Source organism: Lytechinus variegatus, chromosome 15 (assembly GCF_018143015.1).
Source record: "Lytechinus variegatus isolate NC3 chromosome 15, Lvar_3.0, whole genome shotgun sequence".
Taxonomy (NCBI): domain Eukaryota; kingdom Metazoa; phylum Echinodermata; class Echinoidea; order Temnopleuroida; family Toxopneustidae; genus Lytechinus; species Lytechinus variegatus.
In genome coordinates, this window is record NC_054754.1 from 10443542 (window position 1) to 10587720 (window position 144179).

At 37.0% G+C, this 144179-nt stretch overlaps 3 protein-coding genes across 9 annotated transcripts; 1 reads left to right on the forward strand and 2 right to left on the reverse strand.

The window, feature by feature from the left end:
- The first annotated feature begins 12813 nt into the window (after positions 1 to 12813).
- Positions 12814 to 49664, forward strand: LOC121428518 (far upstream element-binding protein 1-like). Of its 6 annotated transcripts, XM_041625200.1 has the most exons (21): positions 12814 to 12988; positions 18601 to 18811; positions 19126 to 19180; positions 21497 to 21552; positions 22142 to 22213; positions 23136 to 23193; positions 24185 to 24329; positions 26301 to 26399; positions 29006 to 29065; positions 29527 to 29553; positions 31231 to 31342; positions 31635 to 31738; positions 33228 to 33474; positions 33927 to 34081; positions 34326 to 34444; positions 34947 to 35028; positions 36547 to 36754; positions 38554 to 38616; positions 39459 to 39574; positions 41918 to 41953; positions 47450 to 49664. In XM_041625200.1, exons 1-20 carry the CDS (start codon positions 12899 to 12901, stop codon positions 41924 to 41926), a joined length of 2088 nt encoding a protein of 695 aa, XP_041481134.1. In that variant the 5' UTR covers positions 12814 to 12898; the 3' UTR covers positions 41927 to 41953; positions 47450 to 49664. The 6 variants fall into 6 exon arrangements, with proteins under 6 accessions (XP_041481134.1, XP_041481133.1, XP_041481132.1 ...); XM_041625199.1 differs by lacking the exons at positions 21497 to 21552; positions 41918 to 41953 and adding an exon at positions 21383 to 21438; XM_041625198.1 differs by lacking the exon at positions 41918 to 41953.
- Positions 49665 to 54893: 5229 nt separating this feature from the next.
- Positions 54894 to 115065, reverse strand: LOC121428488 (sushi, von Willebrand factor type A, EGF and pentraxin domain-containing protein 1-like). 2 transcript variants are annotated; one of them, XM_041625116.1, is made up of 30 exons: positions 114928 to 115065; positions 110682 to 110879; positions 101478 to 101630; positions 97262 to 97462; positions 95564 to 95743; positions 93015 to 93194; positions 91706 to 91879; positions 90826 to 91005; positions 88872 to 89060; positions 87306 to 87518; positions 86306 to 86509; positions 84897 to 85091; positions 83581 to 83706; positions 83216 to 83311; positions 81500 to 81763; positions 79747 to 79989; positions 78275 to 78445; positions 76574 to 76753; positions 75292 to 75480; positions 72744 to 72947; positions 71355 to 71576; positions 69513 to 69670; positions 68474 to 68612; positions 66128 to 66316; positions 64812 to 64982; positions 63355 to 63603; positions 62349 to 62567; positions 61491 to 61589; positions 56633 to 56833; positions 54894 to 55279 (listed from the first exon to the last, which is right to left on the reverse strand). In XM_041625116.1, the coding sequence occupies exons 1-30, from the start codon at positions 114995 to 114997 to the stop codon at positions 55056 to 55058; spliced, it is 5481 nt and encodes a 1826-aa protein (XP_041481050.1). In that variant the 5' UTR covers positions 114998 to 115065; the 3' UTR covers positions 54894 to 55055. The 2 variants fall into 2 exon arrangements, with proteins under 2 accessions (XP_041481050.1, XP_041481052.1); XM_041625118.1 differs by lacking the exons at positions 101478 to 101630; positions 110682 to 110879; positions 114928 to 115065 and adding an exon at positions 98606 to 98780.
- A 5555-nt stretch (positions 115066 to 120620) lies between these two features.
- On the reverse strand, positions 120621 to 137006 carry LOC121428879 (sushi, von Willebrand factor type A, EGF and pentraxin domain-containing protein 1-like). The gene is made up of 13 exons (XM_041625754.1): positions 136820 to 137006; positions 135744 to 135932; positions 134216 to 134485; positions 132833 to 133000; positions 131258 to 131440; positions 129791 to 130033; positions 128599 to 128711; positions 127580 to 127745; positions 126967 to 127119; positions 126422 to 126672; positions 124021 to 124210; positions 122433 to 122610; positions 120621 to 121643 (listed from the first exon to the last, which is right to left on the reverse strand). Exons 1-13 carry the CDS (start codon positions 136884 to 136886, stop codon positions 121421 to 121423), a joined length of 2394 nt encoding a protein of 797 aa, XP_041481688.1. The 5' UTR covers positions 136887 to 137006; the 3' UTR covers positions 120621 to 121420.
- Positions 137007 to 144179: the final 7173 nt, after the last annotated feature.

A 144179-nucleotide genomic window follows, 5' to 3' on the forward strand; every position in this document is an offset into this window, starting at 1 on the left:
TTCTGTGCATTTTTTTTTCATGAAAATTAAAAGAAAGTACACTGAAATTGAATGACATATAGATGATGAAAATGATCTCAATAAACACTTGTTTGGTTATTTGGTTTCTAAATATTAGGAGTAGCAACTGTAACAAATATCTAACCTTTACAAATGCATTAAAATCTCATGAGACTCCTCCAACACCCTTATATTAATTCACAATATATTTATGTTTCAATCGAAATGAAAATCTTTGAAGTCTTGACAGGAAAAAATCTCGAGCGAGAGATGATGCGACCGAGTTTCGAAATAAGTGGCATTTCATGCACCCTAAACTCCTAAAACTTTGTTTCTGGGTTTTCTGTACATTTTGTATACTGTAAATAGATTAAAATCTTCCTTTAATGTACACAGTTCTTTCTTTGTGTTCTCGTTTGTGTTTTATGCACCCTACAAACTGACATCTAACTTGTACAAATGCTGCAATATACCTCCACCATGCCTATAATATTAAAGGGGCACGAAACATGCATTTTTCTGAGGATTCATGCGAGGAAGCAAAGGCGAGCGATCTTTTATGGAAAATATAATTCAAAGTCTTTAAAGGTCATGTCCACCCCAGAAAATGTTGATTTGAATACATAGAAAAAAATCAAACTAGCATAACGCTGAAAATTTCATCAAAATTGGATTTAAAATAAGAAAGTTATGACATTTTAAAAGTTTCGCTTGTTTTTCACAAAACAGTGATATGCACAACTCAGTGACATGCAAATGAAACAGTCGATGATGTCCCTCACTCACTATTTCTTTTTTTTAATTGTTTGAATTATATATAATTTCAGTTTTCACAGGTTTGAAAGTAAGGACCAAGTTGACTGAACCATATGGTATTAAACAATGACAGTGCCGCAGGTTCAGGGAGGAATCAATCGTTGTTTCACTTGACAATGAAGAGAAACTGATGAGAATACATTTCGTATAATAGAATACAAAAGAAATAGTGAGTGGATGACGTCATCAGTCTCCTCCTTTGCATATCGACCGGGATGTGCATAATTATAACTGCTTTGTGTAACTGAATTAAGCGAAACATCAAAATGTCAAATCTCTATCAATTTACATCCCATTTTGATGAAATTTTCAGTGTTATTCTTGTTGGATTTTTCTCTTCTTATTCAATTCAACTTTTTGTTGGGGTGGACTTGTCGAGTCCAGCCCAACGAGTTTTGATGCAATTTTCTTAAATGGCGAGGAATGGCGTTCTCCTTTCAATGCATAACTTTCTTCATTTTTCTCATGTTATCATTCTCAGTGCATGGCCCTGAAGCACCCCCCCCAAAAAAAAAAAAATTCTTGGGGGTGCTGCGTGTACATGCATTAATTATTCTCCATAGGCAGCACCCCCAGAAATTCTGCATGTGGGAGATAGGTAAAAATTGAAAAAAATGTAACCCAAATGATGTTCATTTTGTAGTAACCTCCCCCTTTTTTTCTTTTCACATTCCTCGGGACCAATTTGACCTCCATTTTGTAGTGGAACTTTTGTTTATGTTTTGCTTTTCAAATCCCTCGGGACCAAAATGGCCTCCATTTTGTAGTGGACCCCCTTTTTTATTTTGCTTTTCAGATTTTCATCAGCAACCCACTACAAAAATCGTTCACATGACCCTGCACTGTAAAAAGTGTGGTGTTAAAACTGACACCAATTAGTGTTAATAGAGGACCACACCCTGAGGTGTTAAAATAACACCCTATATAGAGATTGAACATAATACTAAAGAGAGTAAATGTAACAATCATATGTGTTGTAACACCTATAGGTGTAAAACTATCACCACCAATTTAACACCGGTGTAAAATAACTGGTGTGGTCCTCTATGTACACCGGTTAACACCACAGTTTTTGCTTTGTGCTGCAGTGCCTTTTCCGATGCTTTCTTGCAAAAAGCAGCGGCCAATTGGCTCGAAATATATCTAATATTAATTCCATTCACATTTGAATCTTTGTTTAAACTTGGAAATAAACGATTTACTCTAAAAGGAATTATAAAAAAATAAGGTAAGAAGCAGTTTACTGGAAACTCAACTATTGTGAAGATTGGCATGTGCTTCCTGGATATTTTCTTGAGCCTGAATATCGAGACTATCCAGTCATCATCATCGAACCAATCCGCTACGCTCTTAACAAACTTTCATTTCCGGGTGACAACGAACCATGACGCGTCAGCTGACATTCATTAAAATATGAAAATTAACAAATACAAGGAGCTCTTTTAATAAAAACCGAACCATGTCGAATCAATTGTGTGTTACACTGGTGTACAGATGGGGTGGGGTGCTTGAGAGCCAGCCCCCCCCCCCCCCGAAAGGCTTCACAACCAAGAAAAAGGGAGAATATAAAGAAAAAGAAAATGGAAAAGGGTGAAATGTAATATAATTTTCTGAATAGTAATGTCAAAATTTATTACCAATTCATAGTTTTGTATTATAAGGGTCAACATTTTTGTTCGCTCACTCGCAGCTTTATTTTTGCCCCATGTTGTCTGGGCCCCTCATTTTATTTTTCTTTGGCTCATTGTACGCCACTGCGTTAACGGCATGTTGCGCGCTCCGCACTTTGAGATTGAAGAAGGTCTGAGATACTTGGCTTGATTTTCAGCTATCTCGGTTGGTCCTGTGGGTCTATATAGGCCACGTAAGTCTCCTCAAGTAGCCGCAAATGGATTTAGATGGAAATAGCACAAGAAAAAACCCTGAAATTTCATATGGACAAAAATAACGACTTTAGGAATTTAAATTTATGTATTAAAATGTGCATAAAGCAGAGGATAATAATGATTTTGCAATTTACTCGGGCGTAAATTCATATGTCGTATTATTCAAGTGAGGGGGGGGGGGTTACACAGCAATTTAGCCCCCATCCCGATTAATAGGTTCACTGCTTGAATTCTCGCCAGTGATACTTTGCAATTTAGCAGTTACAAACTACTTTTTGTTTTTATCTTTTTTTTCTCGCCTGAGAATATAGGCTCCACTTTCCCGGTTACGGTGGTATCATCAACATTGAAAGCTTAACCAAGTTTTTGATGTCATTATGGGCCTATTTCCGGAAATTTTGATATAATAAAGGGATGCCCCAGGCTGTAAATAATTTGTATTGAACTATGACAGAGAAAAATCTGACAAACAAATCACTAAAAATTGATCAAATTCGGACAAGGAATAACAAAGTTATGGCATCTTAAATATTTGCATTTTTCGATGAAACATTTCTTTACACGTCTTCATGAATATTCAATGAGCAAACTGATGATGTCATATCCCCAGTCTTGTTCTTTTGTATTTTATTAAAATGAAATTAGTTTTATTCAATTTGTTTCCCCAATAACTACACGTATTGGATTGACAACTGATTAAGTGCATTCAGCTGTAACTTACTTCATTACAAGAGAGACATCGTTCACACAGTCATGTATGAAAATATGAAACAATTGCGAGTTCATATAATAACATTAGAAAAAGAAAAGTGGGGATGTTACATCACCAGCCCACCTGATGAATAATCATGACGACATGCATGTAACTTTTTATATTGCTTAACTTTAAAATATGATAACTGCTATTTTTTTAATCAGATTTTGATGAAATTTTCAGCATTTTGCTTTGTGAGTTTTACCCTATTTTTTTAGATAGAAATATTTTCAGCTTGCATGGAGTATTCCTTTAAGGGATAATCGAGTATCCCCTTTGAGTCTCAATATTTTATTTCCCATATTTTTTTCTAAAATACATGTTGAATAATTACAGCCATGCCTTACTTTGAATCGAATTTCACACCAAGAATACATTTTGATAACCCAATAGTAATCTTATACCATAAAAATAACATCAAATTATTTGGGAGTGTACGTTTATGACAAAGTTTCGTTGACTTGGATATTGCGAGATGTATTTCTTCTCTGGCTTGATTACTATAGCCTACATTATTTTGTAGCATATCCTAGAAAAATGGTTTGGTTAAAGATATGAAAGGGACCGTGCTAGCAATAAAAATCATAAAAACATTCATTTTTTCCAAAATTTAAAAGGGTGGTTGATTAAGTCTCCTAGCTTAAGCCACCACATTGAAAATTTATAACTGAATATACACCATGGATCCACGGAGGATTAGTTAGCACCCAATAATCCTCCGTAGATAGGTTTATGATATACATGGGAAATGTATATAGGGATTAAGCAATTCGCATGTGACGTCATTAGATATTCTGGGGAGAAAACATTGTTCTCTGTTATTACTGATTGAATTTTATTAAATCTTCTCTTTTCTTTCTCGTCATTTTTCTTCAATTTATCATAATCAAGTAGATGCCTGGATGGATTCCTTTCTACAGAGGTAAAACTGACCATGAGGAATGCAAGCAAACACGACGGGCTTTCAGAGCGATATTGCGGGATATGAAATAATGATAATAAAAAAGTGGTATTTTGTTCCAGAGGAGGATCCAGGATTTTCCAAAAGGGGAGAGGGCACATTTTCCTGATAAAAAAAATTGACAAGCAAAAAAAGAAGGTCTTCACTTAAAAAGGGGGGGGCATATTTGTGTTATCACGGCAATTTTACATTACAAAATTTAATTGGGCCTCTCAAGGGGGGGGGGCGCACGGGCCGTCTGTGCCCCCACCCCTGGGTCCGCCTGTGATTGTTCCATTCAACGCAAAAAGACGTACCATTCGATATGGAAAGATTTGCCAATGGATTTAGCCTTCTCGGCACACTTTTATATGCCGTTTTCTTAAGTTACGAAGCCCGGTCTCACTATAGAAGACGCGACGAGAGGCATTGAGATGACGACGTATATATTTCAACCTGGGTTTATTATGGTGGCCCTGAAGGGACATCGCATATAGACCAAATCGTTAATAATAATAATTGTAAATTTATTGTAGCGGCATGAATATAATTTGGTGTTATCTGCCAATATTATGTACTGTTTACATGCATGTATATTGTATACAGAGTCAGTTGAAAGAGAAAGTAAATAATGTCAATGCAAGATTGTACACAGCGCAGTGCTCATTGTGCTCCTTGATTCCAAGAAGTCCAGGAGAAGATGAGTCATATGGGTGCAGCATCACCCAAAGAATAGAACAAAGAAAGTAAGATTCAGAAGTTGCAAAGATTCAGAAGAAGATAGTCAAGAAATTATATTTATTCCTGTAAATTGTGAAATTCTCCAGGATTGCAAACAGTTGGTAAGTTTAAATTGCATTATTATCAAAGTTTATATATGTGCTGTTAATTATACCATAATACTGGGTTTCATAAGTCATTCACATTTATGTAATTTCGGCTCAAATCTGAGTGATGGAATTTGGCATTTTGCTCTCTATCGAGCATTACTTCATAACGTATACTTTACACACAGACCAATAGGAAGTGATTGGTGTTCAGTCAGATTTAATTACTGGTAATATGTTATAAAGATAATTATGTTTCATATTATTGTGTGCTATTATGTGTACATGAACTTATTCTGTGATTATACAAGAATATTATATTGCAGTTATTTTCTGAGAGTGATATATAATGATCGCTTCATTTAGTTGTAGTAGTCAACTTGTGTTATATATTGTGTAGGGTGGTAGGGTCTCCTAGCTTCGGCATGAGATCATTGGGTTATTACTCTATTTACTGTATTATGTTATTATAAACATATTTTAGTACTGTGTGGTTAGTTTAGGAATCACATATATGATTCATCATGGTTTATTATTATTTAACCAGTTCTTATTATTGTCTGTTACATATTTTCTGTTTGCTTATCAATTTCGGTATTATTTGCCTTAAGATAACTAAGGGCATTAAAGGGACAATGATGTTTATTCACTATGAATTACAATTATTAGTCCAACAAGATAATGAGTTTATATTGCACATGTTCAGACTCAATCTGATATTAATTACTGTTATTGATTACCAATTAATCATTGTTCACCAAACAACAATTATTCAACTCAAATATTATGATCAATTATTCAGGTTTCCTTTAATCATGTTAATACCCTTGACCAATGTATATTGCATTAGTATAATTGAGACTTATTCCCTGTGGGAATATTTGAAGTTATTTACAAGTTATTCAGTCATGTTTGAATGATGTTGTTTTGACAAATGAATATTAACACTGTGTTTATATGTTTATTTGTTTATTCAGCGAAACACTCAATTGTTGCTCAATCGCTCAGTCGTCGCTCAATCGCACAATCATCGCTCAATTGTTCATACAATTGTTGATTTACTGGTTGTTGCTGGGTAAAGGTTTCTTCGCTGGTCGTTGGTTATGTCGACCTAGAAACTTCATTACAAGGCCGTATTTGATGTCAAGTTGTTGATTCATGTGTCGTCATAGTTACGGAAGAAGTTGAAGAAGGAATAAACAGACAAGTAACTGTAAAGCTGTTGTTTGAGTCTTCAATTAGCGTGTTCGAACTAAGCAATTAAGAATTTCCACGTGTAGTTTAAGAAAGACAGCTACATTTATATTGCGCAATTTCTATTTGGATATACTCAACTGCGCATTACAATACATATCCAGCAAAACAGTTATTAACAGGATACGCAAAAAATGCATAAATTTCATGATGCATCGCGAATTCTGATGTAAAAATCTTCAATATGAAGAAGGCATATCACAAAGGTAATTCGGAAGCATCGGAAAAGCAATTATATCATGCTAAAAGGTTCCAAAATGATATGACAAGAGGTTCGTAACCATTTTGAGCAGTTTCTCATTCACCTAAAAAAAATTAGAATTATTCAAAATAAGATTGTTAGATTTATTACTTGCTTACACCCAAGAACACATGTTGGGAAGAATGAAATCGAAAAAGCTGGCCTTCTTCGCATAGACTTGAGGTCGCAACAACTTATACTTCACCATGTTCATGAAATTTTCTATTCAAACGAATATCATTACATCTCAAAAAACTTTACACGGTCATCTAATATTCATGGGCATGAAACAAGAAATAGTCTGTTTAACTTTGTTGTACCTATGAGAAAAGGTCAAATTGGCAACACATTTTATTATAATGGTATACATTTTTGGAATTCCCTCCCTAATCATGTTAAATCGGTTAAGACTTTTACACAATTTAAAAGAGTATTGAAACAACACTTAAAAAATGTCCCCACTCTGTAATGTTAAATATTCTTTCTAATTTCATGTGTATCATGTAGTCTTATATATAACTATTTAGTTATGATTTATTTTAATAATCAACTTGTTTTACATTTTATCATCATCTTTTGTTGTTTGCGTGAAAGTTTGATGTCAAACTTATTTGTACTTTTTCATATCTTAGGTTTTACGATTCATGAATCTTGTATTAGTTACGATGCATTTAGCGCTATTTAAAAACTTATTATAGTATAATTTTCATATGTAACCTAGAAGTAATGATCGTTTACTCAACCTGTTTTACAATTATTTTAATCATATTTTGCGTAAATGGTTTTCATGGCAAACTTATTTGTTTTTGTCTTTTTATATATTAAGTTTTACAATTCTTCGTGTAATTTTAGTGGTCTAGACTTAATTGATGTAGTTTGTAGATTTCTATAGGTGTTTTTCATATATGTACATTGTTGTCAATTACTGATGTAAGGACCCCATTGGAAATAAGCCATCTCGGCTTTCATGGGCAATCCTGTCAAGGTATACACTACTGTTCATATTTTCATGTACTTGTTCACAGTTACCTGACAAATAAAATCAATCAATCAATCAACATTTCAGCCTGTCCAGGATTACCCCCCCCCCTCAATTTTTTTTTATTTATTTATTACATCAAGGCATTGTCCTCCCCGGTCGTGTAAAAACTTTGAAATGATCAGTTTTTAATTGCCATCGCTGCTTTTTATTCATTTTTTTACTGCCCAATGACCATCATGACCATGGTAACCACCCAAACATTTACCTAAATTCGTTACAGAAGTTCATCTCTCATACTGTTACCTGTTGTTTGAGTTTAAACCTTCTCTATCACGCAGGGTGACCAGATTTCACAAAATGAAATACGGGACAATTGACAAACAAAGATCAACAAAGAAGCCCCACACAAAGTGTTAGACTTGTGAAAAAAATATAAATAATTGGAAGAGAAGGTGAACGAAACAATGAAGGAGACAAAGAAAAGAGATGATTGAGAAGGAAAGAAAATAAAGGAAAACAGAAAAAATAACAGAAAGTTAGAATAAAAGGATGAAAGAAATAATAAAAGAGATAAAAAAAGGTAATTCCGTCATTCTTTGAAATGAATATATAGAGAGAAAGAAAAAAAAGACAGAAAGAAAGAAAGAGAAAGGAAGGGAAGATGAATAAATGTCTGAAAGACAAAATAAAGGAGAGAATTAAAGGGGGAAAAGTAAGAAAAAGAAGGAGGAAAGAAATAATAAAGGCAAAAAACATGTTTCCTTCATTCTTTGAAAGAAAGAAGAAAACTGGAAGGAAGGAAGGGAAAGAAAGAAACAAAAGAAAGAAAGAAACAAAGAATAAGGGAAAAGAATGAGAAGGGGAAAAATAAAGAAAAGAAGAAAGAGTGGAAGGGAAAAGGAAGCCAAGGTAATTATAAGGAAAGAAAGAATGAAGGAAATAAAAAAAGGATATTTAATAAAGAAGGAAAGTAAGAGAAAGAAGGAAAGAAATAAAAATGAAGAGAGAGAGAAAAAAAATGTCTAGGAAAGGAAGATAGGAAATAGATAAATGGTTTATTAATAAAAATCAAGACATCATCGCGGCTAAGGCCGAATTGCGATGTATTCACAAGGTAATAAAGTCACAAAAAATATTTAAACAATAACACAGATAATTACAAAATAAATAATACGGATAAAGTATTGGAAATAAAGATAGATGGAACAAAAAAGGGCAAGCAGAAAGGATAGGGTATATATAAATGAAAGAAAAAGGGAAAAGTTCAAACTTCAAGTAAACACAAAAATCCAATCATATAATAAAAATCATAATTTTCTTTGGTGTTTTTTTTTTAATGTATTTTTAAAATTTAAAAAATAAAATATTTTAGAAATGAATAAAATTTCAAAGTGAAACATATTGTCAAACTTAAAAATTAGATGAAACATCGCGGCATCGTGCACACCAAGACTCAAAACGAAAGCTGAAACAACTAGATCTATAAAAAGTCAATAACTTGTTCCTCCGATTACACCTCCAAATCATTAATCTGAGAATCCATAGTATAATTATAAGAATTTCCCGCCGATTTTGTGATTATTTTGGTGGAAAAACTGTTGATCATGTGAGATTGTTTTCACCATTGAGAATTTGCTTCGATCCTACATGCCTAGCTAGTAGCCTGCCACACACAGGCAGGAGGCCAGTTCGTTTGAAATGTATTGGGTGAGCAAGAAATCACCGACGAACTTGCAAAAGTTTACAGTTATCGATTTAATTGTTGTCCCTGCTTCGTCAGCTGTTGGTTATTTAATAAAAATTCGTCACTTTTAAATGTATTAACTACATTTTGTTCAATATTCTGAAATACGGGACAAATAGGCGTCCCGGGAAGGGTTTGTCGGGACGCCGGGACACAGGAGCAAAATACGGGACAATCCCGGCAAATACGGGACGTCTGGTCACCCTGCTATCACGTACTGGCATACAGATTGGTGGCCATGGACCCCAAAAATCTTCAAGACCAAGAAAAAAAAGAGAAAAGGGTGAAATATTATATGTTGTATGAATCTGTCAAAGTATATCGCAAAATAAGATATTTGTATCAAAATTTGGCTCGCTCACAGCTTTTCACTTTTGCCCCTAGTATATCAGAAAAATGAAAACACACACCCGTTCATTAAAAAGGACAAGTCCACCCCAACGAACAATATATCTGAATAAAAAAAATCCAAGAAGCATAACACTGAAAATTTCATCAAAATCGGATGTAAAATTAGAAAATTATGACATTTTAAAGTTTGGCTTAATTTCACAAAACAGTAATTTTATGCACATCCTGGTCGGTATGCAAATGAGGAGACTGATGACGTAATCCACTCACTATTCCTTTTTGTATTTTATTATATGACGTATGAAATATTCAAATTTTCTCCTTGTTGTCAAGTGAAACAACGATTAATTCTTTCCTGATCATGTGGAATTAGCATCGTTTAAATATGGCTCAGTCAAGTTGGTCCGTATTCATGCTATTGTCAAATCTGTAAAAAATGAAATATTGTATAATTCAAACAATAAAAATCAAAGAAATAGTGAGTGAGGGACATCATCGACTGTCTCATTTTGCTTGTCACTGAGTTGTGCATGTCACTGTTTTGTGAAAAAATAAGCGAAACTTTAAAATGTCATAACTTTCTTATTTTACATCCGAGTTTCGATAGATTTTCAGCGTTATGCTAGTTTGATTTTTCTTTATTTTTTCAAATCAACATTTTTCTGGGTGGACTTGACCTTTAAAAGAAAAACAAAGTCATCACGAACCATTAAAAGTTTGAAATTTATGCATATTACATTATACATAATATGTTATGTGGAGCGTTGTGGCCAAGTGGATTAGTCTCCGGAATTTGAAACAGAGGGTCGTGGGTTCGAATCCAGGAATCCCATGCCACTAAAGTGGCGTAAATTCCTTCTGCACTCGGGTACACGCGGTAGGATTAGCACCTAACGGCTCGGCTATACAGCCGGGGTAATGAAACTGGTACCAAAGCGCAGTTGAGTACATAATTATATGCAAATAGGAACTGCGCTGGATGATGATGGACACATTATTGGGCAGCTGCTCGTTTATGACGTCACAAATCCAAAATTTAAAATCCTAATAGTTTTCTTAACTTATGGATTTTCCTCAAACCTCCCATAATAGATTTTATTATTTGTTCTGTTTTTTTTTACATCAAGGCTTTTCTTGGGGGTGAACTTCTTTAAAGAAAAGATACAAAAAATCCACTGGAGCCATTTCTTCCAATTTTGAAAGACCAAGAAAGAAAAAAAAGAAAGGAAGGAGGACGAAAATCATATAAAACACGCATTTTGAAGAATTATATTTTCATTCATTTCGCTTGCTTTCTTCAGTTTTATCGCATATGCCCCCTTGAACTTATTTATCAGTCGACCACTGATGAATACATTGAAGGCCTTATATCGAAAAGTTCTGGGCGAAACCATCAGACCCAAAATCAATGAATTGTTCGCATCATCCCCTTCTTATTTGTTTTATTGTTTAAATCGGAAAGTGTGTTTGTTTCATTATTTTGTTTGCTCATATGTATATAGGCCTATACGCATAACGAAAAATTTTGAGAGGACAGAATACAGAATATAATTGCATATATAGTTTGTTGTCGCTCATGTCATATGCAATCATAATGTTAAATTAATTATTATATGTTACAAGTATATAAGTAACGTTGGTCTGCAGAATGTGCCATAGAATGTGAAGGAGTGTGTGTGTGTGTGTGGGTTTCACAAGTGCTTCCATGTGTTTCTGTGTTTCTATAATGAATCTGATGACGACACAGAGGCTTGGGATTTTTAAAGATTTATTTCTTGTCTATTTTGCTTAATGTACTGTATATATTTACCATTATAATTTCTAGGTATTTTAATCAACAGGGCCCATGCATGCAGTTGCAAACCAGCTTTTTATCTTTGTTAGTGCTTTTATCGTGTATAGCGGGGGGCTGACCATGCAAAAAATCACAATCGTATGGTCATTTTTATGTTCATTTATACATGGTTTTGGAAAAAGGTGAGGGGGGGGGGCTGAAGCCCCCTAGCCCTCCGCTTTCGTGGCCCCTGAGTAAATAAAAATAAAACGCATGGCATTTTCTTTTTACACAGAAATTACGCTTTTCATAAATCAAGACATGAGCAATTTTTATCTGCTCTTTTTTTTTAGTACGAACAACTTTTCTAAAAAAGGAAAACAAAATAAATTAATATGCATTTCTCCCTGAAATAGTTATAACTGCATCACTTTTTTTCGAGCTTTCGTGAGGTTTCACTCACGAATGAAGTGCTTTTCATAAAATTTCGACCCCCCCTCCAAAAAAAATTATTAATTCATCTTTATTGTAAAAACCATTCAACATCCATAGATAAAGAAGAACATAATAACCCAGGACCGAGGTTTACAAATAAAAGTATAAGATCCTCAGGCAGGGTGACACAGGCTATAGGGTACAAATTAACAGAACAGTAACAAATACATGAGTGGATTTGGTATACGTTCAGTACAATTCGAACATTTCAAATGACCCAGAGTTCTATACCATTGAAAGAAAGAAAAAAAATGAGAAAAAAGTCTTACTCGAGAATGGAGGTGATCTTGTCACAAACCACTTCCAAAAAAAGTGAAATATGCCAACTCTTATTTTTGTATTTATCTGGTAAAAGATACCTAAGTACTGATACTCTGATAGTTGGTTTTCCATCAACCTTCTTCACCGGAGTCATGTACTTGGCGCGGATTTCAGAAGATTTCAGAAGATTCTCTCGATCTCTCACAGATCGATCGCAATGTGATTCAGCTTGCGCAAATCTGATTGCTGAACGAAATGCACTCGTGTTCTTTCGGCGCGGCGTTCGGCTGTGTGACGTCATCTGGCCAATTTGCATAATTGTGAACAGTCTTTCCAAAATTTGTTAGCAAATCGTACTATATTTTAAATAATAACACAAATTAAAATAATTTAAAGCAATAAAATATTATTCTAAATTCTGAATTTTATTTTAAATATTGAAAAGGTCAAATAAAAGGACAATATCTATTTTCCATACGGTACTTTAGGTAGCGTTACTTGACCACTACGCCAGTGGAGATGAATTTTGAGGGGCCATCTTGGACCAGACTATCCAGTTTTCTGGGCTGAAAGATGACCGATTATACATCCGCAACGCCTCAACAATCCACAACTCTGGACGGGAACGCAGCTTTTGCTGACGCCGTACAAAGGGCGAGAGCGGTAAGTGAAAATTACGATAGTTTTTTATCAAAAACTTTCTCTAAAGACGCAACTGCAACTCGACTCAGTCGCATACGGTACGCGTGTTGCACGCTTTGGCATGTGCATGCCTGGCGTGTATGTGTATCGCCGTGGCCGTCTCGTGGAGAAACAAAGGAATGGGGTCGGGCGCGGCGTCTACAATGCATGCAATGGTCTAGGCTTTTAGCCGAATCGTTAGTTATGGCTGCCTGCTGGGACTGGTATGCGAGGGCATAGGATGTGTATCTGTAGAGTAGCACGCCCAAGATTCAACTTGTTAAGCCTTCTCTGCAATATTTTTTGTTCTCAAATTTTTTTTCACAAAATATTATTTGTCCCAATATTTGTTAAATATATTTGTCTATTTTTATTGCAATGTTAATTTTTAGATTCAATCTCAATAATTCATAAAATCTTGAAATGTATTACCATGTTTTACGGCCAAGATTCAACATCCCTCTGCCTTTGTTCAACATGGCGCATTCCACGTTCAAAACTCAATGCGTGCAATAACTCATGTAGCGCCGGCCCGCATAGCGGGCCGGCGCTCAGGAGCTTACCGTGTATTTACCCATACTCATGGGACAACGGTAGATTATGGTCAAAATATCTAGAAAGATAAATTGTGAAAAGAGATTAAGAGAAATTATGCACTTACCACTATTATATGGATGAAGGTCTAACGAGTGGTAGACTAGAATCCTGATGTCGAATCACAGACTGGAACCTCAAAAAATCGGAAAGTTCTCTCCTCCCAAGTCCCGATCGGCCGTTTTTGTTATGAATCGTAACAAAATGGCCGATCGAAAGAGATTCGACATGGCAAATCTATTTTACAAACCTGCACACTCAAACACCAAAACTCACCCCAAACACATTTTTATATACATAGACACCATCACTTACCTTCAGAAAGTCCTCATTTTAACTAAAAATTCATCTTTAAAAAGTCGAAATTTTCCCTTTAAAATGCCGGAATATGCGCCGTATATCTAGCCAGGAGTAGCCAGGAGGCTTCTAGAGAGTAAAAATCATTTACTAACGTAAGCTTACGTAGTCTCATACGAAGCCAGGTCTTCCTGGTCATTGACCCACATGACGGAAGCCAAAACCTGAAACTTTCACCCCCGAGATTTCTACTTTCCTTCAAAAAGATCTAGCCCTAAATCATGTACATGGGATAAAACTTCATGTCCGACATTTCTACACTCTCGTTATTTTTTGAACAAGAATTCTTTAAAAAAAAATGTGAAAAAATATTGTGAAAAGACGGAAGAAACTTGCCCGATGTTTACGCCGCCATCTTGCTTCCTATTGTTCTTTGCCAACGTTACCCGACGCACGCATTTTGAAGCAAATGTAAACAAACTGGAGACTGTCTCTGAAATTGGATACCCAAATTCTTGACAAAAGTCTCTGATATTGGTGATAATCTCCCTCATGGGAGACAGTCTCCAATATTGGCCATGCGCCTCTACTGGTAGAGGAAACTGGTCCTGGAATCATAAGCAATGATAAAATGATAATCAATAAAACAAACTGCTGTAGATTTGATTACTTTATTCTAGTTATATATTTTTGTCATATCAATCCAGAGTCAAGAATACATATTTCTTAATATCTCAATCATGATTTTATTCAGAGTAGGCCTATAAAGTATAAATCAAGCTGTGTTTCTTTTCCTCTCCATAGATACTGGCTACATAATTATTGCATATAATTCAGGATCATGGTCGGACATTCTGAAGTTTTATTAGTGGCATGCTTAGACAAAATAATGAATTTAATGGAACAAAAATGAGAATAAATGAAAGTATGTTGAGAGAAAAAATAAGTTGAAAAAAGAAATGAGGAAGGTGATCTGTGAGAGAAGTGACTGAATGCGATGAAATTAATTGAAGATGTAAATGTTGAAATAAGATTTTTTGATAAAAAGAATGGAATATGTATCATTTATATAAAGTAAAGGAGAACCCTTGAAACCAGCTGAATCCGTATCAAAGAGAAAAATCAAAGAAACATATTGTTGAAAGTTTGAGGAAGATAAAATGAATAATAAGAAAGTTAAGAGCATTTGAATGTCGAGTTCACTAATGCCATGTAGATCCTCCCATTGGCAATGCGATAAAGATCTGTGATGTCACACACATACAACTCCCTCATTTACTACTTATTTCACTTATATTCTCACTTTTATAAATTCTATCACAAGGTGAGATGTTCTCTTTATGAGAGGACAAGTACAGAGGTTTCACAACATTATAACATTGATGAATCGTTTGTCATATGCAGGGCTCCACACTAACCCATTTTTTCTACTGGTCCAACCTATTCATGTCGGACAAGTAGATACCCATTTTTTCAAATTTTTACTGGTCCAAACCTAAAATCTACTGGTCCCCCAAAATAAAGAAAACATTAAGAAAAGGCGGAAGTTTATTTTTCTAGCCTTTCGTTACCCCCCCCCAAAAAAAATGAAGGAAATGAAGGACAAAAAGAAAGCAAGACCGAAACAAAGAAAGACAGAAACAAAGAAATAAAGGAAGGAAGGAAGGAAAAGAAAGAAAAAAAGAAAGGTAGGAAGAAAAAAAGGTAAAGAAAGGATAGATGTGAAGGAAGAAAAAAAGAAGGAATAAAGAAGAAACAAATATAAGAAAGAAAGAAAGAAAGAAAAGAAAGAAATGAAGGAAGTAAATGAAGCAAGCAATACAGAAAGAAAGAACAAATCCAGAAAGTAGTAAAGGAAAGAAAGAAGAAGCAATAAAAAAGAAAGGGTAAAAGGAGAGATGGAAAGACAGACAAAAGAAAGAAAGGAAGAATTGAAAGAAGGAAGGAATTAAGGAAGAAATGAAGGAAAGGCAAAATGATAGATACAAGGAAAGAAATAAATAAAGGAAGGAAGGGAAGGAAAGAAGCAAGCAATTATAAAAAAAAAGAAAAAGGTAAAAGAATAGATGAAAGGAAGAAAAAAAAGAAAGACCGAGAGACAAAGAAAGGAAGGAATGAAAGAATAAAGGAAGCAAGCAGTCAAAAAAGAAAGGAAGGTAAAAGGATATAATTAACAAAGGGAAAAAGGAAAGAACAAGACAGATAGAAGGAAGGAGTGAATGTAATAAAGAAAGGGCGGAGAAAAGAAATAAAAAAAGAAAGGGTAAATAAATGATGGATGGAAGAAAGAAACAAAGAATGAAGAAAGGGGTAAAAAGAAGGAAGGAAAGAAAGGAAGAAGAGAAGAGATGTATATAGGATGGATGGACTCAAAAACTAAAGAAAGAAAATATCAGAAAGAAAGAAAGAGAAAGAAAAAGGAAATAAAGAAAATATTTTATAAAAGGATAGAAAGAAAAAATGAATTAAAGAAAAAAGGGAAATAAAAAAAAAACAGTCACAAAAAAAAATTGAGGGAAGAAACAAAGAAAGATTAAGGAGGAAAGAAAGATAGGAAGAAAGCTAAAACTATTATCATAAATAATTTATCAGTTTCTTTTTGGCTCAATTAAAATAGCTACTAAAGAAAGTCGGATACCAAGTGTATCAACACACATAAATGCATATGTGGGGCTATTATGTATGCAGACGATATCACCCGAAACCCGATCTGTTTGAACCAAAACAGAAGTGAAAATTTCTCCTTTTACTGCTTACAAATGACAGAGTTGCTCCAATTTTTAGGAAATATGGACATTATAAGAGCCTTTCATGAGTTTGAACCTTGAATTTTGACAGTTCTGTGAGAGATTTCTGCCAGAGTTTAGCCAGGCTTCGTTCGTGCGGCCAGTGGAGAATTTACCATGTGAGCAGTGTGGCTGACTACATGTACACTGTATGCATGCTGTATAGTACTCTAGTAACACGTGCGATTCATTCTGTGTGTATTCTGTGTATGAATGGCAGAATTTAGCGGGGGGGAATGGTTTGCTGTGAATTTGACCATTTCTGGAAAAGTTATTGGCCCAACAATGGTTTTTATTACTGGTCATGTCGGACCCTTAAATCTTGCTATTTTTGGAAAAATTACTGGCCCGACAATATTTTTTACTGGTCATGTCGGACCAGTAAATCTTCCAATTTCCGAAAATCTACTGGCCCGACAGCGATTTTTACCGGTCTGGGACCGTCGGACCGCCGCTAGTGTCGAGCCCTGTCATATGATTGGAATGAGCAAAAAGAGGTTTTTTGGGGTATATCTCGGTGTCTAAAAGGGAGAGTTGTTCATCTGTGACATAGATCTTGGTCGCATTGCCAATGGGAGGATCTCCATAGCACTAGTGATCTTGACATTCAAATGCTCATAACTCTTCTATTGCTACTCCTAGTTTACTCAAACTTTTGTTGATCTTATTCTTTGATTTTTCTGCTTTCACAAAAGCTAACTTGCTCCTAGTCTTGAGGACTCCATGAGCATATTTTTTATGATTTTGATATTGTCATAACTCACGGAGTCTTGACAAGGCATGCTATCTCAGTGTGGAGAAGATACTAGTCCATAAGGGAATTCCCTTCATATTTAACATTAGAACTAGTGGTCCATTTATATACCAAAATTTTATTAAACTGCATACCCAAATACCCTTTTTACACAGGATTTTCTTAGCCCCGGACTATCGCTAACCCCGTACTATTTTTTTCCTTTTCACACATGCCAAATTGTTATTGCTAACCCCAGATAGGCAATGCTTGCTTTTCACACACGAAACTCACTAACCCCGGACTAGTGGTTTTTGTCGATCATTCGTAGTACAAGTACTTCACTCGTACCTTTTTACACACGCTAAAATTTCCTTAACCCCGTACTATAGGTGGGGCTAAATTGCCATTTAGCCCCACCTTTAGTACAGGGTTAAGCTTAGCCCATAAGTCCCTTTTCAACCAAACTTGGAGGGTTGATGGACTTTAGGGACCTGCATGTTATGCTGCAGTCTGAGGTCATATGGTAAGGTCAAAGGTCATTTTCAGGCAACATTGAAGGTTACATGCAAGACTCTCTTATGACATCTAACTCCACAACCGTATGTCGCTTTTCAACCAAACTTGGATGGTACATGTAGATGGACTTTGGGGATGTGCATGTCATGCTGCAGTCAGAGGTCACAGGATAAGGTCAAAGATCATTTTCAGGTCAACGTTAAAGTTTACATGCAAGACTCTCTTATGACACCTAACTCCACAACTGTAAGTCGCTTTTCAAGCAAACTTGGATGGTAGATGGACTTGGGGGATGTGCATGTTATGCTGCAGTCGGAGGTCACATGATAAGGTCAAAGGTCATTTTCAGGTCAACGTTAAAGTTTATATGCAAGACTTTAACTCCGCAACCTTAAGTCGCTTTCCAACCAAACTTGGATGGTAGATGTACTTAGGCGACCTGCATGTTATGCCGCAGTCGGAGGTCACATGGTAAGGTCAAAGGTCATTTTCAGGTCAACATTAAAGTTTACGTGCAAGGCTCTTATGACAAGTGTTATTCCATCCCAGTCATTTCACAATGAAGTTTAGATATAATCCTCTTGCGTGCCCTCACAAATGATATTTCTGGTTATTTTCATAAGTGGGCGAGACACAAAATTGCATTTTTCTTGTTCATTCTCCAGATTGCTGCTAAGATTGGCGGTTCTAGCACGTTAGGCCTAAATTCAGGTTCAAGTTCAGCTGAGGTAAGCGGACTGCCCCCTTCTGGTGGACTAGGAGCAATTAGTGGAGGAGACGCAGCCAGCGGAATCAAGCGGCCTCTCGAAGACTCAAATTCAGAAGCAGAGCCAGCTACAAAGAATTTAGCCATGCAGAATGAAAATGAATTCAACAGTAAGTGGGGAAATTAATTTGATACAAATACAAGAATAAGAAATTGTTTACAAATGATATGCAAGAATCAAGAATTCTCTCCTCTGAAAATGTCAATTCCATGTTCTCTCTTCCCTTCCTGAAGTGCTTTTCTCCTTATGCCATCTTGTAACAATGATTTTTATCTAACATGTACATGTATAAATGGTCCAAATTTGAGATAGACTGCCCTATTTGCTCACCATACGGCGTCTTGGAAATCCTAATAAGTTTTAGAAAAAGTTGTCCTGGATATCTTTCTGTTTTATTTTTATTTTTTAATGTTTACTCTTCAGCTTTTGGTGCTTCTCTACCAGGGATGCCAAGGGCAGCACCAGCGAACAGCATGGGGTAAGAAAAAATAAACTTATGTATGTCAAGAAATGAACTATTTATATCAAAATGCATGGTTCTGTTTAGTCATCTTCCTGCTCCTTTCTAATGAGCTGGTTAAGGGTTATGTTTCATAAAGATGGCTGTCAAGTTGTTCATAACTGGAACATGTTCTTAGGTGATAAGTCGGCTTCATAAGGTATTTGGGATACGTCATTTAGCACAGGGGTCACCAGTCCTGCATAACTTCCAACCAGTTTTTTGGAATGGTCCCATGGCATATGCTTTGTTTCTGTGACGATCGCAGCATCTGCCCGCAAACTTGTTGCTGGGTACTTTAGGTGTTGGTCAGCAGGGTCAAATGCTTGTGTTCAGAACTGTTCAAATTGCCCTCCAGTACAAACAAATTTCCTACCAAGCTAACGGGTACCCCCTGTTATGAAGACTGCATTCTTCAGTTTCTTAGTACACTGAACTCGCGTACCACGTGGAGCAGTCCAGCAGACTCTTATTGTGAGGTAGTCGTCTAACTAAAGAATTGCTTCCTGGATTTCTAAATTGTTTACAGTACTGCTAGATTTGTCTTCATTTGATCGGTCCAGGATAGTGACTGTTTATACTGAACGTTTCTGGTTGTAGTAGGTCTACATGTACCTATAAACAAACCATTTTGACCGGTTATTTCAGGCATTCTTTTTTGGTAAAAACCTAGGAGTGAGATCTACCCCACTCTTGTTATATTAATTAGTTTAATTTCATCCAACTCTGCTTATGGAAAATGGTTAATCAGACAAAATAGCCAGCTTTTGGATGAGACAATATGAGGATTAGACTTGATAGCACTTAACCAAATTGTTACTAATAGAAAGATCTAATGAGTTCATTGAATTCAGATGATATGGAAATTAGACCTATTGGCCCATATTCTGAAGTCAGGTTTAACCCTAAATCTCCCGGGGTATTTTGATTCTTGTCATTCCCGGGGGGGGGGGCATTATGGCCCCCCCTTAAGATCTCGGCCGCCGATCGCGCGAGCGACGCAAAAATTTGCACGCTGGTAGTGTGCGATGTAATCTACAAGGCTGTATGGTAAAATTTTCCAAAATAATGAGATTTTATTTTATATGAATTAATTATGCTAATTTATGCATAAATCATAGTTTTTGCTCTAATTCACTAAATAAAGCTCCTAGAATGCTAATTTTTGGTAAAAATTTTCTTTGTAGCATTCTTAACAATTGTAATTCAAAAAAACTTTGGTTTGGAAATAAATTTCTTATGTATTTTATTGTTTTATGAATTTCTTATGTATTTTCTTGTTTTTTTACTTTTTGTTTTTTCAATGGAAATTGTTCCAGACATAATTCTGATCATAAACAAGGCAAAATCAATTAAGTTTAATCAGTAAAAGTAGAAATAATGATACATTTGTGAATTTTGGCTAAATACGCAATTTGCATTGGATTTGTACATGAAATCACGTTTATGAGCAATTTTGGGTCTGACATGCACTTGCATAATGTTGCGTAATGTCGTAACCGCGTACCCGGGCGTCACAAATTTGGTCTCAAAATTTGCGCGAGACTTGAATGTAAAAAGTCAGTGAGCTGCGAGGTGAAAAAATTTCGCGCAGCAGATATATCGCGAAAATTGTTGAGGGGGGGGGCCATTATGGCCCCCCGGGAGAATTAGGGTTAAAGTTGTGATTTAAGTATGGGAAGCCAAAAGTATCAAAAAGTTTTATTAAGTTGAACGTTTCTTATGTTCACTGCTCTTTCCTGATTCGATGATGAAGACAATATATTTATACTTCCTAGACAATTATGAATGATTTGAGAGCTAAATGAGCTGAAATATGATATCTCTACCGTTAGTGATTTATGTAACAATTGGCTATCCATATTTAAACCACAACTTTAAACCTGAGTTTAAGTTAAACCTGCTATCAGAATACGGGACATTGTTCTTAGATTAGGATAAGCGTCTTCAGATCATCCAGTAAATCTTGTCTCTTGTGCATGCAAACACTCCCTCTCTCTAAAACAAGACATCCATTCTATCATTCTCACTTTCATACACAGTGTGTTTTTCTCAAGCACTCCTCCCTTTCAGCCTTGCTTTGGCATTCATCTTCTTCCTGAATTACTTTGTTCATTGAAATTTCTTAACCCTTTCTTTCCTTTTCATCATCTATTTTCTTCATAATTTTTTCCATTTCAGGGGTCATGGTTCAATAAATGATGAAATCTTAGTGCCAAACAAGCTGGTTGGTCTAAGTAAGTATAGTTGATCCATTCACTTACAAGAAAAATTGTTCTGTTTTGTTGTTTTCAGTCACCCCGGTGAAAAAACAGATGAATTCTTTGTGCCAAATAAGATGGTTGGTCTCAGTGAGTATACATCAAAAATTCTATATAAAGTTTATCATGCTCATGCTATTACTATTCAAGTCAAGTATCAAGTGGATAATTGGTTTATTACTATCTTGTTCATAATTTTGAACAGCTGAATAATCAAAAGATGAAAATTGCCTATTGATAAAATTTGTACATAAATGCTAATTCATGTATGTGAGCGATGTACTTGTAACATGTTCAAAATTTTCCCATTCAATAAAAATGTACAATTTTCACTTTCACTCCATCCTCGTGTCTGTCATTAATATTGTTACAATTGATTGAAAATGTACCATTTAGAAAAATATTGTATTCGTTACTGGGGGTAAAAATCATTGAATCTAAGGTCATAGTACAAAAAATACAACCAATCATGAAAAGTGATCCTTCATACCATATTTTCTAGATGTTGAGTTTAAACACTGAAAGTTTACACAAATTTTGACAAGAAAGTGTTTACCTGTAAATTTATGTTCGCAAATCCCTTTTTCAATCTCATTCAGTGGTTTATCATATGCAATGTGTTAGACATGTCCAAGGAGGACCATTTTCTATGTATTTATATTCCATACTCTCTCCTTAGTAATTGGTCGTCAGGGACAACAAATCTCTGCCTTACAGACGGAATCTTCATGTAATATTCAAATCGCCCCAGGTGAGAAAAAGATATCATTCAATTCTATCTGGAAATGAAGGTCAAAGATAATTACTTTACTGTGCATTCTTAAAGTTATTGTTAGAGGTACAGACTGTACAAATAATTAGAGTAAATCTGAGTAGCATACTTGAGTAAAATACATGTTGGGTGTATGGCCAGGTTTAAAAATGCAATATGAATTTAGGCAAGGCCTACCAATCTGGTAATCATGGGTCTAATTCCCTACTACAAATCTTAGGTCCTTGTGGCTCCTTCGTGCTAGCTGTACAGGTTTTCATGATATATTATAAAAATATGAATATAAGTTACCTCAAGCTGGTTTGATAATTTATTGAGTATGTTAATGTGATACGAGTGGTGGGTACCCTCTGAATATCATCCGTTAGCTACACAATTTTGCCAAAAATGGTATACATGTTGATTTTGGGTATTGGATTTTTTCATGCATGTTCACAATGTACAATGTTAAAGAATACACAGATATATAGATATATATAAAACATAAGTAAATAATGAACATACATTGAGAGTTGTTATGCGAAAGTGTTATATTGAAATATATATTTTGCAATGAATGTTACTGCAACACTTATAGGTTTTGACTTTGACATCTGGATTCATTGCTTGCAGTCATGAACTACTTTGAGACAAATCGGATCTGTCATCAGCACAAAGAATACCCCTTGATCATCCATGTGTAAACATCACCACAAAATGGTGTTAAATTATTTTGTAGAATATACTCTTTCAGGACACGAATGAAACTTTTGCATTCTTGACCCTTTTTTCCAAGCGATTTGTGAGGTGTAAAGTTTTTCTGGTATCAACGAGTATATTGCCCTCGTTAAATTTACATTTCTACTAATGCTTTTTTTTCTATTGAGTTACCATAATTTTACTATTTCTGATCCTTGTTCAGAAAATGGGATGTCAAGCGAAAGACAAGTCACTCTGACCGGAACACCCGAGTCTGTTAAGTATGTTTCTTTGTATTCATTTTTTTTTACTAGTATGCTGCCTTGCACAAGATCTATTTTATAATGTATAAATTTAAAGAGTGGTATTCTTGGTAAGCACTGGCAGTGTAATCGTTAACTTAGCCCAGTCTACCCAAACATGATTTTTGTGAATAATATTTTATCATCTACTCTCTAGAATGAATTATAAGACTAATTCTTGAGCTCGTTTCTGATAAGGGCAACTTATCTTTGTTCAGCATCATTCATTTCAAACATGATTAACTACCTACAGTTAACCACAGATTAAAAGTATGATTTAAAGGACAAGTCCACCCCAACAAAAACTTGATTTGAATAAAAAGAGAAAAATTCAACAAGCATAACACTGAAAATTTCATCAAAATCGGATGTAAAATAAGAAAGTTATAGCATTTTAAAGTTTCGCTTATTTTCAACAAAATAGTTATATGAACGAGCCAGTTACATCCAAATGAGAGAGTTGGTGACATCACTCACTATTTCTTTTGTATTTTATTATATGAAATATTTTATTTTCTCGTCATTGTCATGTGAAATAAAGTTTCATTCCTCCCTGAACATGTGGAATTCCATTATTTTAACATTTTGTGCTTCAGGCTAGGATGTCCTAATCGTCAAATTCGTAAAAATTGAAATATTGTATAATTCAAACAATAAAAAACAAAAGAAATAGTAAGTGAGTGACATCATCGACTCTCTCATTTGGATATAACTCGCTCGTATAACTATTTTGTTGAAAAAAAGCGAAACTTTGAAATGTCATAACTTTCTTATTTTACATCCGATTTTGATGAAATGTTCATCATTGTGCTTGTCTGATTTTTCTCTATTGATTCAAATGAAAATTTTTCTGACGTGGACTTGACCTTTAACCTTGTACACAAGTGAATATTTTATTTTAAGAAATATTTTCTGTTACTGTTTGTTTGTTCAATTCATTTATGGGTTGATCCATTATTGTACATCATAGATATGCCAAGTCACTCATCGTTAATATAGTAGAGAAAACCAGTCAGAATGAAGCAGAAGGAAATGTGACTGTTGAAATGCTCATTCCTCCAACGAAGGTTGGCCTGGTCATAGGAAAAGGAGGAGAAATGATAAAGCAACTTCAGGCAAGTTACCCCTCTCTGGTTATTAGGAAGACTTTCACAGTGCAGTAGTTTTCAGTGCCTCATGAATTCCACTTACAGTGATTGGTCAACATTGGTTTGACTTATAAAAAATCTGAGCTAGAAGGTCACACTTGTCACCTGTGTCTGTGATATGTTACAAAAATGAAGCCCAGAAAAAATTGTGTTCGACAATAATTATTTAGTGCTTCAAAAATTGAAATATAAAGTGACCGGAAACACCATCTTAATTTCATCCCATACACTTATGTGTAGTATTTAGGCGTATATAAGACACCTATTTACAAAATCAGTGTTTGCCTTGTAGTTTTAGCTTTTCATTCTCAATAATGGTTGTTTTCAGGGTTTATTAGTTCTAATACATGCACTTGTACACATGTTTCATCTTGGTTTGAGAATTTTTTAATCGGCTGCTCACAAAGTTAAACAATCCCTTTAACCCTAAAAAGACTGGGGGGGGGCTGATTCAGCCCCCCCCTCGACATTTTTCGTGATAAATCCGCTGTGAGAAATTTTTTGACCGCGTTGCTCCCTGACTTTTTACTTTCAAGTCTCGCGCAACTTTTGAGACCAAAATTGTGACCCCCAGGTACGCGGTTCCAAAATTACGCAACATTTCGTAAGTGCATGCAGACCCAAAATTACTCAAAAACGTGAATTTGTGTACAAATCCAATGCAAATAGTGTTCTTAGCCAAAATTCATAAATGTTTCATTATTTTTCCTTTTACTGCTTAAAATCGGTTAATTTTATCTTGTTTATGGTCAAAATAAAGTCCCCGACAATTTCCATTAAAAAAACAATAAAAAACAAAAAGTTGAAAAACAAAGAAATACATAAGAAATTTAGAAAACAATAGAATACATAAGAAAATAAATTTGATTTTGAAATTTTTTTAAAATCAATTTGATCAGATGCCTATCTAGAGTATGTGAAACAAAAATTAGCATTTCAGGGGCATTATTTTATTAATTAGAGCAAACTTATGATTTTATGCATAAATTAGCATAATTAATGAGACATGAGATTTTTTGCCAAATTTGATGTTATAGTTTTGTAGATAATGCCATGGGTAATGCGTGTGCCAATTTTCGTCGCGATCGGGCGATCAACGGCCGAGATCATAAGGGGGGGCTGAATCAGCCCCCCCCCCCCAGTCTTTTTAGGCGTCGAAATAGCCCAGTCTATTTAGGGTTAAAATAGCAATCTCCATGATTGTTTTTTTTTTCTTCACATGAACTAAGTTCTTGTCTCACCCTTATGAAGTTGGCAGAGAACTAGTGATCACTTTTTCTATTGGTCTGTAAAAAAACCAAAAGATCCTAGGATAATACCACATGTGTGTTCATGACGATGATTAAGGTCAAAGGTCATCAAGGGGTCAAAAGATCATATTGCATATTTTATTAATGCAAAATCAGGCGAGACTTCATGATCCACCTTGTGTAAGTATAAAGACATGGGACTTGGGTGAGAATCCCCTCCCCCCCAAAAAAAAAATTATGTTGACTGTTCATTCCCAACTAAAATCAGCATGTGTGTTACCCCTTATGAAATCTAAAAAATTATAATTTTAGCAAGTTTGAAATGCCATTTTGAATTAATGATGCTAAGTTATTTACCACATCAAAGATATGCACCATCGTTAAATAAAGCTCCACATTTTTTTTTTATTCATGAATATAGATAACTTTCCCCAAGTCTCTTTGGACCACAAAAATCTGTTGGCTTAAAAAAAAAAAAACTTAGAAGAGGTTTATGTGTTTTGAACAATATAGTAAAAAGTGTGCTTTGTGAATATGTAACTTAAGGCATTTGAAATTGATGCAAGTCTACCTTTGTATATATAAAATATATATGAAGTGCATGTGAATGTCACATGAAATGTGTATTCAGATTGTTTTCCTGTGAAATATATCTAATCCTTGTATTGGGTACATGTTAATGTTATAGGAGCGAGCTGGAGTAAGGATGGTTATGATTCAAGATGGTCCAGTGAACACAGGCATGGCCAAACCCCTCAGGATGACAGGTGATCCTCAAAAGATAGAGGTAGGTTCAGCTGTAAGACAGACGGTACTCTTAACAACTTAACCCTATCTAGGCTGGGGGGGGCCTCGGAGGACCCCCCCTCAACGAATCGCGCCACTCGCAGACTTTTTACTCTCAAGTCTTGCGCAACTTTTGAGACCAATTTTGCGTCACCCGGGTACCTGGTTCTGAAATTACGCAACATTATGTAAGTGCATGTCGGACCAAAAATTGCTCAAAAACATGGTTTTGTGTACAAAGTCAATGCAAATTGTGTTTTCAACCAAAATTCATATATGTATGCTTATTTTTAGTTTTGCTGGTCTAAATGTATTTGTTTTATGCTTTTTATGATCTCAGAAGAGTCCCCAACAAATTTCATTGAAAAAACAATGAAAAGCAAAAGGTCAAAAAACATGGAAATACATAAGAAATTGCAAAAAACAATGTAATACATAAGAAAATGATTTGATGTCGCATTTTTTTTCATGATCACCTGCTAAGAACACCACAAAGAGTTTCTGTACCAAAATTAGTACATTTGGAGCATTATTTAGGGAGTTAGAGGAAAAAATTGTGATTTCGCATACTAATTATGCATAATTAGCACAATCACTTAATAGCGATTTGCATGAAATAGATTACAATTTTGTAGAGTATGTCCCAGGCAACCCGTGCGTTTAACGGCCGATATCTCAAGGGGGGCCTGGGAGGCCCCCCCCCTGGCTTTATGAACTCCCGAAATACCCCAGGCTAGATAGGGTTAAACTAATGTTGTAACCCGCAAGTAAAAACCTGAACCGTACCGTCCCGTATAATCCAATAATTTGCAAGCGGGACCCACTGACCCTTTGGGTTTTAACCCGCAAGTCAATTTATCTTTGAAAAATGAAAAATATTATGTCTGCAATCCCCACACTATACAGGCTCAAATCAGGAAAATATATGCCAACTACTAACCTAGCCTAAAATTGAATTTACAATTGAATTGACTTTGTACCACGAAATGGGTCCGCACTGATATGAAATTGAAAGCATTATGCAATTAACTCCTTGGATCGGAGCTGCAGCTAAGCGCGCGCTAGCTCGCCCAGGCTGCCTAGCAAAGATCGGCAATGTTGTTTTCAACACGGCGACTCGCAACAATCATAATTACAATATTCAATTCTATGGAACGTTGTCTATGAAGTAATCAAAATTGAAATGAATACCTGGATAATGATACAGTTAATTTTTTCTTGTATATCTCCATATTATTTCCTTTTGTTTTTGTATTTCAATTCTTTGTAAACTAATACAAAGGTGCACGAGGCTGCTCATTGACTGCTCTGCACTGGCGCTCCTGAGAAAGAGCAACTCGATGTATTATGTCGAACTGTCTCAGTCCTGTTCACAAGACAAAAATATGCTAGCATTTTTTTAAAGGAAATATCTGCGTCTCTAAAAGAATCCGCCACGTAAAAAGCACATGATCCTAACTAAATTTTCATTGTTAATGTTTTTATTATGCGTCGTTACTTCTCCCTTTTTTTGTACGACGGTCTGTGGGTTCGAGAATGAACTCGGCCCGGCCTGCAACCAGCGATCGGGGGCATACCAACATGTTAACCCGTACCACAACGGGAGCAGGTTACAACATTAACTAAAATAATTGATAGGGTATTGTTTGAACTGTGTTACAGGCCCCTGCCAACTAGTACATGTACTACATTCCTATGAACATGTACCCCTATTCCAATCCCGATTGTAACTGCAATTTTTTTAATTTAATCAAAAACTTTAAAAACCTTTCATGGAGTCCGAATTAACGAAAAAATACTTCTATATTAATCAAACTACATAACAGAGGTGGCGGTAAGCACTTTTGATGACATTGAGGTTCAGATTTTAGGAACTATTTTAGCTTGTTCGTTTTCAATAAGAAAGTGCTAAGAATCTATGTCCCACAGTAGCTCAGTGCAGTATTTTGACATTTTCGTTAAAAAACATAGAAGCCCATCTTTAGTTCTTGGTTTGATGCATAAATAATATCTGAATCTTGTTCTCGAAAGGTAGCGTGTTACATAGGCTGACTAATTATCTGCTTTATTAATCCTTCACACCGTTTGCCAAATAATGTGTGTGAAACTCGTAAGAATTCCTATTGCACAAGATTTGCATGTAGGGACAGTGGTTTTCCATTTACTGGTTAATCAAAAACTTTTTTGGTTCTTCACTTTTAATGTGAAATTTCATTTAATTCAACCTTTCCAAAACAAAATTCAATTTTTTGCTGTGTATCTTCGAAATCTAATCCCCCCCCAAAAAAAGTACATGTCACTTCCATTTGTTCATATGAAAAGCCTTCTTAAGCATGGAATGGGTTTTGAATGGAAATAAACACATTACTGAGAGGGGGCGCTAGATTTAAATTTGAACGGGTAAAAATCATGCATTCAATGACTGCAATGTTTTTGTAATATTTTAATATGCGATGATATTTGGATGTAATTCTTATTCCTGCCCCTTTACCAATGCTAAAGATGGGCTTTAAATTATAAGAGAGAACACTTGAGACAATCCTTGTTCAGTTTCGCACAAACCTTCTTTTTGCTTTGATATACTTTCAAACCGTTTTACCTTTTCAGGAGGCAAAGAGGATGGTCAATGAAGTGATGGAGAATGCCAAGAATAATGAGAGTGGTGGGGTAAGTACATACCCGTTATTCAAAACGTCACATTCCGTGTTCTCTGGTGACATACGCAAAGCATGATAATCAAGGGCTGATTCAAAACGTTTAAATGTCATTCAAATCCGACTGTTAAAGCAGAAAAGTTTACCTATTTTGACAACTGTTTAGCCGTATATATAAATCTAGGGCCGAGGGGAAAAATCTTCCCCAAAAGTTGCCGAAATTTCACATTTTACATCTTTGTGTTCATGAAATGGCCATCCATTTTCCATATTAACTTGAAATTGTTATGATTTAGTTGGAAATTAAACTACTGAACAAATGAAGGATATTCACAAGTATTGTATTCTATCGTGTAGACTTTCATGGTGTTGACCAAGTGTAAAACGATTGATACACTCTTGCAACCCCATGAAAGTCTACGTTTGACTGACTTTCTCTTATTGCAAAATAATTTGTTTTCTCTCCTTTTGCAGGACTTTTATCAAGCTGATGGCCAAAAGGTTTGTGCTTATTCTGTTTGAACTATAAATTGATTTCTTTACGTTGTTGATTTTTACTTCAATATTACCTTCAAGAATCTGAGTGTAGATATTTTTATATGATTCCTTGAGAATTATACTTCGAGTGCTTTTGTAACATAATGTTGAAAAGTTTGAAATAAATTGGACAAGGAATTTTAACATATTGGATGTTTGAAAAGTGAATTTTAAGTCACTTTTAATCTGAGATCTTTTGTTTATCTAGTTTTACAATGCTTAAAGGACAAGTCCACCCCAACAAAAACTTGATTTGAATAAAAAGCATAATACTGAAAAAGTTTCATTCCTCCCTGAACACGTGGAATTCCATTATTTGAACATTTTGTGCTTCAGGCAAGAAGGTCCTAATCGTCAAATTCGTAAAAATTGAAATATTGTATAAATAAAAAACAAAAGAAATAGTGAGCGACATCATCGACTCTCATTTGGATGTAACTGGCTCGTTCAAATAACTATTTTGTTAAAAATAAGCGAAACTTTGAAATGTCATAACTTTCTTATTTTACATCCGATTTTGACGAAATTTTCAGCATTGTGCTTGTCTGATTTTTCTCTATTGATTCAAATCAACATATTTCTGAGGTGGACTTGACCTTTAATATTGCAGAGTTGCTAATTTTCCGGATTTTTCCGGAATTCCGGATTTTTTCCTTTGCTGAAAAATATTCCGGAAAAAAAATTGATTGTCAAAGTGAAATCCGTAAAAATTTCCCCTCCCAATCTTGTCACGGAGTTCGCTACGGAGAGCGCAATTTCAATTTTGGATGGCCAATTTTGCGCAGACGGAAAATTTTTAGCGTTGTGCGCAGCATGAAGTTTAGCTGGTATACGCGCGAGCAATACATTTTAGCAGTTGCAAACGCCGCCGGCGCCCTATACCCTGCAGGGATACGGGTGTCAGCGCTATCCCAGTCGGGCGATCGCCCGGTAGAACCGCTCGAAGCACGGCCCGGTGTGGCTGCAATTGCCTGCTGCTGCGTGAGTGATTGGTTGTCTGCCGCGGTATTTCAGCCATGAAATATGTGTTCTCTGGTGCGTATTCATCAATTCATATGTGTGAACTATCCATCATTTTGATAGAAATTGTGATTTATGGATTTTCAATAGTATAGGATTGTCTTGTTGATGAGTACAGTGAGTGAAAAAGGGCACCCCAGCTGCTACATACACCCGTCCCGAGTCGCACCCATTGGCCGCAGGCGCGCTGGCCGCAGCAGGTTAACCCGTACCGTAATGAGTACGGGTTACATGATTTTTTTTTTTTGAGCACCTTTCTTGCCTATGATATGAAGTTTATTATGTCATTAATTATTTGTTATGTACTACTGTAGATTAATGATTTCAGCCCTCTAAAGAATAAGAAAACGTTCCAGCTTCAGGGGGCTTCGCCCTTGACCCCGCCGGGGCCCTGGGCGGGCCCCTGGACCCCCGGCCTGGGTTTTCAGGATTTTTTTGAGCTATCAGTTAGCATCTCTGATATTGACAAAGTGTGGAAGCATTTTCTTGTCTGATGGAGGACCTAACATTTTATTGCGAGTTTCAACATTGGGATAGATTGGGGGGATCTTTTTTAGCAATACCTCTTATTTCTTCATTGTACCGCAGTTGTTTAATGATCCGTACTTTTTTTTTTACCAGATAGCAAAAGTGGCTGTTCCAAAGCATGCTGTTGGCATGGTAATTGGACGTAAAGGAGAAATGATTAAGAGGATCCAAGAGCAAACCGGGGCTCGCGTCCAGTTCAAAGAAGGTAAGTTGCTAAGGAGTTTGTTCCCCACAGAACATCTGCATGCTTATGTCACATTAAACTTTCTAAGCACCATTAGTGGTACAGGAATGTACTTGTAGCAATCACTGAGCAGGGATATTTGTATAATTTCAAAGGGTCCTGATTTTTCCGATTTTTTGCTTGTTACCCTTCTACTCAGTTGTCATAGAATTTGATGCGTAATCATGGTTCAGGATTTTGAAAAATCAAAACAAACAAATCCTCTTGGTACTGTTATGCAATTCAAACTTTGTCAATTGTTTCATTCCAATAGATGGAGACAGGGATGCCCCAGAACGTACTGCCCTCATCAGAGGCTCTCAGGAGAGTGTACTAAGGGCTGAAACAATGGTTCGAGAAATGGTTCAGAATGCAAGGGTAAGATGTTCTTTTGTTACATCCACATGTGGACTTCTTTGAGAAGATTCGTAGAATATTTTTCATTGTGATAGAGCACTACATAGTTCTGCTAAACACTATAATCTTATTGGCAAAAACACAAACATGTTTCATGACTTTATTCCTTAAAGTCTCATGCAACTTATAAGACCAAATTCGCAACCTCATACTGATTTCAGTAGCTTGCGACAGTTCTCGGTTGTATGAAGTGCCATACCAATGTTCTGATTTCTGCTGAATATTGTCTTTGATTAACAATTGTGTATGTTTTGTGCATCATGCTAGAGCCCTGCATCTAATTGTTCTTTGTGGGTGCAGGGTGTATTCTTGATGCCACAGAAACCTGTCTTGAATCTTTCAAAAGGCTTTATCCTGAAATTTGTGGGTACGGCTTTCAGAGTCATGTCAACAGAGAGCATTTTCAGAAGTTTGTGAAAATGATGTTAATTAAAATTAATGATGAGATTAATAGATTAATGGAATATTTTGTCACAAAGTTTCTTCTAGGGCTGGGACTAAAACCCGGGTACCCAGGTCCCGCCTGGAAGCCATGGGTTTGCGAGTAAAAAATCAATACCCGATACCCGAAATTGCTTACCAATATAACATAAATGTATATGATTTGTATTGCATAGTGTAAGACATGATTGTGACCTATCAAAAAAGTACCCAAGTCTCATTTTGAATCTCACCAATTACCCTCAGAATATCTATAAATCAACAAGTTTCTCAAGTTGTGACCGAGATTAATCAATCGTCACCATATTTCTTTTTTGCAGCTTGAGTATACGAAGTGCCAGCCAATCACGTTTGTGTTTGGCTGGCGCATTCGGCGCTCCGAAACCTAGAAATCAATTGATTTTGTGCACGTAGCGATAGATGCAATACAATGCTACTTCGTAATATTTTGATGGAAAAGCAAGAAGCAATCAAAATTTGCTTACCCATGTGATATCAGAAAACATATCCTCTGAGAAAACCTTTCATAATTCATATAAAATTGGAATTCTAGGTTGATGTATTGTAGCTACGAGTTCATAGAGTATTGCAGACTTGTTTTGATGGAATACTGCATGGGGCACGGGATGCTTGTACTGCACATGCTTATTTCGTTCATGAATTGGCTTGCAGCAGTGGCTGGATGACGTTACCTATGCCACTGTGTTATGGGGGTTGTTCCACCAGTCTTTCATGTGACATGATTTTCGGGTACCTACTGTATTTTTCCGGAGACAAAAATACCTGAAAGTCCCGGGTCTAGTCCCTTCAAAATAAACTGCCAAAATTTTGAGGAGCTAGGTAGCAGATATATGTCACCATTTCACATTTGAAGAACGTAAAGCATGCATTTGGATTGTGATATCATTTTGAATAAATGTAAAATTCGTTAATAGTTCATTTCATAGGCTGTAGTGCAACCCTTTGAAAATTATGTAGTGTTTATCATCTGTAAATGTCCTCCCTTTAGGAGAATAGAATGCCAATGGATGGCCCTGACATGGGTGGACCGGGAGGCCCATGGATGGGTGACCGTGGCAGGGGGCGTGGTCGAGGTGGTGGATCAAACTTTGGCAACAGGGGAGGCGGCAACAGAGGAGGAGACTTTGGTGGCATGGGAGGCCCCATGGGTGGTGGCAGAGGAGGAGGTGCACCAGGTGGTCCACCTCAAGAACACCATGTACCCGCTGGAAAATGTGGCTTGGTCATTGGCAGAGGTAAAGTGTCTAATATATTTGGTTTATGCTCATAACCTATATCAGATTATATTCATATGAATTCAAGAATAGATGATGTATTGATTTTCTGTAAAGTTTGGTCTTAATTATTTCATTTAAACGAATATGTCACTTGATTAGTGTGAAGATTTTAGTGCAGTATATTTAGATTTTTTTCTAGTTTATGTGCTTTCCTGAACATGTAAATTGCAGAAAACTCACCATATTTGATGTTTTGTTTCCTCTTTTGCCATTTGCTTGACATTGTCATACATTCATTGAATGTAAATATCCTATGAACGCACTCTATGGGATTCTGAAAAAAAAATGTCATACAAACACACACACACATGCATTACAAACAAAATATTCAAACTATCTTGGATGTGATGATGATAACTGATGTCGCTGGAACTACTTCTTGGTAATGACGATGGGATGGGTTGATGCAGGCGGTGAGAACATCAGAGCTATCATGTCCCAGTCAGGAGCACATGTAGAGATTAGCCATGGTCAACATCCACCAGGACAGAAGGTCTTCCTCATCTCAGGTGACCCGGAGCAAGTCGACTATGCCAGGAGCCTGATCGATGAAAAAGTTGATGGGGTAGGTGGAGCTTGGCTTTTGGTTGGTAACAAAAGATGATTGGAGGGGGGGGGGGTTGGTAAGATTTTTTAACATTTTATGTTTTGTGATGTTCAAGCAGGGTATTTCAATAGATAAATACAAGTTCAAACAGAGAAATTTTGTGAAGTGTATGTATTCTGCTGACAAATATATGTATATAATTTCTGGATTTTCCACATTTAGCGTTGTTACAAAGTTCCTTCTTTCCATGGTTTGCTTACAGGGACCTGGAGGTCCAGGAGGACCAGGTGGACTTGGAGGACCAGGGGGACCTGGTGGACCAGGTGGCCCAGGAGGTGGACCCGGTGGTCCTCAGGGACCCCGATATGGTGGTCCGCCAGGGTGAGTCTTTTTTTATTACCAATATTGTTTATGCATTCCTTTGCAGTGAAGGATAGAACTGTTGCCTTGTAGGTGCCTTATTTACATAATGGATATAGGAGGTAGTGTATAAGGTGACATGTAATGGGGGATGGAAATAAATGCAAAAAAAATGATTCTATTTTTACTGATGAAAGTTTCTGGATGTCATTTTGAGAATGTGAAGAAGATGTTCTTTAATCATGTATGCCTTATATCCCTTTCATTCTGCGGAGAATAAGAAGAAGAGAGATTTAACTTTTCATTGTTTGTGGAAAGTGAAATAATTCACATTTGCACCAGGTAGTTGACTAAAAGAAAGAAAAAAGTATAATTGTGAGAAATGAAGGGGGAACAAGAAGCGGGAAGGGGGAGTTGAGATGGTAGTTTGTATTTGGTGCCTTTTAAACACTGATGCCTACATGATTATGTTGGTGATTTTGATGGTGACTCATAGATTTGTTTTTTAATTTGTTTATTGCAGTGGTCCTCAACAACCACCAGTCCAACCAGGGTACAATAATCAACAGGGATGGAATACATACAACCAGTGGCAGCAACAACAGGTGAGAACTGCAGCTTGCTGATTAGGACTTCATATTTGTTGTGGCGACAGTTGCTCTGATCAGATAAGCTTGAACCCATCTCAAATCCCATCCTACATCCTATTCTGAAGAAAGACGCCCTTTCGCAACCATAAACTCTGCCTTTTTAGAAATAGAGAGCAATTGTTGCAGGAGCTAATGCCAGATCCCTGTCGATTAGGACCACTGTTTCTTTTAACCCTAATTCTCCGGGGGGGCATAATGCCCCCCCCCTCGACAATTTTCACGGTATATCTGCTGCGCAAAATTTTTTTGCCTCGCTGCTCTCTGACTTTTTACTTTTAAGTCTCCCGCAAATTTTGAAACCAAATTTGTGACGCCGGGGGATGCGGTTACGACATAACGCAACATTATGTAAGTGCATGTCAGACCCCAAATTGCTCATAAACATGATTTCATGTACAAATCCAATGCAGATTGTGTATTAGCCAAAATTCATCAATGTTTAATTATTCCTACTTTTACTGATTGAACTTAATCAATTTTGCCTTGTTTATGATCAGAATAAAGTCTGGAACGATTTCCATCGAAAAAACAATAAAAAACAAAAAGTAAAAAAACAAAATACATAAGAAATCAGTCTTGGTACCAGAATTTTTTTCATTCACAATCGTTCGGAATGCTATAAAGAATATTTTCACCAAAAATTAGCGTTGTAGGAGCTTTATTTCGTGAATCACAGCAAAGAATATGATTTCATGAATAAATTGGCATAATTAATTCATATAAGATAAAAATATATGAATTCAGTGAAATTTACCAATGCAACTGCATAGATTACGTCATTCTCTACCATCATGCAAATTTTCGTTGTGATTGCGCAATCTGGGGCTGAGATCTTAAGGGGGCCATAATGCAATGACAAGACAAGAATCAAAGTACTCTGGGAGATTTAGGGTTGAAAGGTGTTGGGACTGTCTGATATGGTCAGCTCTGAAAATTTCATTGGAATCTTTGTTTAGATTTTCTGAGGTTCACTGCTCTCTCTGACTGTAACCAATGGAGTTCTCAGAGAATGACAATTCCTCATTGCTTACTGTTCACCTGTTAAACCAGTCCGACTGTATAGTGTGTAGCTGAATGTTGACAAAATTGCTTGTTCAGAGGTAGCATCCGGGCAATAATTCCATAATGTATGTACGCCCACGCCGTATGTGTGACCGTCCTGAAATGTCTTTTCTGCTGTTTTCCTTATTCAATTAGAGATTTTAATAGAATAGAAATGAGGGTTAGACACACACAAAGTTAAATATCGCCCATCCTTCAAAGTCCATCTGTGCAATATCATTCCATACTGTACTGTTTATGTTTATTCTCCATGAAAATTATACAAAATGAAAGTGAGAAAGATGTCTTCTTTGAGCTAGGAGGATGTGCAGAATGCAATAGAGTGATTGTCCTCATGACACAGAAGCTGTGAACTCATTTTGGGGAAGAAATTAATTATTGATATCTCCTCGTTTTGATGTGAATATCGAGCAGCCACAGCAGCAGCCACCCCAACAGCAGGCACCTCAACAAGCCCCTGATGCTTCCGGCTACGGAGACAGTAACCCTTATGCTGCTTACTACCAGCAATACTATCACCAGCAGCAGCAGCAGGCTCCTACCAGCCAGCCGGCCAGCACTGTGCAGACCAACCCAAGCACCTCTGCCCCACAGTCTACCGATGCTCAGCAAGGTCAAGGTGAGTGGGGTCACTAGAACCCTTTATCATTGTCTGTTGGTGTAGTGCCTTGCTGTGCAGTGCGATGAGAAGTATCCTCAAGAATGTGTTATCCCTGATGGTGTCACTATCCTTAAAGTTTTTAAGTTTGTTTTACATTTAAAATCTCATGAATAGAACCCCACTGGGCTTTACCATTCTTTAAACAACCAGGATGGTGCTGTAGAATTATGAAGTACTGTTGTCAAGGACAGGAATAGGGAAAGCCTCTAGTGAGGTTTGGGGCTATTTTGTTCTAGAAACCTTGCTCGGCCCATATAGATCTTATGCTTTGACGTCATGGTGCCACCACCTTGAGGCTTGCCTTGCATACATTGGTGACTTGCAGCTGGCGCATCTCTAACAACCTCATTACTTGTATTCCTATATCCTCAGTCTGAGGGAGGGCGCTATGAGATCACGAAGTCTCATGCAGAAGGTTTATTACAAAGGGTTGCGAGTAATGTTTGAAGCAACTCAAATGGAACAATCATCTTTGATTAACATTGGCTGTTTGCTGATTAATCACAAACTTTTATGTTTCCCCAGTCTAGATGCATTATCCTGAACCCTGCTTTAATTCTGTATGTAATTCCAGGGTGTATGGATAGATGCTAGAACAAAGACAGGATTCGCTAACACTACTCTGATACATCTGTGGGTAGAGTTTGATAGTAGGCCTGTCAACATTTCTCTCTGTTGAATATGATGTTGTGTCATACAGCTGCTTGTAAATTACATGACACCTTATGCGTAATAAGTGACCTATTATTCGTTGCCAAATCAAGGTCAAAGCCAGTCTTTGTTTTGAATTTGACAAGGGTTACCGCAAATTCCCTCCCACTATGTTAAAATGGGGGAAAACTCTGCTTAACTTCCAAAGAACTTTCTGAAACATAAGCCCATGTTTACACATGAATCAGCATTGACTTCTGATTCTGATTTTGTAATATCCACCCCCCCCCCTCCCTTTCAGTGAGTGCTGTGACACTAGTTCAAACTTACATCTCTGAGTGATATACATGTACCCATTGAAGTGTCTTGTACATTTGAAAATCATGAATGTTTTGGATCTGGTGCAATGATGGAGGCATGCAATGTGGCTGTGCCGATATGAAAAACCATTTATTAGATTATTCATTTCAAGTTGTTGGGTTCACAATGATTAACTTTAATCTCAGATTTGTTGCTGGAAAGGAGGACTGACAAGAGGCAAAGCAGTGCTTCTTTAAGGAACAATTTACAATGATGAGAACCATGCTTCCGTGTGCTGTAACCTGCAGTCTATGCTGTATAGTTGTTGTATGTGCACTGTTCTGCTTGCTAATAATCAAATTCTGCTTAAATGATCTTGAGCAGCTCTTTTACACATCACTTTAACATGACTTGGCAAATGAGTCAAATGTTTTACATTTGCCAATGACAAAGCTCTGTGTGTGTTGTGTGAGTGTGGCAGGGAAGGGGAGGTATCCTTACAAACCAGGTTCCAATTTTTTAAGAGTTGTTACAATCGCTCGATTTCCATAACAAATTTTACTATCAACCGATCAGATTGAAGGATTTCTGTAGCTTTTAACTGTTGCAAATTTGTTAGTATACAAGTTTTATGAAATTAGCCCCAGATGGAAAGGTTGATAGCGGTCAATTGATTCGTTGGATCTGAAATAGATGAAGGCAGGCTGCTCTCTGAATAAGACCAGTATATAAGTCTTTAAATCATTCAACTTACCATTTCTTTTTTTTTCATTTCCCCAATTTTGTTTTCGTTTTGTGAAATGTAGCCAATAACGCTGCCGGCAATCAAGACACGTACCGCCAGTGGGTCGAGTACTACAAAAATCAAGGTACAGCAAGTTACATGTCACTCAAATTATGAAGTAGATTAGTTGTATTACCCTAACAGTGCTCGTGTACTAACATGGTTTTAGATAATTTGGAAAAAAAATTGGTATTTACGGGTGGGGGAAAATGGGTAAAACTTTGGTATGGACTAATCTAGTTTTGCATTAAGCAGCCTGTCACAAATTCATAATACAAATGGGCATAGATTTGTGTTAAGCATACGTATACCTCTACACAAGACCTTTATCACCCAGTTGCATAAACAAATTCATCTTCAGCAAGCATTCAAAAGAAAATTATTAAATTATTTTATTTGTTTTATACCTTTTTTAGAAGCTTTGGACCACCTCTCTACTACTTGGATCATTGCTGGGATTAGCAGAGAGTTATATAAATTTTCCTCTTCATTTATCTTTGACTTCTAGATAACGTGCCAACACAGAAATACAGGGAGAGGGGAAAAAATGTATATTTACATAGTGGATATGATTGGTCCCATAAGCAAATGAATGAAAACAAAACTGTTTTGACGCTTCGCATTTTGCATTCTTAGAATTCCTGGTATATGCTTAACATATAAAATACAAGTACATATTCCGAACATGTCTAGGGTTTGCCCTTTTGCAAGAACCCCTCTTGATGTCTTACCATCTTGTCTTCCCATTGTTGCAAACGGGTAAACAATATTGAGGATCGGGCAAGGTTGCCAGGCAATCCTGTATGTGGCAGATGACGGCCGCGGGACTCTTAGAAAGGTACCTTAAGGCCACAACTTGAACAGGAGAATTTTTTCTGGTGATGCATCCTGTTGACTTCTCCTTTCTTTACTCCCTTTGTTGTATAGCTGCTACCCAGGGAGGCCAACAGCCCCAGGACTACTCTCAACAATGGATGGAGTACTTCCAGCAGCAAGCTATGATCATGAACCAACCTAACCAGGGACAGACACCCACGCCACAGGTAAGTAATACGTAAATGAATATACACAAACAGACCAACGTACAACATATCCATTTATTGGCTCTCTTATTTTGTAATTTCTACAGGTATTTCAAGAACGTATACATTGAATCATAGTAGATCCATGATTGAATCAGGGATGCCAGGCCTCAGGCTTTTGCCTGATTTTAAGGCTGTGACTCTTCTAATTTCAGGTCTTTGCAGGCTTTATATTGTACAGCACATATGGGAATGTAACCTTTTATTGGCCTTTTTTCAGGCCCAACGACTAAAACTAGCTGGCATCCCTGCATTGAATATATATAACTGTCATTTACGTATCATTGGGAATGCTTCAGTTATTCCTTCACAATTACTCTACACGTATATTATATTTGCAGACTGAACTAAGTTGTTTCCAGGTTTGATATCGCATATACAGTTTTCATAATGGGGGTAATGGGATGCCAGGATTAAGAATTGCATTGTTTCTTATTTTAATTTAAATCTCTACTTAGTTTTTTATTCTCCCCTTTCCAACTGAAATAAACTTGCTTTGATTTTTATCTGACCAGAGTATCTCCCCCAACTCAATAGTTTTCAGTCTGGAAGGAAGAAATGAGGAGGGGGGGGGGAGAGGAGTGGCAGTGAGGAGAAAGATTGGAAAACGATGGAAATTGAAAAGAGTGAGGAGAAAGATTGGAAAACGATGGAAATTGAAAAGTTTATCTAGTAAAAAATGACAACATCAATAGTTTACTTCATACCTCCCAGCAGTGAAAGTAACTTTGCATTAAGTGTGCCTGTCAAAACTTATGTTGCTGAATGAACTGTTGTGCATTTGTATGGAACAGCGCTCTTGCATAGCAGGGGCTCGAAAATAGTTGTGAGGAGTGCGAAAGATCTGAAAGAAAAATAATTTTAGCGTTTTTTATTGATCGAGTGCGAAAGCTGTTTTAAGCTGTTTTCACCTTGGGATGGGGGGGGGGGTGAATGGGCGGTGTCTTTTGGCAGGAATCTTGCGAGTCTCTTTGTTGTTGCTAATCCCTCACATGTCATCGTAGACAAAACAATGAAGAATGCAGGGAAGTTGCTGGGAAAGATATGCAACGGGATTCCTGCCCCAAAATGCTGCAATTTTATTTCATTTTTTTTGGGGGGGTAGTCTTTTTTTGATGGTGAGATAAGTATTGAAATTAAAGCTTGTTTGAAGTATCATGTTTTTGATAGTGATAGCTTCTCATCAAATTCTTCAATTGAACTGTACGTCAAAGAGTGCTTGTGAAATTTGCGTGTATGAGGTACTGGTTATTTTAAGGAACATAGAAGAGTGGACAGTATTTATGAGGGTTTTTTTTGGGGGTGTAATTTATTGATTGCTTGTATGTGTGTGTGTGTTCTTTTCTTTCTGACCTTGAATCAAATTTCTGCCATCAATTCTTTGCTTACTGATGCATATTATACTGAAGAAGTCTGAAGGCTAATCCATCCCCGGGAATTATTTTCTTTGACTAATAGCGGAACATTTTAGAAACAAAGTGACAATAGGAAAATTATTTTTGATAAAAAAATCCTGCCTTTGTAGCATGCATTAAAATAATGGGAGAAAAAACACAGTAAACTGAATTGAGCATTTAACTTAAAAAAAAAGGACTTCTTGGCTAGTTTCAAACCGACTATTTGTAGTATTTTGGGACCACTTGTTATACTATGTCTTATCCAGAAGTTATAGCTTTTCAACAGAATACTTAGGTTGCCTTTTGATCTCCAAATATAATTACATCAATTGAAAACTTTGAAGTATTCAATTTATCTTTTGTATTACTCATATCATGCTATTGTCTGAAACAATAACAGTATGGATCAATTAACTTGTGTTTCAAGGGAACTTCATTGAATGAGACCATACCTGTATTCCTATAATATTTCTTCTAGTTCTTTCTTTGTGCACTGGTTGCTCTTTTTAAAATTTATTGGGGCCAACTATGTAAAGCTAGATCAGGGATCTATTTTTTTTTGCCAGTCTCTTGTCAAACATGAACATTTTTTAATTATTGCATTGCATTTTATTTCTATATTTTATTGAATATCTCTTTTGATAAATTCTAGACTTTCTAATAAATTTGATTTTTGTGGGAATTATATGCAACTATTTGGGAGATTTTTGATGAAGTTATTTGTGCTCATTATTTCCCCAGAATGATCAGCATTTGCATCATTTATTTATTCCCCATATTTATGCCCTCTTATGACATTCAATATTATCTTTTGTCTTTATACATGACCATGGTGCTCCAATATTAATGTACATTGCACTTTGCTCACTTATTTGTATGCAAGAAATTTGGCAAATTTCTTTTTCAGGCTAATTAGCAGCTCCATTCCTTTCCTCAATTGAAGGTAAGATAAAAAAAATAAATAATAAAAAATGATGTGAATTTTATGACTTTGATGGATTGCTTTTGTATTGCCATATTCAAGTTGACTTTTGAATTTATGATTCATGATATTTTACATGGATATATGCAAGATTTTGTTGTCATTCTCAAGTCTAAAACATTGCATTTTATCAACTTTTTATGTATTATGATATATTGTAATTGAGATGAAAAAAAAAATCTGTAAAGACTTTGATATTAGCGGTTAACTGGTTAATCGCTAGAAATTTGGGGAAACTGAATTTTGCTCAAGAAGTTATTTTGTTTTAAAAGGAAGGGGCTGCTTTGGTTCGCTACATAATTTTACATTAATTAATTTTGCAAATGTAATTTTATTTTGAAGTATTACCTATATTGTAATTAATTTTCAAATTATTGGTAACATTTGATTATTTGTTTATACATTATAAAGAAAATGCATCAAGATTTTGAGAATCCTTTTTCATATTACATTAGAAAAAGAAGTTTCTAGTGGTTGATCAGTTAACTGTTAATTATTTATTTTCAATTATAACAAATAAAATGTAATTTTATAGTTTTTGATACATTGATGCATTTTATATTGATGCCAAAAATATTGAATTATGATTTCATTCTAATACATAATTAAAATCTGGTCACTTTCTATCGTTTGCATGTTTATCCAGTATTCTTGACAAATGACAATCATGATTACATGAAAATGCAACTGTCAATATTCAGCTTTTCTTGTTAAGGCTTCTTGCCACATTAGAAGGAATTCCAGTTTTACTTTTGGGGCAGGGGTGGTAATCATAAATCAAAACTTATTTCTAGGGAGGACATGGCTTGGGTTTGAATAACTTTTGTGCAATGACATTAATAGAGCCAGCTTTGTTGATTTCTTCATGGGCAATTCCCTGGTTTTTCATGGTTATACATGTATCATTGATGATAATACCATTAATGTAGTATACACATGTATTTGGAATGTTTATGAAATGCTGATTTTATTGTTTTATTTTCTCCTTTTCCTTGGATTTTGCATTGATATTGCCCTTTTTAACTTGATACACCACCAATCACATTGAATTTAATGAAAGGTATCCTTGAATTCAGATATTTTTGTCTCTTTCTCTCGCTCTTAATCTCTCTATTGTTTGTTTCATATTGATTAATTGTGTCATAGTTTTAAAATGAAATAAGATGAATTTTAGAGATCTTTCTAGTCATTAAAACTCTCCTTAAAAAATATTTTGTTGGGTGTTTGGAAGGAAAATGTAAATATTTACTTTGAATAAATGGTATGTGCAGGGTTTCAGGTTTTGTGAATTGAGAAAAGTACATTTACAGTTACCATTTAACACTATTTTATACTTGAAACGACTAACTTTGGTTTAACATGTTTAGAAAGTTTATATTAAAGTTTTTGAGTCTTGATTATGTTAATGCTTAAAATGATGATGCATATGTTGGACATGCTTGAAACCAATTGCTCTGAATTGTTTTAGATTCTTCTGAAAGTCACGTAGGTTGGATTAATATAATTGTTATTGTTTCATAAATTTCTGATTTGCCTTTTTTTCAATGTGCGAAGTGGTATCGTTCCTATTTTTTTCTTAATTCTATGAAATGATGCATCTCTTTTTTATTGATACTTTTAAATAAATGATTACTTGAATTGGTACTTTCTAAATCCGGGGACTCATATTCTCAGCATTGCTTCGTGAAAGTTTTCAGCAACGAGACATTCTCTTACAATAACCATTTTGTGACATCCAACAATTACATGTAGTTGATTGAAACCAAGGATTAAACAAAAATTGTTTTAACCCTAAATAGACCGAGCTATTTTGATGCCTAAGAAGACGGGGGGGGGTTGATTCAGCCCCCCTCCCCCATGATCTCGGCCGTCGACCGCGATGAAAATTGGCATGTGCGTTACCCATGGCATTATCTCCAAGACTGAAGGATAAAATTTTCTGAAAAAATTTTAATAATTCATTAATTATGCTAATTTATGCTTAAAATCAAAGATTTGCTCTAATTTACTAAATAAAGCCTTTAAACCACTAATATTTTATTCAGACTGTAGGATTCTGATCAAATAAACTTAAAAAAAAAATCAATATCACAATTCTTTTCTTATGTATTTTATTGTTTTTAAAATTTCTTATGTATTCTTTTGTTTTTTTACTTAAAAAAAAAATTTTTCAATGGAAATCGTCCATGACTTTATTCTGACCTTAAACAAGATGAAATTAATTGAGTTATATTAGTAAAATTGAAAATAATGATACATTTATGAATTTTGGCTAAAAACACAATTTGCATTGGATTTGTACACAAATTCGCATTTTTGAGCAATTTCAGGTCGACATGCACTGTTGCGTAATTTCGGAACCACATACCAGGGCGTCGCAAATTTGGTCTCAAAAGTTGCGCAAGACTTGAAAGAAAAAAGTTGTGGAACGGCACAGCGCCAGCTTTCGCGTTACAGATTTATCGCAAAAAAATGTTAAGGGGGGCTGAATCAGCCAACCCCCACCCCCCCCATCTATTTAGGGTAAAGAATGTCAACTTGTAGATGCTGACAACCTCATGAAATCATGCCCTGATGATTTTCAATTGTGCTTTCATTTTTTGGACGTAGCCCCCTGTTTGTCCAGAGTTCATGCTCCGGAGCTGAACATGATATTCAATGTCTTCTTTCTTAGTCACGCTTTCAATGAAGTTTGTGTATACATGTATATTAAGGTTCAACTTCAGCAAAGTGCCAGTTGATTCTGCTTTACACACCAGACGAATGCTTCCTGAAAAATAATTGTAGAAATTAGGTTCCGTTATTCTTCCAAATGTGCATTTTACATTAGTTTATTCCCTCCATTTGCATAGGAATATTGTTCTGGTGGGATTTGCCACTATTGTATTGACATTTGAATGGTTGATGAGTACTGTATTTGAGAGATGTGGCTGGGTATGCATTTATTTGGATATTGATATTTGTTTCACACCCTGTGATTCATGTTGCTGGATGTTACGAAGGAAGTGCAGCTCCCATCTAAGTTTGAAAGAAAATAAGTTTATAGTTGTACACCGTACTACTGACTGTACTTCTAAATGCATTGTATGGATTATCATTATTCAGTACTTCATTACTATCTGGACGAATGGGACTGGTTTCCTTGGGACACCATTTTTTTATTATATTTCTCTGCAATTTTTATTTTCTGTTTTTACAGATCTGCATAATCTGAATAAGGATTAACATGGGTTCATGAATATTTAGTGCAATAATACTGTCTTGTTTGTATTCATGAATATGGCCTTCAGGTAGTTGTAGATAATACCATTTTGTATGAAGTTCAGAGAATTATATTACTTTTCACTTTATATTACCACTTAAAACAATGGGGAAGTTGGTTGGGATCGGCCTTTTTAGATTACACAAACATTTGTGTAGCATCTGCATGGATGTAATAAGATATCTCAGAAAGGAAACTGGAAAGATATATATTGGTGATTTATAAATCATGTCAATGGTGGTGGTGTTGTTGCTGTTGATTATAGACATAATGCAGGCCTGCCAACTACTCCTTTTTAAAAGGAGTTACTCCTTTTTTGGAAATTTTTAATATCCATTATATCATAGGGAAAGAAAATTCCCCTTTTTTTGTCCATATATTATGTACAGTCATCTATGGGAAATATGCTGTGACTCCTATTTTGTAAATGAATCACTCCTATTTTGTATGTTTACAGGTTGGTAGGCCTGATAATGGCTTACTCTGCCTTGCCTGGCATTGCAGTAATGTCACCTCATTTATCTCACCATCATCCCAGCCAGCTTCCTTTTTGTTAATTGTTACATTTTTTTGTTTTGTTTTTTGAGGGGGTGGGTGGTGGTCATCCAATCAACACACAGAGCCTTGTCTAGGGCTGAATCAAACTGTTACAGATTAAAAGATTCAAATCAATTTTGATTTAAATGTTTCCTATCGAAGTCCATTTAAAAGCTTTAGGCAATCTAAATGGGGGGGTGCCTGATCATTTTTGGGGGGTTTAATTCAAACTGTTGGATTATATCAGCCTTTTTACCCCCCCCCAAAAAAAAAAAAAATTAATGACTCGGCTTTAGTCTTAACTTCCAAAATCTTACATCCTGTCACATATTGTTCCAGGGCTATTATGCAATCAAGGTTAAACTTGGAATGTATATACCTCGTGGGCATGATACATGTTGGTAAATTTTCATACTGCAATAATCACTTTTTAAACATGGGCATTATCATTTTGTGCATTACATAAAACATGTCAGGGTGCTACATAAGCACTTGCCCGATTGCCCGGGGCAAGTAAAAGTTAGAGTCGGACAAGTGTTTTGAAGTAAAGACCAAAACTACTTGCCCAATTGGGCAAGCAAATTTCTCACAGTAGAATGACCAAAATAAGGGTCGATATGATATATTTTGGTCATGGCAGATAAATCAGTTCATGTCAGAGAGAAAAAGGTCAATGGTTTATAAAACCGAAAAACTTTCTTTTGAAGAGGTAAAACTTTATTTGAAGGATTTTTTCGGGCAAGTGAAATAGATTTTGGGGCTAGTATATTCCAACTATTTGAAAATTTACTTGCCCGACTGGGCAAGTGCTTCTAAAAAGCTATGTAGCACCCTGCATGTGCGCAAGTTGGGCCTTAACTCCGTTGTGGTAATCCAACCGTATTTCAACACCGTGCATTAATTATTGTGGGTTTTTTTTCAAAATGATTACAAACATCATTGAAACATAGTATTCCTGGGATCACCCTGGTAGATCCATATTCATCCTTATTCTTCCTTGTGCTTGTTCTTTTGTTTTTCAATTCCTTGAGGCTTGTAGTGTGTGCTTATAGGCATTTAGAGAAAGTAAGTGGTCAACTCACAATGAAAATTAGGTCTCATGGCATGCTATGAAATGCACAAATTAATAATAATGGATTACACGAGATAGACTGACATAAATATCAATCATCATGAACATTTATCTCTTCTAGGATGCCTTTGGCCCGTATTCTGAAGTCGGGTTTAACTTCAACTCAGGTTTAAAGTTGTGGTTTAAGTATGGATAGCCAATTGTTACATAAATCACAGCAGTAGAGATACCATATTTCAGCTCATCTGCCTCTCAAATCATTCATAATTGTCTAGGAATATAAAAAGATTATTTTCTTCATTGATGAATCGGGAAAGAGCACAGCAAACATACTGTAAGAAACATACAACTGAATAAAAATTTGACACTTTTGGCTTCCCATAATTTTAGCACAGAGTTGGACCATGGTCTAAGTTAAACCTGACTTCAGAACAAGGGCCTTTGAGTTTAAATACATGTACATATTCTAAACTTAATATTGTGTATACCTTGCAGGCCTAACGACTCTTCTCTCTACAGGCGCAGAAGGAACACCCTGGAAAACCATTTTGCAATATTTTTGTTTCATGTTCTTATATATTCGCAGGGTCAGTGAGGCAGTTTTAAAGTATCTCTTCTCACGAATTCTTCAACACTTCGTTAGAATCATGATATGCATTGCTGGTATAGATTTGCCGATACACATATTCCTTGCTTTTTTTTTTGTTTATGGTAGTACAAGCCAATGGAGATTGGCATTCAGAGGGTAGACTTTTTTATGTAACATTTAGGATTGTATCACAGATAATTAAAATTGTAATGCAGTAGAGTCAGGAGTTGGAAAAAGGAATGTAAATAGAGTTTTTGCTGTTTTGTCAATAAGACTTTTTTTTTATTCAATGTGTTTATTCCCTTTCCCCCCTGTGCCTGAAGGACTAATAGGTATATTTTGATGTTGTATTTCACAGTTATGGTATGTAAGAGTTGTTTGTAGTGTTTTAAACTTATTATTCCATTATGACAGATTAATTCAGTGAATATGTAAGCCATGTAAATATTTAAATGTACCTCGACTTATGTGTATACTATTATATTGAGGCCTAGGCCCCTACGAGTAGTACATGTAGTATTTCTATTCATCGTGATATAAATTTTCCAACGTATGGGCATGAGTACATGATTGATTTTTAAAATGAAAACTGATAACATATAACTTGCATCTAGTATCTTTAATGCAATGCCAAATTTTATTTTTATTTTTTGCTCTCTTAAATACATGTGCATATTTCTATTTAAGAGAGATGTCACTTTGCGTTGTTATTTAAGCGATATTTTGAATTGTTGAGTTCTTTTCCCTTGCAGTAGGAGGTGAACTGGGCTATTGCTTGTATCGGACGGTTCACACCCACGCAGTGCTGAAAAGTGTAAGTGGATAAGAAAAAAAATGCAATAATGTTTTAATTGTCATGAACATTGTGTATCAAAATAATACATATGCTATAAATTATTTAAAATGATATTTCATCTTATTACCGATCGCAGACATATTTGACTTTTTTTTCCTTGTTTCCTATTTTGTTTATATATATTTTTTTGTGATCAGAAATTAATCAAAAATTTGGACTAAATGATTTCATCCTGTGCTATTATTGAAATGATTATGTTTTTCGTATTCACCTCGTCATTCAAATATAGTACTTTTGACAATCATATGTTTAAAATGCATTTACTTATTTAATCTAAAATGTGTCTTATGTTTTTGAATGATACAAGACTTGTTTTTTTGCAATTTTTTTCTCATTGCGCGATATAAATGTTCCTCTTTTTTCCATTTGAAAATGAAAAATCATGTACTTTATGCTGCCGTATGGTATAGAAATGAGTGTCATTTGCGTTGATGTATTATTATTTGAGACATGTAACATGGATATGGAAACCTGTATTTTGTAGATAACTTTATCTGATATGCTCTTTAACTGCAAATCTAATACATGTACAATTAAGCTATGAATAAATTATGAGAAAAAAAAGCAGGGAAGTGGTTTTAAATGATGCATATATATACTCTGGTGGACGTGCTGACTCGATGAGGCTTGGAAGTATGTCGATCTACATGTTCCAGAATATCGTCAATGAAGTGTTTCTTCGTAACAATGGTAAGAATGTAGCTTTAAGATTGTTTATGTCCTGAATAATGCAATGCCAACCTTTTTTGTATATTGCGTATTTTGAAAGAAAATGCTTTTTCTCGTAAAAAAATAATTAGAAAATATAAATTCCAACAAAGTGTATATGAAACTTGTCATTTTTTTTCTTTTGTCATGTCATGAAATGTTACTTTTATTCAATACCGTTTACATGTTTCTTTAATATTTGAAAATTGTGAATACACTATATCATTGAAGGGACATGTCTGATATATGATGTTTTGTAAAAGATGACTTATAATTGACCATAGATGACTACATGTACTATTGCATTTTGACTTTTTACTGTTATATTTTCATATAATTCCTCATGTAATTGATTGATTGATAAGGTGAAATATAAAACTTTTTTATTGTGTTGAAACATATTTGCAGTATTCTTCTTTAAAATCTGAGAGTCTATTCATGAATTTAAAAGATCACTGTGTTGTAACATTATTAAGGTTTACATCTATTTCTCATGTTCCCCATTAGTACTGAAGTATTTTGCATGGTGTAAAAGTGTATATTTGAATGTAGAAAGGAATAAGGGAGACACATTTGTGTCTCTTTTATATTGGCTTCATTGATTCTTTTTAAATATCGAATAAAAGCAAGTTGCTCTGGTTGATTTAAGTTATGTCTCGATCTACTTTATTATTGTGCTTCGAGTGCTGGAGTTGTGTAAAGGAAGTCCTTTCTGACACTAAATTTTGAGGAGAAAGCGCGAGATGTTTTTTCTAAGTTTGATCCGATTATGTGAGACTAAACTTGGCAACATTTTTTTTTATATATTCGATGTCAGAACATTGAACAAAAAGAAGAAAAAAACATTGTGAGACAAATTGCAGGTGTATGCTTATCAACACACATTACACGTTTCAAATTCCCAAACTTTGTCTATAGTTGAGGACAAATTCATTAACCTCACAATAGGTGGTTCGCCAGTTCCAGGTATTCTCTGATCGGGAAATTTACCCCGATCAGAAAATACCAGGTATTTTGGTAATGTGAAAGCAAACTATGCGTAATTTCCCCAAAAGAAAATACCCGCTAAATAGTAGGTACTTGGCGAAATTACAAGAACTTTCGTGGGGATTTTTCCAAGGTCGCAGGTATTTTGGCGATGTGAAAGCAAATTACGGGAACTTATAGCCCAGCGTGTCGCTGGGCGCGGTGGCGTGGGTGGCTGCTGGGCTAGTGATTTTGAATCTTGCCTGCTTATCAGACCACACTGCACATGCTCGTAACTTCAGGAACTCATCCCGAAGGATGTGTTTCGGGGCGGTGTGAATGCAGGAATAATTAACAGGTATTTTTTAGCCTTAAAAAGTTCTCGTAATTTAACAGGGATTCTTGTGATCGAGGCGGTTTGAAACCACCTATCGACTTGGTGATGATGGTGTGAGCCATTGTCCTCCAAACCTGCAACTTTTGGTAAGGAAGAAGGCATATTTCTGATGTCTCATCCCATTGACCTTGTATACAAAATGTTGCTTAGTCATGTCTCGCCAAAATGGGAAGTAAGAGGCATAACTGCGTGTGTGTGTGTGTGGTGGTGGGGGGGGTAGTCAAATACATGGTATCCAGTTGACTTATCAATGAGCCCCCCCCCCCCCGTGCTGTTTGGGTTAATCACTCCATTCTGAACAAATCACTTTTCCCTTTTCTTTCCTACTCCAAGCTTTTCTTTTTCTTGCTCACTTCGCCCCTTCTTCCTCTCATTATTTTTACGCTTATGTCTTTCATTTCACCTTCCATCCTCTCATTCCTAGTCTTGCCCATCCATTCACGCACAAAACTCGCCCCCCCCCCCCAGTCATTTACCTTTTTTCGGGGGGGGGGGGACAGAAAAAAAGCATGCTATCATGAAGGCTTTGTTTCTCGAAGGGAAAAAGAAGAAATAGATGTTATAATGAGCGACGAATAGAACAATGTGTTTTGCAGTATATATCAAATTCAGGTTTATTCTTACAAAATACATATGGGGTGAATAAGTATAAAAAGACTTGCACATATTTAATTTCGGAATTTGGTCCCAAAAGTTGCGCGAGACTTCAAAGAAAATAGTCAAAAAAATTTTGCAGCACTATTTTTTGCGTTACGGAAATATCGCACAAAGCATCAAGGGGTCCTTCAAGGCCACCGCACACCTTGCGACTCTTCGCGATCTGATTTTTCAGTACTAGACGGAACAAATCGCATTTTGCTCATTTTCTGAAAATGTGAATATAAGATCTATAATTTTATTTGAGGTTAAAATCAATCGAAAAAATACTAATATAACCATTTTGAAAGATTGCAAGCTTTTAGTTTGGAGTAAAGGTCAAATTAATTTCAAATCGTAGCCAATCGTACGACTGCTATGTCATTACGACTAGATATTAAATTTGCTTTTATTCTAAGGATGATAGCATAGTCACAGATTTGAACATAGGTATTTATATGATGATTTAGAACATTTCACAGTAAGATATTCCATGTCTCAATATTTAGCATCAAATTCTACTACATTTTATTCCAAAATCAGGTCGCAGACCAATCGTAAGGTGTGCGGTCGCCTTCAGGGTTAATACAAATAAATTCAACAATTGTAAATATTAAATTTCTCCCTATCCATAATACTGGAGAAGCTATTGAGCTAATTTCATATGAAATCTACAAAAATTATAATATTTTCTGCTGGAATACAAAGAGACTAAAATCACCAACTCCCATTTGTATATCACCCATATTGTGCGTATATATGTAACTAGTTTTGTGAAATAAGCAAAACTTTTTAAATATCTTTACGTTCTTTCACCTTTCATTTTGACAAAATTCAAAATCATATGCTTCTTTAATTTTTGAAGACCCAGACCAGACCCAAAAGAGATACCGGTATTAGTGGATTCCATATGTGTCGTACAGGACATTTTGACAACAATTTCTAGTTTCCTAGCCGAATGCTTGAGCAAGAAACTATTTTTTTTTCGTCAGTGATAAAGCTATGCTTGGTAAGGTGCATTTGGTCGTGTGGAAAACTAATAATGGGTAAATTATAGGTGAAAATGTGTCATACGGGATACAGACAACCGCGTAGCCAGGATTTCATTTTGGAGGGGGCGGTAAATGCACGCGAAGCATGCCAACTCTTACAGAGCGCGCTCCCTATGGGGTGGGGGAGTTTCCCCCTCCCGTGCGAAGCTTTTAGTATTTCATAAATTGAAATGAAAAGGAGCCATTTCTCTTGTCTCTAGTACCTCCAATTCTGTTGACTATATTGCGATTTTTAACCTTGTTTTCAAAAGTGATTGTGAATGCACAAAAGAGGTATACAATGGAGGAAAAATAAAATGACAACTCCGCGCAAAGCGCGGAAGCTAAAGCGTTTTATCAATTTTTCTTGCCATAAAAAGGGTCCCGAGAAAAGGGTATTCTCAAAGATATATTGAATACTTTCCTTGGAAAGATCAGATTTGATTACAACCAATTTAGCAACTGCATATTTTTAACTCGCAAAACAGAGGAGAAGAAGTGTAGAGGAAGGTATTCCCGCGCAGAGCAATGTAACTGAAATTTCAAAGGGCGGACGTTTCATCAAATGTCTCTAAATATCTCTAATACCCAATCGGCTCTAATTCAATTGATTTTCTAAGATTATTGAACTTAATTACAAGGAAAATAGTGCGCAAAAAGTTGAAACTTCTGTGATTTATTGAAATTATCTTTCTATATAAAAAAAAGGATGCCTAATTTCTTTGACTTATCCTGAAGCGCTTCATTTTGAATATAAAGAAACTTAAGTGTCATTCAAAATTTCAAACTGAGGGCGCAAACAGGACAGGAGATAAATGTATACAGGGAAATGACATGAAGTTTAATACAATTTGATAAAAAATATTGTACTTTTTTATTCAATACGACACGAATTTCATACCTTCCTCTTTTTATATTAGGAACCTAATTGCTCCAAAATTATGATTGTTTAGTAATGAGCTGAAAAGCGGGAGAAGTTGACTTTATGGAGGTGACGGCAGAAACTGATATAAAGATTTTACCCGCTCAGAGCCGACCAGACCAGATCATTTGGAAAAAAAAAGATAACTTCATATATTTACTTCGGCCTAACCTTACTCAAATTCATGCCCTAAAGTATACAATTTCAACTCTAGCTGGCAAGAAGCACATAGCTGAGGTGGAAAAACAGGGTTAGAGAAAAGGTGGGGGAAACAATGGCGAACTTCAATATTGTCATTTAACCGCGCACAGCGCGGAAGCGAAATTCATGTATAAATTTAGATCAAGAAGAGTGAAGGAGTTTCTCTTTTGAGAAAAAAATAAAGAATAAAAAGAAAAAAAAACACAAAGCTACCTTTCTTTCCTCCCTTCCCTTTTCCTTTTCTCCTCTCTTTTTCCCTTCTTTTTTCTTTTTGGGGTCATTGTGGGGGGGGGCGACCGCCCCAACGCCCCCCCTGGCTACGCGCCTGGATACAGAAATGTCCTGTACGACACGCAACATTTAAAAGATAAATTCCAGTTTTGGTAACGATCTCAAAATGACTTTACAGAATCTAATATAATGACCACCCAAGTGTCGGTATGAATAAAAAATATATGCCAACGGATTCTGGGAGAAATTGTGTAATTACTGAGAAATAAGCGCGGATTTGGTAACTTCCGTCGGGTCTTTATTCCAGCAATAATAATACACTGTCCCACGTGTGCCTATCTGTGTTGGTAATCTTCAGTGTGAACGTTTTTCAGCGTAGATTTCAAGATTTCACAAAGTTCAGTTTATGTAACTGTACCAGATCTAGATCCTCGATGATATTCTGACAATTAAGCCTGGTTTTACAGACTTTCTCATGAAACCAGTGTTTACTGCAACTACTGGCATTTCTCTTTAATCTCTAATTCACCTATGGACGACATTTTTTGTTGCTTTCCAGTTTTTGGCATGTCTACCCAATAGTAGGTTACCACAAAGCAAATTGAAGTTCTTTGTTCGTTTGAACAGCAGGTTGATAAATGTGAAAATGGCTGATTTTTCTAGCATGGAATCTGACAAATCATATACCAATGGAAAGCTATAACACAGCATTGAAAGCTTTATGCATTTCACCGCTTTTCAGCTGAGTATTCTGCTTTGGAACACCGTAGCTCCAATTATCGGGCTTCGAAAGTAGGCTTTCTTGTACGTGCTTTCACCTGCCTCGAGACTGACATGTGTTAGAAGCGTGGTGATTCCAATGGTTTGTACACAGAAATACATGTTAAAGGACAAGTCCACCCCATAGATGATTTGAATAAAAAGAGAAAAATCCAACTGACATTACACGAAAATTTCATCAAAATCTCATGTAAAATAAAGTTATGGCATTTTCAAGTTTCACTTAATTTCACGAAACAGTTACATGTACATCATGGTCGGTATGCAATGATGACATCACTATTTCTTTTGTATTTCATTATATGAAATATTCCAATTTCTCTTCATTGTCCTGTGAAGCCAAGTTTTATTTCTCTCTGAACTTGTGGAATCACCATTTTATGTTTCAGACAAGTTGGTCTTTATTGTCAAATCTGTAAAAATAGAAAAATTATATAATTATGTATATATATATATATAATTCAAACAATAAAAGCTATATTCTTGGGCCTGTATTCTGAACCAATTTTAATATAATCTCTGGTCTGGAGTGGTAGTTGAAGGATGGCAAATTTGGACAGGTATCTGTGACAACAGTACAAGGTCTATCTGTCAGCTCACATGATTGACTGGGAATAATGACTTAACTAATTCTCTTCATCATTAAAACATGATGAAAGTACCACAAAGATTTTTAAAAATATAAAAGCAATTGTGCAATTTTTGGCCTCCGATAATTAAAAAAAAAAAGATTTCTACCATGGTCAAGTTAAACCGGACATCAGAATACAGGTTTCTTGAATCTCAAGATTAAATCCCGAAGCGAGCAGATCGGTCTAGAATCTTGGGATTGAGAAAATAAAGGATAAAGGAGAGCCGTCTTCATTTACAGAATCTCATACCATGTCCCAGGAGGATTCCGAAGAAGCAGTTGGGGAAGCAACGCTTTCTCTGCTGACGCTAGCCGTGGTAGTGATGACCGCCGAGTCTGATGACGTTTGACCACCGTCCACTGACGGTGGGTCACCATCCGCTGCGGGTGGGCCCTGTTCATTGTAACTCAAGAAGCTACTACTTTGGTCACCTTGTGGTACTTCAGGGGTTGGTTCGCGTTCAAGCTCTGGGTTTTAGGGTAAAAAATGAGAGTATAACGTTTTATTTTAACCTGTATCACCAAAGAGTCAATTTATGCATGGGGGAGGATTGAATGGATAGAATGACATACGTACTAACTTTTCAAAATTCAAAATTTTCACTTTCACAAAGAAATTAAAGTCTCATTTTGGAGCAATACACACTAAAAATATACTGCACATATGTACTATTAAAACTGATTTTTTTTTGTGTGTGTGTGAATTTTTCTTTTGAACGGAAAACACTCATTAAATCTGATACAATATTACTGGTTGGCAGGTGCTGAATAAGTTTGTTGGGGTTTATTTAAATTTGGTCCAATGCCACTTCGTCCCATTGCCAACTCGTCTACTATCATTGGGTCTACCATCAGTTCATCCAGTATCCACGTGGTCTAATTGCCATTTTGTCCAATAACCAGTTGGTCCAATAGCCATCAAGTCCATATACCATTTGGTCTACTTAGACTATTAGTTATAAAAGTTGATTGGGCAAAATGAATGAAAATAAAACAAATATTAGAACTGATTATGAAACGAAATGGTCATAGACCAACTGGTGATCAGATGAAGTGATGATTGGACCAAATGGTTAGACGAAATGTTGATGGACGGAATGGCATTAGACTAAATGAAGGTAGACCAAGTGGTGAGTGGTCGGGTTGGCGGTGGACGAATTGCCAGTTTACCGTTTGTGGCTTGGGTTTTATTTCTAATGCAAACGATTTAAAAATTAACATAACCAACTTGGTCACATAAAGCAGAAAGTAGTAATGTATTGAGCTTATTAACTTCAATAAATGATTGTCAGTGTAGGGTGCATAACAAGAACTGAACTATCGGTTAAAAAAACACTTTGCTTGAGTAAAGATTTTTTAAAAGGAGGGTCTTGGTTGCCGGTGCAAATACAAGTTTTGAGGGTTTTTTAAAGAATTTAATTATTATTTGATTGTTATGATATTTCATTTCATTTGAAATGTATTTAGATGATGGAATATGAAGCATATAATCATCTCTTGATTGCAGATGACGCGACAAACTATCACTTCCTCAATAACCTGGATATTCACGCTACATATCTTCCTCAGCCTTGCTAACAAAAACCTAGGGAGCGTTTCATGAAAGGATTTTATCCGACAAGTCCTGTTTTATCTGACAATTACCATAGCAACAGTACCTCTCAGCCAATCATAATCGGGGAAAGTTGTCAGATCTGACAACTTGTTGGACAAAAATGTTGATGAAACGCTTCCCTGCTCCATCCCACTTGACTCGGAAATGACAGTAGGCCTATCACCTTCACCATCGGTGTTTATTTTTTTGATGAAGTACTCGCTTACCTTGCAAGCATTCTGCTATATCATCAGATAATTGTTGAGAATAAAGGAGAACGATGTCCGTGTTTAGCAGCCATGGGATTCCATCCTGGGTCAGGTTTTGAGTGAAGCGGATGATAACAGGGTCTGATGATTCAAAGGACGGGCAAACACAATCCCCTATCGATGAATCCTCAACGTCCAGATGAACTTCTTGGTAAGATCCTGGGTGTGGAACGATCGTGAGTAAAGAACATGTTTTTATCACATCAAAATCACGTTTGTAGGAGCAGGGTTCTAGCAAGGACCAACTTTGTGTTTTTGACTAACCACGTTTGGAAACGCTGATTCTGGCCTGAAAAGTGGAAGTATAAACACGGCCTTAGTAACGGGTAAAATATGATGAGGCAAATATACAAAGCAGATTTTTACAAAAAAAGTAATTGTGCTTGAGATTGATGGTGTCTTGGGCAATACAATCCATGCAGAATTTGCATTGCGCAAAAACTACACGACTTTGCTAGCATGAAATACAATCAAATTGGAACATATTCTGCAAATATTAGCTCTACGTGTAGAGCGTTGTGGCCCAGTGGATTAGTCTTCTGACTTTGAAACTGAGGGTTGTGGGTTCAAATCCCAGCCATGGCGTAATTTCCTTCAGCAAGAAATTTATCCACATTGTGCTGCACTCGACCCAGGAGAGGGGAATGGGTACCAGGTACGAAGAAGTTCCTTGAATGCTTGAGCGCCTAGGCAGCCCAGCTAAAGCCAGGGTAATAATAGTAGGGCCCCCTGGGAGAAAAGTTTCAGAACTGAAATGGCTTCCCTGGGTAAATATACCTATATTATTATTATTCTATTTAAAACAAGTGGAATGCCTCTGGCCGTCTCACCTGCATCACGCGGTTCAATATAGCAGCAATGCTGACTTTGAATACTACTCTAACTCGCACAAGATGTTCAGTGATACATGGTTACTCTTATGTCCACTTTTTATGAACTAGACCAATAAACTTACAGAGATATGATGGTTATTCACCAAAAAACCCCAACATGGCCAAAGTTCATTGACCTTACATGACCTTTGACCATGATCATGTGACCTGAAACTCAAACAGGATATTCAGTGATACTTGATTACTCTTATGTACAAGTTTCATGAATCAGATCCATAAAATTTCAAAGTTATGATGGTAATTCAACAGATACACCCAATTCGGCCAAAGTTCATTGACCTTTGACCTTGGTCATGTGACCTGAAACGTGCACAGGATGTTCAGTGATACTTGATTACTCTAATGTCCAAGTTTAATGAACTAGCCCAATAAACTTCCAAAGTTATGATGGTAATTCAACAGATACCCCCGATTCGGCCAAAGTTCATTGACCCTAATGACCTTTGACCTTAATCATGAGACCTGAAACTTGCACAAAATTTTCAGTGATGCTTGATTACTATCATGTCCAAGTTTCATGAATCAGATCCATAAACTTTCAAAGTTATGATGGGAATTCAACAGATATCCCCAATTCGGCCAAAGTTCATTGACCCTAAATGACCTTTGACCTTGGTCATGTGACGTGAGACTCATGCAGGATGTTCAGTGATACTTGATTAACCTTATGTCCAAGTTTCATGAACTAGGTCCATATATTTTCTAAGTTATGATGACATTTCAAAAACTTAACCACAGGTTAAGATTTCGATGTTGATTCCTCCAACATGGTCTAAGTTCATTGACCCTAAATGACCTTTGACCTTGGTCATGTGACATGAAACTCTAATAGGATGTTCAGTAATACTTGATTAACCTTATGGCCAAGTTTCATGAACTAGGTCCATATACTTTCTAAGTTATGATGTCATTTCAAAAACTTAACCTCAGGTTAAGATGTGATGTTGACGCCGCCGCCGTCGCCGTCGGAAAAGCGGCGCCTATAGTCTCACTTTGCTTCGCAGGTGAGACAAAAAACCCCCAAAAATTTCAACAGAGAAACAGGGTGGTAATTCGCCTTGCCAGGCAGCTCCACCCAGCGTAGCTAAAACAACTGGTAGATCACAGAACATGTACCGGTATTCATTTTTGCAAAGTCAATTTCAAATCACCCTCTGTGTAAGACAAGATAACCTCAAATAAAACATACAACATATCTCTTCATTGTACTCGCACTTATCAACAATATCATGCAAAAAACAAAATGTTGAAAATCGTCAAATTACCTTTTTGACTAAGAGAAAAAATGGACAATGCAGACTTTGCTTAAGTCTTGGAACCAGGAGATATCTGTTTGACTTAGGGCATCTTTATGCTTCCACTTTTGAGGCCTGAACCAGCGTTTTCATACGTGATTAGTCTAAAATGAGGTTGCGTCTACTCTTGTTTTCATTTAAACGACATTTCAGTACGCCGATCGTAAACTTACAAAAGGGTGTGTTTCAAAACGTTGATTGAATCGGGGTTTTGGGGTATAAACAGGACTAAGATCGTAAACATTCAAATGACGTCATCTGGTACATGCGTCCGATAAGAAAATCTGCGGGCAAATACAGTTGCATGGTTCTAACCGGGAGCTGCCTTCACAGAATAATCTCTCAACTCCCTGGTTCATTAAAGGCCAATGTACATTATCATGTGTAATTATTACTATTCCTCTTATTTGTCATCACGATGAATGTTGAGGGATTAAAAAAAAACCTCTGAACGAGTTATGATGAGACATCACTGAGCCAGAATCCCCAGTAGAATAAAACGTAACTGATGTCTAATTATTTTCTTATGTATACTTCTACTATTCTATTCTATGGCTATGTCAAGTAGATCCATGGAATTACTAAAAGATGGGAAATTGTCAGAAGTTAACGTACAATAGTCGTCCATAACAACACTCAGGAAAAGAAACTTTTGAAAAAAGGCATGCCAAATTCAACCTCGCTTTCCTTCTCAACGACAATTACGATACGAAGCCAGCTGCAGATCGCGATTTCACCTCTGAAAAATTAACCATAAACAGCACCTCCAGAACATGTTTGCGATCAGCGGTCTGAAACGATGTTCGAAAAACGCTGATTCTGTCCTCGCAATGAAAGCATAAACACACCATTAGAAGGGGTTTTTAACACATGCTTTGTATAATCTGGGGGGCATTTCATGAAAGGACTTGTCAGATAAAACATCCGACAGTTACCGTAGGAAAAGTGCCTCTCAGCCAATCAAAATCATGGAAAGATGTCAGATCTGACAACTTGTTGGATGAGAATATTGATGAAACACTCCCCTGGTATAAAATATTGCTTCAACTTAGGAAATTATTAGACTTGTGGAAGGTCCACTTAGGCAGAGTTACCTGAATTTCAAAGATGACATACTATTCATTTTTTTCCTTTATAATATTAAAAAATAAGTTTGAATCCTTTAACACGTGGAATTGCCATAGTTGTATTGGTAGTTCACTTAAAATTTCTCTTAATGCCAAGACTATTATATTAGTTGGCGGGAAATTTTGAGCTCAAATAAACAGTTTTGTAACTTTTCCAAATTTTTTTTTAGTTTTGAGGGCATTTTTCTAAGGATTGCTTTTCTTTATTCTCATATTCTTTTTTGCTTTTCAATTGAATTTCTCCAAGGTTTTTGTCTCACCTGCATAGCAGAGCGAGACAATAGGTGCTGCTTTTCTGACGGCGGCAACTGCGGCGTTGTCAACATCAAAATCTTAACCTAAGGTTAAGATTTTGAAATGTCATCATAACTTAAAAAGTATATGGATCTAGTTCATGAAACTTGGACATAAGGGTAATCAAGTATTACTGAATATCCTGTTGGAGTTCAGGTCACATGACCAAGGTCAAAGGTCATTTAGGGTCAATGAACTTTAGCCATGTTGAAGGTATTTCTTGAATTACCATCATATCTTTGACAGTTTATGGATCTAGCCATGAAACTTGTACACAAGAGTAATCAAGTATCAGTGAGCACCCAGTCAGAGTTTCAGGTCAAAAACAAAATTTTAACCAAGGTTCAGGATTTGAAATAGTATAACTTTGAAAGTGTATGGATCTAGTTCATGAAACTTGGACATAAGAGTAATCAAGTAACAGTGAACATCCTGCGTGAGTTTCAGGTCATTTAAGGTCAAAGAACATTGGCCATGTTGTGGGTATTTTTTTAATCAGCATCATAACTGAGAGTTTATGGATCTAGTTCATGAAATGTGAACATAAGGGTACCGGTAATCAAGTATTGCTGATCATCTTTCACATGTCTTGGCTCACTTGATCAAGTTCAAATGTCATTTATGGTCAATGAACATAGTATTTTTTATCACATGAATGGTGCTTTTTGTGAATAATAGGTCGTTTTCAAATTCAGCACTGCGGCAATATTGAATGGGGTCATGCAGGCGAGATTGGATTCTCACATCTTAAAACTCCTTGTAACTTCTAAAGGTTTCCATTGCAAAGAAGAATAGTGTAGTAGGTTTCACGGTACACCATGTATCTTTCTTGGGCAAGTGTTGGTCCTGAAAAAGACCATCCAACCTTGACGTTTCGACAAGTGTGTTCTATGGCATTTCCAGTCGTTGCTGGTTTTGCACGCCTAATTTTATGTGTTGTCACCCACGTCCGCATATGTGGATGTCATGTACGTGACTTATCTAGCCGATCAGAGGCACGTACCCTGCAAGGCACCGTGCATAGAGCACCTTGAGAGAGTATATAAGATCTGCTTTTACAAACTTTGATCATTCTCCTCAAGACGGCAAGAACGCACTCGTTGAAACATTGAGATTGGTTGGTCCTTTTCAGGACGAACACCTGCCCAAGAAAGATACATGGTGTACCGTGAAACCTACTACACTATTAAAACTCCTTAACACAAACCTTGTGTCCAAGATGGAAGATCTCCTGTAATCACTTCATAGATTTCAATTGTCATTATTCCATTCTGGTCATCCCATTGATCAGGATAAGCAGTAACAACTGTATTAAAAGGAGATAAAAATTAGGCAATAAATGTAAATACATGTCAATTTGGTAACACGACATCTGCTCCAGCGACAATTGCTCAGGGCCAAGTTTTGTCAAAGATGTAGGGTTAGGATTGCAATAGGGTTCTACATTGGGTTAGGGTATAGTGTTACATCCAGGAACGCCCTTAGCACCACACTTCCGCGCATTGCATGCGTGCAGAAACGCCCTTAGTTGTGCACATAAAGGCATTGCGTAAGGGCGTAACTGCACCGATGGGGTGCGCGGAAGTATGATGCTAAGGGCGTTCCTGCACCGACACGACAAAATGTCATGGACCCATCAATTTGATCCCTTTTAGCATCTCAGCTGCAAAATTTTGGATAGCGTAAAATTTTTCAGACACTATAAAGAGGGGATTTTTTGCCAACTATATCAAATTACGAAAATGAGAAGCATGCACTTCATAGTTTTGCTATTACTTTCCTAAAGTTAGATGTTTTGATGCCATAATTTTTTTTTGCGAAAACTTGGTGGAAGGCGTTCACATAATAATTGATTATAAAGAGTGCCAAACTTCAATTGATTTTTTTTTTATCATTTACTGTTTTCTCAATTAATGTTTTTAATACATATTTTACAAATTTTATGACTCCATGTGTTCCTGAATTCAATTCTGCTCAATTTTAATTGAAAAAGCACAATTCAAATAGCTCATGTGATATCAGCAGTGTTGCGAGACAAGTGCCTCACTCCCAACTCTCTTCTTACTTGCGGTTGCATTCCGGCAAAATTCAGTTCCTGGGATGGCTGGGCAATCGCTGGCATGACAGAATGAGTGGGGTGCGTTTGCCTCGGTTTCTTCAACAGCAGGTTGAGTTTCTTCGGGAAAAGACGGGCCAGAATCCACACTGATGTCAAAGGACGAGGGCATGCTTGGTAGCTCATACACAACTGGAGCGGATGTTAGTGGCACACGCTCAGGTACACCTGGATGATGCAAAACAGATATCAATTACCATTATTTACAATCCAAACAATATCCCTAATGATTTCAATTTGAAACGCATGTAGTCGAAAAAAAATACATTCGAATACAAGTAATTTAAAAAAAAAGGTGTTTATAACTTTAGTTTCTTCATAAGATATGAATCTTAACAGTTTTGGAGCTTTAGAGATTTAAAGCCCAATTATGATTCTTATGCATTCATTAGCATAATCAACTAATTGAAAGAATAATAATGAATTCAAGAATTGCAGGACAATTTACCATCCAGTTTTTGGAGATTACGTTATGGGTGACATGATTGCCAATATGATGACATTTCAAAAACAATATGATGACATTTCAAAAACTTAACCTTAGGTTAAGATTTTGATGTTGATTCCCACAACATGGTCTAAGTTCATTGACCCCAAATGACCTTTGACCTTAATCATGTGACCTGAAATACAGGCAGGATGTTTAGTACTACTTGATTAAGCTTATGTCCAAGTTTCATGAACTAGGTCCATATACTTTTTTTTAAGTTATGATGTCTCACTCAGCCATGCAGGTGAGACAAAAAGGAGCAATTGCAAATTGGCAAAGGCCAATCAAAATCATTATTGTATGGATATTTTGTACAGTATATATGACCAGGAACCAATCAGAAATGTCATCTTATGTGTGTAGTCCATACATACCTTTCTGGTATAGGTCTTAGGTCTGTAAATATTTCTGAGAGATTATTGTGGCATGGTTGAATAAGGCTTTGATGATGGTCAAGATATTTACCAATTATGCAGGATGTACTATTGGACGCTACCTCTACGCCAGACCCGCGTTGACATGCATAGGCTTTGAGTTGGCAAAGGTTTGTATAGTTCTGTCCGTCCGTCCCACAAACCACAGAAGGTTCCTCAGTTTCAGGGCATTCACGGGGGCTGATGCATAGACACTCGCCAACACCATTAATGTCTGTCTCACACGTTTGCCACACCTCACAGTTGACCAAATCACAAGGACGCACTGGCTGAGGGGTTTCTGTTTCCAAGTGGTAATCGAAAAGGGGATTTTTTTTTTAATTTTTACATTGACATACTGGACTTTTTGCCTCGTCCACTTTCAAAATCGAGAACGGATGAACTGAAAAACTTATGATGCTTATCAGTTTTAAAATAATGTCATCATGCTGACTTGTTATGGAAGTGTCATGCGAAATCTCAAGGTTTTCATCTGTAGTTAACAGAGACACTTGACTAATATCGATATGACATGACACTTGACATGCATAAATAGTGGCTGTAGCTAGGAAATAATGCTTCTTGTCATTCTCAAACTCCCTACTACAATCCATTACTCAAGTATTTGTGCTTTAAGTCTTTTTGAGAAAGGCTTGTAAATATAAGATAAAATACTTAGCCAAATTTATGAACTGAATACAAAAATTGGCTAAGCATTTTATATGACCAAACTCTATGTAAAACACTAATTATTCTGACTTGAGTTCTGGATCGAATACCAACTCAGGGTTTAAACCCTAAATAGACTGGGCTATTTCAATGCCTAGGAGAGGGGGGGGGGAGCTGATTCAGCCCCCGTATGATCTCAGCCATCGATCATACGATCGTGACAAAAATTGGCATGCGCATTTGCCCATGGCATAATCTACAAAACTATAAGATCAAATTCTGCAAATCTATTTGCCAATAATTTGAATTATTCTAATTTATGCGTAAAATCAAAAGTTTGCTCTAATAAACTTCCTTTTTTGGTTCAGACTTTTTATAGGAATCTTATCAAATGTACTTTAAAAAATTTATTTTCGTATGCATTTTACTGTTTTCTAAATTTCTTATGTATATCTTTGTTTTTCAACTTTTTCTTTATTTTGACGATAAACAAGATAAGATTAATTGATTTCAATCATTAAAAGGACAAATAATGATACATTTATGAATTTTGACTACAAACACTATTTGTATTGGACACAAATTCCCATTTTTGAGCAATTTTGCACTTACGAAATGTTGCATAATTTTGGGACCGCATAAATGGGGTCGCAATTTCGGTCTCAAAAAGCTACGCGAGACTTGAAAGTAAAAAGTAACCAGCGACGCGGACAAAAAAATTTGCGCTGCGGATTTATCGCAAAAAATGTTGAGGGAAACCCGTCTTATTAGGGTTAAGAGTGAATAAAAAAAAAGCTGACTGGCACATGTCTAGCTTATGATGCCAAAAATTCAACTCACCAACACAGACAGACATAGGATGGGACCATTCTCCAGTTTCTAGACAGTCCAAGAAATTTTCTCCTTCTAATCTGTATCCTCTGTTGCATCCTATCAAAACAGAATCACCTACTCTGTAGCCCCCTACTATCATGCCATGGTCTGGTGCATGTAATTCTTCACAAGCTGCTCCTAATAATTACAAGAACAGAAAAAAACATGAGAAAAGAGAGGAAAAGAAAGTTAACATTTGAGCAATGCATGAATTATTTATTTTGCAGTGCGTATTAGTTGTTAGTACAGTTTTCTTTAAGCAATCATGTCACCAATGTTGAGACAAAATGGATGTTATTATATCTTTACAGATCTTAAATGTACGTACATTAACGAGCCAATTTGAAGTTGATCCTCAAAATGGTACAACATCCTTATTGTGAGAACAGTTCAAAGGAAATAAATTATGATATCTATGACCTTTGACCTCAAGACCCCAAATTTTAATCACATCATCAACACTCAAATATACAGGGCTTATTTGGAAGTTGGTCCCATACTATTCTTTGGTTAATGCAACAACAATAGTAATGTTTATAATGACATGTTAATTTCGAAATTGAAAAAAATAATCAAATTACTCCACATGCCAATTTGGGGCATGTTGATGATGTAATGCCTAGAAAATCTATTGTCCAATCCTCAAAATCGATCAGGCTTGCCAGAACATGATGCAATCACACACTCCATTCCCTTTGGAGGGTTAAAACTTATCATACAATCATGCTGGAGCATGATGATATGAATTCATTTACTTATCAGATTCTCAAACCCCAACCACCAGACTCTACCAGGCTTGCCAGCAAGTAATGCATTCGCACACACCACTCCGTTTGGAGGATATCCTATGATAGCGACTTTCTTTGGCATGTTGGAGCAATTTGATGACAGAATGTATTTACACCTAATACCAATACCTCAATCACCAGACTCTACCAGGCTTGCCAGTAAATAATGCATTCGCACACACCACTCCGTTTGGAGGATATCCTATGACAGCGACTTTCTTTGGCATGTTGGAGCAATTTGATGACAGAATGTATTTACACCTAATGCCCAATTACCAAACTCAATCACTTTCCAGCAAACAATATTAACCCTCCACTCCCCTTGTTTGGGTATTGTGGGTTATGAAAACTTTCTTTGGCATGTTGGAGCATTTTGAAGACAGAATGTATTTACACCTAATACCAGTATCCCAATCACCAGACTTTATCACTTGCGAGCAAACAGTATGCTCTCTCCACTCCCTGGGGAGGGTACTTTGTGTTATGAAAACTTACTTTGGCATGTTGGAGCAGGATGTGACCACTCTCCAAGTACGCAGGTAATCCTCCTTTGCCCATGAAGAACGTAGCCATCGTTACAGGTATACGTGATAGTTTGTCCCATGTAGTGACCTTCAATTGCGTGAAAGCCATAATCAAGGTACCCGCCATTGGCTGGAGTTTGAGGCGGGGCACAATATATCTCTGTCATGATATGAAAATGGGACATAAAATTATGAATTACTGGTGTTACTTATAAAACTTGTGTACATCACAAATTTCTCATTTTTAAAGGGGTACTCCAGGCTGAAAATAATATGATTTGAACAAATAAAGAAAAATCAGACAAACAAAACATTCAAAATCTCATCAAAATCTGACAAGGAATAACTATGTTATGACCTCTTAAAGATTGGCATTATTTGGAAAAACATTTCTAGGTATATCTTCATGAATATTCAATGTATTTTAATACATGAAATTATGTCTATTCAAATTTTGTCCTCCAAGAACTAAAAAAAAAAATGGTGTAACAACTGACTCGCTGCTGCATCTTATAATATTATAAGGGAGACATATGCACACATGTATGAAGATAATAAACAATTATGATTTCATGTAATAACATAAGAGGAAAGTGGGGATGTAACATCATCGGTTCACCTAATGTCATGACGCTGTGCATATATAGCGGTTTTCACAAAATAAACTTTATTTGTTCTCCGATTTAGAAACTCTTTGTGGTATTCTTAGCAAATGTACAAGAAAAAATTTGTCATATCAAATCAATTTCTTATGTTTTATGATTTTTTATTATTTCTTATCTATTTCTTTGTTTTTTACTTTTGTTTTTCATTGTTTTTTCAATGAACTATGTCGGGAACTCTTTTGCGATAATAAATAGCATGAAATAAATCCATTTAAACCACCAGCAAAACTAAAAATAATCATACATTTACGACTTTTGGTAGAAAACTCAATTTGCATTGACTTTGTACACACAATTTTTGGTCTGACATGCCCATGTTGAATAATTTCGAAACCGTGTACCCAAGCATCGCAAAATTGGTCTCAAAAGATGCACAAAACTTGAAAGTAAAAAGCCAGCGAGTGAAACGGTGAACAAAAATTGTGCGGCATAAATATTGCGTGACTCGTTGAGAAGGGGCCTCCAAGGCCCCTCCCCCCCGATAAGGTTAAAGGCAATTTATCCTGACGGTTTAATCTTGACAATGCAATCCTCAGTCAACTTGGATTTTTATGCATGGCACACTTTGTCACTTATCCAGTTTATTCCCAGACAATTAATCGTAATGAAATATAAAAAGATTTATCAAGCGCCAAGGTATAAACACTGTTGTCACTAAGGTGGATGGCACAGGCCGGCAAAACAGGCACATCTCCACAAAATGCCCATTGCTGGCCACTAATACTTTCTGCAAATTAACGCCATGTATCAAACAATCTATAGAATAATAACAGTTAAAACAATTATTATCAACAAACAAGTGGAACGCCTTGGGCAGTCTCGCCTGCATTACGCGATTCGATATAGCAGCAGTGCTGACTTTGAAAACTGCAATTAAATAATTATTCACATAAGAAAACAATCATATGATAATAAAATACTATGTCCATTGACCCAACATGACCTTTGACCATGATCATGTGACCTAAGACATATGCAAACAATCATTCATACTTGATTACCCTTTAATAAGTCTGTTTCATGAACTACACGTGTAGATCCATAAATTTAAAGTTATGATGCCAATTCAACAATGACCCCCAACACAGCCAAAGCTCATTGACCCTAAATGACCTTTGATTTTGGTGACCAGAAACAAGCACAAGATATTCACGGATACATGGTTACTCTTATGTCCCAAGTTTCATGAACTAGATCTTATAAACTTTAAAGTTATGACAATTCCACAAATGCCCCAACATTATCAAAGTTTGTTGACTCTAAATGACCTTTGACCTTGGTCAAGTGAACTGAAACTTGCACAGGATATTCAGGGTTACTTAATTGCTAATATGTTTAAGTTTCATGAACTAGATCCATAAAATGACAATTCCACACATACTCTCAACATGGTCACCCTCTAACTACTTAATCTTACCTGGCAATAGAAGTTGGTATTATTAGCATAAAAGTTGGTATTATTAGAACCGGGGAGCGTTTCATCAACATTTTCGTCCGACAAGTTGTCAGATCTGACAACTTTCCTTGATAATGATTGGCTGAGAGGCACTGTTACCATAGTAACAGTCGGATAAAACAGTACTTGTTGGATAAAACGTCTGACAAGTCCTTTCATGAAACGCTCCCCAGAAATTTTACAAGGCTCTTCTTACCGGTGAACTGAATATTGATGCTGTGAGAGAGAGTACCGTCTTCAGATCGGCAAGTAAACCGTCCAGAGTGTGAGCGGTGTGGTGGGTTTAGAGACATTATCATTGTAGTCAAAGGATGACTATTCCAATATCTTCCAGACTGCAAAAAGACAAAGGATCAGCAGCATAGAGGCTTATTCAGATATGACTTAACCCTAAAGATTTATATTAGATAGCCAAGACAGATAGCCAAGCGCGATTGGTCCATTGCGCGTCACGTGATATGATCGAAATCCATGTATTTTCCCATCCGGTCCACCTTCGATGAATATATTGACTAACCGGTCCATGAATATATTTTTTACGTGTATGGCGCCCTCTTGGGGATTAGATGTTACCATGCATTATCGGCCTGCCTTGGACCTGGACTGGGCTCGAACTTAGATTTAGATCTAGGGCTATAGGCCTAAACAAAGTTGATTTGAATAGAAAAGGGCCATTCACTGTGTAAGACTAACGTTACTTAGATATATATATAGATCAAGATCTAATGTTAGATCTATACCAGTTCAATCAATCACTTTGAATATCAAAAACATGCTGCACGCATCGTTAGGCCTAACTTTATCTTCATCATTAGAGGCTATCTAATATAACAGATATTGACTGATGGGATGTGTAAAAAAAACATTCTTTGGACCACCAAAATCATACAGCCTTGTAGATTTTATCGCACACTACCACCGTGCAAATTTTTGCGGTGCTTGTGCAATCGAAGGCCGAGATCTCGGTTGGGAGAAATCACCCTCCGCCCCCAACTCTGAGATGGGTCCAAATAACCGAGCTCTTTCAGGTTTAAATCTATTCATTTGCATGAAGAGGGGCCCCATGTCTGCGCACCTACAAATTGAACTGATGATTTAACAGGAATTTCTTTAAAATTCCATGTAAAACTTCTGTTAATATTATTCCTTACTTTCTTGAGCAGGTGTGCAAAATTTGATAAAAAATGAGCAATATGCATGATATTCTTTCCAGAACAAACATATTATATGCTAACCTGTCCCCCTTCCGATACAAGTTTTGCTGCTTTATTGCTGTCAAAAGGCAGGCGGCACTGGATATATAGCCGACTGCGTGGAAAGATGATGATTGTTCCATCGCTCCTGACTCCAAGAGGTTGGTTGTTTTGAAAGATTATTCTGGTATCTGCAAGAACTGAAATGGATATAATCAAAGAATGTTACCAATTTACTAAACTAATTGAATACAAAATACTTCTGATGTACTCGGCCCAAGTCATAACCTTTCACTGTAGCTGGGGCCCACCAATGACTTTTCGTCAGGGACCGGTGGACCAGTGAAGTGTGTAAGAAATTCATTGTCACCAAAGATCGTGAAAAATAACCAGGTAATGAACTAAAATCTTATGTCTACTGAAAACTCTGACATGATCATATTTCAAACATTTTGTCAACTAAAGTATACTACCGAATTACTGAGCAGAATTACTCAATTTTCTTGCTTGAATTTATTGGTATGTAATCTCACATTGCATTAAGGGTGCAGCCATATTTACTATTCATTGCAATTCATAAATATGCTGCAAGACCAATAACACAGCGCCACCTCGGGCACAAAATTATTAGTACTTATAAACAAACATGTTAATGCAAATGCATCAATATCATTTAATATTATGGGCCAATAAATCCAAGCAAGAAAATTGACAAATCCTGCACAGCAATTTTGCTTCCATTGTCCCTTTGTTTTATAATATGATATGAAAATTCATGGGTCAACTTTCATCAATTACTGTAAACTGACTCACTGTGATCAGTAAAATAGTTTTTCAGTGTTAACTTGATTTGAGGAATTTTTAAAATATGCTTTACAAACATTGTTTGTGTATTTTTTAATGTACCCTGTTCTGCATTTTAGCTAATGACATCAATTCTTTCCTTCAAATTTTGTAATTTTTATAAATTACAAATACTTGTGAGTAATTCAAACTGATTCATATGTATAATTCTCAATTGTGTTATTTTAATAGAGAGCTGCAGAAGAGAAGTTCAATCTTTTTTTATTATTATTTTAATCAACTCTATCTGATTAATGCTCTAGTCACAAATATTTAACCCTATATATTGTCACTGGGGGTGCGAATTGCCCCACCCTCCCTGTAAAAGGGCCGGAGTGTGGCGTCGCAACAGGTTTTTTTTTCTGTATCCCTCTCAGACCGGTTGCTTGCATTTATCAGACGCAACCTCATTTTCTTGTTTGTTTTTTCTTAATGGTCCACTAAGTGACCAGCTGCATGGCAAGTCGTCAGTGTTTTGGTTTGAAAGAAAGTACTGATGACGTGCCCGCCGATCATCGCAATCAAACTCTAATGTTACTGTTGTGGTGACGCATTCCGGTACTCTGTTCTATTTGTTAATCATTTTCTATAGGCCTAATCATTCTTACGTTTTATTCTTGGTTTCCGTTTTTTCAAGCCTTTGAGGCTTTTGGGGATACCTTTTTCTTTCATTATTTTTTTTCAAATCTCATCTTTATGTTTCATGATTATATTTGTATATTTATGTTAAAAAATAATGTATGATATTTGTATGTTTTTACATGTATATTTTATTGAAAGAAATAAATGAGAGTATTTCCACTCTCCCTCAATACAAAACCCTGGATCTGTTAGGAATGATTAAAATCAATCTAATGAGATAGTTCTCAACTTTGGGTTTGAACCAATCTTCATTCTGAACCTCTCTCCCCCCCCCATGCATGAAAATTTCTGAACTGTGTTTGAATGACTCTTTACGGGCAAGAAAAAAGAACCCCCTGTTTAGAATTCTTAATAGTATTTTACCCCCTTGGTCTCAATCTTATAGATATAATTACTTACCACAACTTGGCTCCTGTCCTGACCACTGTCCATCCACACATGTTCTATTAGCGCTACCACGCAATACATACTCTCCTGGTGGGGAGCAATGAGACACTAAAAACGTTCCTTCGGGTATCTCGTTGTGAGGGTAGAAGACAAGTTCCTTTGTCTCATCTCCGTTCACGTACTGACGAACGTGAGAAATAAAACCAGGTTTTGAACACAGCCTTTCCATTCTTACTGTAGGAATTGGAAATATAAAAATATTCAATGTATACAAAAGAAAAATATATACATGTATGTAATGTGGCAAGAACTTGGTGCTATTTGCATAAATTTAACATACATTGTACTTAATTTTTATTGTAAAAAAAGTCTGAAAATCATCTAGAATGACCCCTTACCTACATTTAAAAGTGTTTTCTATAGCCAAAAAATGATGAAAAAGTGTGAATGCAGGCTTTAGTCAGAAATGTGTTATCCCGGTGACCATTTCATGAAAGTCTCATTTCTTTCAACGGTTACCATTATGATAGTAACAGTGCGCTTCTCAGCCAATGTAAATCAAGGATGGTACTTGTCAGATCTGACAACTTTTTCCAGAAAAAAATGTTGATGAAATGCTGCCCTGCTTGTGAACTGATTTGCTTGAATTAACCTGCCATATCAATGGCTTGATTAGGCAGATTTCATGGTGCAAATTCGCTATTGGCATAGGGAACGAGACCAACCCTAATTGCTATGATTTACCAATAGTTTGATTGAATTCATTCCATCATTATTTGAATTAATTTCATGAGATTACATTTTTCAAGAGAGTAATTGTCACTGGCCCGTCTGAAGTCGGGTTTAACTTAAACTCGGGTTTAAAGTTGTGGTTTAACTATGGACAGCCAATTGTAACATAAATCACTAACAGTAGAGATATCAAATTTCAGCTCATTTGGCTCTCAATTCATTTATAATTGTCTAGGACGTATATATAGATTATTGTCTCCACCATCGATGAATCAGGAAAGAGCACAGTAAACATAAGAAACATACAACTTACTCCACAAAGTGATACTTTTGACTTCCCATACTTAAACAACAACTTTAAACCTGAGTTTAAGTTAAACCCAACTTCAGAATACGGGCCAGTCTCAATTTCGTTTGTCTCAGGTAACTGGCTAATATTGATAAATAAATTCATATCATATTCATGTTTTGAGTATCTTCACAATAGTAAGAATATCAAGTGAGTTGCTCATCATTCTCAAGATGTGGCATTGCCAACTTTCATTTTCCCAGAAATAAAAATGTTTACAAATAAAAAAATACATAAAAATATCAAAAGTAGACATGTAAAGGCAAAGGCAATCAACTATTCAATACCATAAATAGCTATAAAAAAAAATCAATTCTTACCGCATACTGGTACAGGAAGTGACCATACTCCTCCGTCTAAGCATCTTGTATCAACACGACGCTGAGCGTAATAGCCTGGATTACATCCGACGGAGATCTCTACTTCTCCACCAATCGGCAACCCCTCATTGATGTTTCCGAGATAACCAAGAATATTATATCGTTCTCCATTTAATCTCTCAGGGATATTGCATCGCGGAGGGGCTTTTTTTTTAAAGGAGGAATAAAGTTTGACATAATTTACTGACTACTGTATGTGATCTCGTTCACGGGATCACATAATCATGTGATTGTCATATCATTTTGCCTGCTAGGTTTCAACTCCCACACATGCTGAGCAGAAATAACCCTAATTATGCGCATAAATTATGCATAAGTTTCTATTATTCAGGATTATAAAAGACAAACTAAAAATATCTCTTTCTGATATATTTTCAAAGTACTTTGAGCATGTTTAAATGGAAAACAAGACGGATACTTGGGGCCCGTAACAAAAAGCTTAGCAACGATCGTAGAACATTCTTTTTACAAGTGATTGCATTAGCTACAATGTACAATCAATCGTGAAAATCAAGCGTATGATTTATCACTACCCTTTGTGTTACAAGACCCTGGTTGGCAAAGTGTCTATGACACAGAACAGTGATTGCCAGGAGCATTAAATTTGACAGCGCCATTAATCATTTCCATGCTCCATCATACCTGCCAGTTTACTGAAGCCGTTGGCATGTTGTCATTACTAGTTTATTACAGTTCTTGTAGTAAATAATGATAATGTTCCATTGGGCCTTTAAGAATCTCTATCCTGTGCTTAATGAAACCCAAGGTTGCGAAGTTATTTTCAAAGGTCTTTTTTTTTCATCAGCTTTGAAATCAGGATGAAACCGCTCTTCCAGTTCACCAATCTTGACAGAGGGTTCTTGAATGTTTTGTACTTTGCTGATCAAAAACACCCTAGAATGACAGAATCACCACTAGCGACTTTGGGCTTCACAAAGCACAGGACAAAGATTCTTAAAGGGCAAGTCCACCTCAGAAAAATGTTGATTGAATCAATAGAGAAAAATCAGACAAGCACAATGCTGAAAACTTCATCAAAATCGGATGTAAAATAAGAAAGTTATCACATTTCAAAGTTTCGCTTATTTTCAACAAAATAGTTATATGAAAGAGCCAGTTACATCCAAAAGTGAGACTCGATGATGTCACTCACTCACTATTTCTTTTGTTTTTTATTGTTTGAATTATACAATATTTCAATTTAATAATTTGACAATTAGGACCTCCTTGCCTGAAGCACAAAATGTTAAAATAATGGAATTCCACGTGTTTAGGGAGGAATGAAACTTCATTTTACATGACAATGACGAGAATATAATAAAATACAAAAGAAATAGTGAGTGAGTGATGTCATCAAATCTCTCATTTGGATGTAACTGGCTCCTTCATATAATTACTTTGTTGAAAATAAGCGAAACTTTAAAATGCCATAACTTTTTTATTTTACGTCCGAATTTGATGAAATTTTCAGTGTTGTGCTTGTTGAATTTTTCTCTTTTTATTCAAACAAGTTTTTGTTGGGGTGGACATGTCCTTTAAAGCTATTACGAACCAGGAGCCACCTCAAGAGCCACATTGTGTTTCATAAAGCAGAGGTCAAAGATTCTTAAAGCTACTATGAACCAGAAGCCACCTCAAGAGCAATATTGTGTTTCATAAAGCAGAGGGTAAAGATTCTTAAAGCTACTATGAACCAAGAGCCACCTCAAGAGCGACATTGTGTTTCATAAAGCAGAGGGCAAAGATTCTTAAAGCTACTACCAACCAAGAGCCACCTCAAGAGCAATATTGTGTTTCATAAAGCAGAGGGCAAAGATTCTTAAAGCTACTACCAACCAGGAGCCACCTCAAGAGCGACATTGTGTTTCATAAAGCAGAGGGCAAAGATTCTTAAAGCTACTACCAACCAGGAGCCACCTCAAGAGTGTTATTGTGTTTCATAAAGCAGAGGGCAAAGATTCTTAAAGCTACTACCAACCAGGAGCCACCTCAAGAGCAATATTGTGTTTCATAAAGCAGAGGGTAAAGATTATTAAAGCTACTATGAACCAAGAGCCACCTAAGTCCTCAACTACTCATATCTGACTAGGTTCCTCACCCATAATGCATCATTCTCAGCAGTGCAGTCTTGTCATATAAACCCACTTGAATGGTAACACACTAATTGAAACTCATTACATTCATATCACAATTATGCTAACAAGTAGCTACAAAGTACTTTTCTTGTAGAGAAATTTTAGTTTCTCTCTACATATTCAATTCATTCATTTTCTCTTTCAATCTTTTTACATTGACAATGAAAGTTCCATATAATATTTACAAAATATAACATTTAAATCATTTTTATAATACAATAATACTATGAAATCAATTTATGCACACGGTCAATGACAGATCACACAGCTCACTCCCTCTGTCGTAATGAGAGCCCAATACTATTACCATTATTGTGCATCATTGATGCAAAATGGAGTAATTGATCCCTTACCTATTGCTCTGCACTGTGGGGTAGATCCTGTCCATTGTCCATTATCACACTCTCGTTCATCAAGCCCCTCAATCTCCCAGCCTTCGTTGCAGTCATACCGGACTCTGGCACCATGGACATAGCTCTGTACCTCCCCTGGTAGTAATGTAATAGAGCTGTATGAACTCCTAACGGGATCCTCGCATGGCACTGCATCAAATCAATGTAACATTTAATGTTAAGAGCAAGTATAATAATAAAACAATAACAATAGTAACAATCATTATTATAATTATATATCACTGACTTTACCAGAAACTTTCTACAATATCTAACGCAGCATATTATAGCAGTGCAGCTGTTACACTGTACATGCCTCTTCATACACATTTATGCTTGTATTTCCATAATTTCATTAAACAATGTACTTTCACGGATCCCTGCTGTAGCTATCACACGCTTTACTAATAAAAGGTCTGATGCATGGCTGATCGTCAATACAGAGTGCTGAGTATGTCTAACAGCTAGACTGGTCTTTACTTCATAAGTAAGCATTATTTTGAATAAACCAGGGGTGTGAGTGGTCACAAATAAAAAGATCTGAAAAAGCTGAAAAGTATTAAAATAGTCTGAAACAGAAAGAGCTCCCATACTTTTTGTACAGAGGAAAGCCAAATAGAAACTGAAAATCAAAAGAAAAAATCTGAACTCTCACACCCCTGATAAACAGAACTTAGCTATTTCTTGACCGTTTCTTTGAGAACAAAGTATCAAATTAAAGAGTAAATGTTAAACTTTTTAGACATGTGATTTTGTTTTTTGAAATTCAGATACCCTCTGGTAAGTGACTTTTGGTATGCTTTATTCATTGTTTTTACTCCCTTTACTGCCTTTTTTTGCATAGCTTTTCAAATGGATTACAGAACCAAGGTATAATTGCAACCCTTCACTGATTTTTCTTTTACAAAAGACTACAATTTTCACCTTTGCTCATCAGTGATGACTTTGTTCATGCACACCAGGTAGTACCACTGAAAAAGAGAAAGTCCCTGGACAGCACATCCGTGCACTGTAAAAGGTGAAAGATCACCCTGAGGTCATTATGAGGTCACCCTTGGATCGTCCCAGAGATCACTGTGACAGGGATATCTAGCGACCAAAAGCAACTTTAAAAATCACAAATTTGTTTCCAACCAAATCAAACGCGCACATTCTGGCCTTGTGATCGACTCTTTCTTGTTACATTTATAAACAAAACCATTTTGCAATGGCCCCATTTATGCTTATTCTTTTAAGAGCTTACCTCTCTCACATGTTACAGGTAAGTGTCTATTCCAGTTACCCCAGCTGCATGTTGGCAGGCTTCTATCTGTACTACTAAGCTGATACCCATATTCACATGATATGTTGAGACGGACACCATGAGGAAAGCGAGACTGAGAAGGTATCATGTGATCTGGTAGGTTTCCTACAGTGCAGGAGGCTGATTGGAAGGAATCATGGATTTAAATGAAAATCAACTGAAAGAGTAAAATCAGAGCACTCTTAAGCTAAAATCAATGAAGCCTCATCGGCCCGTATTCTGAAGTCGGATTTAACTTAAACTCAGGTTTAAAGTTGGGGTTTAAGTATGGACAGCCAATTGTCACATAATCACTAACAGTAGAGATATCGTACTTAAGCTCATTCGGCTCTCAAATCATTCATAGTTGTGTAGGAAGTATAAATAGATGATTGTCTTCACCATCGATAAATCAGGAAAAAGCACAGTAAACATTGAAACATACAACTTAATATAAATTTTGATACTTTTGGCTTCCCATACTTAAACCACAACTTTAAACCGGAGTTTAAGTTAAACATGACATCAGAATACGGGCCTACAAGTTCTAAATCTGACAATGATTAATTTTTCCCCCAAAAAAAGTTACAGCGATATGTAAATTGAAATTGATTAATAAGATCAGGGGCCCCTTGCAGAAAGAGTTCGCAACTAAAAAAATCTTAAGCAACTTGATTTTCAGCCAATGAGGCAGCCGTATTCGGGACTTGCGTTTAAACGCAACTCTTTCTGCAACAGGCCCCGGAACATGTACATTAAAATCAACATCCTGTATGGAGATTGGAACATGTCAACCAAACATAAGAAGATAGGTTAGTGATAAAAATCCCAAGTTACAAAGTCCACCACCATCCCCCCTGTCACCTTCCCTCCCCCCACCCCTTAAGAGCTTCAGAAAGTACCCATTTCCACACATATTGATATGAATTCCTATGCATACCCACAAAAGGGTGGGGCAGTACTTTATCAATCGATCACTGCGGTGCACCAGGGGGGCGTTTCATGAAAGTTTATCCGACAGTTACCATAGGGACAGTGCCTCTCAGCCAATCAAAATCAAGGAAAGATGTCAGGTCTGACAACTTGTCGGATGAAAATATTGATGAAACACTCCCCTGATGCAGCTAACTTAGTTTGATGCTGCCATGTCCCAAGAATTTTCTCGCTCTTTGAATGGAACTGAGGCGGTATAACACACCTGTAGACCAATATTTGCTGCACAGAAATGTGCTAGCACAGGCCCTGTTACAACGGAATCTGACGCAGTGATGCTTAATGTCACAACATGTTATTTACATCTTGGATCAACGTTTGACATCACAATCCAAAAGATATGTCCGACAACTGTTAGTGCTCTGTTAGTGTAACAATGTTTTTGTGTGGCCGGTACAGCAGTTCAAAATGGCAATTTTTTCTTTCTGGTTCATGCCAAGAAACAGACTGAGCCCAGCAAGTTGATGGAAATGCGCATTTTACATGATTATGTGGTATACACTTAGCCGTATATCACACTTGATAAATTGTATTCGCCTGATCACAAAGCGCACAATGTGCATTAGTGTAATTCTTAATTTTTGTCCAATATATTGATCATGTAAATCCCAATACAACGTACAAACAGTAAAAGTGACATAATATGACTGGATTGGTTTAATACATTACCTGGAATACATCTAGGATTGCGTGGGATCGCTGAACCTTTGTCACACCAATACCTATCATGTTCTTTCTCATACCCATCATGACAAGAGAAAGTAATGTTTTCACCGTGGATGTAATTGATTTTCCGGTCAGGAAATCCGCCATAATTTAGCCGATCAACAGTGCAGGATTCTGTTGAGAGGAAGTCATACATGTAAATACACTCCATAGTAATGATTTTCATAATATAATCAGACAGTATATTTCTTCAAAATGTATGACTAGCCAATAGAGCAGGTGATTCTTTCACCAAAAACTTGTTTTCATATTCGTATTCCACAAAGAGTTTTTGAGCCGAACAAAAAGTCATGATTAATTGGTAACACCCACATGAAATCCAATCCTTGAGGTTATTGATCAATACACAATGATTTGCAATCTAATGATCTGGGGTCCATTGCAATCAAATGCAACTCTGAAAATTATTCGCCACTTGATTTTCAACTAATCAGAAGTGTACATTTGTGCTTGATACTTTGACTAAAATTCATTCAAATGCCACTCTATTTAGTCACACTTTAACTTTTGTGAAACACCTCCACGACCACGGCCTTGTAGATAAAGCATAGCGATGATCGTGGGGCCGATTTTTATGACTGATCATACACAGTGATCAATGCAATAAATCGTAGAAATCAGTCCCTTAATCAATCGCTAAGCTTATGTTACAGAGTCCAGGTTTTAGGATACTCCGGTTTGTATTAGTCTCTCCATTGAGACAGGGTCATGTATCTTCAACCCTGGACCCCATAACATAAAGCTTTGTAATTGATCATAAAGCTGATATCTATGATAGGCCATACACAATAATCACTGTAATCAATCGTGGAAATCAGTCCCTTAATCAATCGCTAAGCTTTATGTTACAGGCCCCTGATGTATCAGTTTCTCCATTAAGACAGGGTCATGTATCTTCAACCCTGGACCCCGTAACATAAAGCTTTGTAATTGATCATAAAGCTGATATCTATGATAGGCCATACACAATAATCACTGTAATCAATCGTGGAAATCAGTCCCATGATCAATCGCTAAGCTTTATGTTACAGGCCCCTGATGTATCAGTTTCTCCATTAAGACAGGGTCATGTATCTTCAACCCTGGACCCCATAACATAAAGCTTTGTAATTGATCATAAGGCTGATATCTATGATAGGCCATACACAATAATCACTGTAATCAATCGTGGAAATCAGTCCCATGATCAATCGCTAAGCTTTATGTTACAGGCCCCTGATGTATCAGTTTCTCCATTAAGACAGGGTCATGTATCTTCAACCCTGGACCCCGTAACATAAAGCTTTGTAATTGATTATAAGGCTGATATCTATTATAGACCATACACAATAATCACTGCAATCAATCGTGGAAATCAGTCCCTTAATCAATCCATAAGCTTTATGTTACAGGGTCCAGGTTTTTAGGATACTCACGTTGCTCACAAACAGGTTCACTTTTATCCCAAGATGAACTGTCAAGACAGCGAAGATCAACATTCATGGAGTCGTCTGAACCTCTGACTGAACCTCTGAGGGTGTGACCAGCATGACATGAAATTCGGACGGAGGTACCAGCCAAAACAACCTGCTGCTTTGCAATCCCGATGTTAGATATATCAGCATTCTCCACATCGGGAACAATGCACCCCACCCGTGATCCGTTCCTGGGACCATGAACTGAAAAAAAGAATTTGAATATTTTGAAGGTCCTGTTACGCAAAAAACTTTACCGTTAATCAGATATTGACATTTGTAAGTCCAACTGCATTTATCAAGGGGCTTCCGGACCTGTGGCTATTTATATCAGTATGGAAAGATATGAAAAGAATGAAGTGGGATGTTGTTTAATGGAAATCTTTTGGATACTAGAGGGTCTATTGTTGTAGAGCTATGCTATGTCATTTTGTTCATACCAGATGAAAATAGAATAGAATGCAGCAAAATGGAAAATGCTACTAAAAATTTTCAGTCCCTCCTTTGTTCATTCATAGACAAGTTTCTAGGCCATATGCAGAAGTTTTTCCTCAGGAAAAGAATATGAATAATGTTCAACAGTTTGAAATTAAAAAATGAATTTTCAATTAAAAGGTGTTTTTTTTTTAAGACTGGGGGCAGTTGAATGACTGTGACATGTACAATTATTAACCCCTTCGTAAAAAAAATATCAAGATTAATGTTCTTCAAATCTGCATAAGTTGAGGTGAAAGTTGATGTCTTGAATGATTCTTAATAATGATTCATTTTCACACAATTAATGACCTCTGTATCCTTGGATCAGTGACCCTAAGACTCAAAACCTTATTGTGACTCAAAGCTGAATATATGAACTGAGATTAGAATTGATCCGCTGAAGCCTTTTTAGTTCATAGCCTTCCCGCACAAAGGCCCATGTGTCATCTCCCGCACAAAAACCACTCGCACAGACTGCACGTCGCCTTCCCCTAAAAAAGCCATTTGTGTGCAGCGAAAAGTGCGCTTAACAGCCTATGTGCAGGAAGGGGACGAGCAGTCCACGCAAAATGCCATTAGGCAGGAAGGCGACGCTAACGGCCGTTCTGCGGGAAGGTGACAAGTTATCATAAGAACATAATGATACACATGGATGGACGACCTACACCACAATTTTCTGTTTGTTGCACAAAGAGAGAAGACTTTGTATGTAATAAATGCAGTGCAGGCCTTACTAACAAACGTGAGAACGCATGCCACCGTATTGATGGGACTAATTGTGTAACTGTTTTAATTGAGACAACGTGCTCAATTTGACTGAAAGTCAACTGTATACGGTAGAGGTAAATAAACAAAATTGCAAGCTAAATGGTTTCTTTGGTAACTCACAGCCTTGAATTGACTCATGATTTTGCTCTTCAAAGCTCTTTTCAACACTTTTAGCGCTTCTGTGTAAAGGTCACCCACATCCATAAGGAATGACCTAATCACTCCATACAATGACTTCTGTCTGTGCAAGAGTGATGGTTCCTTAATACTAGCCCAACAGACAGCCATTTTGGTTTGGGAAAAATCAGAGACAACCAGGATACATGACGCCTCCTGTAACCATTTTGCATTGCAGTGCACCATGGTTCAGTCTTTCACATTCGACAAATTGCACACAAGTCATACTAGAGCCAAGATAAGGCTGCAGTCTACGCTTAGAGTATAGGCTATATAGTCTACATGTACCTACCTGATATAGAACTTCCTTCTTCATATACCTCAACTTCACATAGGCTGAGCTCCCGTTCCTCGCCTGGCCCAGTTGGAATATGCACACTGACAACACTCCCATAGATACCAGCAGAGCCATTTCTCACGCATCTTATTGCAATACCATGGTTTCCTTCGTTACTGTCCGCAACTTGTTGATGTGTTATTGGGTCTCCACACAGCTGGTTTCTTGAGTAATCTTCATGTACCCCTATTCTCACCTCCGCACCCACTAAATCATATCCTGCAATGCAAAATGTTCCGGACAGACTTATTAATGATAATAATAATAATTGGCATTTACATAGCGCTTTATCAATTTACAACTATTCAAAGCACTCCACAATTACTATTACCCAGTCACTGGATTCATAGCATTTCAAGCAACCTGTTAGGCGCACACTTGCTAAACCAACCACAATTAGCACCTGGGTGAGAGTGGCCATGTGTGGATTGACGCCTTGCCAAAGGGCGCTAGGCCATGGTGGGAGTCGAACACACAACCCTCTGATTACAAGGCGAGAGTCAGAACTGCTACACCACGGCGCTTCCACTACTGTCTGTGAAATATGAAGTCAAGAGACAAGCTATTTGTTTATATCAACAGAGACCATGCATACTTCAGGGTGAGGTGCAAGCCGGAGGGGGTGTCATCTACATTTGTCGTTGACAACTCTCCATGATTTCGATTGGCGGAAAAGCACAGGTGTTTGATGAATGTTATATTAACGATTGGATAGTGATAACTAACAAGAAGTCAGTGCTAGGAACTTTCTAGGTTTGTGTTTTTTTGACATTTTAAGGAATATGTGTGTATTAAAGGGTGTGTTCATGTGTGCATTATGTTAGCCCTTTGTGTTGAAAATATGGTGTGTGTGCATAAGTTTGTATTTGTGTTTTCTTTAAAAAAATTGACATAAGACCACGCCAAATTCTTACAAGAAATTCTGTAATGAAAGTTGCATGTGGTTTGAGCTGGCTGCCAAGCCTCATGTACTAGAAATGAAAGAGAAAAATATTTTGTCTATACATGTAAGTGTATAGTCTGATTTAGTGTGCAAAAGTGCATGAAACATTTTTTTTCTTGTAAGAATATATGTATACATAAACACACATGATTTTAACTTTTCAGAATTCTCACCCACTTCTGCATAATCCAATAAAAATGTCATTAGTTAACTGATGTAGGTACACATCTTTCATTTGATTAAATGTCAATATGATTTTGCTGCACAAATTAAAAAAAAGCAGATTCATTCCTTTTGTACATGTATTTCTTGTAAAGTTAAGCCCCACAATCAATTGCTAATTTTTTTTGTTGCGGGGCCCGGCCTGCACTCACATGTATCCCAATAGCTAATTTTTAAAAAATAAAGTAACAATGCACCAGACGCTAGAAAAGGTGGTAACAATGTATGTAACAGTGGGTTATATTTTTGTAACGGTACGTTATAAATAGTGGAAGGAAAGTGAATTCTAGTCATAAGATAGAATAGCTACGAAAGATAGGGAGACGTATGTCTCGGAGCTGGTATTTTATTGCGCTTGTGTTGAAATATATACACATGTGTGTCGAAGATTCATCTTGAAGTCTTGAACCTGTAATAAAATCAACTCCTTCTCTAAACCTTTTTGTCATAGGTATTTCTTTGCATCGGGGAGAGAATATACTTCAGCTTAGTTTCGTGACACTCACTGTGATCTTCTCTATCGAGGCGGTTGTATATTTTCACCAAGGTCAGGTTGTAGACGACATCCATTACAGTTTTCCACCACGGGTTTTTGGTCACCCCTACAGAAAACAAAGAGAAGAATAAAATGTATGTTCATAAAGATATATGAGTCACATTTTACAAAGGATCCATGGTCTGAAAGCATGGCTTATACACACTTCCTGCCTCAAAATACATGTAACATGCATATTGGGAAAGATGTCTCTTTGGTTAGCCTGTGAACAGGACATACTAAATGGATGACCAAAGATATACATGCCTCCTGCAACCACCTACGGTAGGCGTAGGCACAAGATTGATAATGTAGTACTAAAATCTAAATACTTACTGGTCCTTGAGCAATATTCTTCCCCACTATTCTTATGGCCATCCCTTGCCAGCCATGCACTTTCTATAAAACCACCACGCCTGCTTGGAGTTTGAGAGGAAACCGATTCTTTTATCTTGTTCCTTGCTGCAATTGAGGACAAGAACAGAATTTTGATGAGGAGAAAAAATGCGACAGAACTTCTTCGTTGACTTGAGAGATTCGGGGAGCATTCCATGGAGTTAGTGATAGATAACATGACAAAAATCTCTTGTTTCAAACATATGCACAAGCACCATCACACAGGATCATATGTATATCAGTGGGGAATCATGACCCCCCCCCCCCCACTTTCAGACACCCTGTCTGATCAGTGCCATGCATCTTCACACCAAGGCCTCGTCCTACAAAAAAATTGTGATTGATCTGATCATCCAAAACCATATGACATATTATGGTACAATAATAATAATAATATAGGTATATTTACCCAGGGAAGCCACTGCAGTTCTATTCTGAAAACTATTCTCCCAGGGGGCCCTGTTATTATTATTACCCTGGGTTTAGCTGGTCTGCCTAGGCGCTCAAAGCATTCAATGAATTTCTTCCTACAGGGTACCCATTCACCTCACCTGGGTTGAGTGCAGCACAGTGTGGATAAATTACTTGCTGAAGAAAATTACACCATAACTGGGTACTATAATGATAACAATGTCCATTCATACATTCATACTCTACCGTGCAGGATACTGCAATAGTATCGTATTATTACCTTGGCCATAGGTGAGCCGCCATATAGGCGCTAATGCGTTCACCGATTCACCTCATCCAGGTCGAGTGCAATACAATGTGGATCGATATCTTGCTGAATGAAAATGGCTGGGTTTTGAACCCATAACCCTCTGTTTCAATTCCAAATGCTAATATACTGGGCTACATGTACATACCTCTCATTCAAGCTAAGCTTATATTTCTACTCTTAAGAAAGTCAACTTCCCATTTCTTTAAGGATTTTAGAGCTCATTTTCATTCAATTTTCTTTACTGCTCTGCTGTCAACTGACACAAGGAAGCAACTCAGTGCAATGAGTTTCTTCAATAAGTGAGGAATGTGTCATTGTTTCATGTGGAAATATATAGTTACCTGCGTTTGAAATGTCTATATGTCAAAAATAGGGGGGTAATGCGACTCCAATTCCTTTAGCATCATTTAGAGCATGCAGAAAATATCCCGACTAAAAAGGGAAAAAAAATCTACCGGTATTTCGAAAAAATATCAGAGTTGCTTCCTTTTGTTGGTGAACTGCAGTGCTAAATGGAATGTTACAAGATTCTTACAATGTAGACAGGTAGGAATGACTGGCCACCATCTGGATGCATTGCAGGTCACAGTTCCGTTGCCGTAAGCAGGAACGTAGTCTGTGTTACAACGGACCGTTAGCACAGTCCCATGCAAGTATTTCCCATTTTCCCGGACTGTGCTGTAGCTTATAGTTTCATTGTTCATCACATTTTCCAGAGGTTCACATGGCTCTTGGGGAAACAATAAGAAAGAAAGGTAAAGCATAAATTTAGGAAAGGTACAAGAGTAGCACATATGAATAAGATGACACAAGTATATCCATACGAATTGTATCATATGACTTGTGGACGGAGCTACATGTACATACAAATCATGGACTTACTTGGCTCATACCTGAAACTTTGACTTGGACGCTCTCTCTGAACCAAAAGAGCCCATGTTCACAAAGACAATTATTAAATAGAAGCTTCTTGACTTCCTGCACAGGATTTACCATGCCACATAAGAGATCATAGACTTACTATGCCCATATCTGAAATCTTGAATGACTTCACTGGCCTTATAGCATATCATCATCACACAGACTTTTGAAATATATTAGAGGAAGATCCTTGTTTAACGACACAGGATTTACAAAACCACATGAAATCATGGAGTTACTTGGCTCACAACTGATATTTTCACTTCTTATTATGAAAAATGATTAATGATTTACTACATGTACATAGGACTTAAGGCCACTGCACTCCTTACGACTGTTTACGATCCAGTTTTGGAACAAATTGCATTTTGCTCATTTTCAGAAAATGTGAATTGAACATATCATTGTATTTGAGGTTTAAATTAATTGAAAGAATACTTATATAACCATTTTGAAAGATTGCAAGCCTTTATTTCGGAGTAAAGACCAAATTAGTTTCAAATCGTAACCAATCGTACAACTGCTATGTCATTACGACTAGATAATAAATTCGCTTTTATTCTAAGTAGGATGATTGCATAGTCACATATTTGAACATACATGTAAGTATTCGTACGATGATTTAGAACATTACACAGTAAGATATTCCAAGTCTCAATGTTAGCATCAAATTTAACATTTTAATTCTGAAATCGGGTCGCAGACCAATCATAAGGTGTGCAGTCACCTTTACTCAACTACATATTAAATCACAGACTTGTTTGGCAACAAATTTATTTTATTTCCATAAAAAATCCCTCTACAAGTGTGTGCTGACAGCACTGAAATAGTGTCAGTGCACGCCTACAGCAGATTACAAATTATACCAATAAGAAGCAGCTACGGCAAGTTGGGTCTCTGTTTCCCATATTCTGCCAAAATTTCATATCCAGATAAGTGCTGGTCCCACCGTGTCTGGATAAAACAGGTTGGACTGTAGTGTAAAGGAGTTTTAAAAACTACATAACAATGTCACTGACTTACTTGGCTCACATCTGAAATCTTGACTTCCGTTATTGTCCCATTGACCATCGTCACATCGACTCTGAGTGAAGCCCCTTGGTCTGTAACCATTCCTGCAATCAAGGCGCCGGGTGTCTCCATGATGAGGATTTGATCGTTTCAATTCTTGGCTAGGGGATGTGTAAACAAATTTTCCATGGGATACACGATCCTCTTGGCATGGAACTGATAATTAATGATAAAAAAGCTGTAATGTCCTCATGTCCTCTGTCTAAATGCAATTTGTGCATCACATTTTCAAAATGAAAAGTCAATGGTGTATAACATTCCATGCTAAAAGAATGAAGTTGCCCTTGTATGAACACACTTTTACTATAAATGCAGTTCAGGATTTTGTGCATGAGAGTGGCATTTCAGCACAAGAATAAAAATTCACAAAATATACATTATTCTATTTTAGACTTGGGCACTGCATAGATACTGTGACACAGTGAATGTATACGAAATGTCACTAATAAATCAAGTATGGAGGAAGTGTCCAGATGTCGGCTGTTACAGAGATGCAGGTGAAATTGTGATTTTATAAAATTCTGGTGAAAATATTTCCATTGAAACTTGGGTTGCAGGCTGGATGGCACTGCATTCATTGCTTCAACAATAATGATAGTGGCTACTTAATAGCGCACAGGTCAACGTTTTGGTGCTTATGACACTTCAAGAAAGTAATTATGCACATGAATAATAATTGAAAAATAAAAATATACAATAAATAAGATATAATGGAAATGTAAATGTAAATTCTTTTGAAAACTATAGAATTTTTAATTGAGAGAGGAACATATAGGTTTTTAATTGGGACATTTATCATCATCATCATTATCATCATCTTTATTGTTAATTATAATCACTAGGTTTAAAAGTTTATGTCTCTAAAAAAGTTTGAGGATATAATGAGGTATTGAAAAGTTCTAAATGCACACTTTGATAACACAACAAACACAGAGAAGGAACTATATCTCACCCGGTGAACATGTGGGCACACTTGAACCATACCCATAACTCCCATGCCAGCATCTTATCTCTTGATTTCCATTCAGACCATAGCCCCGATCACATTCAAATTGTACTCTTGTGTCATGTGGAATCTGATGGGAAGAGCGGTCCTCATCGGAGATGGGTGGATCATATGCTATATTCAAAGCCATATCATTAGACCCCCTCATGCCACATGGTCCTATGGAAAGTGATTAAAAATAATTATTATGTAAAATATATATTCTTGTACTATCACATTATGACATAATGTCCCAATGCACTCAGGCTTGAGCCCCACAGCCTTGCATAATGTGAAACATTTCAAGGAATAAATTCCTGCCAGGTATCCATTTACCTCACCTGGGTTGAGTGCAGCACAATGTGGATCAAGTTCTTGCGCCATCGCTGCAATTCAAACTCATGACCCTATGTTTCAACTTCAGAAGACTAATCCACCGGGCCACAATGCTCCATGATTCCAAAAGAAACCAAAGCCTTGATATAACTTGAATTTGTCGGCATTAAGTGGACGACTTTTCAGAGCCCTATTTCAGAAAACTTAGTCCAATTAAAACTCAACTCTCAGTCAATCACATGGTGCAATGACAGTAGCTTATCACAGCATGTAATACCTTGAAAAAGATAAAAATGTATTAGAATGAGAGATACATGCCAGTGAACACTATTTCTATTCTGATTAAGAATAGAAAGTTATGATTTGAAAGTTGAGATGAATTATTAATGTTAGATTGAGAACAATACGTTGAGAGACATTTTGTGAGATAATTAGCTAGGGAGCTTATGAAGAATAGTGATGAACAGTAAACTTGGAATAGGATTTAGCTTTCATTCTTCACCATATAGAAACTGAGATGATTATGTCTTAAATTGTCTCCAACATTTACTCTCACAAACATAAATATCTCAATCAATGTTGATTCATTAGATACATATAAAAAGAGGGGAATTGAAAGAGAGAAGGGGAGGGAGAAAGGGTGGAGAGGGGAAGATGGGAAGGGGGAGAGAACGGGAGGGGGAAAGGGGAGAAGGTAGAGAGGGGGAGAAGAGGAGGGGAGAAGGGGGAGAGGTGGAAAAGGTGGAGAGGGGGAGACGACGGAGGGGAAATGGGAGAAAGGGAGAGGGGGAAAGGTGGAGATAAGGGGGAGAAGAGGGAGGGGAGAAGGGGGAGGGGAAAGAGTGGGGGAGAAAGGGAGAGGGAGAGGGGGGAAAGGTGGAGAGGGGGAGATAAGGGGGAGAAGAGGGAGGGGAGAAGAGGGAGGGGAAAGGACGAGAGGGGGAGAAGAGGGAGGGGAGAGGGGAGAAAGGGAGAGGGGGAAAAGGTGGAGATAAGGGGGAGAAGAGGGAGGGGAGAAGGGGGGGAAGGGGGAAAGGTGGAGGGAGAGGGGGAGAAGAGGGAGGGGAGAGGGGAGAAAGGGAGAGGGGGAAAAGGTGGAGAGGGGGAGATAAGGGGGAGAATAGGGAGGGGAGAGGTGGGGGAGAGGGGGGAGCTTGGGGAGAGATGGGAGAAGGGGGAGAGGATTAAAATACATACTTCCTTTACAAAGACGTACTGCATCACTATCAGACCATTCTCCATCGTTACACCTTACATTGTTTGGTCTTTTTGTGAATCTCCAGTTGCGGCAGCTTAACTCAAGTCTGGTGTTGTGGGTTACAATACTTCCTGGTTCTGAGTTCGTCCACCATCCATCTCGTGGGTGATGAGGAACTGTGCATGATTCTGGGGGGGGGGGAATTAATCACAGCTTTTAAGTCAAGTTCAAATTCTGGAATAAATATCTAATTTCGATAGGAAATGGTTGGATGCAATCCAAAGGTGCTTTTCATAAGCCAGGATGCTTATTTAGATAGAACAACAAAGTTTGATTAAAGGAGAAATATAGTGATTTAAACATATGGCATTATCTTATATCATTGGAAAGGTAATGATGTGGGGATTATCATTAGGTCATTTGAAAATAACGAAAATAATACATAAGAGGCCTGTTGCATAAATCTTTTTACCTGAGAAAACTCTGGTAAAAACTGAAAACTGAGGTTAGTCTGATTTCTGCCATTGACTTTAACACAGGGCAAAAACTCAGGTAAAAACAACCTGAGTTTTCTCAGGTAAAAAGTTTTATGCAACGGATCCCAGGTGTGTATATAAATCACAGGGGCACTGGCATTCGCAGTAGGTTTTGCATGCAAGTGGAGCTTGATGTGTGAGAGCCAATCACGCCTCTCGTATAGACATACATATCACCAAATTCGAGTCAATTCAGAGACCGATGCGAGGCATATTTCGGAGAGGCATTTCAGTGCTTTTTAATTGGCAATTTCCACCTTATGTATTATTTTTGATATTTTCAATTTCAAATAACCTAATGATAATCCCCACATCATTTACCTTTTCATTGATATATAATAAGGCCATGTGTTTATAATCAATATATTTCTCCTTAAAAAATACTTCAAGCTTGCTTGAAATTGAATACTTTTCATTACCACATGTTTTCCTGATGTAGCTAACACATGTGGGACCAAACATAAACAGACTGGAATTTTGAGTAATGTTTTTGCACATTACTCTAATTCTACATTTTCAAGAAAAAAAAAGTTTGGCGGATTTATTCAAAGTTTTTCAAATTCTGTGTTTAGTTCAAATCTGTGAACATTTTAGTTTTGGCTGTTACCAGGACCAGAGAATATCTTAGGATTAAAAAAATACTGAATACTCATCCAAGACTACTTTGTGAGTATGAGCAACCAAATACATATAGCATTGCTACACCTTCATAAACCAGGTAGGTGTTTTATTAAGCTGTTCTTAAGTTAAGAGAAATTTAAAAATGACTGGTGAAACTTTCTTATGTGCTAAATAACCACCAATGGACATTTAATGGTGAATATCATTTACCACAAGAAAGGATCACCAGTCGTTCTTAAAGTCAGTAACAGCTTTGTGAAACAGTCCCCTGGTAAAAAAGTTTGAAACTTTACATGAGTGAAAGAAAAGAGTGATCACAGTTTTACAGAGTGTGATTATTACACGCAAAATATGACACTATAACCCATTGCTTTCTGGAACCGTTGGAGCATTCCTGTATAAAACCTAGAGGAATCATTAAACTTGGCAACTGATAAATAGAAAGAGAGATAGAGACCAAAAGACACACAGACTGAGAGGAGAGAGTGTAAGAGAGAAGGAAAGAGAGAGAAAAAGAGTGACAGAGACAGCGAGAGACAGAGACGAGGGGGGGGCAGACAGAGAGAGCAAGAAAGACCGACAGAGAGAGAGCCCAGAGCAAGAAGACAGACATACACCTGTACTGAGAGAGTGAGCAACAGACAGAGATGGGGGGCAGACAGAGAGTCAGAAAGACTGACAGAGAGAGTGAGCGACAGAAAGAGAGAGGCAGAGAAAGAGAGCAAGGGACAGAGAGCCCACAGCAAGAAATGAAACAAACATACTGAGAGAGTGAGTGAAAGAGACAGATACTGACCTCCACACACAGGCATTGAGTATTGCCAGTATCCTGACTCGGTGCAATAGCTGAGCGGTTCCCCATCCCGTGTAAACCCGTCATTGCAGTGATAGTAAATCACATCATTCAGACGGTACACAGGTTTCTCATTCGTCTTGTAGCCATTAATGAGAGTTCCTTGGTCTTCACATATAACTTCTGTATGAAGTACAATCAAATCGATATTTCCTTTTTAAATAGATTTGTCTCTCTTTCAAAGTTTCAATTTAATAATCTTCGGTTCATCCATGGATATCCAGAAACTTTCTACAACATTCATCGCATTGCATTTTCCCTATAAATTATATTACAGACTTCCTATATGCTTTTGAACAAAGAGAAAATTAATTCATAGTTTTGAACATATGTTGTAAAAGATATGTGTACATTTTTAATAGTTTTGCAACATCTCCAGATGTTGGATTCTAGCAACTGTTTATAATATATGATCAGCAACATTTAAATATGCCGACCTATAGATTTAACCAATGAAACAAGCAGATGATTCGCAACATAACACAATACTGGAATTGACTATTCAATTATATTTCCAGTGGTGTCTTAAATCAAATCTTAGCAAAACTTCATACCTCTAGCAGAGCTGCCAACCTGAACAAGAACATTTCAGTATTTTTAAAGTTGAAAATCAGTATTTTGGTGAGGAAAGCAGTATTTTCGAAGAAATACCATAGGACACTACATAAAACTGAAACTTGGGAAATCAGTATTTTGCGTGAAACCATCAGTATTCTTCTCAATTTTCAGTACTTAATACTGAAAATCCGTACTACTTGGCAGCTCTGCTCTAGTATTGGTTTTTAAAGTAACCTAAAATCAAATCTTTCTCTGTTTTTCTTACCTGTACACACAGTTTCTGTTCCACTCCATGTTTTATCTCCTTGACAAACCCTTCTCTGACTTCCATCAAGGCGGTATCCCTCATTACACTCAAACCTGACCTGGCTCTCAAAGGTATTACCCCAGCTATCCACTGCACCATTGGCTATTCCCAGTATCTCTGGGCACCGAACAGCTGTGGAAATTCATTGAAAATCAATGGCCTACATATTAAACATTTTTTTGAAATCCTAAACATTGCATGTTATACAAACACTTAGGCCCGTATTCTGAAGTCTTGTTTAAAGGTCAAGTCCACCACCAGAAAAACGTTGATTTGAATAAATAGAAAAAAAACAAACTAGCAGAATGCTGAAAATTTTATCAAAATCAGATGTAGAATAAAAAAGTTATGGCATTTTAAAGTTTCCCTTATTTTTCACAAAACAGTGATATGCACAACTCAGTGACATGCAGATGAGTCGGTCGATGATGTCCATCACTCACTATTTCTTTTGCTTTTATTGTTTGAATTATAGAATATATCATTTTTTACATATTTGACATTAAGGAGCAACTTGACTGAACCATATATTGTTAAATAATGCTAATTCCACATCGTTATTTCACTTGAAAATGAGGGGAAAATTTGAATATTTCATATAATAAAATACTAAAGAAATAGTGAGTGTGTGACATCATCAGTCTCCTCATTCGCATACCGACCAGGATGTGCATATATCTATTTTGTGAAATTAAGCGAAACTTTAAAATGTCATAACTTTTACTTTTACATCCGATTTTGAGGAAATTTTCAGTGTTATGTTTGTTGGATTTTTCTCTTTTAATTCAAATCAACTTTTTGTTGGGGGTGGCTTTTTTAATAAAAAATAAATTACTTCTTTGGTATTTATTTATTTTATTTTTCTTTCTAAATTCATGTAAATTACACAAAGCTTTTTCAAATTATATTAAGCAATATGAAAGGTACACATTTCAATCAACTTTAATATTCGACAAGTTTTCATATCCAACAACTTTCTTTGAATTTCCTTGTCTAAGAAGCATTGTTACTATGGTAACTGTCAGATAAAACATGTGATAAGTCATTAAAAAAACTCCCATGGATTAATTGCAAAAGAGGGACTACTATTACATATTAAGCAAATATGCTTGAAGGTACAATAGCCCCCAACACAAAGCTAATTGCATAAACAGCTTATATTGATGATCATTCAGTATGATCTGCTAATACAAGTAATTACAGGGAAATGCAGTACATTCATTCTCAGGCCTAAAAATAAATTGATAATTTCACAGACGATACTCACGTTCACAAGTTGGTAATATACGAGACCACTCCCCGTTTTCAAGGCAGGTTCTATAGTTAAGGGTGTAAGGTGGGTTCTCGTATCCTTCCCGACACACATACACTGCCCGACTCCTGTACTGGTAAACCCGAGTGGTGAGATCGGCATTGGGTAGTCTTCCCGGGTAGCCACACGAACGAGCTGTGTGCAGAGAATATTAACTGACATAATGATCGTTTGTGAAAGTAATGTACTCATCAATATATGAAGCTTGCATTGTAATGGTATGTACTGCTGAGCGATGAAATGACAACAGCTAAACTCATCACTGTCCAATAATGGACGTTCTTGACATCGATATACCTGTATACATGTATGATCACAATGGGGGGGAATGGACCTTTGACAGAACAGGGTTTTCTGCAATAGGAGGTGGCGTGGCCGAGTGGTCTAAGGCGCCTGACTACACATGGAAAGTCTGGGGTTCAATCCCCGGCCACAGCACCTATATATAACCGTGAGCAAGGTATTTAATCAACAGTGCTCTTTTGCTTGGAGATTTTTGATTGTTTAAAGGCTGGGGGGGGACCGATTCCGCCCCCTCTACATTTTTCACGATAAATCCGCTGTGCAAAATTTTTCAACCGTATACTCGCTGACTGTTTACTTCCAAATCTCGCACAACTTTTGAGACCAATTTTGCAATGCCCAGGTACGCGATTACGAGATTACACAATGTTATGTAAGTGCCAAAACTGCTCAAAAACATGAATTCTAAAAATACAATGCAAATTGTGTATTTAGCCAAAATTCATAAAGGTATCATTATTTCTACTTTAACTGAATAAACTTAATTAATGCTGTCTTTTTTATGATCAGAAATAAGTTTGTATTGATTACCATAAAAAAAACAAAAGCAAAAAGTTGAAAAACAAAGAAATACAAAAGAAATAAAAAGATAAAAATTTGCAATACCAATTTTTTTTAAAGTTTATTTGATCGGATCCTACAAAGAGTCTGTGAATAAAAAAATAGCAGATGTGGGGCAGTATGATAGTGGATTACAGCAAATGTTCATGCATAAATTAGCATAACTAATTCAATAAATGAAAATCTTAATATTTCAAAAATTAACCATACAGCTTTGTAGATCTTATTGCAAACTACCACTGCAAATCTTCGCGGCGCTCACACGATCAAAGGCTGAGATCTCGGAGGAGGGGGGGCAGAATCCCCCCTCCCCCGTGAGACGGCTCTTTTAGGGTTAACTCTAATGTGATAAGAAACACAAATGTGATAAGAAAATATGTCCATTGATCCAAAATGACCTTTGACCTAAGACATGTGCAAAACAATAATTCATACCGGTACTTGAGTTATACCATTATGTTGATGTTTCATGAGCTAGATCCATAATCTTTTTATGTTATGATGCCAATTCAACACATTTTCCCAACACAGCCAGAGCCCATTGACCTTTAAATGACCATTGATCTTGGCCATGTTACTGAAACGCACACAGGATATTCAGGGATGCACTGCTGCTCTAATGTCCAAGTTTCATGAACTAGATCCATAAACTTTTAAAGTTATGATGACAATTCCTCAAATACCCTCAACATGGCCAGAGTTTGTTGACCCCAAGTGACCTTTGACCTTGGTCATGTGACCTGAAACTCGCAAATGATATTTAGGGATACATGGTTGCTCTTATGTCCAAGTTTCATTAAGTAGATCCATAAATTTTTTAAGTTATGATGACAGTTCCTCACAAACCCCAACAGGGCATAAGTTTGTTGACCCTAATTGACCATTGACCTTGAAGGAGAATGAAACCTAAAATTTAATACCACATATCATTGATAATTACATGACAATCAAAATAAATCCACTTATAATAATGTGACTTATAAAGTGCCAAATCCACTCTGTAGAGTGCTCAAGGTGCATAAAGAGCTAAGAGTTAGATAAAAAAGTTTTTAGAATATTTTTGAAAGTTTTGACAGAGGTACATTTTTTTTGTCTTCAGGAAGGCTATTTCACAAAGTGGGGCATGCAAAAGCAAATGATCTTTCCCCCCAGGTTTTTGAAACTTTTCTGACCGATTTTGGAGGCCATTATAGGCCTGGCAGTATACCATCCTGATCAGCATTGGCCCATGTGTTTTACACTAGCAATCACAGGCGCCCGCCGAGGTCGGACACCGAGTTGTTAGTTGCTGACGTCACAACCCCCTACGGAGATATGGGGAGTATGAGCAAAATGGCAACCTCCACGGGTCATTTGAACATCAAAATATTGATAACTTTGACTTGGCATATCATGGGAAATAGGAAATAGCGAATATTCTTATTGGTGCAATGGTGCGAGATTTCACATTCGGTGAAAAAAAGAGATGCTCTATTCAACTCGGCTAACGCCTCGTTAAATAAAACATCTTTCTATTACCTCATGCGAAAACTTGCACCATCACACCCATGCCTATTCCCTATTTGTATACACAAACATGGGGCCACATACATACTTCCCATTTAATGCTTTCTTTAATTCAAAGTGATATTGATATTTACGTGTGCAGGTGAATGCTGGTTCCGACCACTCATAGTCTGCACCACAGGTGATTTCTCGAGAGCCGCGGATAGAGTAACCAGAATCGCAAACATATGAACGGGTATCACCGGGCAAGAAGAAATGCTTGTTGCTCGGCTGTAATGAGGCATTATCCACGGTGGGTGGGTCTCCACAGATAGCTAAAACAAAAGAAGATGAAATGGGAAAGTTATTTCTAGAAAAAAGTCTATAGATCTATTTTGTTGGTACATCTGCTGAGCATTCTATTTTATTTAGTAATTCATGCCCGGCTCCCCGCTCAGGTCTCCCTCTCTCGTTCCCTTTCGTTCTCATCTTTTCTCTGCCCTTTCCTTTGTATTGTATTTTTGTCTCTAGGCATATCCCAGCACAAGCCTCAGCTTTTAGGGTATATGCCTTCTTCTTTCAACCTAACATGTACATATTTATATTCTTCAAAATAAATTGATTTTTTGTATGAATTAATGTTTACAAAGAATGTAATGAATGGAAGAAAATTAATGTTTATTTGAACTGGATTGAATTTCCGTTCTTTTATAAGTTCTTTAACTCTCGACACGATTAAGTAATAATTGGGATCCAATAATGTTCATAAATTCTACAGAGGTCGGTTTCTGAACTTAACAGCGGCATAATAAGGGTTAACAATTTATCTTTGTACAGTGTTCACTTGAATAATAAAAGATACGCACGGTCTAGGGATATTATGCATTTAATCTTCAACCTAATATGTACACCCATTTTTTGTTCAGTTATCATATCCACAACAAACTTCAAATCCAAGAATATCAAGTAGTTTATAAATGAGCAATATTTCATACTTAATTTGGACCTATTGTACTGTAATGTCAGATATAATGTTAAAACAAATCGTCAGGATTATCTGCAGGCGCACATTTCTATCAATAGGAGTAGGCCGTTTAATCACAGGGCATGTCAACATATTGCTGTACAGCATACATACGAAAAATATAGAGGGCATTGTAAATCTCTCATACCAATGAGGCCATCAAAGCCAGTCAAAAGGGCTTCCTTTGATGGCCTTGGAATGATTCATGCCCTGTCATTGTGCTGTTTGATGTAAAATTTTCTTGAAATCCATATCAAACAGAGGAGCTTTTGTCATGGTATCTCAACATTCAACACAATCTAATCTGTTTGAAACCTGGAAAAAATGTGGGTTCTTTTAAACATTAAAACACAGTTTTACCAAAGATACTACAAGAGGAAGATCGAACAGTACATAGCCCGCGTAATGAAACGCTTGGGAAGAGCACCCTACAGCGTTGAGTGAGTAACAAACTTTTTAATCCTTTGCTTATCCCGAGATGGTTGTGTACAAAACATATGAGAGAACTGGTGAAGGGTTGAAGGAATAAACGATTTTTACATTTCAATTTTTTTTTCTTCAATTTTTCCCCCTTAAATTTGAGATGAATATATTTCTGAGGTTTCTTAGTAATAAAATGTGGAATTATTCCCATGCACCACCCTTGAGCCCTCTCGAAAGTCCCCTCTCTCCTTTCCCCCATATGTTTTATACACAGTCGTGAGCCGATATGCGAAGGTTTACTTACTCAACGCTGTTGGGTGCCCTTCCCCATAAGCATTTATCGAGCGTTTCAAAAAATCGTCGAAGTTTCTGATCTTCCCCTTGCAGTATCTTTGGTTTTACTTACAATTTGGGATGCAGATGAATTGGTTTCCTCCACCCCAATTTCTGTTGCTCATGCAACGTAGTCTTTCACTTCCAGACTCATTTGGGGTGTAGCCCTCCCTGCAGGAGAAATAGGCTTTGCCCTGGAAACGACGTTCGGGGGGATCATAGGTGACCAGGACCCCTTCTACTTCAGCAACCTCTGGGCAGAAATTATCCTCATCTACATAAATAAAAAAAAATAAATTATCCTCATCTGAGTTGCAAATAAATGTATGAAAATAAACTGAAAATCTAAAAAATATATGGTGGTGGTAATTTTTTGTTACCTGATTGCTAAGAAAGCAAGAATGCTTGTAAGCAACCAGAGGACTGACTGCTTAAGGTCCTCTCTGAGGGACCTGGTACTGAGAATTAATGCTTAACCAAAGGGCTTAGGGTGGGAATAGAATCCAGGTCACTGGAATACGAATCCCCCGTTCTACCCACTGAGCTATCGTGCCTCCTCTACATTCACCATGGAGAGATAAAAACAATTATCAAATTTAGAATTATGAGTTAGGGTGAATTTCATAATCTATAGGCTGTTTAGAAGGAGTTACCAGCTAGCGTAAATGGAGAAGATCCGCTTCCTCATTCCTGATTTGAATCTGCGTTTTTTTCTCTCTGCCCTCTTCATGTTATTACAAAATGCATCAACAAGGCAAAAGCAATTTTGTGTCTCGCCAACTTATGAAAATAACCAGAAATATCGTGATTTGCGAGGGCACGCAAGAGAATATATCGAAACTTCATTGTGAAATGACTGGGATGGAATAACACTTGTCATAAGAGCCTTGCACGAAAACTTTAATGTTGACCTGAAAATGATCTTTGAAAGTTTGACCTTACCATGTGACCTTCGAATGCAGCATAACATGCAGGTCGCCTAAGTCCATCTACCATCCAAGTTTGGTTTAAAAGTGACTTACGGTTGAGGAGTTAGGTGTTATAATTAAGAGGGTCTTCATCTCTTGCATGTAAACTTTGTTTAACGTTGACCTGAAAATGACCTTTGACCTTACGATGTGACCTCCGACTGCAGCATATCATGCAGGTCCCCTAAGTCCATCTACCATCCAAGTTTGGTTGAAAAGTGACTTACGGTTGTGGAGTTATGTGTCATTACAGGTTTGTGACGGACGGACGACATTTGGATCAATGAGAAGGAAGACCTGGCTCGCCTGCCCGGGCCCGGGCCGCCGGCTAGGATGAGAGTGACGCCTCGGTCGACATGCCCAAGCCCAGCGAAAACGCACCATTTTTACTCGCGCCACAAACTCGAAGCCAAAATTCCGAATTACAAAAAAAAAGATTGCATACTTACAATCACAAGATAATGATGATAAACGTCCTTAATCATGTCTTTAAAAGTGCTATAGTCCGGCTATTAGCGTCCCGCTCGCGCTCCGAATTAACTTTTAGTAATAGTTTAACAGAGTCTAGATGTATACTATTAATAGAAAATCGTGACTTCAAAAGGCTCGATCAGTGCTCAACTTAACACAACAAGCTTCACGCAGATGATAATGCCCAATGATGCGTGCCCCCACCCCCTCTTTTTTGGCTTTGCCCTATACTCCCCAAACAAAAAAGGTCTCACCGCCCCGACAATGTGGTTTATATATATGGAGCCAGGGGAATTGGAACACCCCCCCCCCCCGGCCCTCCGAAGCATAAAAACATTATCATTCCCATTCCACAGGGCGATAAGGGAGAAAATAAATGATCATGATTAAAGAAGGAGAACAAGCTAGAGGAATTGCCAAGCCAATCGAGTGAAAACAATATCCAGATACGGTGTTGGTGTTAGGGAGTTTACGGTCGAGGTTTGGGGTGCGCTCCGGGGTGCGCTGGCGCGGAACCCCAGAGCCCCCCCCCCCCCCGGTGAAAACATGGACCTATGAAAATATGGACGATTAACGCAAGCATTTCTTTGATCCCATGATAGTCACCGTCACCTGGTTATGCGCATCTTAATGAGAACATACAGGTGTTGCAACAATAGCATACCATGACTACCAAAGGTATCTGATCAAGACGGAACAGTTTCCCGGTCTTGATTTTTGTTGGCTTTGATACCCTGTTTCAGAATGTGCATTTCAGTCAACATGCTTCATAATTATATATGGAGCAACAAACTTGAGAAGCAGACGATTTTTATGATATGAAATATGATATTATTCGATCCGCTAACTACCGCTCACACATGAGGACCTCAATAACAGTTAGAGATACACAATGTTATGTGCCACGTATATCTGGAATATTAGGGAGAAACTTGGAAAAATAGATTTTTTTGAATGGTAATATCACAATATTGCCTCTATATTAAAATATGCAGATGTTTCCCTCAAATAAAGCACATGGAACTAAGATAAACAATGGTAAACAAAAACTGCACATCGATTTTTATTTCATTGATTGTTATCAACTGCGCATATAATCACGAACTGCTTCAGTCCCTTCTCACGATCAGACTGGTATATGAAGAGAATGTTATTAAAGGGGAATGAAACCTTTGGAGCAAATAGGCTTGTGTAGAAACAGAAAAATCAAAGAATAAGAATAAAGAAAGTTTGAGAAAAATCGGACAAATAGTGAGAAAGTTATGAGCATTTGAATATTGCAATCACCAATGCTATGGAGATCCTCCCATTGGCAATGCGACAAGGATGTGTGATGTCACTGATGAACAACTTCCCTTTGGTGGACTGTAAATTACCCTCAAAATGTCTCTTTTTGCTTTTTCTTATGATGAAACAAACTCTTTATCCATGATGTATTCTTAAAAAATATGTATTACATGCCCTCATGTAGACAGAACACATGATTTATGGATAGATGTGATAAAAGAGACATTCTAGTGAAATACACCATTCCCATAACATTAACACACCGATTTACATTAATATTGACGGCACCCCTCTAGAACAGAAAAAACAATCTAAATTTTTAGGTGTTATTATAGATGAATCTTTGACTTGGAATCAACACATACACCACGTTACGATGTCCGTTTCCAAAAGTATTGGGATAATTTCCAAGTTAAAATTCACTCTTCCTGACAGTACTTTATTCTTGTTATACAATTCGTTAGTCCTCCCTTATATAACATATTGTAATATCGTCTGGGCAAATTGTGGTTCTTTTAAACTCAATTCTCTCTTTAAATTACAAAAAAGAGCAATCCGTATATGCACAGGGTCACATTACTTGGCTCATTCTGACCCATTGTTTCATAAACTCAAAACTTTAAAAATATTTGATATCAATACAATTCAAGTAGCCATCTTTATGTTCAAATACTTTAATAATCAACTTCCTCCGTCCTTTAATAATATGTTTAGGTTTAACAGGTCTGTTCATTCCTACCCAACCCGCTCATCAGGAAACCTTCATCTCACCAACCCTAAGTTATTAATAACTCATAAATCAATTCGACATTATGGTCCTGATATTTGGAACAACTTTCCAGACAATATTAAGTCATGCTCAACAATATACTCATTCAAAGCCACTATTAAAAGAAAAACCATTGAATCATATGCATCCCCCTCTTCAAGTTAATTATTCAACTGCCCTTTACTGCACCCGCACCTGCACCTGCATTGCACCCACTTGATCAATGAAGAAAGAAATTTATGTACCATTTTACGAGGCCGCCATCATTTTCAAGCTTAACCGCTCACGATGGCGGTCTCCTGCATTCATTTAAACGGTTATTTTTTTTTCGATTGAATATTGCTTCTAGTCGATATTTATTTTTCATTGCTTTATTATGACTATTGCTTTATTACTTTGTGAAACTGAATTGTATCACCATATTGTTATGTTGCATATATTATCTTGAATGCAGAAATAAATAAAATCAAATCAAATCAAAAATCAAATATATACCAAGTAATGGGGAGAGTTGTTCACAAGTGACATCACACATCTTTGTCGCATTGCCAATTTGCTATCTCCATAGCATTAGTGATCGCAATATTCAAACGCTCATAACTTTCTCATTATTTGTCCGATTTTTCTCAAACTTTCGTTGATCTGTTTTCTTTGATTTTTCTGTTTTCACCATGCTATCTTGTTCCAATGGCTTCATTCTCCTTTAAGACGACAACTACAGTCACTTGTGAATTCATTATAAAGCGATGAATCTCTTCATGTAGGTCCGACCATGATTAGACCTAGCTACTTACATATTGGGAGGCATGTCCATCCGCACACTCCGTCACATACACATCGTTTGTTAACCGGGCAAGCTCTCCTCTGGCGATTGTTGTTACATCTCGGGGTTTGACATTCCTTCCTCTGGATTCGAATGAGTCCCTCATGACGATTACAATATTCCGCTGAGTAAAATAAGAATAACAAAACGTAATTAAATTGTCTCTGAAATTGCAATTCATGAAAATATTTTAAGGGACTTATCATCAAAGTCATCAAAAAATGCGAAAGCCAATTTTTTCCTTATGTATTTCTTTGTTTTTAGAATTTCTTATGTATTTCTTTGTTTTTTATCTTTTGTTTTTCATTGTTTTTTCAATGGAAATTATTACAGGTCAACCATTCAACAACTAGATTAAACCCTATATTAATTAAGCAGACCAATTAGAACGACAGATAATCACCCTTTTATGAATTTCATCTCCCATAGACTTTGTACACGAAGTATAAAAATGAGCCACTTTCGGCATGATATTGTCTCGTAAAAAGTCACGTGACGTTCGATGCTATTCCCGTATGTCGCAAATTTTGTCTCAAATGTTGCGTGAGACTTCAAAGAAAAGAGTCATCAAATTTTACGGCACTATCTTTTTGCGTTTCGGGAATATCGTGCTAAGCGTTGAGTGGGTTAAGGAAGTAGTTTTGTCGGTCGCTCGCTTAAGTTGTTCTTGAATTAAAAAAAAAAATGGCATAATGCAAGATGTCAGAAGAGAGTTAAAATTCTTTTTGGCAGAAAATCTTCCCAATATCTTCCTGCTCGGTTGGCTCTCACTTATCTGCAGGCACATAACCCGATTGAAACATTGACCAACAAGTGTCTCGACGCAAAGACTATACCAAATTTACTGTTTCAGAGGGCCTTCCAAAGACCTTATAATATATTACTAGACCGAAAGCTGCGCGCGCGTCCAGCACAAAACAAATGAGATTAGACTCCGCCTACCGCGATCATTTGAAGACAAAAATAAGCCCCCATTGACATTCATGAGCGTAAATATATTCATATTCCGGCCTTGTCATTGGCTAAGAGCGTCATTAATACGCGATTTCCCCGATTCTTTGTCATCGATACTAGTGGTATCGTGTTACAGAAGTAATTATTCATTTGACCTCATTACGTCATCTAATTTATTCATTCTGAAACTTTTCTTTCCACACAAAAATGGACCTACGAACACTCCGGTGAGTACTTATAAATTGATATAACCACATGAATTCAGTGGACTATTTACAAATTTCACACTGTATTTTGTGATCTTAGGTTATTTCTCTACCAAATTAGAGAGTTTACTATCATTCTTCTGTTAAAGGAAAGCAGAATTTGGTCTTTGAAATTGAAGTTAGATTGTCATCGTCGCCCAGTGCAGCCTGTAATGTTGCTTGCAGTGTTGCGGTTATGCCGCTGTGTTAACCACATGTATTTTGTACGGGCTCCTAGCCGATTGGGCATCGAGAGAATTTCGGGCCGGTTTGGTTCACCTCCAATTAACAAGGACCAACCCACGATTGATTAAAGCAAGAAGAATGAAGCTTCTTTTTGTACACTATAACGTTAGATCTAGAGGGAGATCTGCATCTATCTTCAGTAGATCGAAACCCAGTCAGGAATAAACTGTGAAGTGGAGTGTGGATGAAGATATATTGCCTGTCATTGTGTCAATCCTCACTTTCAGTTTCGGATATCAAATTTATTTTGCATAACTTCAGGCTTCTTCATTTAGCCCCCACCCATTTTAACTTATTGTTATTTCTAAATAGGGTCTATAGTTAGACTCCTAGACCAAAAGCTTCAGTCTCTCTATTTTGGTTGTTCTGCTGAACTGTGTTGGCTCACTCACGAATAGTAAAAAAAATGTCAGAAATTGTTGAATAAATCCCCAGAAACGACGGTTATTCCTGTATACGAAATAATATGCTGCTCTGCATGCATGTTTGTCTTATTATCAATAGGCTAGATCTAGGACCTAGATCTAGATAGGCCTAACGTTAGATCTAATTTCTAACTTGGTTAACAGAGGATCTAGGCCTAGTGTTACTGTTGCTTCTTATTAATATTATTTTAGACTTAGATCTAGGCCTACGGTACTTCACTTTTATTCATCGATGCTTTCTAATTCTAGGCCAACCTAATTCAAATCGAGTCATCTAAATTATACTTTCCCAACCCGCGACACTTACCCCAGGCCCAGGGCTTACGATCTAGGTCTGTAATTTAGGCCTAGATCTAGGTCTGGGCCTAAACGACTCCATTTACATGTACGAGTATGCCTGTCAGTGTCAGTGGACCAAGGACTAGATCTAATCTTGGTCAATAATGGCAATGAAGTTTAAACTTTCAGCCAGTAATAAAAGACATCAAATCCATATAGGCCTAGATCTCAGTTTAGAACCAAAGCTTTACTTTCTAGGTCTAGATAGATCGAGAGTCCATCGTTTCTATATAATCTAGATCTAGACCTAGGCCCCTACGAGTAATTTAGATACGCGAATGCTGTTGCACAGCACTGAGTCTTGGACTAGATCTATACTTTCTTACAAATAGATTTAGACCTAATGCATGAGATGAAATTATGTTAAAGTCAAATGAAATATTCGGAAATAAAAAGATGCAGATGTTTCTTTTTTGGGGGGGAGGGCAGACATTTGAAAAAAATTAGAGAAACCTAAAATTCAGAAAGCGAGGGCCAGAAGTAACCAATATTACCTATGGCCGTTTTGTGCATTTTCTAAAATAAAATTGAAGGATGTCATGCAATTCTTTTTTTGATGAAGGTTTTTACATTTCATCTCTTACCCAAATCCCTCCCCTATATATACGGTCATGAAAAATATCACTTCTTATTATTGTACTCTCTTTTCTTTCACAAACAGGTTGAGTTTGAAGAAAAAGAAAAACAGGTTGAGTTTGAAGGACAAGAAAAACAGTATAGAGGTCTACCTATATGGTTCAAGATGATGATCATAAGTGCATGCATCATTTTGCAGATTCTCATCCAGGTATAAAAGTTAAACTAACCCATTCAAAATTACAAGTACATTACATGCATTGAATGTTAACCATGTTTACATTAAATAAAAATAACCTGAGCCACAAAGAGGTAGGATCTGTACGGAACATACACTTCTTAAATATACAGGCTCTCGAGTCTAAAGTAGAACCAATGTCAAAAGTTATGTACTTTGGGCAAATTTATAAAATTAGGACATGTCCTTGATCTACTAGTAATTAAATTGCCTTTTTATTTCCTATTTGTTTATAAACAAAGCAATATTTATTTTTCATGAGTTATATTTCATAAAATTCATTTTATTCATTCTTTAGTGTGATATTCATATTTCATATTTGTAGATTTACAATTTTTTTTTGTTTTACATTTTGTCTAATAGGATGATGCAATTTGACAATTTCCATGGAGGTGATTGATGATAAATAATTGGTGAAGTAGGCCTAATAGAACAGTGCCTGGACCACAGAGAGAAATACAAACTACAGCAGTTATATGAGTGAGTGAGTGAGTTAGTTAGTGATTATTTTTGATAATGGAGGTTCACATTTTTTTGGCAACAAATAGACCTGCCTTTGAAAAACCCATTTCAATTTTGTTTCTAGATTATAGTTAGTGTCGTTTTTAATTACAGATCAAAATATTCTGTGCAACAAAACATATCAACTTTAATTCTGACTATTCATATAATTTACATATGTTTATTTATATATTCATATTTACAAGAAATCTCTGTCATTTTTTCCGAAGAGTACATGTAGTTAGAATGGAGAGTGGTATGTAAACTGCAGAGAACATGTTTAAGTGATATGCTTTATAGAAGTACAACTTTATAATTAGAAGTAAGATTTCCAATGGTATGTGTTGAAGAAACATATACCTATACATAGTCTCACTTTTCTTAAAACATTTGTTTTATAAATCATGACAATTTAATTGATTTTCTTTCTCTATTTTTTTCAATCTGCAGGACTGGTGTAACAGATGTTTTCATTCAAGAAATCCAACTATTGAACATTGAAGACTTAGGAACCACGTGATGAAGATGGAAAAGGTTTTTTTTTTCCAAGTCCAATTTAAAAAAAAAAATTATCACAACCCAAATTCATGACGTATGAAATTTCTTATTGATTTTCATTAAAATTGGTTGCAAAAAGAGAAGCTATAAACATACAAATAGGAGCAGCGGATTGAAGTTGCTTGAAAGTGGGGGGGGGGGGGCACAGGGAAAATGCTGTTTCATGTGAAATTTTTAAAAAGTTGCGAGCAAGCAAAATTTTGACATTTTAAAAACAAATATCCAATTTTGTGATAGATTTCGACAAAATATTCAAAATGATATATTTCACCCTTTGCTTTCCTTTTTCTTTTTTTCCCCTTGGTCGTGATTTTTTTTTTAGGGGGGGGGGGCAAGAGCATTGGCAGCGGAAGGCAAAAAAATTAGGGGGGTCCACCTGAATTTATCCACCTAAATCTTAGAAGGGACCACAAAAATTTCCAGCAAAAAAAAGGTTGTCAACCACAATTTTAGGGGGGGGGGTCTACCTGAATTTAGGGGGGACGCAGGAAAAAAATTGACGAGCAAAAAAAAAAAAGATTCCTAACAAAAAATTTAGGAGGGGGGACAGGTCCCCCTATCCCACCGCTTCCACTGCCTGTGGGCAAGAGTCCTTCAAGTCCCCCCCCCCTCCATCTGTACGCACCTGCTTATATACCCCACTCACATGAATTATTAAACTTAATGCACACAGGATTTCCTTCAGAAGTATATTATAGAAATGAAAATATTGTTTTCTTGTTTCAAAGGGCACTCGTCATGGTGACCATAAACAGATCCTTCTCAAGTGAAAGGGGCACAGAACAAATTCTTTAGAAGCGCTCTTCTTGGGTAAAAGGGGGCAGTGATTCAAGAAAGGGCACTTTCAAGAAGGCGAGGGGGCACTTTGTATTACATGAAACGGGCTCTCAGATGGAAGGGCACAGAACACGTGGGGGGCATTTTTGGGTGAAAAATTGCATATAAGGAAGAGCACTAATTGGTATTACCTAAAACAGGTTCTCATCAGGTGAAAGGGACACAGTACACGTTCGTGAGGGGGCATTTTCTTGCATAAAAAGGCACTTTTCAGTGCTTCAACAAGCAGGGGGAATTGTGCATGCCCCCCCAGCATACAAAAACATATTCATTTTGGTTCAAACTATTAACATACGCTTAAAAAGGTAAAGCTTAATCCTCTGATAATGTGATTTTTTTCTGGATAATTAATAAAATTCACCACTAACCAGAAAATTCCTTCATGTCTTTCATTTGTGTTCATATAGTATTTGTACCGAGCTAAAATGAAAGGGATTTGGAATTGGCAAAATTCAAAGTGAGACGGAGATCGAGAGAGGGAAAGAGTGATGAGAAGTGGGTTGAAAAGAGATGAGAAAGAAATGGAGGGGCACATAATTTATGAAGAGATAATTTAGAGGGGGTGGTGAGAGAGCTGGTGTTGGAAGTAGGAACAAAAGGGGTGGAAGAGAAATAAGACGAGATTTTTGGAAACCAGGAGACAGATAACAAGTGGGAAAATAAGGAAATATATGAAAAGTCCAAGAAAATCTTTTTTTTTTATTCTCCCATATTGCAATATTCTTATGCGAAAATGAATTTTCATGATACCCTACCATTAGAAATTCAAAATTGGGTATAAAAGAAATCTACTTATCTTCATATTTTTTAAAGATATTATTTTCCAGAAAAATTATGAATGGACCTAACCCCTTTTGAAAAAAGTGAATTTTCTTTTTTTAGTTCACTTTTTTATGGGAATTTCAACTTTTCTATGGTATCATCTTATAGAGCTACTAAAAATCAATTAAGACATAAAAATCAAATTTGATTAAAAATGGACCTAACCCCTTTTAAAAGTGAGCTCTTCATATGTAGAAGGGCGGCACAAAAGAACATGAGTGGGAAAATGATTAAATGGAAAAAAACAGAGTAAGAAATGCTGGAGAATAAAGGGGACAGGAAACATATTGAGCATGATAAACTGGGGTCCGTTTCATCATGAGTTACAAGTATGGTAACTACGAATACCAATCATAATCAAGGTTCCCACGTTTATCACAATAATAGCGACGTTTAAATAGCTCAGTGTAATTCATTACGAAACGGACGCCAGAAGAAAGCAGGCACGGGGATCCATGAAGATTTTTTTTTTTACTTCTCCAAATTAAATTTGTAACAAGAAATGACTCTTTTAGTGGTGAAAGTTATTTTTTTCAGTATTCATACTCAACCAGTAAAAATGAATACCATCATTGTAATAACCATGATTTGCCCCCACCCCACCTCCACCTTTTACCTAATCGCGACTTGATCTACTCTTTTCATCTTCCCTTTTAGAATTAGCATAGGCCTATAAGACGCAATACAAACATTGTTTTGTTTTTAAGTGATATCGCTTGTGATATCGATACTTTATAAAGCGCAACGTATCGTCTCAGATTTGCGCTTGCTTGATTCGCTGAATCCTTCGCGTCACGAGCGCGTAACAAAATGAATACATTAATAAATTTGCCAAGTTGACCTTTGTCATTGCGCTGGTGTGCGTATTGTCTAATACACGTACAAAACCACAGTTGACGAGGGAGCATCGTACGAAATTAATATTAATGGGGGCTTATTTTAGCTTCTAATGGATTAAACAAAATGGCGGTAGCTTCGGGGGCCTGGGGCCTTCAGTACTGTAGCGGCCGCCGCTCTCGCTTATTTCTTCCATTCCGACCTCTACGTCAGGATGGTGTTCAGTCTGTGGTGGATCACCTGAGCTTTTCTCTATTTCCATTTTTTTGTCTATCTCAATATTTTCCGAGCATGCAGTTTCCAAGATAATTATAATAAGAGTGGAAGAAAATGCTAGAGCGGCTCGCTATAGTTTATTTGCAATTAAGGGTCGTTTCGTCAAAATATATGACTATGGGGGTACACAGCAAAGAAATTAAGACACAGGGGTTTGTGACTCAGATTTTAGTTTCAATGGCAAAAAGAAAAATGGTGCACTTTATTATTCAAATTGCATAAATATATACATGTACTTTACTCGCCACTGTTACAGGTAAACAATGTCTAATATTTAGATAAGCTCTAAGATGTTTTTGTTATCAGAGAAATAAGGGCTAATTATTAAACTTTTATTTTGGGCATCCAAGTATAAGAATTTTCCAAATCTATAACCGGCGTCTAGCTTAAGAGAAAAACATCTATTTCCAGCTTCCCAGTCTCGACATTCGATCGTTTCCACGTCTGTTAATTCCGGCGTCGATATATACGAAGAGATTGATTCCTAGACTATTTACTTCAGGTCGCTCGCCCAAAATAATTATTAAGAAAATTTATATCATAGCAAGATCTATACTTTTATTAATCTGGACCTCTATTGGGGAATTCTCATATTCAAACATACGGGTCAATATAGGGACTTAATTCAATTCATATCTAAGTTTCCAGCGTCTATATGCCTTGGCTATAGGCTTGTTTCCTGCGTCTGTTTACCTTTCCAAGTTTTCCAAGTCTTCCCCGTGGCAAGCCTTCCGCAGTCAGATTTCCGTTGTTTGTGCCAGCCCCGGCGATCGACTAAACGTGTCTTATTTATATGGACAAATTGCGGACGTAGGTGAAAACGGTGCGCCGAGCGGGTTTGGATAGCACACACACGTCTACGCGCAGCGTATAATGTACAGAGAACTCGAACTGTGCTTTATCGAAGCCAGTTTATTCACAATTTCTCGTTTATTTCTACAAAACATTCAATAAGTCGATACATTTCCAAAAGGATATATCTTTTTGCACTGAAATATATACAGAACAATTCATATCAATAATCAAAAAGATATGAAATAGTCAAAAATCTATCAAAATCGACCAGCGCTGCGATCGGACGTACTGTGCATTCCAAACGCTCATCCGCACTTATGCAAATACACCGGTTGTGCTCTTATGCAAATTATGTACGTTCATAAACACAGCCAGCGATGAATTATTCAATCTATATCTACACCAATTCGATCATAAAAACTGCAAATCAACTTATCTCCTAACATTTCTTCATTAAAAACTCAGGCCTCATTTACAAAACTAGCTAATACATTAATCATTTTAGAATATGAAATCTCAAGTAATTTCTAATAATAACCGAAAGACATAATACTCACGGTTGAATGAGTTCTCGCGACAGCTATGAATAATGAGTAAACAATAGTCATGCGCAGGGCTGATTGTTTACGTCACGATCCTTGATGTGGGATCGTTACAGTACACAAGGCATGAGTAGACTGCACATTCAGACCGTTAAGAGTGAAGGGTTTGCACAGCAGAATTATTAGGCTCTCACTGTGGGGCGTTGGGAAGTATACCCAAAGAATATTACATTAAAGGACAAGTCCATCCCCAAAAGACCATGGTTTTTAATATAAAAAAATCAACCAGTACAACACTGAAAACTTCATATAATCGGATGTAAAATAAGAAAGTTATTACAGTTTATTAAAGTTTATTAAAGTTTTGCTTAATTTCACAAAACAGTTGTGTGCACATCCTGATCGGTATGCAAATGAAGATACATTTTGACGTCATCCACTCTGCACTATTTCCTTTGTCTTTTATGAAATGTGACTTTTATTTTCTCCTAATTGTCAAGTGAAACAATGATTATTTCCTTTCTGAACATATGTAGCATTATTTAATACTAAATGGTTAAGTTGGTCTTAGGCCTATTGTCAAATCCGTAAAATGAAATATTGTATAATTAAAAAAAAAAAGCAAAAGAAATAGTGAATGAGGGACTTTAACTTTGTCTCATTAATTTTGAAGTTTGCATGTAACTGTGTGGTCCATTTATACTCACTGTTTTGTGAAAAATAAGCGAAAATTTAAAATGTCAGAACTTTCTTATTTTATATCCGATTTTGATGAAATATTCAGTATTAATATGCCAGTTAGATTTTTTTCTCATATTAACATTTTCTGGGGTCGACTTGATTGACCTTTCAGTTTATTCAACACATTTACTTTGAGCACGGAATAGCAAAGCTGTAAACTTAATAACCATGATAACAAATATGCTTATATGCCTATTTCGGCCGCTCATTATGATATGTCTTGCGCTTTGAAGTTCTACTTACGACGATGTCTACATCGGGGCAATCTTCCGGACCACGACCCATTGATGCATGTTGTATTCTTAAAATTATTCGGCACAATCTGATAAAACAAACTGCAAGAAATGTTCGCCACAGTCCCCGCAGGATGGGGTGCCGAACTTGGATAGGTGATTTCCGCAAAGTCAATCATATCGATGTCGTCGCACGTCGATAACACACCTGTTTGTTATAAATAAAAAAAATACAATGATCAATTACGGTCTTTCAGACTGTTTATATTTTTCATTTATAAAATCGGCTAAAGGGCGACCACAAATCGCCGGTGTAGTGGTGGTTCACGACAGTTAACTGCTCAAGTTCCGCCGCCAACCGTGTCACAACATCAATGGCGTAGATACGGGGGGGGGGGGCCTGGGGGCACGTGCCCACCCCCTCTGAGATTTGGTTTGCCTCCCAGGGACCCCCAGAAAAAAATTGGTAGAGCCAAAAAAAAGGGAGAAAGAAGAAAAAAAAGGAAAAGTAGAAGAAAGACAGAAGGAAAAAAAGAGGAAAATAAGAGTAAGACGAATGAATAAAAAAAAATATTTCATGTTACTATATAAAATTTTTGCTTGCGCTTCGCGCCAGAATTGCCTGTTCGTTGAGATTCATATCTTGCTCAATAGGCTGATATCATAAATATGGAGCAAGTTTTGAATTCAATATACCAAACTTATTTTAGCTGGGACATCGAGCTATCATTATTTTTTTTCATGTACAAATATAAGGGCTCTATAAAATGTCCGTTTTAAGGTCTACATACATGTATCACCATTTAAAGCTCACGCTGCGTGGTCACATTGCTTGATTTGCCAAGTTCATATTGTCTACGTGGATTCCATAATGTTCCATTTAACAAATGTTGTCAGAATGCCCAGATTCTAGATCTAAATTTAAAACATACGCGATAGCCTGCATGTTCTTTATTCAAAATTGACTTAAATTATCCAGTTTCACATCAGAATATCAATAATTGTCTGCTCACGCTTCACGATCGCATTATTAATGATACCCATAACTATAGGCCTATCCTATTTATGATCAGTACAAAATATGAATAGAGTGTACTAGCTGTTTTTAGGTCTAAAATCTCAATTTTCTTCCTCTCCTCGCATACCTATCCCATTTATTAAAACAAAAAGTGCTTAGAATGACCATTGTTTTTTAAGTCGGAATGTCAAAAAAATTTACTCGCGCTTCGCGCTCGCATTATTGAAATATATACCGTCTTCCTGGGTAACTGTAAGCAGCCTAGGTCCCCTTTCGATAATGCCAGAACAGTTAATACAAATTTCTGCTCGTGCTTCACCTTCGCAGTAACCATCTAGTTACATACGAATCTTGTTCAGGATCACACATAACATTGCCTAGAATATTTAAATTTTCAGGACAAAATACAAAGTAAAAAAAAAAATCGCTGGTGCTTCGCGCTGGCACTTTTTATAAGGCTTATGACATTATTCATGTTTATAATGTTTTATAAGAATAAAACTAAGAAGTGACTGATCGGTGAAAATATAGGGGAAGATAATTTTGGGCCCCATCCCCTATTGGCGAAAGTCGGATCCGCCCTTGTGACACATACATACATCGGAAAAAAATGGCCGGTGCCCCCCCTGAAAAAACAAGGACCCCCAGTGCCCCCAGGAAAAAATACTAGCTACACCACTGCCAGTGGCGTAACTACGGGGGGCATGGGGGGCACGTGTCCCCCCCCCAAAAAAAAAAGGGGGAAAAGGAGAAAAAGAGGGTGAAAGTGAAAGAAACGTAGTGGGGAGGAAGGAATTATTGTTAATTATGTTATATTATATCATAATTATGTCATGTTATATTACATCAAAGAAAAAAATAATTTAACTTATTAATGAAACATAATTTGCTCAGGGCCTATGTATTCATTAATACTGATTCTCGCATTGTCTGTTTAACGAGATATATAATCCTGTTGTACTAAAACCTCCCGTTTTCAAGTCAATATACACCAAATATATTTCCTCGCACTTCGAATTATTATTGTTTTATGTAGTGACATATCATTTCAAGGTCTTAATATAAAACATTTCCCGTCCGTGCTTACGTTCGCATTAGTGATTAGTGAGATATGTCTGCTCTTCATGATTTCCTAAAATCAGTCCTTAAAATGTCCCCTTTTCTGATCTGAATATCAAAAATTTCAGCTTGCGCTCGCATCATTTGGGTAGTGAAATAGCATGGTCTACGTGAATTCCTACAAACAAGCCTTAGAATGCCCCTCTTCAGGTGTGAATTTCATATTTTTTTTCAGCGAAGCGCTAGTGAGATGCGTATGATAATCATGATTACAATTACTACAAAAAGTATGTCTTTATGTGTAATTCTAACAAAATCAGCATGCGCTTGGCACTCGCATCAGATGATTATGGGGAGGCGCGATAGCTCAGTCTGCAGAGCGGGGGATTCGTATTCCGGTGACCCGGGTTCGATTCCCACTTGGTGCGCTAGTGCCCTTTGGTAAGGCATTAATCCTCAGTACCAGGTCTTTCGGAGAGGACCTTAAGCCGTCGGTCCTCTGGTTGTTTGCTTACAAGCATCCATGCTTTCTTAGCAATCAGGTAAAAAATCACCACCAAATGATGTACTCTTAATGGATAAAAAAAATAGTCCTTAAAATATCCATGTTTGGGGTCAATATATACAAAAATTTCAACTCGCGCTTCGCGCTCGCTTCATTTGGTTATTGAAATACGTATGGTCTTCGTAAATTCCTACAAAAAAGAGCCTTAAAATGTCCCTCATCAGGTCTGAATTTCCTAAAATTTTTAGCTCCCGCTTCGAGCTCGCAATATTTGATTAGTGATTTTAATCATGATTACAATGACTACAAGTGCTTTATGTGTTTGGATGCATATAATTCTAACAAAATCAGCAAGCGCTTGGCACTCGCTATTACTATGGTGAGATATGTATACTCTTAATAGATTCCTAAAATAATTATAGTCCTTAAAATGTCTGTTTGGGGTCAATATACACAAAAATTTCAGCTCGCGCTTTGTTTGTTTAGCGAGACAGGTACATATCATGATCACCAAAAATTTGTTTATTATGTCCCCTTTAGATCTGAATGTCAAAAATTTTCAGCTTCGCGCTCGCATTATGTGATCAGTGACATATATATACGTTTAATGACACTGTCCTTAAAATATCTCTGTTAGGTCAGTATACCTAGCAACTGAGCGCGCTCACTAGATAACTCAAAATTTTTGCTGATGCCCCCCCATGCCGTGACCCACGGTATGCCACTGGAAATGGAGGATATTGGCTGAATTGAATTATTAATTTGACCAACGTATAATGCCCTAAACAGGAGATCAATTCAAACGGGAGCGCCAGAAGGGGGGGGGGTCAAATGCATTTCGCCCCTTTCTCCTAAAAAAACCCCCAAAACCGTGGAGGAGGAAAATGGAAAAGAATAATAAAAGTTCTTAAACTTTTTACATTTCAATTTACATTCAGATGCAGCAGTGCTGAAGGATATCGGTTGCCCTTGAAATAAAAACTTATCTATTATTATTATGTATTTGTTGGGAGGGGTTCTTCTGCAATGTTGTTATAAAAATGGGAATACATGTCTGCATGTGGGATTATAGACCTCACTTTTATGCAAATACCTCTCAAATGAGGCGTCGCCTAGTATCGTTGATAATGAAAATGTAATGATGGATGGGGATAGTTGTCCCGAAAGTTGTAAAAGCTTGCATCTTTTAGCTGAAAGTTTGAAATTCACCAAAATGTTGCACCAAAATGACCCAAAATGTTGCCTTTTAAGATATACGGCCCTCATGGAATTTCGGTCGCTCCATGGCTTGCAAAGTTCTTAAAAAGAATATTACGCGTCTCTCTTTACCCCTGAAAAGAATTGGGTACATCCTGGAAAACAGGGACAGAGCCACCTTCTCCAAAAAAGCGCCTCTGTGATACCCCCCCCCCCTTCATTCAGAATTTCTTCTGCGAGCCATGCTTAAATTGGGGCAATAATGGATTTTTAATGAAGCGGTAATTCAGCTTTTACAGAGAGCTGTTTAGCTGTTTATAATCACTTCACAAACTATGGTTTTTCATCCAACTTTCACATACATAATTGGTACACTATCTGTTTTCATGATTATCACACATGATAATCCCATGTAGCCGCGTTAAAATATTATTTAAAAAGAGGAAAGTTTAACAAAGACTACGACCATTCACTTACCTTTACAGTGTAAAAGACAGAGGAAAAGCCCTGCAAACAGGGCCAGACACTGAAAACTCTTTCCCTCCATTATTCGTTGCTCTCTAACCAACACTAACTTCCATATTTATTATTCCTCTAAAAGCATAAAAGAAAGAGCATTTCTACGGTACGTAGGCCTACAACAGTTACGTGACCACATAATAGACCGCGCCGGGAAAGAGAATGCGCTGATTGGCTGAATATCGCAGGCGACACATGTCAATCAAAACCCACTTGAGCCATAATGCGTGGATATCGTGTTTGATGATAATCTCACAATTATACACTGAGCTGATAGAAAATTCCCGCTCCAAGTGACGTCATAAACAGGTATACAGTAAGGCCTGGGTTTTTTTTTGTGGAGAGGGGGGGGGGGGGTAATGAATTAGTGTGGGTCTAATTACATTGCTGGAAAAACATCATTCTTTGATCAGGGTCCCGTAACACAAAGGATAGCGATTGATCGTACGCTTGGTTTTAACGATTGATTGTACATTATAGTCAAGGCAATAAAAAAAATGTTCATAAAAATGTTCTACGATAATTGCTAAGCATTGTGTTACGGACCCCAAAGTTTAGTATGAAAGTTGCCCCTAAACTGCGACATATTGTATGGTTATGATTTTTTTTAGGGATGGGGGGGGGGGGCTTGTCACGAAAATTTAGAAAGAAATTCGGGTCATCTTAATACAATTTATACAGTTTACTATAATGCCCCTTAAAGTATTTGTTTAACCCTTTAAAAAATCGTGTTTAATTTATTGAATAGTAGGTATTTAAAATTAAACTTTGTTTCTTAAGATTTAAACAATTACTGTAAGGGTCATATAGTAAACATCGTTGTATATTTTTTTTTACCGTGCAAATTCTTACAAAATTAAAGAAAAATACCCAAGAGTAAGAGTTTAAGATACCAGCCAAAACTTTACTGAACAATAATTAAGACGAGCATTCGTAATCAATCTTAAATTCAGCTTTATTCATGTTTACTTAACATCACTAAAATTCCATTTCCAACATTGATATCAACGTGAAAAAAATCAGTATTCGGGATAAGAATATCTTCATGTGGTTCTAAATGACTTTCACTTTTACTTTAAGTATCAACAAACTGTAATTCTATAATGATTTTCAAATGTTTTCAATGTTTACTGGTTAGGTGTATTTTTAAACCAGGAACGATCAGATAAAGATCTCGCTTCCTTGTAGATTCTTATCTATCGTTATATCCCAATAACAGGAAAAAGAAAGTTGTTTTTCCATCTATAATTACAGGAGTTTGATTTCTTTCCGAGAAGTATGAACATCTGTAATGTATAATGTATCTCAGTTTTTAGAAATTGGATTTATTCAGCTGGGTAACTAACTAATCGTCGGTTAATGAACTGTGAAGCTGTGGGAGTAAAAATTTTGCCCCCCCCCCCGAAAGTCGAAACCGTTCGATCAAGCAATTGGTATTAAAAATAAGTTTTTAAAAATGCAGACTCAATACCTAAGATTCGGTGATCTCGCAACGCGGCGTTCCGGGTTCGAAACCCAGTCGTCAGTGGTTGTACTCGTTCCCTTTGGTATAAGCAAGGCTTACATATTCTTATCAGGTCCCTCGGAGAGGAACCAAGGCGGTCTGGTAATCAACCATCATCAATGTACCGCCATGCAGTCCAGGGGCTCGTCGCAGAAAAAAAAATTATGAAACACGCACATAATATAGGGGAGGGTCTTGCGCTTGGGAAACGGGGGTGCTGCCCTGGGGAGCATCAGGATCTTTCAGGGGATGCTGGCCGACAGCCCCCCCCCCTTGGAAATCAGGTTGACAAACCAATAAATAAGTTATTTCTCCTAGTTGACGGAGATTTTGACCCACACTGTTAAAAAAAAAACCCGATTTTACAAAAAAGGGTGTTTTATTAAAGGAAATTGTAGGGTTCCGTACACCAAATACCAATTTCCTGTAAGATTACGCAATCTGGTAAGATTACAGGTGTTCTCGAGACTCTGCTGCAGGAACTTCTTTTATTTTAAGGATAAGTTTTCTACTAGTGTATTGACCTCTTTTGGAGGGGGGTGTTTTTCTTCATTTTTGCTCGTCTTTTGTTCTGATGAAAATCCCCTGAAACTGAACAGAAGCCCCAGCATCCCCTCATTGAAATAAAATCGTTCACAGGGTCCTGTTCTTTATTCTTTCACAAACGGGCTCTTGTCAATCGAATGCTTGTCAAAATCGGTTAATTAATTATAGTTATGATTGTCACTACTATTTTTTAAAATTGCCAATTGAAGGAAAAAAAATCATGACATTTTATGGCCTTTTAGAATAAATGACTTTCAATTTCGCCCTGTATTGCTGGTCAGTAACGTACCCAGGATTTTCCAAAAGGAGGGCAAACTTGTTGGAGGATATTTCGTCCGCCCCAAAAATTGACAAGCAAAAAAAAAGGGGGGGCTTCAAGTTCAAAAGAGGGGCCACTTGAGGCTCGTCAGAGATGAGTTTTGACTCGTCAGGAGGGGGGGGGGGGAGGGGTACGTCCCTTGCATGAGTTGTGACTCGTCAGGGGGCAGTCTGCCCCCCCCTTACGTACGCTAATGTTGCTGATTTCACACGAGATATTTGTCACGTTTAAACCGCTCATCCCGTAAGAACTATATAGCAAAATCAAAACAATTCCCAAACAAGTTACACTCTTAAAAATGTTGGCCAACATACTGTCCACACCAGTGGCGTACCTAGGATTTTCCACGGGGGGGGGGCAAATTTGTCAAAAAAAATGACAAGCAAAAAAAGAAAGAAAGAAAAAAAAAGGTATTCAAGCTCGTCGGGGGGGGGGGCAGGGATACATCCCTTGCATGGGTTGTGACTCGTGGCGGGGGGGGGCAGACTGAAGGTAGGTACGCTAGTGGTCAACACAAAAATTGGTTAAAACTTTATCAAGGTCTGGATAGTTTTAAACCAATAATGTGTGCTTTGGAAGAAAACTACACAGTATTGGTTGAAAATTACCCAGAGTTGGTTACATTTTTCAACCAATATTTGTGTGGACAGTATGTTGCCCAACATTTTAAGAGTGCAGTTGAGACTAAAAGGGATGCTCTGGGTTGAAAATGATACGGTATAAACAGATAAAGAAAAATCAGACAAACAAAATACTAAAAAATTGATCAAAATCGAACAAGGAATAACAAAGTTATGACATTTTAAAGATTTGCGTTATTCCGATAAAACGGTTATAGGCACGTCTTCGTGAATATCCAATTTATAAGCAACTTGATGATGTCGTATCCCCATTCGTTCTTTTGTATTTTATTATATGAAATTAGGTTTTTTTCTACCAAGTACTGAAAAATTGGATTGACAACTGATTTAATGCATTAGATATTCATTGCTGCAACTTATTTCATTAGAAGGAGACACATTGTTCACACATGTATGACAAAATGAAACAATTACGATGTAATAACATTTAGAAAAATGAAAGTTGGGATGTGACATCATCAGTCCACCAAATATTGATGACGTCCATATAACTTTAAAAAAAAAATATTACTAAATTGTAAAATTCAATTACTTTGTTATCTTTGATAAAATATTCATCATTTGCTCCGTGAATTTTACTGTATTTATTTAGATATATAAAATATTTTCAACCCGGAGCATCCCTTTAAGAGTGTTAGATGAAACGTTTAAAGGAAAAGGAAAGTAGGCCCTAAATGTTATTTCACAGACCAGGAAATCCGGGGTTAAAGGGGTCAACAAAATAAACGAATTCGGGAAAATCCCAAGCAGTCATGGCAGAGGGTATTCGGTTTGTTATTTCCTCACAAATACCGGTTTTAGGTAAGTTTTGGGTCAAGCGTGTCAACATGGAATAATTATTATGAACAATCGATTAATGTCGCCCTTGTTTTTTTTATATTTTTTTAAATAGTTACTTTAAATCATAAGTGTCAACGTTGTTTGTTTCAAATGTAGTACAATTATGCAGTTTTAACCCTCCCATCTCCCCCTCTCTCTTCCCATCCCCTTTCATCATTCTCTCACTTTCCCCTCTCCCCTTCACCTCCGTAGCTACGGGGGCCTATAGGGCACGTGCCCCCTAAGATTTGGTGTCCCCCCCTGAAGAAAAATTGGCGGAGCAAAAAAAAGGAGAAAGAAGAAAAAAATGAAAAAAAGGAGAAAGACAGAAGGAAAAAAGAAGAGGAAAATAGGAGGAAGACGAGTGAATAAAATAATGTGAGGGGAAGACATGCAAAAAAAAAATCTTTCATGTTACTATATAAAATTTTCGCTTGCGCTTCGCGCCAGAATTGCATGTTCGATGAGATTCATATCTTGCTCAATAGGCTGATATGGAACATAAAATACCAAGTTTTGAAGTCAATATACGAAATATATTTTAGCTCGGACATCGAGCTTTCATTTTTTTTTACAAATTTAAAGGACAAGTTCGTCCCAACAAAAAGATGATTTGGATAGGAAGATAAAAATCAAACATGAATAACACTGAAAAATTTTCATCAAAATCGGATCTGAAATAAGAAAGTTATGACATTTTAAAGTTTTGCTAAATTTCACAAAACAGTTATATGTACATCCGGTCAGTATGCAAATGAGGGGACCAATGACATCGCCCACTCACTATTTCTTTTGAATTTTATTATATGAAATATAGAAAATTTGAATTTCTCCTTATTGTCATGTGAACAAAGTTTCATTCCTCCCTTAAAATATGGAATTTGATTGTTTTAACATTTTGTGGTTCAAACGAGATGGTCATAATAGTCAAATCCGTAAAAAATGAAATATTGTATAAGTGAAACAATAAAAAGCAAAAGAAATAGTGAGTGAGTGCATATCATCGACTCTCTTGCAATTCACTGAGTTGAGCATAGAACTGCTTTGTCCTTCCATCCATCCTTTACCTTTTCTCTTTTCTTTCTTCCTTTCACTTTTTTTCCTTTCTTTCTTCGTTCCTTTCTTTCCTTCTTTATTTCTTTCTCTTTGCCCTCAGTTTTTCTCTATTTTTTCTTTCTTTCCTTTTTCTTTCCTTCCTTCTTTCCCTTCTTATTGCTTTCCATCTTTACCTTCCCCGCAACCATGCATTCTTTCTCTCTCTCTCTTTCTTTATTTCCCTTTTTCTTTCCTTCATTTCTTTCTCCTTTCTTCTTATTATTCTCTCCCCCTCTCTTATTTTTTCCCCTCTCGTTATTTTCAGTGATATCCCCTTTTTTATTGTGTGTCCTAGTCCACTCCAAAATATATGGAAATATATGAGATTAGGAAATTAATTAAAAAGCATATTCCATATATTTTGTCATGATGTATATGATAAAAATCATTAAAAAACAACTCAAAGGTACATGTGCATCAGTAGTCATGTTGAAAAACATATTAAAGGACAAGTCCACCCCAACAAAAAATTGATTTCAATAAAAAGAACGATGTATAGATAAAATGCCTTGCTCAAGGGCCGTATACTGGACATCGAACCCAGGACTTCCATGGTAAAGTCGGACGCCTAAAACCACTCGGTCACAGCCTCTGATCTTACACCCCCCCATACACATCCTCTCCCAATGACATACTCGTACACGCTCGCACATTCCCCGCACACACCAATTCACTCCAACGACAAGGATACACGATTTATTGAGAAACTGGTAAACACTGGGTAAAATTTAGAGAATCAGTCAAATTGTATTTGCATGCTGGTGTGCAATGTCGCTGTATACATACAAATATTTTCAATTGAAACTGCGATGAAAAAATCCCACAATAATTTCCAGCAAGCAAAGTATAAAAAAATATAATATTTCAATCGTAAAACTGTAAATAGTAAAAAAAAAAATGCAACAAATTATCGTTATAAGGCAGAGTAAAACATTGCACATGTTAGTGGTTTTTCAAACATTATCCTTTATCTGTAAGTCCAGTTACACAGAGATCTGTATTTAAAACATAACTTTGATAAAAAAAAATGATCATGCATAACGTTACTGAGTTAGTTCAAGCTAAGTATTATTGTAAACATATTGATTGCATTCACGAAGCAAAATAGAAATTAATCAAGATCCATATTGACTTTCATTCATGCATTATTCATGGCGCAGATAATCTACCAGATTGTAGAGCGCCAACTCAACTCCAACACCAACCAACCATTATTATTGCGTATGTTGTGAGTACAAAGATACAGATTCATTCTATTATATTATACCAATCTTGTGATATTTCACTGAAGTCGAAATTGAGTTTTGGTTAATTCAATGATTATAATAAAAATGTATACTACACAAATTTCGTATTAAAATGTAAAGCAATTATTTATGATATTTGAGGAATCAAGCAGTTTATCACATTTCGCATGAATCCCTCTTAGAATGATTATTATGAAAGATTGTTGCGGACTTTTAAAGGGATGATCCAGGCTGGAGATATTTACATATCAATTCAATAGACGCGCGCCTTTCATGAGAATTAAAAATCAATCTCAGTAGGGATGTGATCGGTGTAGCAGTCACCAGTGATGTCGTTGATCCACCCTTCGTCGATCCTCGAGTAGATACCGTATCGTCCAAAGCGAGAGCAGGTGTCCCCCTTGGTGCTTACGCCGAGCAACGCCCACTCATTTTTTTCACCCCTCTTGTACATCAATGGTGAACCGATGTCCCTATGACAAGGACGGCCAACTCTGATCCGGCTAAAATTCGATGTTGCAAAGAGAGAAAGAGAGCAATTGTACATTTGTGCAGTTTTCAGATTATAAATTATTCATTTTCATGAGAAATGACACATGATATCTCATTCTCAGTACTGACAAACTAAATAGGAAGAAGAATGTGAAAAGGGGAAGAAGAAGAGAAAGAAGAAGAAGAGAGTGAAAGAAGAAGAGAGTAGAAGAAGAGGGAGGAGGAGTAGAAGGAGAAAAAGAAGAATAAAGAAAAAAAAATAAGGAAAGAAAGAAAGAAAAGAGAAAGAAAGAAAGAAGAAAATTAAGAAGATGAAGAAGAAGAAGAAGAAGAGGGAGGAGAAGGGAAACTAAATTACAAATAACCTCTTCGATGTCTCAATCGTGTTTTATTGGCTGTTGTGATATCCTATTTACGCTATTTTTTTAAGGTCCATTTTTTAAAGTCCTTGGTCGGCAAGGGTAGCATCACTGGCGAGCCCGGGCCGGCTGTGCCCCCCCCTCTGAGAGGCACAATTAAAACTTGTAAAGTAAAATGCCGTTAAAACAGAATTCCCCCCTCCCCTTCGAGAGTGAAGACCTTTTTTATTTTGCTTGTTAATTTTTTCGTGGACAAAATCCCCTTAATTTTTGGTTCAAACATGGAGCTATCTCTAATAGCTTCATGGTTGAAAACCCCCTTTTTTGGCTTGTTTTTCCTCGGGAAAATGTGCCCCCCTCAATATCCTGGAACCGCCCCTGGGTAGCACAATACGTGGAATGTGCCCCTTTCCGTTCGTAAAGTATGATAAATTTACTTACCCTGTTCCGGCGCACAGCATTCTATCTGTCACATCAAAGCCATCCATTCTATGATTTCTGCGACAGGTGTCTTGAGGAGCCTGTGGCATCGGGAATTGGAGAGGGACGTCGCTGGCGCTCTGCGAAACCCCGGCAGTACCCCATCCTACAACCGTGGTATTATGGTGTGTATCCAGATCTGTGTAAATTTGGAAATGAATGGATAAGTTATTAAAAAAAAGGGTTGGGAATGGATGAAATCAATGTCCCAGGTTTATTGGGCATAAAGCAGAGTCGATCACTTCGCTGAAAAGACCAGTTCTCTTTTTGCTGTTTTCGGAACTGTGCATCAATCAATCATCTTGTATCATCAAAACAGAGTATTAAACTCATTTGATTTTTATTTTTTGTGATCTGTGGTCGTTAGACCCCCCTATACGTCTCCCCATGACATCTCCAGCCGCTAAAACATTGTGTCTGGGGTATGATACGTATTTGCGTGCATACTAATAATTTCATCATTATTTTCACTCACTCCCATATTATTGCAGGAAATTAATTATTCTTTATTCATGGAAAATGATTCTTCCTTTCAATTAATGAAAATTCATACAATCTTAATATAGATAAGATAAAGGTATGGCAATTTTACCAAACCATTCCTTATCTGAGTATACAAGGCAGCAAACATAGGCCCTTACTTCACCATTTTGTCGAATTCATAAATTTTCTATCATATAACAATAGTGATGCAAACAAAACAGCGGCAAAGTAAAATAGATGTTTCCATGGCAAAAACATAGACAAACACTCGCATTTACCTAGATAGTGCGTTGTGTTCTTGATTTTCGAACCACTCGTATCAAAACAAACATAGGTACGTGTGCAGCATGCGAGGAAACAAGCGGAAAGTGCGACCCCGGGTACGACCATAATGATTACGTGGGTCCTCGTACTTGAATTCGTTGCCCTTCCTAAAGGCATGGTCACACCGCCCGAGCGTTGTTGGAGCGGTCGTGGAGCGGAGGGAAAAACAATCCTCACCGCTCGCTACCGTTCACCATTTTCGATTTCGATTGTTTTTATTTTGTTTTCGATTTTAGTTTTCGATTTTCCCCCCAATTTTGTGAGCGAAATTCGACCCTCTCTCACTTCCGCTCCACGACCGCTCCAACAACGCTCGATAATCATCCGATATACTTAAGCTTAACCGCTCACGATGGCGGTCTCCTGTGTTTATTAGTTAATGTTGTTTTTTATTATTATTAAAAAGTGAAGTACATAATGCTCACATCATTTTTTTTTGTTCTAATTATGATTATATTGTTTACATTATGGATTATCTTGTATATTGCAAACAAAGTAAATACTTTCGATAATGTATCATTGTGAACGCAGAAATAAAAAATAAAACAAAACGAAACAAAAACTTAAACCCCCAAAATGACTCTACCCTCCTTGAAAATTCCAAAACTCTTAAATGAAATGGTTATTAGCAAATATCTTATGTAAGGATATAGCAAAGAAAAATCATTACCAATAGGTGAAAACTTAAATGAAATGGCAATTATTTTGTGTAAGGAAATAACAAAGTAAAAAAAATCATTACCGAGAGGGAGACAAATAGTCCTGACACAACTATTGAGATCAGCCGGTTCACTGAGATGCAAGAGGGCGATATCGTTGTCATGGAGATTTTCGTAATCGAAGTTGTGGTGGAGAACGATTCGATCAACGTTAATCGCCTGTTCGCATCCCTCTCCTAACGAGGTATTGTACTCCCCTAAAGTGACCCGGATCTAGAGTAGGAGAAGAAAGAAGAATTAATGAATATGGCAGATCATGAGAATGACTCAGGGGGGGGGGGGGGGGCGAGCGCGAAATACTGGTAGATAGGTGGGGTGAGTACAATGTCATATGAATGTGGTCGATCGATCATGAAACATCTTTCTTTTCATATATCCGAAAATGCATTCATCATGTTCGTAGCTGGAGATTTTTCTTGTCTATGAGCTATAATGCATATAATGATATTGACAGGGTGATGAAGAAGATAACCGCAATGATTGGTTGCTAGTGTATGCACGTGACCTGGTATTCATAAAAACGTAATTTTACTATTGACCAGTGATTCACGAGTCAATGATGAAAGTTATGACCGGGTATGGTTGACGAGAATCTCCATCACTATTCATAAGATCAGACATTACTATTCTGTTCAGGCAAAGTGTATACCCACACTCGGTGCATTTAAAACGTTCAAATTGCCATTCTTGTGGGTAAAAATCTTCTTACAGATTGATCATGTTGATGTGTGTATCTTGTTATAAAAAATGTCTGATAGTCATTTCCAGATATACATCCAACTATGATGTCTACTCATGGGGGGGGGGGAGGAAGACGCTGTAAGTATATACATCTTCATCATGTTCATCGGGACGTAAATTAATGCATAAGCCCCCAAATCCAATATGGATGAAAACAAAATAATGTAGAGGATTTGTTAAGATTTAGAACACACTAAAGAATTAGTCTGCTGGGCAAACCCTTCACTCGAGATAAGGGTCTGAATGCGCAGCCTACTCATGCCTTGTGTATACTGAAGGCTCTCTCGCTCAGTATTGGAACAGCAAGTTTTGTATGTGCTAGTCTTTGCGTGGAGGCACACTTGTTGATATCAAAGTTCCAATGAGGGTCTGTGCCTGCAGCACAGATGCACCTTTCACTCGCCACCGCGCCTGCGCAGACCCGCAGCGGGTGGTTGGGTGCAAGTTTGAACCTCGCGGATAATAGTCTAGGTTCCCGTCATACTTCATCCTTATCAAAATGCTCGCAAAGTTAAACCTGCTCGGAAATTTAAAAATACCTTTTCTTGTGTGTGTGTGTGTGTGTGTGTGTGTGTTCTCGTGTGTGTGTAAGAGTGTGCGCTTTGTATAGTGTAATGACAATAAAACTATATTTTTACTTGCGAAATTGCTCCAGAATAATGTCGTATATAGTTTATAATGTCTGCATGGGAACAATCCACGTAGAATTCTGTGAATTAGCAGAATAATTGCATAATTCAAATATTATGAACATGTTACTCTTGTCATGGGAAAAGAAACTGTAAGAAAAGTAGTCTAAGCATGTGTTTTAAGTTTTATTTAGGGAATCAGGTCATTTGACAAAGATAGTCATTTTAGTAACTATTTGATAAGCTCTTTGTCATTCCTTAAACGAGGAACCAAACGTTGCAATTGTAGGTGTGTTACCCCATACACACACCCACCATTTTCTTTCCTGTCTGTGCAAATTGATTCTTTCGGAATTAAAGGTAGAGTAAGAAATCACTAACTCTGATTATGTGCATCGCAGAATAATTCCGGAACCACATGGAATTTTGGCCAAACAGATGAGTGAAGCGGACGGCCAGGTACAGTGGCATCCTGATAGAAAAACCGAAGCAAGTTGGATCCGCGTCCGTCTTAATAGGTTCAACCTTTTCAAGGTGAAGACTAGATTACACACTGGGAGCACCTTTACGGTGCAACTTTGTGTATGTTTTTGGAAAGGTACAACTTTGCTCTTCTCTTGAATGTGCAAATAAGAACCTTTGGGGTGCAATTCTGCACCTTATATTGAATGCAAATTTGCAAATTTCTGAGAGGTGCAAAGTTGCACCTTTCGAAAAAGGCACAATGTTGCGCCTAAAGGTGCTCCCCGTGTAACATCTGGTTTACACCTTTAAAGGAGCAAAGTTGAACCTACTTTTCTTAGTGTGAACAGTATCACTCCATCGTAAGATATTTTGAACCTTATTCATTGACGTAATAATGCACCGTCACCTTAGAGGCTTAAGCCATTGCCTTGCAAAAGTTGATGAACTGCATACAGCTCGCGCACCGTGCTGGCGCATCTTTGACAACTCCGTTAATATTCCTATATCCTCTGAGGGAGGGCGCTCTTAGATGATGACGTCATATGCATAAAGTCTATCAGTTTAAAAACAAAAATTTATTTCCAAATACCGTAATTTCCTCGCTTGAGTCCCCCTGATTCATCCACAGCTGTTCATCAATGACATCACCATCCGGGATACCTGCAAAGCAGGAAGAGGTGGTCAGCACCCACTGTTGGCATAGCAACGTCCCACTACATATCATCTTCCAGCCAGTAGAAGAGTTCATCTGAATGACGGACAGCCATGGCCACGCCTTCGCGTTGGCCTGGTAACCGTCACCAACGAGCACATTTCCCGCCCCTCCGCAAGGCTTGTAATCTGTGTCATAAATAGAATTCAGTGATTTCATCGTATTGATATGCGGTCAATTTTTTAAATTATGTTAATGTTCTCCATTGAATTGTACAGATATTATAGTTACTCGACCCAGATCTATCATTTTTATATTCTTCTTCCATCTATCTTCCCCCTTTAATCCTTCTTTTCTCCCCACCCCTCCTTCTTGCACTACTTGAAAAATCATAGGGCGGTTGCCCCCCCCCCCCTCGGACATGCACCTTGATAATTATGACCCCCCACACACACACACACCCACACACGCGTTACACTTACCTATCTCACTGCTGTTAATCAGGGTGGTAAGAGTGGAAAGATCATCAAAAGATTTAATGTAGAAGAAATGAGTGGAATGGGGGAAGGAAGCGATCTGTTGGAGAGCTGCCTGGTCGATCTGTCTCCCCACTCCAACTGCAAAGATTTCCACTCCTAATGAGGGGGGGGGGGGAGAAAGAATGCATAAGTCTGATTCAAACTTTCGTAAGACTTCAAGAGAATTTACGATTTGTTACAGTCACGAAGCTTTAAATTCCCGATTGTGCATTAACATGACCCCTCAGTAGACCAGCGCAGCACCGTGATTGTTGCTGCTGAAGAGCTAGGGCCATCCTCTCGATTTCATTTGTCAATTTCACATTTCATTTGTCAATTTCACATTTCATTTTATATTCATTGTTATTTGTTTTTAACAGAAATAAAAAAAAATAATAATCCAATTAAATTCAACAGGAGTAAAAATATAATTATTAAAAAAAATAATAAAGAGGATGATGTCTTCGAAATACACTAAAATCAGGAGGCCAGGATTATGATAATTTTTTATATCACCTTATTTTTGTTTGTCTTTCAGCAGTCAACCCCCCCTAACCGGTAATGCCCGTTTCTTTACCCTTTCCTCTAAGATCGCCTGCTTGTCTAAAGGGATCCTCCCCTGTATGTCTCCCATCTGTGAAGATGAATAGAATACGTTTAGCACCTTCCCTCATGGTTGGTTCCAGATCTGTAGAAACCATTAACAGCCCTTCTTTTAGTCCTGTTCCTCCTCCGATGTTATCCTGTTACGTGCAATAAGTTCACATTAAAGAAATATTTTTCATAATCATTATCGGCAAATCTGTTATTACAGCTTCCATCGCAGCAAAAATTACGGAAATTACTTACAACATATCATGATAGATATCATACCCCCCCCCCCCCTTTACCACCATGGACGGAGTCTGGATGGACTAAGCATAAAGGAGCAGGAGCAGTGGTGTACCAAAAAATGTTCAGCCAAGCGAAAATGAAAAAAAAAATAAGAAGGCAAAGTTTGGACGGGAACGGCCCCGTCCACGTTATATAAATCTGATGTCCCCCCACCCTTGGTTGTCTTGCTTAATGACATCAAACAGCACACCAAGACCCTAAAGAAAATCCTTGATTGCCAACCAACTGTTTTTCGCCTTTTTTTCATGGCTTTACAGAGAGCGCAAGTAAGTGCAAGAGGGCATTCTGCAACAGGATGCAATCGGTCTCATGCCGATTCATCCAATTACCATCTCGTCTACTATCACTTGGTCTACCATCAGTTGGTCCACTCAGTCCACATGGTCTAATTGCCATAATGCCATTTCGTCCACTAACCATTTCGCCAAATAACCAGTTGGTCCAATTACTTAGTCATACTCTTAAATTGGGCAAAATGAATGGGCTTTACATACACCAACTGGTTATGAGACGAAATGGTCATAGAAGAATTGGTGATCAGACAAAGTGATGATTAGACCAAAAGTTTTAGTAAGACGAAATGTTGATGGACGAAACTGAATTAAACTAAATGAAGATAGACAATGTGATGAGTGGACGAGTTGGCAATGGACGAATTGGCAATTTGGTATTTTTGTAGATATATGATCATCGAGAATGTACCTTCAAAGTGTCAAGGTGGTTGTATACTTTCTCCAAAGTGTCCACCCCATCCGAGTAACTGAAAACCATCTCCGCGGTGTTGGAGAACGTTAGTGCAGCTACTCGAGTTCCACCTAAAATAGTTGAAATCGTGTTGGCCTGCTTATTTATCTGTATTATTTAAACATGGTAGTTTCTTCAATATAAAAAGTGCTTTACAATAGAACCCTGCACAATGTATATACATGATAGGAGTAACAGTAGCATTATAAAACATTGCAATATACATTGACTAATTGCATAAGAAGAAATAACTTTCATCAGAGAGCACTTTAAACATGTTAAAAAGCTATAAAAAGGCGAGAGATAGAACATAGTATAAAGGATATGAGCATAAATTTTAAGAATGTTTGAAGAGTTGAAAAATTAATGCATGGAGTTCTTCTTCTTAATCACGTACTAAAAAAGTTTTCAATTGGCAATCATATACATGTATTGTACGTGATCCTAAATTTAAAAAATATTGGACCATATAATTTATAACAAAATAACAAACAATGTTCCATATTCGTATTGACATAAACTCAATTAATTCTTTGAAATGGTATGAAAATATTGAAATATCCTGTTTCATGAGGAGTATAAAGACATTTTGTTGAAAATTCTGAGCGAACATGTTCCAGGATGTTTTTTTTAATTCAGTTTAAGTGGGCGTTTCCTCATCACTTTTCATCCGACAAGTTTATAGGTAGCCATGTCAAAAGAAAGTAGGCATGTCAAAAGAAAGCTGACGACTTGCTCGCCGACCCCATCGATCATCACATTGCTTTGCTATTCTTTCTTTCTTTCCTTCTTCCTGTCTTTGTTTAGTTCTCTCTCTCTTTCTTTTCTTTCTTTCTTTCTTTCTTTCTTTCCTTCTTCCTGTCTTTATTTAGTTCTCTCTTTCTCCTTTCTTTCTTTCTCTCTCTGTCTTTCTTTCTTTCTTTTTATTTATTCTTTCTTTCTTTCTTTCTTACACAGGTCTGTTAGTATGATTGTTGCGGTGTCGAATTGTGTGAACCATTTACTATATTCGTTTGTTGTATTCTTGGTATCCCTTTTATAAATCATAATTGTAGACGACCATATACGCGAAGTGCGCCGAATTTTTTTTATTTTACTTTCGCCCCCAACCCCCATCCGAAACATGAATCGACGCCCTTGTATTCGATACCTTCATCATAGGACACGCCGAAATTCGAGAGGAGTTGCTTCGTAAAGTTAACGACGAGATCGAGATCCGTTTCGGCTAGGCTTGATGACCGATCATAGGCGAGGACGATGTCCAAACCCAGACTAGGAACACCGGCGCTGCGAGCTAGGTTTTGACGCATGACACTGGAGTTTGTGTATGATGTAAACGGGTCTATGAGGTTTCGCTTGATGTCTGTTGCAACGTCGCCGAGCGTCCTCTTTGCTGTTGAGGGAAAAAGAATCATGGGATTTTGAAATAAACTTAGGTGTAATTGCAAATAAAGCGTATCCCAGGAAGCTGAGACCCCCACTTCCATTGACGAGTGGATACCATGCGCGACCATGGGGTCTCGAAAAGCACCCGAAACACGTATTTTCCATATTCTGAAAAATGCACCCCTTATTGGCGTCTCAAACCCTACCCTCAACCAGTATTGGAAACAAAACGATACTCTTGGCAATTATTATTCCCTGAAATGAACCCCTAAACAAGTACAGTGATATTTTATTGATATGTCGGGTCCTTCGGTCGTTGGTTTTGCCTTTACACACCATTTGGTTTAGTACGGCCCCACCTTCCACAACTCGCGCAAAACGGACTCTTAACACGTAGTGTTGGGGCAAAAAGGGCATTCTTTATAAAACATTTCAATTTTTGTTTTATCATCCCCGAAAATTTGACCCTAAACACGTAGCTTTCCTAGCAAAATAGATTTTGTTCTTTTTTTCATTATGTTTGCGTTTTTCACACCCTTATCACGTTACGTACGTAACGTGCCCTATCTTGAAGAAGACATAATTTTTACGTGTTTTTTTTGGTCGCGCATGGTATCCACTCGTCAATGTGAGCGACACCCGGGGCTGAGACACAAAATCAAATGTAAGGCATTAAAAAAAGGGGGGGGGTTGTTGTTGTTAGTTTGCCATAACCCTACCGACCTTGCCAAACCTGCGAATTTTATTTATTTTTTTCAAAATTGACAGATAAAAGAAAGTGCCGACCGACCCTAATTTTTATTGTTTTCGCCTCTATTTCCCCCTTTTGTTTTACTGGCGAATTGCTAGGTAGAACATTATCTACATGTATGACATGGGAAGGACAAAAAAAAGAAGAACACCTGCCTATCCATTTTTTATACCTCCGTTGCTTTAAACAAAATAAGAAATAATTAGATATGAAAATTGATCTACATGATCAAAATTCCCAATATATGAATAAACATAAGAGTAGAAGAAATAACAGTTTTATTGGGAGTCTTTCTATAGGGAAAAAAGGTGAATTCATTTCCAATGGTAGCGACAGCATTACAAACCTTTTTTAAAGTTAAGTATCCGTAATTTTTGAACTTCAAATAAGATCAATATTTTTTTTAACTTTCATATTTAATGCAAAACGTGAGTCGTATTCGGATCGCATATTCTATTGCGGGAGCGTTGCGTTACTTACGTTTGCATCGTGGTGCTCTTCCGGACCATCGACCGCTCCTTAGACACTGTCGTATGCCGGCCCCGATGAGGTCGTAGTCGGGGTTGCATGCGAAAGTTATATGGGCCAGATGGCGATTTCCGCCATTGCTTACGATTCGACCGTTCAACGGTGCGACTGGCTCGGGGCATCTAATCGTTATATCTGTTTACCAGAAGAAAGACGGTGACGTAATTAGCGATCGATTGGTAGACTGATTGATCGATAGAAGTTAAGATTTAATTTTCATTTTTAAATCTAAAGAAATAGAAAAATATTTCGCTGGATCTGATATTGGTTTTCTTTGAGCTTTATAGGTAAATGACATTGTGCTAATGACTGAATATGATTATATTAATATTATTCAAACAATATTCTTTGATTTCTCTATCATCTAAAATTCACATTTTTCTCTCTTTTTTTTTTACTAATTGGACCAGTTGCCCTTCCAGATGAGTATGGTTTCATTGAGAATAAACAATAATTTTGTATGAACACACACATACACACACTCACACACCATCACACACACATAAGATAAACTATGTTGGAACAAAATAAAATCCTTAGTTGGCCATCATAAAATTAAAATAACCTAATCAAATTATTCAATCAAAACCTTTATATTTTCATCTAAATACGATAATTATGATATAAGAGGGCAAAAATTAAAGTAAGTATTTGGAACTAAACTTAACTGCATTATGCAAAAAGGATACAAACCAAATTAACACAAAACTAAAAAGGCGCAACATAATAATAAAAAACTAAACAGAACAATAGGACCAGAAAATTACAATCCTATATTCTTAACAAAACTGTCAAAATTGAAACAACTATGATAAACTAAACCAAACTAACTAAACTCTACTAATTTTTCAACGAAACTTTAATAACTAAACTCAAGAAAACTAACTAAAATATAAACTAGAAACTCAACTAAACTAAAAACTAAACTAACCAAACTAAACCCTTAACGAAATGAAACTATATAAACTCAACCAAAATAAGCTAAACTGAACTGAATCAACGAGATTTATGTGAACTGCACTAAATCAAACTAAACTAATCTAAACCAAGTTGAATTTTCAAAAACTAAACAAATGAAAAAAAATCATCTGGACTGCACGAAATTAAAGTAATTTATAGCAAGCTAATCAACTACCAACAGGTCACGCCACGGTGAGAACAAGTTTACTTTTTTAATTTTATTATATTAGCAAAAATATTCAGATCAGTGTGTGTGTATTTGAGTTTTGTCAGACGTGTATCAATCAGATATGATTATTTACGTCTGGGACCGACCTTTAACGTCACCATCCGAAAGACGTGACCAGGGCTCGAACCTCTGCATCAATTTGTAACTTCCCCATAGCTTGGATTTATACAGGCGCACGCCACAATGCCCAGTTATTCAGATCAGAGTTGTGGTTATAGGTGTTTAAGTGTCTTTTTTGGGGGGTGGTTAATCTTCGTGGAAATGTTCCTTCGTTCTAAACCGAATTTGACCAAACTAAAGTAAACTATAATTTAAATTCCAAACTGATGCTAACATACCAATGCACTCTGGCTTTTCAGGTTCCCACATTCCCATTCGACAGTTTTGCCTTTCATTTCCTATTAAGATGTATCCAGGATTGCATTTGATATCAACGCTCCTCCCATGATCGATCCAGATGTAGCCGTTGGCTGGTGGTGTTGCGGGCTCACAGGGCTCGTTGTCCTCTGTTGAAAAGGCAAAAAATAGATAACGGTCCGGTCAATGATCCTTCAACAAAATGTAACTACCGTATAATATGTTAATGGTGACAGCTGGCTCCAAGGGGATGGTGTCTACCGGATGATATACAAATAAATTACCAACTCGCACTTTAAGAAGATGAATAAGAAGGGGGAGAAGAAGAAGAAGAGGAAGAAGAAGAAGAGGAAGAAGAGGAGGAAGAAGAGGAAGAAGAAGAAGGGAAAAAAAGGAGATGAAGGGATTAGGAGAAAGAAAAAAATAAGCAGACGGGAGGAGGGGAAAGAAGAGGAAAAGTGGAGAAGACGCAGAAGAAGGAAGGAGGAGAAAGAAGAAGATAGGGGAGGAGAAGAAGAAGAGGGGGAGGAGGAGAAGACGAATAAGCAGAAGCAGAGGGAGGAGGGGAAAGAAGAAGAGGGGAGGAGGGAAAAGAAGAAGAGGGGGAGGAGGAGAAGAAGAAGCAGAAGAAGGGAGGAGGAGAAAAAAAAGCAGAAGAAGAAGAAGGGAGGAGGGATAGGAAGGAGAGGAATAAGAGGGGGAGGGAAAAGAAGAAGAGGGAGAAGAAGAAAGGGATGAAACATAAGAAGCAGAAGAATGTAGGAGGAGAAAGAAGATGGAAGGAGCGAAAAGACGAAGAGGGGAGGAGCGGAGAAAGAAAAAGAAGAACAAGAAAGAAAGAAAGAAAGAAAGAAAGAAAGAAAGAAAGAAAGAAAAAAGAAAGAAAGAAAGAAAGCATACAAAAACAAGGTCACAAGCTCGTGCCACTGACTCATAATAATTGTCCTCCGAATTGTGTAAATCAACCATAAATTTCCTTTTTCGTTTATTACAGGACCCAAAATGAGATCAGTAACACTTTGAATTTTGAAAAATGGACATGCGTATTGAATATATAACACATCCCCCATGTCCCCTCCCCAAAATAAGAATACACTCAATGTAAAAAATGAAGTGCTGATTTAGCGCTATCAGTGCTTGTATAGTGACTGCACTAGGAGTGCTGATTTTCTAGTTCAAATTTAAACTAGAAAATCAGCACTCGTAGTGCAGTCACAAGCACTGCAAGTGCTAAATCAGCACTTCATTTTTAAAGTGCATAAGGTACAGTCGATGGAATAAACAAATGAATGAATTGAGTGAATACAAGAAATAAACATTGAAGTAAAACAAAAATAAGAAAAAATGTCGTATATACACTTTACCTTCGCAGTGTATTCCATCACCAATGTAGTTAGAGTGACAGAGACAGATGTATGAACCATTGGTGTTTGTGCATCGGGCGTTACTATGACACAGCTCATCAAACGATGGGAGCAAGCCCCGCCCCTGACATGTAACCTGGTCAACGTCGTCGAGAAGGGGGTGATCTACGATTACCTGTAAGTAGGAGAATGAGCTCGAGATCGAGAAAGTGTCCTCTCCGTCATCTTCCAGGGTGGCGAAGAGCGACCCCAAGTTACACTCGTCAATGTCTATTCAGAAATAGAGTGATATATCGTTATCAAATTTTCAAGATACAATATATACCAATATTGTGGATTAATCATCTTTTTTCTTATGCAATAAAAAATGTAGATTTTTTTTATTTATATTAATTAATTTTCCGGTCAACGAAATACAATAAAAGTAACAATGCATAGTCAAACTACATGTATCACATACAGTTATATCTCTCATGATAATATATGAAAATAGAAGAAAGTATGAGTATATTTATTACAATAATATGAATATCAGTAATTATATTAGAATTATGATATAGAGAAATAATTATGTAGAGGCAAAGAAAATAATGGCTCGGTTGCGCTAAAAGAACTAGCCTGTTGGTTGTGCATGGTATATAGGTTGAGAAAAAGTCATTGCTGTTTGTTTTTATTGTTGATTTGTTGTGAATTGTAGAAAGAAGTAGAAGTGCATGACCATAGACATGATAGAAGCAAGTATGATAGAATGGCAATTCTCCCAGGGGGGGGGGGCTTCCATTGACGAGTGGATACCATGCACGACCATGGAGTCTCAGTCCCATAACAAGTATTGGCGTGTGAAACCCTACCCTTAACAAGTATTGGAAACAAAACGATACTCTTGGGAAGTATTCCCTGAAATGAACCCCTAAACAAGTACAGCGATATTTTATTGTTATGTCACGGATCCGACGGTCGTCGGTTTTACCTTAACGCATCGGCCCCACACCTCGCGCAAATCGGACTCTAAACACGTCATATTTGGGGCAAAACGTACATCCTTTATAAAACATTTTAATTTTGTTTTATTATCCCCGAAAATTTGACCCTAAACACGTAGCTGTCCTAGCGAAATAGATACCCTTTTTTCATTATTTTTGTGTTTTTGACACCCTTATCATGTTACGTTCGTAACGTGCCCTATCTTGAAAAGGACATCCTTTTTACGTGTTTTTTGGTCACGCATGGTATCCACTCGTCAATGTAAGTCCCCCAATTCTATCAATGATGATGATCATCTGAATCATAATCTTCATTATAGGTCTACATTTGCGACATATAGATATATATGATGCCAACTGTGTATACAAAATATGAAGTATGTGAACAACCTTTCCCCCTACTTCACCTGCCGAAATTGGCCCAATATTATGTGACATGCATACGGTCCTTTATTGCTTAGTACAATATTGCATGGATAAGTAAAAGATAAGTCTAAGATAATAATAAATAATAAATGTTAATTTAAAAAAGAGCAAAAGTTCACCTTCGCACGTTGGTCTCTCGTCGCTGAACTGTCCCGCGGATAGGCATTGAACCTTCTCAGGTCCTCTCCTCACGAATCCGTTGTTGCAGCAAGCGAATACCAGTTCCCCAACTTCGACCTCAGCCGAATCGCCATCTTGTGAAAAATATCCTCCATTTTCAAGGATCAAATCGGTCAGACTACACCCGTCTTTGGGGGAGTAGGTTTAAATGAAAAAAAAAATCATGTTTTCATTGCAAGAAAAATAAACAAATATATGTGAGCTCTGTGAGAACAATGATGATATAATCATTCACTAATTATAATTAAAATTTCCAACCAAAGTCTCTTTAAAAAAGTCAGAAATCCACTGCAGCCGTGGAACGATTTTAAAAGTATATGTGCGTGTGTGGGGGTGTGTTGGGGCTAAGCAATTTGTAATATAACAATTTGGAAATTAGGAAAAGAAGGAAAGGAGAAAGAAACATGTATTCAAAATGGAGAGGTCAAGCTCATGTAATTTTGCATAACCAATATTATTCAATTGAGAAAAATAATGATGTCACCTTGACGATACATTATCCATATTAAAAAGAAATATGGCGCCGCCCCTGTATTTACTCAGGCCCTATTTACCAGGCCCCATCGGTCTCCGGCAGTGGTACAGTGCAAAAATAGATTAATCGCAAAGTTTCCGTGATAGCCGGCCACATGTTCAGTCACAAAGAAATTAGGCTAAAAAATGGACGGCCAACTATTTGGATCAATACAATCACAATAGTGAAATAACAATCTGAATAATCTACTTAAAAAAAAAATCTAGCTTTGTCACTATACAGTTCCCATTCGAATCATGATATCAGCGTTTCAACTCCCCCCTCCCCTATTTTCCCCCCATATACCCCACTCTCTCCTCTCTTTCTCCCTCTCTGTATATGTTTGTAAACTCCCCTCTTTCATTCGACCCCCCTATACCGTTGTTGGCCATATAGTTATGATCTGACTAATTTAACAAAACTCGGAACATATTTGTATAACAAGGAATTACAAATTCCAATACATGTATCTAACAAAACATTTTTTCTTCAATTACTTACCAGTCCTAAGTATGAACAGAGTGTAAAACAGAAGCAAGAATGTCGGCATTGTCATCTTTAGGGTCATTTTTGTGAACAAAATGATTGCTTTAATTTGTAGTTCACAACCCAAACTTGAATTTCGGAATCAGTGTTATTGTACCCAGAATAAAAAGGAGGAGGAGCTTACGGTAAGAGCTTCTGGCTCCATGGATGCCTGTGTTAAATGGCGTTCTTCATTGTGAAGAGAGATAATGATAGAGAGAGAGAGAGGGGGAGAGAGAGACGCACAATACAACTCTGTACGTGTTTATCGCCTAAAACCGATTTCCGGATCCGGTTCTAAAATAACATGAACATGCACGAAATTATTTTACTGGGAATATCCCTTCCTAGTGTTTCAACATCTACCTAAATCCAAACCTTGATTCTAGCGAAAACGTGATTTTTCTTGGTTGGTCATTTTCGGATTTTATATCATATCTTTCATGTTCGTGGCAATGCCTTTACACAATATTTGAGCCATGACCTACATACTGACCACTATGCCTGATAATGATGAAATTGATTTCTGATGATCCGCTTTTATCGACCACACACTTGGGCAAAAAGGCCCAATTTTTCACCACCACTGGGCAACATACTGTCCACACAACTATTATTAAAATCCAGGGGCGGCGGAACGTATTTTCGTTTGGGGGCAGGCAAAGCCAAAAAAGGACACTTATTATGCCAAAAAGGGCATTTTCGTGCAAACAGATATTTTCACCATGAGATTATCATCTGGTATCAAACAGTTGTGTGTTTTGTAGTAATTAAGTTGAGCAAAGTTTTCTTTCAAGTGATTTCTGATTGATAAGATACAGTGGCGTACCGTGGGTCACTGCATTGGGGGGGGGGGCACCAGCAAAAATTTCGAGCCACTAAGGGAGCGCGCGAAGCTCGCTCAGTGGCCAGCTATACTGACCTAATGGAGACATTTTAAGGACATGCAGTGCCATTAAACGGATATGTATCTCACTGATTAAATAATGCGAGCGCGAAGCGCGAGCTGAAAATTTTTGATATTGAGACCTAAAAAGGGACATTATAAGCAAATTTTTTGTAACCAGAAATACGTACCTGTCTCGCTAAACAAACAATATGAGCACGAAGCGCGAACTGAAATTTTTGTATAAATTGACCCCAAACAGGGTCATTTTAAGCCAATATTTTAGGAATCCATTAAGAGTATACATATCTTAGCATAGTCATCTAAGTGCCATCCTTTGCTGATTTTGTTAGAATTACATCTAAACACATTAAACACTATTTGTAGTCATTGTAATCATGATAATCATACGCATCTCACTAATCAAATAATGCGAGCGCGAAGCGCGAGCTGAAAATATAGGAAATTTAGACCTGAAGATGGGCATTATAAGGCTTGTTTGTAGGAATTTACTTAGACCTACGTATTTCACTAACAAAATGATGCGAGCGCGAAGTGCCAGCTGAATTTTTTTGTACATATTGACCACAAATTTGGATATTTTAAGGAATATTTTTTTAGGAATCCATTAAGAGTATCTCACCATTGTCATCTAATGCGAGTGTCAAGCACTATCTTATTTTGTTAGAATTACATCTGAACACAATCATGAAAAACATTTTGTTGTCATAGTCATACGCATCTCATGAATCAAATACTGCGAGCGCGAAGCGCGAGCTGAAAATTTAGGATATTCAGACCTGAAGATGGACATTCTAAGGCATGTTTGCTGAAATTCACTAAGACCGTACGAATTTCACTTTCAACATTTCACGAACAGAATTTTTTTGATATTGAGTTCAGAAAAATTGATATTTTAAGGACTGATTTTAGGAATTCATGAAGAGAGACATCTCACCAATTCCACCAATGTGAACGTTAGCACGGACAGGAAATGTTTTATATTAAGACCCTAAAATACGGTAATCGCTTTAAGTGGTCATGAAAAAGAAGTCACTACATAAAACAATAATAACTCAAATTGCGAGGAAATATATTTTGTGTATATTATACATCTCGTTTAACGGTCTATGCTAGCACCAGGAACAATGAAGACAGGCTCTGAGCAAATAATTTTTTATAAAGTTATGACAAAATGCTTCTTACTTAATATAACATTTTAATGAACAATAATTTCTTCTTCCCTCCCCCCCTACGTGTCTCTTCTCTCCCTTTCTCCCTCTTTCTTTCTCCTTTTCCCCGTTTTTTTTTTGGCCAGCCGATTGGGGGGCACGTGCCCCCCATGCCCCCGTAGTTACGCCACTGATAAGATATATATTTAGGTTTTATTTTTTACGCGAGCGAGTGGTTTGTAAAAGTTTTCAGATTTGAAGTTGTAAAACTCGCTTTTTGGTCAATTATAATTACCGTTTAAAAAGGCATCCTTGCGAGCGCGAATTGCGAGCTCAAACTTTCGGAAATGTAATGCAGCGAAAAGTAAACATTCCGAGAAGTTTTTGTAATCATAAAAAGGATGTGAATCTAACTAAAGAATTAACGCGAGCGCGAGATGAAATTGTTAATATACTGACCAGAAAAGGAACCTTTGACTGCATATAGTGACTCATTAATGGGATACGGGCTAAATATCTCACCAATCGATTAATGCGAGCGCGAAGCGCGAGTTAAAAAAATTGTGATATTCTTAAAATTTTGCTTCATTTCACAAATCAGTTATATGCACATCCTGGTGGGTATGCAAATGAGGAGACTGATGACGTCATCCACTCACTTTTTCTTTTGTATTTTATTATATAAAATAGGGAATATTCTATTTTTCTCCTCATTGTCAAGTGAAACAACGATTAATTCCTCCCTGAACATGTGGAATGAGCATTGTTTAATACTATATGATTCAGTCAAGTTGATCCTTGTCAAATCTATAAGAAATGAAATATTGTATAATTCAAACAATAAAACACAAAAGAAATACTGAGTGAGGGACATCATCGACTGTCTCATTTGAGTTGTGCATATCTCTGTTTCGGGAAAACTAAGCAAAATTTTAAAGTGCCATAATTTTCTTATTGAACATCCGATTTTGATGAAATTTTCAGCGTTTTGCTAGTTTGATTTTTCTCTATTTATTCAAATCAACATTTTTTTCTGGGGTGGACCTTTAACTAGGGGCAGAATGAATACCTTAATAAACAGTAATTGGTGCGAGCGCAAAAAAAAACCGAACCAAAAATTATATATATTTTTTTAACCTAAAATATATTGTTTCTGTTTCTGGTAACTCCCGTAGGAACTCGGCAGGACAGCATTTTTTACTGGTATATAACCAATTACCTTGGAAACATTTTACGTCTATCAGTCATAGTGGCTGTCGTAATAGACGACAGATATCACTCTTGGGCCTTTTTATCAAAGTGGAGACAATGGCAGAGTTGGGATTCGAACTCACAACCTTGCGATTATGAGTCCAATGCTCTAACCACTGGACCACACGACCCCCATTGCTTTACTTCAAAACGGGTATTTTATTTTGATAAAGGGCACATGTCATTTTGAAAAAAAAGGAATTTGCCATTTTGAAAAAGGGATTTTTTTTATATTCCAACCTGAAAAGTAGGCATTCTAAGCATTTCAGTATGATCAGGATGAGTATCTTACTAACAAAAATATTAATGCGAAGCGCGAGCCAGAAAACTTTGATTTTCTCACCTGAAAACTGGATATTCTAAGCGCTGTTTGTAATCAGGAACATAATGAGTACCTTGATAAACAATAATTGATGCGAGCGCGAAACAGAAATAAACAATTGTAATATTCCACCCTGTAAACTGGACATTATATGCATTTTTGCAACCATGTACAAAACGTATATCTTATACTAAACAATAATTAATGCGAGCGCGAAGCGCGAGCCAAAAAATTGTGATTTGTTTTAAAATCTGAAATGTTCTGTGTTTAACTTCAAAACGGGCAGTTCATTTTGATAAAAGGCACATTTCATTTTGAAAAAAGAGCATTTTTTTCTCACGGGGATCCCCCTGCCCCCACCGGCCCTCGGATCCGCCGCCCCTGTTAAAATCTTTCCAATTTGGGTAATAAAAACTAATAATTGGGTATCAAATTTGCTCAATTGGATAATAACTGGCCAGAATATATACATGTATATCTATTTTTACCAACATACATTATCCAACACAGTGGACAGTTGTTCCCCAACATTAAGTGTGCAATTTGAGAAATGGCTCCTCAGACTCGCGGCCTTGGTGACATTCGCTGTAAAACTGTAATGCTAACGCTGTTTTAGCTATCACACTAATGTTTATTGTATAATCTTTTAAACAATAATTGATTTTCTAATCTTATTAATAATAATAATAATAATTTGCTTTATAGCGTTTAATACATCGGAACGACGTGTCTAAGCGCTGTACTATTACCCCGGTCATCGGATTCAATCAGTCATTCCCGCACACAATGTGTGCACATCCTCCACTCCCTGGGGAGTATTCCAGTCAGTCGCCTGTGAGGCGCACACAGTACTGGACAAGCTACAATGACTTTCACATCCTACCGGGTACCCATTTAGCACCTGGGTCGAGAGTGGCTTAGTGTGGATTAACGCCTTGCCAAAGGACGCCGGACCGCGGTGGGATTCGAACACACGACCCTCTGTTTACAAGGCGAGAGTGAGAACAACTACCCCACGGCTCCTTATTTAAAAGTTTAGACAATAGTTGTCAGAGTAACCGTACGGACTTTAATCATGGCCCTGGGAAGCGGGGGTGCTGGGCTCCCCCAAGATTTTTCTAGGTGGTGCTGCGTGAATTATTCTCCATCGGCAGCACCCCCTGGAATTCTGGTAGGTGTGGTAATTTGGAGAAATGTATAAGGGGGAAGAAAGACCATCATTTTGTGTTGAGAACCCCCCCCCCCCCCCCTTTTTTTTTGCTTGTCGAATTTCTCGGGACAAAACTGACCATCATTGTCTACTAGTACAACTTTTTGTTTGCTTGTTGAATTGCTCGTTACCAATGGCCTTCATTATTAGTTAGTACGTATAGAAATATTGCTAAAATCTTTATTTTGTTTTGTATATAACGCATATGTAATTCCACTGTAGTTTTAAGTTTAAAAATACGAAATCACTTTATCGTCCCAGTTTTCTATATTTTTTTAGATGGAATTGGAACCTGGCCATGGGTGTATCCCTATTTTGAAGGTCTAAATCTCATGTTGGTGTATAACGTTAGAGCTATCACCCAGCAACATTTTGATACGTCATGACACATTTATGATACAGTATATAAAAGCGGAGATATGGCAACTTACCTTTAACCTTCCCCTTAAGGGTTGTTGGTTTTTTCAACTTTTTGCTACTTTACATCATTAATTCGTTAGAAAAAAAAGTGATAACACAATATACGACCTACCTTGTCTAGGGGGTAGTATTCGTACTAACTACTTTTACCCGCGAAATTATTTTTTCTACGAACTTTTTGCTTGGGTTGAGCTTAATTCTGTAGGATCTGAAGCGTCACTTCGATGTGAATTCTTTTAAAAATACATTTTTGAAATATATCTGTGCTAAATGAAACTAAATCACTGATTTGTACCGGGGGAGGGGGGGGGTATAAATGTAGGTTATATGTTTTTTTCTTTTTTCTAATGAGTTCACTTTTATGTCTGAAGGTCAACTTCCTTTTCATTATGGTAATCATAATATTGCAAGTAAACTGGCTCCATGGATGACCAGCAGCAATGCATTATTGCAGCTGAAAATGGATTACCAGCCGTATAATTAACTTTATTGCCTTACCTTTTATTCTTGTATTTTAACATTGACCTCATCATCTCATGTTATATGTATATGTACTTTGCATTTGTTATTTTATTTACGGAAATAAAACAAACAAACAACAAAATTTCAAGATTTTCTAAAGCAGAATCCTAGACCACAGCCAGGGGAACAGGCAAGGGTTCCACATCTTCGAGTAAACACAGAAACAAAAAAATTCTGTAAAACTTCTGCCTTCTCGATCTCTATCTGAAGTTGTCATGTTACCATCTGGTTTGACTAGATTTGAATCAGTTTGCCTGGTGGATGTCTTAGACTTCACGTATATGTCCAGAAAGGTTTATAGAACTTGTGTTTTACTCCTGACTGGGCAATGCTCCTTTCAAATTCTTTAACTGCATTCCTACATGCAAATTTTGCTTGATTACTGAGCCTGCAATACTCTGATTAACATTTTGAGTGCTGCCACTTTCTGTAGGCGTGGTAGGTCCTGTGTTTCTTTCTGACACATTCCAGTGTCTTAGCATTGATTTCTTTCCATTCTCCATTCTCCTTCTTTGGTGTATATCTTTCAAACAACACCCTTTGGAAAAAAAAGCCACATCTCTTCCAAAGACATGCCAGAAAACTCTGACTGCCATGACATTTTCTTTAGTTTTTCTGTGCCATTTTTCGAGTCATAATCTGCTCTGTTATATAAGTATTTTGTATCTTGTTCTCTGTGAACTGAATCGCCTTTACATTAAACAAGAGAGTACAGTGGTCACTCTTTCCAAAACCTACCAAGGTCTGGATATCAGAGATCATATCCTCATCTTATATCCTTTTCATAAACCTATCCTCCAATTAGCCGCCTAAGAGTAATGCGGATAATTCAATAAAAATTGCGTTCATAAACTCCGAAAATAAGCCGCATTATTTTTACGAGCGCCCGTCCTGAAAAAGGGGGATAATCGCCATGACAACTGGACACGCCCCCTCCGATGCGGTTGTGTTGGAAAAGGGTGACCTTGTGACCGCACCATGGCAATTATCCGCATAATTTGGAAATGCGTTCATAAACTCAAAATCTTGTCCCGATGCTGCTATTATGCGGATAATAGCAGCATCAGAGTAATGCGGATAACTCTTGTCCTCCTCCAATTTTACGACCAAATTATGCTGCTATTAGCCGCCTAATTCATTTTAATGGGGTTTATGAAAGGGGTATTACCCTTTCCATAAACCTATCCTCCAATTAGCCGCCTAAGAGTAATGCGGATAATTCAATAAAAATTGCGTTCATAAACTCCGAAAAAAAGCCGCATCATTTTTACGAGCGCCCGTCCTGAAAAAGGCGGATAATCGCCATGACAACTGGACACGCCCCCTCCGATGCGGTTGTGTTGGAAAAGGGTGACCTTGTGACCGCACCATGGCAATTATCCGCATTATTTGGAAATGCGTTCATAAACTCAAAATCTTATCCCGATGCCGCTATTATGCGGATAATAGCAGCATCAGAGTAATGCGGATAACTCTTGTCCTCCAATTTTACGACCAAATTATGCTGCTATTAGCCGCCTAATTCATTTTTATTGGGTTTATGAAAGGGGTAT

Bases quoted from the DNA above. Each gene is read 5' to 3' on its own strand.
- LOC121428488 (XM_041625116.1), bottom strand. From the start codon at position 114,997: ATGGAGGGAAAGAGTTTTCAGTGTCTGGCCCTGTTTGCAGGGCTTTTC. The intron at 78,446-79,746 runs GTGAGTATCCTA...TCCTCTCAACAG, and splicing joins TGAACCTGTTTGTGAGCAAC to AATCCTGCACTGTTGATCGG. The intron at 68,613-69,512 runs GTTAGCATATAA...GTCTTTTTGCAG, and splicing joins TTGTATCGGAAGGGGGACAG to TCTGGAAGATATTGGAATAG.
- LOC121428518 (XM_041625199.1), top strand. From the start codon at position 12,899: ATGACCGATTATACATCCGCAACGCCTCAACAATCCACAACTCTGGAC. The intron at 19,181-21,382 runs GTAAGAAAAAAT...TTTCCATTTCAG, and splicing joins GCACCAGCGAACAGCATGGG to GGGTCATGGTTCAATAAATG. The intron at 34,445-34,946 runs GTGAGTCTTTTT...TGTTTATTGCAG, and splicing joins CGATATGGTGGTCCGCCAGG to TGGTCCTCAACAACCACCAG.
- LOC121428879 (XM_041625754.1), bottom strand. From the start codon at position 136,886: ATGACCCTAAAGATGACAATGCCGACATTCTTGCTTCTGTTTTACACT. The intron at 135,933-136,819 runs GTAAGTAATTGA...ACTCCCCCAAAG, and splicing joins TCTGTTCATACTTAGGACTG to ACGGGTGTAGTCTGACCGAT. The intron at 124,211-126,421 runs GTATTTGGAAAT...CTCCTACTCTAG, and splicing joins ACTCAAGCGAGGAAATTACG to ATCCGGGTCACTTTAGGGGA.